This window comes from Stylophora pistillata, chromosome 7 (genome assembly GCF_964205215.1).
Source record: "Stylophora pistillata chromosome 7, jaStyPist1.2, whole genome shotgun sequence".
In the NCBI taxonomy this organism is placed as follows: domain Eukaryota; kingdom Metazoa; phylum Cnidaria; class Anthozoa; order Scleractinia; family Pocilloporidae; genus Stylophora; species Stylophora pistillata.
The window spans coordinates 13,957,461-14,079,815 of NC_142525.1; the positions used below are offsets into that span (position 1 = coordinate 13,957,461).

At 39.2% G+C, this 122,355-nt stretch overlaps 4 protein-coding genes, 1 long non-coding RNA gene and 3 pseudogenes across 6 annotated transcripts; 4 read left to right on the plus strand and 4 right to left on the minus strand.

The window, feature by feature from the left end:
• Positions 1 to 19,204: 19,204 nt before the first annotated feature.
• LOC148726735 (E3 SUMO-protein ligase ZBED1-like) lies at positions 19,205 to 21,999 on the plus strand. Its single transcript, XM_088727782.1, has 3 exons — positions 19,205 to 20,872; positions 21,048 to 21,210; positions 21,321 to 21,999. The coding sequence occupies exons 1-3, from the start codon at positions 19,512 to 19,514 to the stop codon at positions 21,807 to 21,809; spliced, it is 2,013 nt and encodes a 670-aa protein (XP_088583908.1). The 5' UTR covers positions 19,205 to 19,511; the 3' UTR covers positions 21,810 to 21,999.
• Positions 22,000 to 23,240: 1,241 nt separating this feature from the next.
• On the minus strand, positions 23,241 to 40,725 carry LOC111341467 (uncharacterized). The gene is made up of 8 exons (XM_088728597.1): positions 40,632 to 40,725; positions 36,031 to 36,393; positions 34,014 to 34,268; positions 33,459 to 33,515; positions 32,166 to 32,330; positions 29,575 to 29,605; positions 24,160 to 24,301; positions 23,241 to 23,378 (listed from the first exon to the last, which is right to left on the minus strand). The coding sequence occupies exons 1-8, from the start codon at positions 40,675 to 40,677 to the stop codon at positions 23,241 to 23,243; spliced, it is 1,197 nt and encodes a 398-aa protein (XP_088584723.1). The 5' UTR covers positions 40,678 to 40,725.
• Positions 40,726 to 44,554: 3,829 nt separating this feature from the next.
• On the plus strand, positions 44,555 to 49,685 carry LOC148726736 (uncharacterized). Its single transcript, XR_015989805.1, has 2 exons — positions 44,555 to 45,377; positions 46,089 to 49,685. It is a non-coding gene; the product is annotated as an uncharacterized LOC148726736 (long non-coding RNA).
• A 5,448-nt stretch (positions 49,686 to 55,133) lies between these two features.
• Positions 55,134 to 62,698, plus strand: LOC148726737 (uncharacterized; annotated as a pseudogene). Its single transcript, XR_015989740.1, has 15 exons — positions 55,134 to 56,073; positions 56,500 to 56,602; positions 57,005 to 57,105; positions 57,320 to 57,451; positions 57,682 to 57,856; positions 58,926 to 59,065; positions 59,396 to 59,507; positions 59,608 to 59,690; positions 59,821 to 60,002; positions 60,303 to 60,398; positions 60,521 to 60,607; positions 60,846 to 60,897; positions 61,080 to 61,145; positions 61,560 to 61,738; positions 61,883 to 62,698. The product of XR_015989740.1 is annotated as an uncharacterized LOC148726737 (transcript).
• Positions 62,699 to 67,056: 4,358 nt separating this feature from the next.
• On the minus strand, positions 67,057 to 69,202 carry LOC148726738 (uncharacterized). The gene has a single exon (XM_088728598.1). The coding sequence runs from the start codon at positions 69,034 to 69,036 to the stop codon at positions 67,057 to 67,059; it is 1,980 nt and encodes a 659-aa protein (XP_088584724.1). The 5' UTR covers positions 69,037 to 69,202.
• An 8,091-nt stretch (positions 69,203 to 77,293) lies between these two features.
• On the minus strand, positions 77,294 to 80,180 carry LOC148726739 (uncharacterized; annotated as a pseudogene).
• Positions 80,181 to 87,778: 7,598 nt separating this feature from the next.
• Positions 87,779 to 121,663, minus strand: LOC111347278 (uncharacterized; the record flags this gene model as incomplete). The annotated part of the gene is made up of 19 exons (XM_088728599.1): positions 87,779 to 88,062; positions 92,133 to 92,229; positions 92,636 to 92,732; positions 92,953 to 92,993; positions 97,367 to 97,437; positions 97,624 to 97,746; positions 100,526 to 100,716; positions 101,896 to 102,006; positions 102,614 to 102,905; positions 103,233 to 103,275; positions 103,904 to 103,922; positions 104,259 to 104,378; positions 104,792 to 104,848; positions 105,400 to 105,572; positions 105,678 to 105,736; positions 108,296 to 108,378; positions 108,648 to 108,881; positions 115,213 to 115,596; positions 121,435 to 121,663. Coding segments are annotated over 19 exons (2,490 nt in total), but the record flags the coding sequence as incomplete, so codon positions are not given.
• LOC148726740 (uncharacterized) lies at positions 88,562 to 90,293 on the plus strand (annotated as a pseudogene).
• Positions 121,664 to 122,355: the final 692 nt, after the last annotated feature.

Consider the following 122,355-nt stretch of genomic DNA (forward strand, 5'->3'; position numbering starts at 1 on the left):
CATACATCAGCGTTACTTTGTAGCAGGTTGTAACCATAGTGAGGTTCATTTCAGACAAAGTTTTGTGAAAACTACCTCTGTACCAACCTACAAACCTATTAAATATCCTGAGCAGTTAACCAAACATCAGACCATAAACCCCTTTTTGTTCAATTTTCTCGAAAACTGATCTCGCGAATACGTACGCCAATGACAGAAAATCTAAAGACTGAGACTTTCGGCAAATTCAGTGTTGTTTGTGGCGATCAAGCTGTCAACCTCAAATAAAACATATGCGCCGAAATCGGCGAGATCATCAAAACATCTTAAAAGAAAGGAAGCTCGGTCTGAATAGTGCACTAAAATAACAGCAAGTTTGAAACTTTAACACTAACGTAACGAAAGTGGTTCGCAAACCTTCAGAAAGCGTTGATCCTGAAAAGCGTGATATTTGCTGTGATCAGTTTGCGTCCCAAGAGTTCCAACCGCCAGCATTGGATAGAATCTCTTCCTTCAAAAACTTCAGGGACTTTTAACCTACAACTGGGACACGCAGATTGAGAAAAAAAAAATAGAAACAGCCATTACACAGATATTTCAAATGACTTTAAAATGGTTTTCGAAAGCTACTGGGGATCATGTTTGAAGTCAGCTACGCTCTATTCTATCACACCTATGCGTTGCCGCCTCATATTCCTGCAAGACGAGTTATGAACTAAGTAACGGAAGTTTTCTTTACAAAATCTAGCTTACCCTGACATCTAAAAGTTAAACACTACTTGTAGATACTGACTTACACACCGTTAGGATGTCAGTGTTCAAATTGTGTTGTCCTGACACAATCACGTGTCTCCGTCGTCTCCCTCCTGTTTAGGCGACGAAACCACGGTATGCGGTCAGCGGTTTTTGTTCTCATTTCCTATAAATGTTTTTATCATTACTACTATTATCATTATTTTCATTCTTATTATTCTTTTATCACCATCACGATAATTTTCTACTTTATAAATCAGTGTGGGAACGCAGAATTGTCAGTGGTTTTCGATTCTCAGGAGCGAAGAAAGGCGACAACCGTCGAGTTCGCGGGCTACATGTAACCTTCCACAGCCAACAACGACAGATTGGTCTTTATCCCTGTCTTCGTTTCAAGCTGTCATCCAATTCCCATGACGAAATTGTTTACAACAACACTTTTCGTAAGCTGGTCGAGGGCATCTGTTTTTCTTTGCATATTCCAACACATTTAAGTTTTAAGAAAGTTCTAGGGTAAAATTGAGCTTCATGGTGGACTTGAAAGAGGACAATTCAATCATTTATACCGGTAGGTCAAATGTTCTTTGCCGAAGACTTTGAAGAAGGGAAGCAATCAGTTATTAGTGTAGATGTAACACACTCAAGCATTTGTCACGCAAGGCTGAAATTATTTTTATTCTTGTTCCCGTTATTACATTTAATTTTCTCCTGATCTCCATCATGGAAGCATTAGTAGAGGGTGCTAATGAGGTTTATAGTTAACTTACAATTTGCCCAAAAAATAGTAGTTAACTGATATTTGGTCCAAAAATTAGAGGTTAACTGATAAATGAAAAGTTTATAGTTAAGTGACGTTCTATTATTGTATTGAATACGACTGTTGTTGTTAATAAAAGCAACAAAGTTTTTTTCCTAGCAGCGAAGCTATCTGGTGACATTTACCTGTCCCGCTGCGTGACCCAGAGACATATTTAATGAATTAGGCGAATTACCTGTCACGCTGTGTAACCCAGGGACATCGTACCTTGATCTCCGCGATGACCAAGGATCGACACAGAGGTCGCGTACCATTTGACTTGGATAAGCACAATACAATGGAGAAAGCTTGCATACATTTCATCGACTTTATGGGAATTAAAAAACAAGTGGAAAAGTTCGGAATCGGCGCGTTTGATGATAGCTGTTCAGATACCATTTAGCTCACTCATTGCACTTCCCAGCAAAAAGGGCAGCCCCATTTTCAGCTGAGCCTCTGTTACAATTGCAAAGTTTTCAGCCTTTCCTTCGATCTTTTCTAATGTATTTTGTTTCGTCTTTTTGTTTAGAATCTAGTCGAGCAAGCGAGCACGGGTTGACCACACGAGCTCTTTTACATTATATGAGTAAGATTTCTGAGTACCGTAAAATCTGTATCAAGTGGACCCCATACTAACTGGACACATGCATCGATAGCTTTCGATTTCTTCTTTCTCATACTCTATGTTTACGAACGTGTATCTAACGGAAATCTCAAGGATTTTTCACGCTTTAGGAAGCCATGGAGTGTTTGTGTCAGAATCTATGGAAGTTGTTATTAATCATTCCATATCACTTTTAATTAAAACCACTTATTTGAGTCATGTATCTTGTCTTCATCCAATTAAACAAAAATGGTTTTTAAAACTTTCCAAGGAAAGTAGTACTTGGCCAATTATGGTGTGAAGTTTTTCAGTCCAAGCCTAAGACATATAATGAAAGAAGTGTATCTTTCAGGATCATTGAAACCCCTGTTTCAATATCACTTTATTAAGCTTTATTAAACAACTCGTTTTAGGTGCTGAGGAATGTGACTGTCTTTCTAAAAGCTAGAATTAGAGTTCTTACCCTCATAATCCTTCTTTTATCAATTTACATTAGTCCGGCTACGCAGGAAAGGTAAGAAACAATTCGTCGTTTACACCAGAGGGTTTGGCTGTGACATTCATTATAAAACAAAAGACAATTTTTTAACAATCTCTACTTCTTGAGTCTTTTTCATTTTTCTGATTTTTTAGGCGCTATAGGGAAACAGATATTACAATTTGCTTCCAACCTTGATGCACCTGATATTGTAACAACTGAACCGACAAAATTCCTTGCTGCTTTTAAATGTTTGTATACTGTCTCAATTGTAGGACTTGAGAAGGCGCCTGCCCAATGAGGCTGTTTTAGCCACTGACCGTAAATATCGAGAATCCGCCGACAGATACAAAATTTCGTAATTCATTTTACTTTTTCTAAAGGACCCTTTTAATGAACCTTTTTCGAAAATTTTATCAAAAAGGTCCATCGCGCTTTTTTTCCTCCGAAAAACCGAGAAGTTCGAAATACGCCTGAATGGACGGTTGTCCCTCCCATAAAAGCAATGAAAAATTATGCAACTCCGACAACTTCGTATGCTACAACGCGATGCAATTCCACTTTTAAATTTTGTGTGCTAGCAGATGGTCATTTCATCTCTCATAAAATTTTAATTTCTTGTTATGTTGTTACGTTTAAGGCTGAATCGTGACCCGTTGAAATAAAGTACTTCGCGTCTATTTCGCGGAGTTAAAGTAAAGGTCAACTTAAATGGCCTATAAACAGGCCTGCCATGTATACTTGCAAATCATAATTTACATCATCTAAAAGCTTTATGATAATAATAATAAAACAATTTTATTTAGCAATAATTTCCATAAAATCCTCTACAATACAAAATATTAACAGCGTGAAAAACGATCCAAAATAACTCACTTTCGGCTCACATCTACTCCTTTTTTTTTCAAAGCGTCTGGAAAACTATAAATAACGGAGTCAAATCTGAACAGATTCAAAGTCTAATAATCTGATAAGTAAAAGCATATCTAAAACTATACAGAAAAGAGAAAGGTGAAGGGAAAATCTAGAACCCTATATATAAGGCTGCTAAAACTCATTAAACAATGTCAATGGCTCCCTCAGCAGCTGCGATTTAGACTAGGTTTACACTAGAGGAAATTGTTCCGGATTCATGATGAATCCGAAACGTTTTAGTACCGGATTCATTCTGCCGTTTACACGAAAGTGGACGAATCCGAAATAAAAACTTCCCGGTTTGGCCGTGTCTCCGGAGATTTTGAATCCAGAATTTAAAGTGGGAACTTTGAATCCGATAACTTTTGAATCCGGAAAGTTTTGTCGTGTAACCGCTTTTTTTCTCGAATCTGGATATTATTTCCACCTGCAATCTTTTGAGTTTGCGGTGAAACCAAAATGGATCTGGTGCTAACATTGCTGGCGGTCTCCGGTTGCCTAATCTTGTTGCAGGTTCAGGCGGTAAATTTTATCATGTGTACCGCAGTATTTCTGAAGAAACGCAAATTATTATTGCAAGGAAGTTTAACGTCAGCCACACTTAATCGCCGACGACGTAGACTGCTTGGCATCTGTCCAACTCAAATTTGCCTGAGTGGCATCTGGATCTACTCTAGCCTTTTTTGGGGGAGGCATTTTCACTTTGCGATCGAACGACGAAACAACACTGGGCTTGGTAACCATTCCATTTCGAATGTTCCCGGAGTTGTCGTTGTGTGTAAACGGTTAAGAATCCGAATATCCTTTCAGTGTAAACACCTACGAATCCGAATACTCCAAAATTGATGAATCCGGAAACATTTACGAATCCGGAAAACTCTCCTCTAGTGTAAACTTAGTCTTCAACGTCACAATTATTATAGTCATACGCAGCGCGGCGCTTCACCCGCGATCCTCGAAGGCAAACTAAGGCTGACCGAAGGAGGGCAAAGGATGTCTTTGCTCGGATCCCGGAAATTGTTTGCGAGTATCGTTCCCCTTTCTTGGCGGCTATCAGCTCGGCCAATAGAAAAAGCTTTATCCTTTTACTCTAATTCCTCCAATTCTCTATCTTGGCCCGCCATAAGTGGCACATCCAGCGAAGAGTTTGGGCTATTTTGCCAAAGTTGCAATGCGAACCCCTAAAACAGCTGTCACGACCCATTTAAAGGCCTTTAAAAAGGTCTTGTTTGACATATTTACAATCTTCGATTGTCGGTTGTGCATGTCCTGATGGTGTAGTGCTCATCACACCCGACTAGTAATAGGTGGACGTGGGTCTAATCCTGGTCAGGGCGAATTTTCTTTCAAACATTTATTCTATTTAAGTATGATCATTTGGGGTGTACAGGGTCAGGTTTTCCCTCATATACAGAATGTATACAAATCATATATATCTCCTATAAGCTTTATCCTTGTAGTTTAATTCCTCATGTATTTGGTAGATTCCTGGCCAAGCCGAAAGATTGGCCTTTACCTCCTGCGTAACAGCCGTTCAACGGATCGCATTACAATTTTAGTGTCATTTTTTAGCCCGAACTCTTTGAAAGCTGGACGCGCTGCCTTTTGGGCCGGTTGGTGGGGGAGGGAGCGTTGCGTGACGAGCCCAAACAACGGCTGCGGAGGAGGCTACGCTGTCTATGGCGGGCCAAGAAAGAAACTTTGAAGAATTAAACTACAAGGATAACACTTTAATATGACGTATATTTGGTTTGTAAATATATCATACAAGACCTTTTTAAAATTCTTGTAATGGGTCCTGACAGCTGTTTAGGGGTTCGAATTGCAATTTTGACAAAATAGCCCAAACTCTTTTAAATCTGGACGTGCCGTTTATGGCGGGTCAATATAGAGAATTGAAGGAATTAAAATAAAAGGATAAAGCTTTAATATGATGTACATTATGATTCTTAAGTATACGTGGCAGACCTGTTTATAGGCCACTGAACTTGACCTTCATTTTACCTCCGCGAAAGAGACGCGAAGTACTTTATTTCAACTGGTCACTATTCAGACTTAGACGTAACAACATAACAAGAAATTAATATTTTGTAAGAGATGAAAGGACCATCTGCTAGCACACGAACTTAAAAAGCACAATTGCGTCGCGTTGTAGCCCACGAAGTTGCTGAAGTTGCCTAACTTTTCATTGCTTTAAGGGGGTACGACGGCCAATAAGGCTTATTTTGAACTTTTCGATTTTTCGGAGAAAAAAAGGTGCGATAGAACTTTTGGATATCATTTTACAGGCTGTTCCGAAAACGCGGATTGCGGAGTGCGGAGTGCAGAGTCTAAAAAAAATCGTATCTTGTAAAAGAGGGCGGTCGCTCAAAGACATACTCGTGAGGGCTAAACTTTGAATAGGCTACTCTAAAAACGTGCTGGGGAGTCGTGTAGGCCTGCCAACCCCATTTAACACAGTGAAACATTAGTCTCGGTATGTTGTAGCTTAAGCATAGCATTTTTTCACTTTTTTGAGTGTGAAAAATGCGGAGTGTAGAATATATATAAAATAAAAAGACATAAAAATATATACATACATAAAAATTGTCTTACTTGGGTAATACAGTACTGTTATTGTCTGCACGCAGAATATCAACCTCGCGCTGATGTTGTTTTCTTTGGCTAGTTAGCCGTGAATATTATAAATTGACAGAAAGCGTCTGGATAATATTTTTGGTAACGTTCGAAAAGGTGTTACCGTTAACACCTAAATGGTGCAAATCTTGCGAAATACGTTACTTGTAAGCCATGGGTAGATTCAATTTAATTTGCATATTCCCAGGTGAGTACAAGTTGGCATTGATATCCACGTGGTCACACTCCCAGAGGGCCATAATGGCCTTGAAAATCCCTCTTATTCAGCCTGTAGAATCCCTCTTATTCAGTCTGTAAAATCCCTCTTATTCAGCCTGTAAAATCCCTCTTATTCAGTCTGTAAAATCCCTCTTATTCAGTCTGTAAAATCCCTCTTATTCAGCCTGTAAAATCCCTCTTATTCAGTCTGTAAAATCCCTCTTATTCAGTCTGTAAAATCCCTCTTATTCAGCCTGTAAAATCCCTCTTATTCAGCCTGTAAAATCCCTCTTATTCAGTCTGTAAAATCCCTCTTATTCAGCCTGTAAAATCCCTCTTATTCAGTCTGTAAAATCCCTCTTATTCAGTCTGTAAAATCCCTCTTATTCAGCCTGTAAAATCCCTCTTATTCAGTCTGTAAAATCCCTCTTATTCAGCCTGTAAAATCCCTCTTATTCAGCCTGTAAAATCCCTCTTATTCAATGTGTAAAGTTCCTCTTATTCAGCCTGATAACGAGATGCTGAATGAGTTGAGGAAGCTCGAGAAACAACCATGCAGAGCTCTTATTCAGCCTGTAAAATCCCTCTTATTCAGCCTGTAAAATCCCTCTTATTCAGTCTGTAAAGTCCCTCTTATTCAGCCTGTAAAATCCCTCATATTCAGTCTGTAAAATCCCTCTTATTCAGCCTGTAAAATCCCTCTTATTCAGTATGTAAAATCCCTCTTATTCAGCCTGTAGAATCCCTCTTATTCAGCCTGTAAATCCCTTTTTTTCAGTCTGTAAAATCCCTCTTATTCTGCCTGTAAAATCCCTCTTATTCAGTATGTAAAATCCCTCTTATTCAGCCTGTAAAATCCCTCTTATTCAGCCTGTAAAATCCCTCTTATTCAGTCTGTAAAATCCCTCTTATTCAGTCTGGAAAATCCCTCTTATTCAGTCTGGAAAATCCCTCTTATTCAGTCTGTAAAATCCCTCTTATTCAGCCTGTAGAATCCCTCTTATTCAGTCTGTAAAATCCCTCTTATTCAGCCTGTAAAATCCCTCTTATTCAGCCTGTAAAATCCCTCTTATTCAATGTGTAAAATCCCTCTTATTCAGCCTGTAAAATCCCTCTTATTCAGCCTGTAAAATCCCTCTTATTCAGTCTGTAAAATCCCTCTTATTCAGTCTGTAAAATCCCTCTTATTCAGCCTGTAAAATCCCTCTTATTCAGTCTGTAAAATCCCTCTTATTCAGCCTGTAAAATCCCTCTTATTCAGCCTGTAAAATCCCTCTTATTCAATGTGTAAAGTTCCTCTTATTCAGCCTGATAACGAGATGCTGAATGAGTTGAGGAAGCTCGAGAAACAACCATGCAGAGCTCTTATTCAGCCTGTAAAATCCCTCTTATTCAGTCTGTAAAATCCCTCTTATTCAGTCTGTAAAATCCCTCTTATTCAATGTGTAAAATCCCTCATATTCAGTCTGTAAAATCCCTCTTATTCAGCCTGTAAAATCCCTCTTATTCAGTATGTAAAATCCCTCTTATTCAGCCTGTAGAATCCCTCTTATTCAGCCTGTAAATCCCTTTTTTTCAGTCTGTAAAATCCCTCTTATTCTGCCTGTAAAATCCCTCTTATTCAGTATGTAAAATCCCTCTTATTCAGCCTGTAAAATCCCTCTTATTCAGCCTGTAAAATCCCTCTTATTCAGTCTGTAAAATCCCTCTTATTCAGCCTGTAAATCCCTTTTTTTCAGTCTGTAAAATCCCTCTTATTCTGCCTGTAAAATCCCTCTTATTCAGTATGTAAAATCCCTCTTATTCAGCCTGTAAAATCCCTCTTATTCAGCCTGTAAAATCCCTCTTATTCAGTCTGTAAAATCCCTCTTATTCAGTCTGGAAAATCCCTCTTATTCAGTATGTAAAATCCCTCTTATTCAGTCTGTAAAATCCCTCTTATTCAGCCTGTAGAATCCCTCTTATTCAATGTGTAAAATCCCTCTTATTCAGCATGTAAAATCCCTCTTATTCAGTCTGTAAAATCCCTCTTATTCAGCCTGTAAAATCCCTCTTATTCAGCCTGTAAAATCCCTCTTATTCAATGTGTAAAATCCCTCTTATTCAGCCTGTAAAATCCCTCTTATTCAGCCTGTAAAATCCCTCTTATTCAATGTGTAAAATCCCTCTTATTCAGCATGTAAAATCCCTCTTATTCAGTCTGTAAAATCCCTCTTATTCAGCCTGTAAAATCCCTCTTATTCAGCCTGTAAAATCCCTCTTATTCAGCCTGTAAAATCCCTCTTATTCAGTCTGGAAAATCCCTCTTATTCAGTCTGGAAAATCCCTCTTATTCAGTATGTAAAATCCCTCTTATTCAGTCTGTAAAATCCCTCTTATTTAGCCTGTAGAATCCCTCTTATTCAGTCTGTAAAATCCCTCTTATTCAGCCTGTAAAATCCCTCTTATTCAGCCTGTAAAATCCCTCTTATTCAATGTGTAAAATCCCTCTTATTCAGCCTGTAAAATCCCTCTTATTCAGCCTGTAAAATCCCTCTTATTCAGCATGTAAAATCCCTCTTATTCAGTGTGTAATAATCCCTCTTATTCAGTGTGTAATAATCCCTCTTATTCAGCCTGTAAAATCCCTCTTATTCAGTCTGTAAAATCCCTCTTATTCAGTCTGTAAGATCCCTCTTATTCAGCCTGTAAAATCCCTCTTATTTAGCATGTAAAATCCCTCTTATTCAGCATGTAAAATCCCTCTTATTCAGCCTGTAAAATCCCTCTTATTCAGTCTGTAAAATCCCTCTTATTCAGTCTGTAAGATCCCTCTTATTCAGCCTGTAAAATCCCTCTTATTCAGTCTGTAAAATCCCTCTTATTCAGTCTGTAAGATCCCTCTTATTCAGCCTGTAAAATCCCTCTTATTCAGTCTGTAAAATCCCTCTTATTCAGTCTGTAAGATCCCTCTTATTCAGCCTGTGAAATCCCTCTTATTCAGTCTGTAAAATCCCTCTTATTCAGTCTGTAAGATCCCTCTTATTCAGCCTGTAAAATCCCTCTTATTCAGCCTGTAAAATCCCTCTTATTCAGCCTGTGAAATCCCTCTTATTCAGCCTGTAAAATCCCTCTTATTCAGCCTGTAAAATCCCTCTTATTCAGCCTGTAAAATCCCTCTTATTCAGTCTGTAAAATCCCTCTTATTCAGTCTGTAAAATCCCTCTTATTCAGTCTGTAAAATCCTTCTTATTCAGCCAGTAAAATCCCTCTTATTCAGCCTGTAAAATCCCTCTTATTCAGTCTGTAAAATCCCTCTTATTCAGCCTGTAAAATCCCTCTTATTCAGCCTGTAAAATCCCTCTTATTCAGTCTGTGAAATCCCTCTTATTCAGTGTGTAATAATCTCTCTTATTCAGCCTGTAAAATCCCTCTTATTCAGCCTGTAAAATCCCTCTTATTCAGCCTGTAAAATCCCTCTTATTCAGTCTGTAAAATCCCTCTTATTCAGTCTGTAAAATCCCTCTTATTCAGTCTGTAAAATCCTTCTTATTCAGCCAGTAAAATCCCTCTTATTCAGCCTGTAAAATCCCTCTTATTCAGTCTGTAAAATCCCTCTTATTCAGCCTGTAAAATCCCTCTTATTCACTGTAGGATTGTATGATTTACCAATGAAAATTCAATGATGCATGGCTTGGAAGGATAATTAAAATCGTAAATTCACAATAATTTTTTCTATTACCTATTTGTTACTGTTCTTTTTATAAAGCTACAAAATATGTATGTAACAGTTCTTTATAGCTACAAAAAACACTGTAGGGTGTTATGATTTACCAATGAAAATGTAATGATGCATGCCTTAAACAGATTACTACTATCGTTAATACAAAGCTATGTTTCACGCGTTGATTTTTTTATTACCCATTTTATACGGTGCTTTTTGCATTGCAACAAAATAAATGCAATGATCCATCGCTTTTTTAAAGAGCATGGACTGCTTCTTGTTATTGACAGTAATGTTTCACTCTTTTGATCGTTCGATTCTTTTGTTTACCTCTTTGCGTTCTTTTAAGCTTGAAAAAGTAATGTACGGTTTAGTAGTGAAAACGCAATGATGCATCGCCCTAAAGGAAATGAAGGGCTTATTTTTGCTGTTTATATCGTTGAAACCTACTCCTTACCCACACTCCTCATTTTCCATTGTGCACCCCACTAGTTCTTTTATAAAATTATACATTTTTCCACACTCCTCATTTTCCACACTCCACATTTTCCACGCTCTGCACTCCTCACTTTCCACTCTCAACACCTTCCCCCTAACCAGCAAATTAAGTTAATTTTAAAACCGGAAACACTATCTTCTGACTAAAAACAAACACACGTAGAGTCGATGAGTGAAACAGTGAAGCAGTTTTCTTTTCGGTCAGGAAGGAAATGGCTTCTATGGACTTCCACAAAACCTACTCCATGGTCTCAAATATGAGCTGATATTTGCTACAATTTATATTTTCCAAACGATAATCCTTGAGTGTTGTCGCCATTAATACATTTGACGATGTTTATTCCATTTGATCGTAAACGATACTTTGAATCAAATAAACAACTGCACCAGAGGGTTCACCCGACATAAATTGTTTGATGCGAACCGTTGTGTTACTGATTTTTTTAACAACGAAACTGGAAACGGCTTCGCTAAAACCTCTTCTGGAAGTTGATATTTGCCGCACTCTATATCTCCCAAACGACAATGAGCGTAGCTGCTGTTAACCCCAACGAAGATGCTTCTTCCATTTGATCGTAAAATATACCTCGAAGGGGACAAACGAGAACTACGCTAGAGGGTTTCTTGGTCATAATAGCCAAAGCTAGTTGGCAACACGGCCGAACTGCTATTTAGTTTTTAGTTCCGATCTCAATGCACCATATATATCAAATTCTCGAAAGCGGAATCGAACCTAACAACTTCACCATCAACAGAGTTTACCATCTTTCTCTTTGCCCACTGTTCCTCTAGTGCTCTGTTCTCACTGTTCCACTGGTCCTCTGTGCACATTGTTCCTCTGGTCCTCTGTACCCACTGTTTTACGAGTCCTCTGTGCCCACTGTTCCTCTGGTCCTCTGTTCCGCTATTCTCTGTGCCCGCTGTTCCACTGGTATTCTGTACCCACTCACCTTACCCTTCTGCTACGTCTATTTGTTAATTATTAGTTACTTCAGAACCCGGTATATGAGAGACTACTCTTTTCCCTCAAGTGCGAAATGTCCAAATAACACATTTGGCTTTTGATTGACAGCTAGAGCGAAACCGCACCAATCAGAAACTCAAAAGTTTTGCAAAATAACAAAGGTTTTTGGCAGGCGTAATAATCACATTCCCACCTCAGCTCCTCTCCTTATTTTTGACTGCCACTCACCCCCTTAGTACATTTTTTTCTCTCTCTAGCCTTCCGTTGTCATTAAAATCAAAGATGGCGGCCATGTTTCGCTGAGAAAATAACGCTCGTCCAAATTACGCCTGCTCTACAAGTTACTAATCAATATGAAGTTGTCTATATTCAATCAGCTTCTGCTTTATTGTCCTTTTTTCTCTAAGTTTGTGGGGGCCGTATGCTTTATTCGCACAAAAAAAAATATGTAATGACAAAAAAGTAACGACAGGCGTGAACTCGCCTCAGGTAAATTAGATGATGAGTCTGTTCGACGGTTAACAGCTGATATTTTGTTGATTTTACTCTTCAACTTGTGAAATGAAGTCGTCAACTTTACTCTTTTCAAGAGGGATTCGAGTTTGTTGTTTGATGTCACGTGATCAACTCCTACAAAAGACCTATTGATTTCTTCAGACTTGCAAAGTAACAAATTTAATAGCGCGGCTCCCACGTGCGCGAAGCGCACGTGGGGCAGAACCCCATACACATGGAATATGGTCAACCTCTTTCGTTTGGTTGTCACGTGACTGACCGAGCGTACGTATGTATGTACGAGCCTTCAGATTGCACGGGTAGGGTAGGGGAGACTATCAAAACGAAGGGAGGGGTTTCTCAGGCAAGTCTTGGCAAATGCACATCTTTTATGTTATCACGAACTTGGGAGCTCCGCGTTTAGGCTTGGCTAAATCCATAAATTACTGCTCCCACGCTCCAATGTTAGGCGCAGTATTTGGAGATTTTACAAAATTTAAATTGTAGGTGTTTAGACTGGCGCCACTTTAGGTATGATAGGGCTTCCAATCATAGTTTTGGGTAGTTGCAATGCTATTCATCAGGTCGTTTTCTAATTGTGTTTCTGGTTTCACTTTTATTTTGTTGCGGCTCCTCGTAAACCTGATTTCAGTTCACAATTTTCACGATTAAAAACCGCATTACATTGCACAAACACCGGGTATCAGATCATGATCAGATGCTGGCAAAGTGACTCGGATGCAAAACCAACATTCACTGTATTAAGAAACCTGCAGAAAGAAAAGAAAGTCTTACATTAGATGAGGATTTATTTACCCTCAGCAGTGTTTCAAGCGAAAAGGCTAATGGGACTGACTTACTTAGGGTGAATAATGACTCAAAGGAAACATAAAAAAGTTACAAACCCCGTCTTGTGAGAAGCAGACGTGCTTGATAGTCAAAAGCTTGCCAATTCAACGCTTTGTTATGCCGTCTCGTCCGAGTTTTCTTAGCTTTCTCCAAAAGCTAATATTCCTCCCTGTATCTTCATCCTCATTACCTGAAATGGAGTTTTGCCACGTTCTTCTTCAGTAGAACAGGCTGCCCTATTATCCCCAGGTCATGGTGTTTCCGCGACTCATACAACTTCACACGCAAAACTTAATGAGTAAATAAAAAACTTTTATATTCATGCTGTTCAACCCTGAAGAAATAAATTTTGAAAACAAATTGTCACCTTGTTTTCTGGGAATTGTTATATGATCTCAGTTATATGCGTTATTGACCAAGCGTAAAGGTCAAGATTGCAAAATAAGAACTTGGCTTGTATCCAGCCATCTTGACCGTACGCTTGGTCAATACAGGATTTATTATACAGCAAAAAGATTTCCCTTTAATGAGAATCAGGTATGAATTTTTTATTTCGAAGGCCAGGAAAAGAGACCAGGAAAGAAAGCCAGCTGTGTTTGTAGCACAATAAACCCAAGAGGGTCGTTTAACCTTTTTTTTTTTTTTTTTTTTCCACTGTCCTCTGCCGCTTTTGGCGACCTCGTTGCCGACATTGTCCAAAAGTTACGAACTTTGTAACTCCGCTCCACGCACTTTTTCTCTCGCGCGGGATCAAAACAGGCAATTCCGAGCGAGCAAGACAAGCTTATCTTACCTGCTCGGGTAGTCAATAAGTACACAGGATTCGCCTCATCTTGCCCGAGGGCGCTGTCAACTATATAATAAAGTTAGTTAAAAGCAAATTTTTCCTCGGACTCCAAATTGCCAGTAATTCATCATAATACTATGTAAGAAAATAATTTGATATCGCCATTGATATCACCCTCTCAAGAAAATTGTTACTTCCTTTGCAGAAAATCATCAATATGAAAATTTACGACAAGCAGTTCTACGCAAACGTCGAGGATTTAGTCGTGTAGACATGAAGTCATCAATTTACCAATAATTCTGTCGCTTTAAGTTTTCAGTTACATAACTTGTGTCAACTCTTTAATCAAGGACCCCCCTAGGAAGGGAACTTGTTGACAACTTTCGAAGTCCAGTTTTTCACACCGCACTTATCCAAAAGTTAAAAATTATCAAATTATTCACATCGACTTAATCAGCATTTATTAAGCATAATTTCTACACAATATGGAAGCTACAATTGATAGTTCTTCAATAACAGCGTGACAGAAACACATTTCAGCAGAACGTTCCAAAGAAAGTCACGAGGTTATAACATAGTTAATAGAGGGTTCCCCTCTATTAACTACGGTGATAACAAGCCGGGAACGACTTTGTCTCTCCATAGATGGATCGCAAAATGGAAAAATAAGGGTAACTGTCTCGCACTGACTAGAACTGTCTGCAGTAGATATAAAACGCAATTATTATAGCTGCAGTTAGTAAATGTAAATATCAAAACAGCTTCCAGTATATATATATGTGAATAAAGTTAAGCGGCTAAGAGGCTACAAGATCACATTGACTTAATCAGCATTTATTAAGCATAATTTCTACACAATATGGAAGCTACAATTGATAGTTCTTCAATATCAACGTGACAAAAAGCCATTTCAGCAGGAAGTTGCGAAGAGAGTCACGAGATTATAACGAGCCGGGCACGACGTTCTCTCTCCATAGATGGATCGTAAAATAGAAAGATAAGGGTAACGGTCTCGCACTGACTAGAACTGTCTGCAGTAGAAATAAACTATTTACATTTACTAACTACAGCTATAATAATTTCGTTTAAAACGCAATTATCATTATAGCTGTAGTTAGTAAATGCAAATATCAAAACAGCTTCCAGTATATATATGAATAAAGTTAAGTAGATAAGAGGCTACAACATCTGGCGAGTAATTCCGGAGTAAGAAGCACGATCTGAACAACAAGTGATCACAGATTCGGATTTTCATTCAATCCTTTTCCTGTTCTTTCAAAAGCAAGCCGCAGGTGACGTTACCTTGAATAAATTGGAGCTCAACACCTGAGGCCAATGAAATGTCATGAAGTGGGAGAGAATGATCCATTTGTCTAGTAAGCTTCACAGTTAGGTTTAAGCTTTCTACTAAATCTGATACACACAAGGATCGCATAAGGAAACGTACGTCATCTTTGAATGATCAAAGCTCTCCAGATCACGTTTCGCCAAAAGTATTACAGATCTATTATCTGCCGGTAAATGTCTTGAGAACAATGGGCACTCTACGCGATTTCTCACTCGAGGTAGCATGTACTCCAAAGGCTCTTTGTAGTTGGTTCAATGCCACGCAGTTTAAAGGTAATAAAAAACGACTAACGTAGCTAAAATGTAGCTGTAAATCTACTAAAATCTAAATTTTTCGCAACTTTCCTTAAAATTAACTACAACTCTTAAGCATAAATCCCATTTAACATCTTTTTTACGATCATATTCCTTACAATTAGGAACTCGTTTAGAAACAGTAAGTCGTTTACCATTATCTGAAATGGGTCCGCAATGCGCACATGTGTGGCTAACGAAATTGAGCTGCTTTCTTGTGTCTGATGTCTTGTTGAGTTTCTAATAGAAGAGCTGTCGGAAACAGGATAATTAGTATTGTAAAGAGTCAAATATTATCTGCCGGAAATCGAGTGTCAAGATCTGTCCGCTCTGATAGATCAGTTTGTTTATCTTTGTTGGGAAGAACTGTATAGCCAATCAACTTACGCTTTTATCAAGGTGTGTTCAATGATGAGATAAGAAAATCATTGTGAGTAGTTTTTAGTCGGTCAGAGACTTCACGTAACGTTGCTCTGCCTGCTTTTCTGAGCAATAAATTCTGGAAGAACACAGTGACAGTGTGGGCTCCTAACTAATCCCCCACAGAGCTAATATCTGATTACGATGAGATAGTTTTCAATATTGTTCCTGTTCATCGTGAAATAAGAAAACTGGCATAGAATAGTCCTGAAATGTTCATTTTCAAGATGAGGGTCAATGAACAAACTTCGTTATGGAGGCCTTACTTTGAAGTTATATGTGCAACAAAGCTTGCACATGTAACTTAAAGATTTTCGGAACTCAAAAATGCATCAGCATCACCTCGCATGGCGGCCTTATAGATTCAGTCATGATTTTGTTTACGTAACGAAGTGGAATTGAGTTCTGAAGTTTGTAGGTTGATTGTCTTTTCCAAGGCAAGTGATGTGAAATGAATTCTTGGAAAGCATTTCATACAAATATTCTTGGCAGAACTTGCCAGAAGGGCCAAAATGTTTGGGAAATGATGAAATCTACACTAGAAGCCATTGGGAGCTTGATTTGGTTTGAATGTGTGACTAATTTTCGACAATGCTACATGTAACACAATGCTGAGTACATATGATGCCATCCTCGGAGACCCAGGAGCTGCGTCGATTTCAAGTTAGGGCATGAAGAGCCCCTGGGGACATTGTCTTACAAGACTAGTTCCAAACGGTCGCAGTCGTTCTGCCATCTGATTGGTGCCACAAAATCTTTGTGTTTTTCTGCACAATCAGAGTGAAGTGTGCTTTAAAGTCCTTTCGTGTGTTTTAACACGGACATATACTAGTAGCTCAGTTGCTCTCTATGTTTGTTTGGACCGTGCGACGGAGATTTGCTTGAGGTGAAAAGTTTCAGTCCTAGCACACAATGTAAGAGAAATCGATCAGATTGTCCGCGAAAAACTTACCGGAAATTGTACTGAATACTTTCGCAGGTATCACTAGAGAACGTGTTTTAAAGTTTGCGAGGTTTGTATACACCACGATGGTTGCAGTCATTGATATGTCGCTTTAAACGTTAAAGGAGATTGAAGCTTAAATTTTTCTAGAATTTTTTGCATAATTTGCTGTGACTGAAACTTTGCCAATCCCGTGAAGTTATTTCGTCGCACGGGCCACGCAAGTATGTCGAGCAACTGGCGCTTTCGCCTACGTAGCTTTCTGCTTTCTGTACGCGCCAAAATCTAATCTTAGTAGTAAAGTCCTTCACAATACGGCCAAGGTTGTAGAGAACGTTAAGTTCGTGGACGACCTCCAGCAAGTCCTAAGAGAAAGCTTAGCTGTATTTCCGGTTAGCTAATTAAAATCTGAACAAAAACTGTTTAACGAGAACATCGTGAGAAAGAGAGATGTTTTCGGGCAGTTACCGAAGGGGTTTGGAAAGAGTTTAATCTTTCAACTGCTATCTAGAGTGTTAAAATTCTTGAGCTAGGAAGGCCACGGATTCTCTTCTAGTCCCTTGGTCATTGTCATTTCACCTCTTCTGTCGATAGTTGAAGACCAGGTTAAATACCTTTGATCATTGGGAATCGATCTGATGCTGTTTTCAATGGAAGAAAAAAAACCAAAGACCAAGAAATATTGGATGGAAAGGGCGGGTTTGTTTTATTGCAAATGTCAGCTTAGTAGTACAGGGTCATCTACCCACATCTAATAAGCAAAAGTTTCCACGCTCAGCTTTTCTTTTTTTTCAAGCGAAGATGGGATTAGATTTTGGCACGCGCAGAAAGTTGCGCAAGCTCCAGTTGCTCGACATACCTGCGTGGCTCGTGCGACGAAATAACTTCACGGGATTGGCAAAGTTTCAGTCACAGCAAATTATGCAAAAAAATTCTAAAAAGATTTAAGCTTCAATCTCGTTTAACGTTTGAGGCGACATATCAATGACTGCAACCATCGTGTTGTATACAAACCTCGCAAACGTTAAAACACGTTCTCTAGTGATACCTGCGAAAGTATTCAGTACAATTTCCGGTAAGATTTTCGCGGACAATCTGATCGCCTTCTCTTACATTGTGTGCTAAGACTGAAACTTTTCACCTCAAGCAAATCTCCGTCGCACGGTCCAAACAAACATAGAGAGCAACTGAGCTACTAGTATATGTCCGTGTTAAAACACACGAAAGGACTCTAAAGCACACTTCACTCTGATTGGGCAGAAAAACACAAAGATTTTCTGGCACCAATCAGATGGCAGAACGACTGCGACCGTTTGGAACTAGTTTTGTAAGACAATGTCCCCAGGGGCTCTTCATGCCCTAACTTGAAATCGACCCACAGCCCCTGGGTCTCCGAGGATGATATGATGCACGATCCTCGCAGTAGATAGCGCTATTTAAGCAATAGCGAAAATCAGACCTGAAAAAAATCAGGCCTGTACGGGATTCGAACCACTGACCTATGCGATACTAGTGCAGCGCTCTGCCAATTGAGCTAACAAGCCAACTGGGAGCAGGCCGTTAAGTTGATTCGTAAAAAACCCGTGAAAGTGATAAATGAGATACAATGAAATATAAATAGCGCTGTCTACTGCGAGGATAGTGCATCATATGTATCTAATACCGCAGTACAAAATATATGAACTTCATATATTTCATTGTATCTCATTTATTACTTTCACGGGTTTATTACGAATCAACTTAACGACCTGCTCCCAGTTGGCTTGTTAGCTCAATTCGTTGAGCGCTGCACTAGTATCGCAGAGGTCGGTGGTTCGAATCCCGTACAGGCCTGATTTTTTTCAGGTCTGATTTTCGCTATTGCTTAAATAGCGGTATCTACTGCGAGGATCGTGCATCACATGTATCTAATACCGCAGTACAAAATATATGAACTTCATATGTTTCATTGTATCTCACAATGCTGACTGTAGGTTTCTATTACCATTAGGGCACAAATTTCTATTTTCAGTTGGTTGGGAGCAAAATGTTTACTCTAATTATTGTATTTGGGTTTTGTGGGACTGTATTTTCAATGAAGAACACGGGAAAATTTAGTTGAGGTAGGTGGATATGGGGTTGCAAATGGAAGAATCTAGGGAAAAAAGATAGATGCATAACAAGATCAGAACACAAGCCACACTTTAATGAGTCATATGTTGGGTAGTACTCTGAAGTAACATTACATTAAAACTGCTAATACTTTTTAACCCAAGAAAACTCACAATTTGACCTGGAGGTTTTATTTAACAGAAAGATCAATAGAGATAAGTGTCACCGTAATTGATTTCAGGAACAGTAATTAGAGACATAACCTAAACACACCAGAGTTCAAAGTACAGGCAAGCGCATGATGGTTTCATATGATTTAAAGTACCAGAATCTTTCAAGTTTTCTTATTATTGATATTGTTATTTCATGCCATTGTGTTTCCCAAATTTAAGCTATGTAGAGACATGAAATGAAAAGGTGAACTTGACATCATCATGTAAATGGTCAACTTAACATTAGGGGTGTAACGATTAATCGAATTCTCGATTAATCGCGATTATGACCGTTCGGTTCGATTCACGATTATTTGATTCCACGTTTCGATTTTGGTTCGATTTTTTGCATACCTTTCCAAAAGTGCCCTCAGTGAGTCATTATATTGTAAACTTAGAATCCAGATCTCAATAAGATGTTCGTTTTTCATTGACAATCGATCAAAGACGCTAATTTGCAGTTCTTGCGCCATGTTGCTTGGTAAAAATCCCGGGGTAAAAATGTTGCCCCTCTACCACCCCCTGAGAATTTCCAAATAAGGCAAACCATGTGCGTGCTCACAAACATGGCGGACAACACGGCGACGAATGGCCAAGCGATTGTGAATCCGCCTGCTTCTTTTCGATTCGCAGTGTGGAAATATTATGGTTTTCCGACTAAAGACGGAACAACAGACAAGTCTAAAACTATCTGCAAAATTTGCTTCGCAACTTTCAAGTATTGTGCCGGTTCGACTTCAAGCATGAGCGCTCACTTAAAAAGTCAACACAGTATTGATGAAAAGTCAGAAGTGTTGCAGTCAAAGACGGCAAAAACTTCACCGGGTACCAAAAACAGTACTGGAACAGGACAGTCAAAAATTCAGGATGTTATGAAGAATAAGTTGCCGCGGTCGGGCAACAGAGCAACGGCAATAACGAAGTCTATTGGAGTTTTCATTGCAAAGGACATGAGGCCCTATTCAGTTGTGGAAAATAAAGGGTTTCAACACATGATCAACGTTCTGGAGCCAAGGTATGACTTACCAAGCAGAGTTCATTTTTCTGAGAAGGTGATATCTAAACTTTACGAAGAAGTCAAAGCAGAAGTCGAATCAGACCTTAAAAGTGCCGAGTTCGTGGCTTTAACAAGTGATGGATGGACATCTAGATCAACCGAAAGCTACATAACAGTTACCGCACATTTCATCCAAGAATGGAACATTAAAAACTATGTTTTGCAAACAAGAAGAATGGATGTGTCACATACATCGGAAAACTTATCAAATATACTGACTTCAGCTATATCTGAGTGGAATTTACAAAGATATGAACAGAATCCATCTCTGACATCTGACAATGCCAGCAATATAGTGAATGCTGCAAAGCAAGCTGAACTTTCACCACATGTTGGATGTGTGGCCCATACAATCAATCTGGCAACCCAAAAAGGACTTAAGGTATCTCAAATGGACAGGCTTCTTGGAAGGATAAGGCGCATAGCAAGCTTTTTCCATAGGAGCACAACAGCTATGGCAGTTTTGAAATCAAAACAAGCTTTATTGGAATTGCCACAACACAAGTTGATAAATGATGTACCAACTAGGTGGAACTCCTCATATGACATGGTGCAGCGGTTTTTAGAGCAACAGGCAGCAATTGAAGCTGTCCTCTTGACAAAGGATGTCAAGAAAAATGCCAAAGATGTTCATTTCCTGTCAGAAAATGATATCTCTGCAGCAGAGAGTGTCATCAATGTACTGGGACCAATCAAGACCATTACTACTATCCTTTGTGATGAGAAGACGCCTACAGTATCCATGATTCACCCTCTGAAGGAGATGCTGATTCAGCAGTTGAAAGTTTCAGATGATGACATTATGCTTGTTAAAGAAGTAAAAACAGCTATTGCAAAGGATTTGGATGCTAGGTTTGGAAACAACTGTTTGTCTAGTATGTCTACAGATTAAATAATAATTATTATATCCAAATTATAAAGAGTCTTCCCAATAAAGGTTTTTGTTAGAGCTTTCTGTCGCAAATAAACATGCTGCAGTGCTATTTGAGTTGCAAAATGTAGTTTACAAATTGTTCTCATATTCTAGATATACAGACCTTGACACATTGCAGTTTCTGAAGGAGAGTTCCTGTTTAGATCCAAGGTTTAGATCCATGCCATATCTTGATGAAACCGAGAAACTAGATGTCTACACTGCACTTACCTTGAAAGCAGTCTCACTGAATGAGCAACAACAAAATTCAGTTCAGGTTCGTAAAAATTGGAAATTTTTAACAGCCAACATTTACTGCTTGTACTGACGGTACTGAGTTGAGTTACAAACATATTAAATGATAATAGAGTGTTTTTCTGTTCATAGGTGAAGACTGAAGCAGACCAGCCTAGTGCGCAGGGACAGCCACAGCTGCCCAATTTGCCAAGTCTACCAACTCTGGAGGGTGAACATTCAAATTCCAGTGGAGACACAACTGTTGTCCTCACAAGTGATCCCCCACCAGAAAAGAAAAGGAAATCTGCCTTGGATGATCTTTTTGGAGATGTTTTTATAACTAAAGTTCATCCTGGGAAGTCAGTGTTTCAGTTAGTTGAGTCAGAGTTGGCTAATTACAAAGTTGAAGAAACCATGCCTTTGAACTCTAATCCATTGTTGTGGTGGGAAGCAAATGAGCTGAAATATCCCATTTTGTCAAAGTTGGCCAAAAAATATCTATGTGTCCCTGCCACATCAGTGGCCAGTGAGAGGGTTTTCTCTTCTGCAGGGGACATTGTGTCTGCTCAGAGGTCATGTTTGCATAGTGATCATGTAGACAAGTTACTTTTTTTACAGAAAAATATGAGAGTGCACTAGATCTAGATTCTAGAAAGAACTCAAAAAAGAACACTGACAAATTGCATGTTTTTTATTTGTTATTGCATCCTTGAAATAGATTAATAATGTTCCTGTTACTATTGTATCCTCACATTGAGAGTTTAGGGTTGTATGTTGTTACATTGTGTATCATCTTGCAAGAATTAAAAATCATTAATATTTTGCATAATCGAATCGAAATAATCGAAACCGAAAGGCAATAATCGAAATCGAATCGAATCGAAAGAAACATGAATCGTTACACCCCTACTTAACATGCTATCAAAATTTGTCGGGTAAACTCATCGACTTGACAAGATCGTCGATACTGTCCATCTTCACTGTTTTCAAAAGATTTTATAGAAAAATTCACTGCTTGACGAGTGAATTCCACGTTAAATTTCACGCGGAAAACCGATATCGCACGAATCGCGAAGCGATGAGTGCGATAGCGGTTATAACTTACACAAGCTGCAGTTATAATACAAGCCGGATCTGGGTGCACAAGTTATAACACAAGTTATAACACAAGTTATAACTTGCAGAAGCTGCAGTTATAACACAAGCCGGATCTGGGTGCTATGGCTTGTGTGAGAATTAACTCGTCAAACGATCACCTGAAAAAAAATTACTCGAGACCACGCTTACAATCAAGATGGCTAACTCAGACTAATAAGGCGTCCGACACTAGACCACGTGACATGCGTTTGACTCTCGTCGACAAATAAATAAATAATTAAATAAATAAATCCGATCGAGCTATAGTGTGACTACACATTTTGTGTAAGCCACACAAAAACACTTTTACAGTAATTGAACGCAATAAATCGAGGAAAGCTCTCTGATATGTTCAATGTGCTGTGCAAGCTCCTATAAAGACGTTCTAAAAACAGTAACATACTCAGACTTTCATTAACATATGATTTGAAAAAACAGTAGCGGTTCCGCTAGAATATCTAATCTAATTTTTTATACACTAACCAGTTAATAAAGGGGCAACTGTAAGCTTGCTGATCAATTTAAACCACCTGTGCATACAAAACTGCTGAACGACACTCTACTCTTCCAAATTACGCAAAAGTGATTTACTGTCAAGCTTAGAAAACCATGAACATCAAGAAAAATGTAAGTGTGCCGTCATATTATAACATTTATAGGATTATCAAGCTGAGAGCCACATCGATGAGTTGGTGGTTCTCTTGTATTCTAGCGCTTCTAGATCTCCTAAGTTACTAACATTGTGAACGTTCCCGCAGAATCAATGGTGTTCCCTGTTTTCTAAGTTTGAGGAATGATCACAGATAGTACACAAGCTTCTAAAAAGAAAAAGAATCTAAATTGTTTCCTGATCCTTGATTCTTTCTTTAAAGAAAAAGAACCCGGTATCAAAAAGGTATTTTTCGTACGTTGCTACATGGAATATGCTTATGTTCACATATTCACGAAACTAGTTTTGCAAATTTCTACATTAACAGCATCCCCACCACTAACGCGTGGCAGTGTTTCCCTGCGAATGGTACTGTCCGGTCCACCAACTCCAACAGAAAGAAGCTCACCGGGTTTAGGTGTCTGCCAGCAATACAAAGAAGAACAAGTTGTGGTTGAACGAACAAGACAATTTTAGACATTCTTCTGACAGCAGGTCATCAACAAACATGAATAAATACATAAATTTGGAGTAAATCTTAACAAAACTGTGACCTTTCAAATGATGTAGATGACAGTAAGCTACAGACTCAGCGAGTGCCTAGGCTTGTTATCAAGTTTGACCATATTTACCCACAAAAACGGCACCAAAGCTATGTTTTCCATCATAACACAGACAAAAGCAAATGTTTAACTGCCTAAATCTCCTTATCATTCCATTCATTGCCAAATGGCATGGAGGAATTATTTTTCTGGTCCGTCCTTTTTCTTTAACAGAATAAGTGGAATTTATCGTTTGGGGTGGTTAGTGTGGTTTTTTTCCTTAGTTTGACTTAAGGCTCTCTGGATTGCTGAATGACTGATTTCTTTTGTGACATTGCACTCGAATTGCTCATTGCCTCACTACTGAAGGAAATAACAAGGTCGCTATCGTTGCAGTTTGGTTGGAGACTGGATCAAATCAGGAAAGTCCATGAGTTTTGTTAAGGGTAGTTAGCCCTTTCCTAATATGGTTTGCGTGAATAATGAAGCACGAATTTTCTCAAAGTTTCCTCGAAAATGTTCGGGAGGAACGATTTTTCTTTCAAATTTTTGAGGCTCTCTAACGTCCCCAGGGAATTGACCCGTGAAATTTGGAGTTTAAAGCAATAGCGGTCTCGTAAATTGTCCAATCTATCGCGCAAATTTCGATTCGAAAACTTACCTTCTTGGTTTGATCGACAACTACAATTTGTGGTAGTGGATCTCCTGTTTCACTTGCAACTTTAGAAGTCGCTGGAGGCAAAGACGATAGACTGGACGCTCGATGGTTGGAGGTGAAATGCAACATTGTACAATGGTTTGGTCTAAGATAAGAATTTTTGAGATATCACAGTTAAAAAAAAAACTTTTCATTTGCATTGAAAATGAATTTAAAAATCCTCGTCTGAAAATACACCTACATGAACATTGTGAAGAAAATTAATAAAAAGAACAAAGCGGGGAAAAAAAATATATGCTTAAAGTGCTACTGAGACCAAATTTAGCGTTTGCCAGATTTTTCACTTTTTAGAATCGTTACCGGCTACTTACCACTCTCACGAAATCTGGAATGAAAATTCGAAGTGGAATTGTTTTTTTTTTAGACTTGTTTTCCTCGATTCAACGTCCGCCATTACTCAAACTGCGAAATGACCGCGTGTTAGTCCGTGACGTCATATTATCCCTTTAAATGAATAAAGGCTGATAGTTTCAAAAGAAACTGTTTGGGGCTGCGTCGGTGGGGGTAACGAAATAATTTGAAAATATCAACAAAGTTGAAATGATAAATTGGCCACCGTTACGATTATAGAAGCTGACGTTTCGAGCGTTAGCCCTTCGTCGGAGCGAATAGGGGAATTGTGGGTTTTGTGTGCTTTCCAAGGCAGAAAAAGGAGCTAAGTGATTGGTGGGAACATGGCAATGCGAAAAACACGAATAAATTAGTGAATTTACCTAACCATTCTAAGCAACACATGGTAATCTGCGGTCTTTCCTTACACTTAGGTAGCACGGAAAGTCGGAAAACTATTGAACTAAGGCTCATCTTTCAAACCGGCAGTCTAAATCCCACAGGTATCAACGAACGCTTTTCATTCCACTAATTTATTCGTGTTTTTCTCGTTGCCATGTTCCCACCAATCACGTAGCTCCTTTTTTTGCCTTTAAAAGCACACACAACCTACAATTCCCCTATTCGCTCCGACAAAGGGCTAACGCTCGAAACGTCAGCTTTTATAATCGTAACGGTGGCCAATTTACCATTTCAACTTTGTTGATATATTCAAATTATCCCCTTAAACTTTTGCGCAGGCTCAAAAAACAAGAAACAGACAGAGATTGTTGTACTTGAATAGTTTTAGGAGAGTCTAATCGTCGTTTTGAGGCCGGAAATGGCACCCTAGAGTTGTTATGCAGGATTGAGCAATTATTCTCCAATATGAATGCTGAAATATGGCTACATAGGCCAAACGAAATAGTTACGAAAGCCATTGGATGGCATTCGTACGCCTGCATTGCTCAAACCTCCAGCCGAAAGGAGTATCGACGTAGATTAGGCATGAAAAAGGATTGCCCGGGTGCCCTTCCTAGAATATGGAAAACACTTTTCAGCGGGCCATGTCTTCAAGAAGTCGCCAAAGGGCGAGTGTTGTTAGATCGTGATCGTTCCGTTCGTTCTCACCTCACGTTTCCTAGACCTCGAGAACATGCAGCGATTGAACTTTCCGTGAGTTAAAGTTGTTTTGATTTTCTTTGTTATCTATTTATTTATTTTCTAAGACTCAGAATCCGCCTTGTAAGATTTGTGCACAAAAAAATTTGTTCTGCTGGAATAAAGTCCTACTTTTCCTTTTAAAAATTGCTTTCAATCCATGAATATCAGTAGCTCTATATTACTGCAGGATTACGAAAAATTGCCTACATTCCTAACTTAACTAGGCCTGGCAAAAGCCATGGAGAAGGCCTCTGCAGTTGAGAAGACAAGCTTTCTGTCGGGCTACCATTCTGTGGTTAACCAATTTGCCCCAAAGATGTAGACCAGCTCATATCTATACTCTGCAGATTTACGAAATTTCATATGAAGCAAAGTACAGGCAGTTTATTTCACTGTATATGAACAGCAACGCACCAGGTACTATTTTGTTTAAAACAGAATACTTTCATGAACTAAAAAAATTATCAGGAGTAATTATATTTTTGGGTGCAGGTCAACGTTCTTCCTCCATGATATGCATAGCATAGCCACACTAATATTTCAAAAGTGAAAAGTTAGAACATGTACATTTATTTACTTATCCTGTTTTCTAATTCTTGGTTCTAGAAACAATTTGGTAGTAAATTACTTATCACTGGCAGCTTGAAGGGAAACAAAGGTGGAAAATCACGGCCAGCCACATCTTTGGGTAGCCTGCCCAAAGTACAAGGATGTAAAGGAAGTGTCATGACAGGCCAGGGTAGCACTAAATTATAATGAAGTTTTGCTCATTGCATAGATCAAGCAGATGCATACCAACTTACACAAATGCTTCCCTGTAAAAACAAATGTGCATCATGTGTGATCAGACTCCTTTTTGTTTTCTCATTTCATTATCTTGATACATTCTCTAATTGATAACCATATCAACAGAAGATATTAAAAAAAGGGGCCAATGAGCTTAAGAAATAGTACACCAGGTGCATTACACCTGATGCTTGACAAGGGGTCAGAAGAGCAAGCTACACAAAAGTTTTGATGATATCAATGAAGGCTGTGCTCTAAGAAAAATTGAAGGGAGCCTAGTGCTCTGAAAGTGTGAAATCCAGGGTGCCCAGCATATACTTTGTATGAAAAACCTAAGATTCCTGAGTCGCCCAAGAGCAAAAGTAAGGCACCAGGGGCCACCGGGCGCTGCTAGAGCACAGCCCTGTCAATGAGTGTTTCAATAATCCCTGTGTAAACAGTGGTACTTGTACTGACAGAGTGAACAGTTATGTTTGTGCTTGTCAGCCTGGATTTGAAGGACTCCGTTGTGAAACAAGAAGCAAAAGAAAACTATGATTTGTTTATAGTGGTGACCCTTGACAATAGAGAGCTTAAGCACCAGACGTTCTTGACAACACGAACGGCAGAGAAGCCGCGTAAGACTGGATCGAGGCCTTCGTTTTTGGTGCGAAATAGGAAGGTTAAGCAGTCGACGTTTTTCAGACACGGACTTCTACCCGTGTTAACATGTCTTTACCAAAAGATGCTAGAGATATGACCTTAATGAGCAAGGGAATAAGTTTCTTTACCCCACTCTCTTGACAGAATGAATAATTCGTCTTTCATATTTATTAGGCGACTTGAAATTTACCACTTCATAGTTGTGTAAACAATGCGAACAAACGAGCGAGCATGAAGTTTTCAGTGCATGATCTGGATGCATGGAGGACCATTTCTCTTTTTCTAAATTCGTTAACCACAGCGAGATTTGTTATTCTTATGTTTGTAGTCGGTTGCTCAAAACCTAGCAGGCATGCATACGTTACACAATGTGCAGTTACAAAATACAACCGATGCAGAAAGACAATCATCTATCTCATTTTGCACTTTGTTATTGTATCTAAATGTCGCTTAAGTGTCTTAATTCTAAATTATCGCTCAAACTAATTTGTGATAAGCTTAAACCCGGTTTAAAAAATTCTTAGTTCTGCATTTGATGATTCAAATGGACATGAAATCAAATGACTTAACTCACCCAGACTTGGCGAGAAGATTGTCTGCCATTGTCGAATCCCGTTTAATCTATCGATTAAGCAAAAACCACTTCACGCGCTACGAAAACGTTTTTTAACCACTTAATGAAAAGCAGAAGAGCTTTTTATGGTTTTGAGTTAATAATTTGTCTCCTATAAACAAAATAACAGCATATTTTTGTGGCGTCCTATCTTCAACCTGAAAAGTGGCGTTGTGGCGTCTGCGACGTGACCACGCGAACGTCATGACATGCGCAGTATGTACATAGTTCCTCTAATGACTTCCGGTAGGCGTTCGTGACCTCAAGAACGTCTGATGCTTAAGCTCTCTAATATTCCTTGAGAGGTTTTCTCACTACATCCATTATTGGCAACCCCACAATACAGTGGATAAACAAGGTTTCAAAGAAATAAACAAATGAATTACTCAATAGTAATATTAGAATTTTCCTGCTTCACCAAATGTTTTGGAACATAATTACCTTACAGTAAACTTAATCTAACCTTTGTTAAGGTTTATTTCCTCTGATCTAAATTTTTGGGAGCACAATCAAATACAAATAATTTGTAGAAGACAGACCCTGGAAAATCAAAGGTTAGAGAAGGTGGTAAACTACAGATTTGTAGCAGGCCAAGTAACCATGTAAACTACAGGACCACACTGCTTAATTACTTATTACTATGAAACTAAGAAAGCTACCAACACTTTGATTTGATTTTCACAGGACAGTTGTGTATACATGTAGTTCAACAGAATATTAAGGAGTGTGCAAACTCCCAACTGCTGTTGTTTAGTTGTCTAGAATTGTAAGGACATTACATAGGACATTACGTATTTCTGGAGTTCACAGTTTCTGGGTGTCACAGTAACAGTATGGAAGAAATACTTTTGTTCCCTGAGAATAAAAAAAGTAGTCCTTTGTAAAAGTTTAGCAGCATTCTGATTGTTTTCCGAAGATGAAAAGCTGCACAAACGCGAGTCCATAGTAATGTGTAGTAAGTAAAACACAATTTATAGAAATAAACAGGCTATTGATTTTCTTCGAAACCATGGTATACCACAGTTTCGCTACGAAAAGCGTTGCATAACGGCCTACAGACATTGCATGACAAAGGGAAAAGATTTGAACTTCCAAGGAGGACACCTTAAAACAATAAATAGAGCCTTTCAAGAGCTATTTTCATCCCGCTACAAAAGCTTAACTAAGAACATATGTGCTAAAATTTGTATTATGAACTTCTGCGTTACCAGTAAGCCGCTTTTGAAGCTCTAGCTCCCTCATTTCTTCACAAGCCACGTTTAAATGTTTTCCTAACAAGCGACGGCCTCTTCCTCGGTTGCACGTCGCTCTACTTCTTCGTCGCACGGAGCGCGATATATCCAATATTTCTCCTCAACACTACAACAATCATTCAAAGACCCCTCATCGGAAGAAACAGAACCATTGCCGTCGTTTAAAATAAAGAATAGCGACGATTTTCGAGCAAGATCGCTACTGAATTTACTGTTTAGTTCGACAATGCTTCGAAGAAAGGAATAATATGATGTCAAAATGGTGAAGGACGCTGGAAATTATCGTTGGCTCAGTAGTTGTAGGTTCAGCAATGGCGGACGAAATTTAGTGAGTTTTAATCGAAAATGTTTTGGCCTTTTCTTGCCGCGATAGGTCTGAATTGTATTTTTTTCTTTTTCTTTAGGATCTAAACTTAAATTGTCGGCATAAAAAATTTCTTTTGTCTCAGTAGCACTTTAAACATTTTATAACTGCGGAGGCAGAGTCATAAGTGTCCATTAATATACATTCAAAGCAAATTAAAAACTAAGTAAAGAAAGGCCTGTCATCCTGGTCACAGAAAAAATATTCAGCAAGTATACAATACTTACATCTCCGAGTCGTTGCCTCCATCAAAACTGACTAGCATTAAAAAAAATGACCAGTATATAAATTAGTACATAATTATACTGTTTAGGTTTAGCATAAGTTATTGCTGCTTCTTTCTATGATTGTTTCTTTTGCTTTATCCAGTGGACATTCAAACATGAGCTTTGGGTAGATGATTCAAGAGTTTAGCTGTCTTATTCATTTTGATTACATCTCTAACAATTAAAGATGTACAGTGAAAAGTAAACCCAAAACTAAATCAAAGTAATACTACGGTGAACTTGTGGATATCTTATGCAAAGTTAGAGTATTAGTGAATTAACGAGATTGATTGACATCAGTTAAAATTCCCAATGGAGATAATAAATATCTGTTATTCACCACTCGGGAGGTCCGTATTGGGAAAAACTGTGCCCGACGTCTTGGATACCGCCTGAGGCCGTAGGCGGTACTCAAGACAGAGGGCACAGTTTTTCCCAATACGGACCGACCTATGCTGGTGAATAACATTTTTATTTTTTTCTAACACATAAAAAGTGATTGCCAAAAGAACCCGAATGATGTAGGCTACAGTTACGAGTTTAATCACGGGAAGATCCTCCATAAACTTAACATTTTGTCAGTGAGTGGATAATAAAGAAAACAGACGTTATTCAAATTAAAGAGAAAGCTTTCACCGAAGATAGGGTCTAAAAGTACTTACGAGTGACCACGAGTGAGATTAAAATCAAAATATCTCAGTTTTGTTATTATGACGTCATTACGCAGTCAAATTCACAGCATTTCATCAAATACCTTTTAGAAAGGAGACTAATATTTTCCGCGGCATACGTCTGATAATTGAAAAAAATTCCAAAAAATAATCTTAATTCATTGATCACCGGAAATAAATTTTAGTTAATCGACAACTCGTGTTTGAGCTTTGTCCGATGCCCAGTAATTTTCACGTGCAACCTCTTGAGCTGAAGTTACGAACCCTTCATTGTTTATTTGACCAATCACACGTCACTCTGCAATGTTCAATAACTTGCATTCCCACGTGCTTCATCAGTGTTTTTTTCTTCGAGGCCAGCACAATCTCGGTCGTGAAGTTTTCTTTTCAAATTCCCTCCCATCCCACCCAACACTTTATTTTATTCTGTTTTATTGGACATTGGACTTGCGAACAAATTAAAGCCGTCAAGTAATAATCATTTTCTACGGGACTGGGGTAGGCATTGTATATCTATAATTTTGTATGACTTAATAACTTTTGAAGGCTGTATTACTGTAAGCAAGTTATCTTAAAGTCCTAATAAATTTCTGTGTCAACACATTGATGTCCCTTTCAGTTTGGCGTTTTCAACTCAAGGCGATATTACTTCTATTTAGTTAATTTTTGCACTTCTCCTATGGAGTCAGTTGTTTCTTATTAATAAATCATTGGGAATGGTGATGAAGTGCTCCTCTCGTCACACTTTTTCCCCCATAGACTCGACATCATGTACTCCTGGTGATCACTCGTGGTCACTCGTAAGTACTTTTAGACCCTGTCTTCACCGAAATATTTTTATTTGTAACTGTAACTTAAAAGGCTTCCGAGTAAACTTTGAAACATTTTTTGATAAGTAACTGTCACGATGTGACACCTGTCAATTGAAGCGGAAAAAAAGCGCACGCTTTTGAATAAACAACAGTACTGGTATGACAAACACGCACGAGTTAAATGACCATGCGACGATTTTCTCGTAAAAAAAAAACACTCGGAGATCTTACGGAAAGTCTTGTTTATTTCCAAAGACGATTAATCTTTGAAGATTTACCTCTATTCCGTTTTAAAATGTCACGGAAAAGTCAAATTATAAGTAAATGCAAATGTGTGTTTTGGAGTTGTCAGTCTGCTTATTTGTTTTCTGCAATGGTGTGTGTAAATCGGTTTTTCTTCTACCGAAAAGCTGAAGTCAGAGAGACTCTTTCAAGCTAGACACAAGGGGATTTAATGCGACTTTTATTCATCGAATTCCTTCGGTTACTATTGTGAAATTTACGGTAGAAATGTCCAAATTCCAGTGACTTGCAAAGAATAGGCGAAGGTGTATTTATATATAGAACTCAAAACTTCCCACAACGTTTCACAAACGAACAAATTGTGTTGAAGAATTCCCTGACAGATAATAACGAATGAGAGTCACACTGATTAACGTAATTGTTAACTGTATCTACCTCTCGTTTTAACTTTCTGAGTTACTTTTTTTGAAGATCATTGAATAAGAAATTGTTTTTAAGCCGCCTTTCAATATTTTTAAAAACAAATGTAGTACCACAAAATTTACTTCGAAATCAACTTTTGCTGAAAAACCAAAGTGATTTGAAAGCGAGAGAGAAGAAAGAATTAATATTGTTTATCGCCAAGAGGTCGTGACCAAAGTTTTTGCTCAAAAGCTCTGCCCAGCCGGCAAAATGAAATGTATTAATTTTGTGAACAATTGCAACGAAGCTTGAGATGTTCTGCAAAATTACTCAAGCGAAACGGATACCACCCGCCGTGAGCGGGCCGGATGGGGAGAATACTGCCCGCTCACGAACTGAGAAAAAAATAATGTGCAATACTTACTCTTAAATTCCTGAGTTTCCCTGCATACACATTTACGGATAAATCGAATAACCGAAGCAACACAAATTGTTTTGCTGAAGCACCAGCAACACATGTTTCCAACAACCAAGACAAGAAAGAGCAGCACCAAAACCACGATGAGGCTAATTGTCCACAACTTTAACCCTAGAAAAAAAAACACCAATGATCATTTGCATGTTTCTAGAAAAGGAATTCTACCACACCTATTTTTTAATAATAAATTGTCCAATTCTGCTTTATGAGAAATGTAAATAGTAATAAAACGATAAATCCTTACTGTATGTAAAACATTAAAGATGAGAATTCACACATGGGAAAACACAACTTTGTAACGTTGTGTTTAGTCCTCTCCCAGAGTACCAGACCAAACGTCTTCAAAGAGTACAGAACATGTGTGTAGGTTTCGTGTTAACTAAATTTGCTGGACTCCAGGATGCTAGAAAGTTAGGTTGGCTCACAATCAAAGAGTGTTTAAAATTTAATATAGCTATGCTAGCGCAGAAGTCATTATACAATGAGGACTCTCCACTAAAACTCAACTAACACGTCGTAAATAGATATAGTCTTAGGTCATTAGCTGCACCAAAATTACAACTTGCTAACAAAATTGAGAAGAACACTCTACAAGATCAAGCTGCAAAAGCTTTTAATAAACTCCTGCGAAGCTAAGGAATTGCAGTGACCATGCACTTTTTTCTATAAATCTTAAGAGACACATACTGACGTGCAATGGATAATCTAGTATAGTTTTTATTATTCACTATTTCATCAATTTTGAATTATTGTAAGTATTATGTATATTAGTTGCCAAGAGACACTATGTGGAAGTATGCTAATAAAGGTCATCATTATTATTATTATTATTATTATTATTATCAATATTATTATTATTATTATTATTATTATTATTATTATTATTATGGGAACTAACATAAATGTTTGTTCTAAAAAGTGAGTGGTTATTATTATGTGAATGTTACTGTTGCATGTGTGACCAAATAAAGTATATTCAAGGTTATTGGAAAGCTACAGAGCGAAGAAATAAAGAAACCTTGACTGAGCTACTCTGTTCTGTTGTAAGGTAATTAGGAAGGCTGGCACACAAAAGAAGTGTAGTGAGAAACACAAGAAGTTACCCAACATAAAACATAAATGTAAAACATAAAACATAAACATAAACATAAAAACATAAACATAACAACATAAACATAAAACATAAGTACGATTTATCAAAATGATTGCTAATTTCTAGGCTTAAACAAAGTCACTTACCTTGTGGATGTTTCACTGGATCCACAGACGATATAATTGCAGTATCTTCCTCTGCACCTGGTTAAAAATTGAGATGAATTAATGAAGCTTAACTACAGGCCCGTGACTGTCCTTCCCAATTCAAATAATCTATTTAAAGCTGGTTTTTGGCATCCAACTTGAGTGATTTCTATGGTATGTTATTCTGTCAGATTTCACATGTGCAAATGGAAAATATCACAGCCATGAGATGAATAAAAACTGGAAGTCAAGACAGTACAATAACAAGAACCTTAAGCAGAGGAAAGAGGTATGATTTCCCTGACATAATTTGCATGCTTTTGAATTATGGTTGTCATTGCAGTTATCATGTGTAATTTAATTCAATTCTGAGGTAGTACTTTCTCTTAAGCTTTATGTACACATTCAAGTGATTTACATGTGCACGAAATTTCCATGTAAATTACAAGCAGTGACGTGGCAAATTTACATGCACGAAACCTGTATGTAATGCTGCTATTCCTGTATGACCCATATCTTTATTGTTGAATTAATGTATCAAACTTTCATACTTACAAGTTACATTAACATAAACTGTTTGGCTCTGTGGTTCACCAAAACCATTGTCTGCTGTACAGGTAAATGTTCCTGAATCATTCCTGTTGATGTTTGTTACATTCAGCAACTTCCCTTCTTGTACCACACCACTGTTTCTTTTATTAGTCCATGTGATGTTTGGTTTGGGTCTTCCTGATGCTTCGCAGGTTAACAGCAAATTGGCACCTTCAAGAACTGACAGGTCACCCCTTATGCCGGTGACTTTCGTAGGGACTAAGAGCAATAAAAAATTCAAAAATAAACTTCAAGGATAATTGAATTGCAATTGAGCACATAAAAAGCCAGGTGCATCATGACCCCTTTAACATGACTTTTAAATGTTCTTTGCAATGAGCCTGGCACATGCAAACGACGAAATTCACACTTCAAGATTGTGTAAAAAATACAAAAACTCTCCGGGACAAAATCAATTACAACTGCTTCACTATGCACAAATGTCTGCCTTAGCAAATTTGGCAGACCTTTAAGAGGCCACTAAAATTTTTTTTTAATTCTTTCCTCATCTTAAACTCAAAGCACTATTAGTATATAGATTTAGCCAAGCCTAAAAGCAGAGCTCACATTTTTTCCCTTGCACATTTCAAGGGCACAATGCCTTGCCCTGGCCAGGACTCAAACCTGGGTGATCTGACTTGGAGCCCAGTGCATTGACTACTTGACTACATAACTGGACAAAGTCATGGCATTAGCATGCCAGCGGTTCAGTTGACCGTGCATGCCAAAAGTAGCACCTTGTACGGGTTGACACCTGTATGGTCGTAAGTCCAAATTTTTCAGCTTGATTGGTTACTACTACCATTTTGTATAATTATGGGGCTAATTGCTGCATGTGTGCTGTGAGCTCTGCTATAATAATTTTAACAGCTGCATTTCCAAGAAATTATTCTGTAGAACTTCATGTTGAGACCCACAGGAGCTATTAACAAAACTTTTTTGGAAATTATTCCTTTTAGGACTAAGGCCCGCCAAATTGTGAATAGCTAATTATAACAGGTCACCATAAAAAACTCCCATAATGGTTTTTGCAGCAAACATCATTTTAATCCCCCAAAAACATTTCCTAGTTTCAGTTACATAAAGTAGACTGTAAAGTGCAAAAGTTGAAATGTAAAATAGTCCTTGATGGTGAGAAAAAAAGAAGGTTGTGTGTAAAAGTAAGAAATTGAGGAAATCCCACAAGGAATGGTGAGAAAATCTCACTGAAATGGAGAAGGGCTGCTGGTTTTAAGAAATCTTCCCTGGTTGCTGCCAGCAACCATCACAAGGTGCTGCTGCAGTGAGTTCATGCGACTTTAAACTAAATATCAAAATAATTGTCAAGAGGAATTGAATACTGTCATGTAAACTGCTGGACAAATAGTGACCATTTTGTAACACCAAGCAATCTTTAAATGAGGGAGAAGTACAAAAGCAATAGCTGCTAAGTACATTGGTTTCTCCCCGCAAATAGCTTACGAACTAATCAAGGCGGGGAGATCTAACGACAATTTACAAGTATAATATTTATCTACAGATGGACTAAATAAATAAAACCCATGGGAGGTAATTATAACTACCAAATCAAATCACTTTTGAATTAAGCAAAATGTATTAATAGGAGACAGCACCACGTTATCCTCTCATGCTATATTTTGTTTTTTTCTTATCTCAATTTTGAGCCTTTTGTTTCCTGTAATTTGGGTGTTTGACTCACATGGGCCCTCAAATGACATAAGACAAACAAGTAATTACTTTGAACTTAGAAGTCCATGTACCATAAAAAAATCCTTGTCTCACATTCAATAGTATTTGGTTAATTACTTTGAAACATCATCAATTAAACAAACAAAGAAAATTGTTAAAAGGGTTGTCAGCTAAAATTAAAATTTCCAAGTTCTAACTGCATTTAAACAAGACCCAGAGGGCATATAATTGGATAACAGTACAGTGCTAAGGAATAAGCCTTTCTTATAGTCAGCAACACGTTCAAGCTTACCTATAACTTCAACCTCAATTTCTCGTTTCCAACCATTGCCGTCAGGATCAATCAGTTCCAGGGAAAATTTCCCCTTTTCTTTGTCATCAGCCATAGTGACATTAAAAATATCAAGGGAAACACTTCCTGGCATGAACCTTCCTCTAAAGCGTTCCTTCAATTGTGGACTGACATCACCAGTGAAAATCCCAGCTTTGTTAAATCTCACAACAGTAAGCTCTAGATTGAACGTCAGACTATAGTTCCATTTCAGTGTAGCAGGTTCTCCTTCATTAACCTGTACGATGCCAGGTGGGAGAACTTCAGAGGAGTTAGAAGTAGTCTTTCCTGGAGCAGGTTCATACCATGTTACACTTTCACCACCTGAAGGAGAGTTAGACTGCTGTTATAATACAATAATTCAATGACATGAGTTTGATTTCATGAAAACAAGAAAAGCTTTATTTTAATTTTGAGTTAAAACATTGTTAGTTTATATTCAAAACAATACAGCAATCTGCTGCTTTCTATATAAAACTGATCTTAATAATTAAAAGTACAATTCATTTTTAACAGTTCGTGAGGAAGCGGTACTTGACAAATCATGTGATCAGATTGGTTCCAAGAGTGGGCATGAGTATTCTCCCATAAGGTTTGTTGCAATTTTTTGTAAATACATCTTGTTTTGCTGGCTGCATGGGCAGCATTGTTTAGGCAAAGAATTCCATCACAACCTTTACCCAATAAATAACATGAATTCTCTCTTCTCTTCTCTCTCTCAAATCACTGGTTTTTCCAAAAGATGGACTTTTAAATAAAGTCTGTAATTATACTAATCTTTTTAAACAGATTGACATTCCACAAAAAAATCATTTGTAATTAGTAATCCTTGAAAAAGTAGTCCAGTAAGATCAAATACATTAAGATGTGTACAACTAAACGACTTACCATCTTTATAAAGTATTCTATCTGACCAATACATGACTTTTAGGGGTAATCCATCTAGGTACTCCATAGGGTACTCCATGGAGTAGGGCTCCGCGTTTTGTCATCTCCCTTACAGTTACTTAGTTGTCCATTACATCTAACAGACGCTTCACAACAAGCCTAATATTCCCATTTCTTTTGCGCGAAATAATTAAACGGCAAGTATTTATCGTTGCCACCATATAATAAAATATATTGCGTTACAATTTCATTTAAAATAAGGTTGAAACTTTGACAAAAAAATTTGACACTCCACGAATGGCTGTTGCTCCACGGATGGCTGTTGTAAATGGCACCATATCAAGTGTATCAACTTGGATATTAGAACATATATTGATTTGGGATCCTCAGATGAAACTTGGTACTGTTCCGATTGTACTTTTCCATTTAATTTCACCGATTCGTTCTTCGAGGAATCTACTATGGAAGATACCAATGGCAGTCTACAGTCATCACTTTCAGGTTCTACTGACGGTGTGCGAAATATTTTTCCCAAAGCTTTATTCTTAAATGCCAGAAGTATACGGAACAAAGTTTTTGACCTACAAGCATTGCTATTTATGGATTCGTTTGATGTTGTTGTCATAGTTGAGACATGGCTGGATAGTAACTATCAGGACTTTGAACTTAAGCTTGAAGGCTATAATATTTTTCGGAAGGACAGATGTAATAGGCGGGGTGGTGGAGTGCTTATAGCTATCAAGAATCATATTTCTTGTATTCGCAGGACTGACCTGGAGGTTAATTTAGAGATGATAGCTCTTGAAATTCGTCCAAATCCTACTATTTGTGTACTCCTTTCTGCATTTTATAGACCACCGGACGCAGATGAGTTATTTTTGTCACAATTCAGAGAGTTTTTGGATAAATATTCAGGAACTGGTCTTTCAAATCTTGTTGTAACTGGGGACTTTAATTTTCCACACATTGACTGGAATCTTGGATGCCCTATAAAGTCAGACCCTGGAATTAAGGATTTTTGTAGTATTTTGGATGATTTCTATCTGGTACAAAAGAACCTACATGCAACTCGAGATCTAAGAAATCCTGGACCTTCTGGCAATATTTTGGATCTGGTCCTAACCAATAATGACATCTTGGTTGAAGATGTAGCGGTGCATCCGCATGCATTTGACTCAGACCATCATCCCCTTACCTTCAAGTTTCGTACTGAGATGAGAAGGCCTAATAACATTCAGCGTAAGGTATATTGTTACAAAAAGGCTGATTTTAAAGGTTTGCAGGAGACCTTACAATCTATTCCCTGGAATCTAGTTACATGCGATAACTGTATCGATACAGGTCTGTTAAAGTTTCAGGATCTTCTGTTTTCTGCTGTCAATCAACATATACCCCGGATAACACTCAAGCGTCGCTCTAGGCCTCCTTGGATTTGCAATGATATAATGAAACTAATTAGGAAGAAGAGGAAATTATGGAAGCAAGTTAAATCTAATGGTTCACCGGACATATTCTTAAAATTCAAGGAGCTGAGAAAGAAAACAAAGAGACTTATTAATACAAGTTACTACAATTATCTTCAATCTCTGTCTGGAAAACTTCAGGACAACCCTAAACATTTCTGGAAATTTTACTCCGTTAAATCTAAAACTAAGAGAATTCCAGATACTGTAATTTATGATAATGTTTGTTCTACAGATGCGTCTTCCAAGGCGGAACTTTTTAATAAGTTCTTCCACTCAATTTATTCAAAGGATTCAGCTGATGTTAGCTGTCCGACTACAGATGTTGTGAATCCAAATTTGTTACTGAACGTTACAACTACACCATTTGAAGTGCAGGGAATTCTAAGTAGGCTCGACATCAATAAATCACCCGGTGTGGATAATATACCATCAAGAATTCTACAAATCTGTGCGAAGGAATTGTCGGTTCCCTTGTCGCACTTGTTTAACTTATCCCTAAGCTCAGGAGTCATGCCCACCTTGTGGAAATCCGCTAACATCACTCCTATACATAAGAACAATGATAAGGAATTCGTGGAAAATTACAGATCAATTTCCCTGTTACCTATTCCAGCTAAATGTTTAGAGCGTCTTGTGCATACTGCTGTTTACGCGCATATTTCGCCCTATTTATCTGAGTGGCAGCATGGATTTGTGAAGGGGAAATCTTGTGGGTCACAATTGGTTCTCACTCATTATCAGTGGGTCACAGCTTTGGATGAGGGACGACAGGTGGATGTTGCTTTCCTGGACTTCTCCAAGGCTTTCGACAGAGTGAATCATTCAATTTTACTGCGGAAGCTCTGTAATTTCGGAATTTCTGGCTCCCTACTACAGTGGTGTGAGAGTTACTTGAGTAATCGTTGGCAAAGAACTGTGTTGGATGGCGTCTCCTCCACTTGGTTAGAAGTTCCGTCCGGTGTCCCACAGGGCTCCATTCTGGGGCCGCTATTTTTTGTAGTTTTTGTGAATGACTTGCCCGATGTTGTTCTCCCTGGAAATACCATTGCGCTTTTTGCTGATGATTGTAAAACTTCAAGAGTCATTGATGATGTTAGTGATCAATTCTGTTTTCAACGGGACCTGGATAATCTTCATCATTGGAGTATTCGCAATGCCATGGCTTTTAATGTCAAAAAGTGCAAAGTTATGAGATTAACAAAGAAAAGGCAACCTTTAGTCTCTAATTATTCCTTGGACAATTCTCTCTTGGAAGAAGTTAGAGAATTCAAAGACTTGGGAGTTACAACTACTGACAATTTTATCTGGAACTCGCACATTGATATTATTGTGTCGAAAGCAAACAAAATGTTAGGGCTAATTAAAAGGACTTGTAGAGGTCTGGATGATACTACGACTCTGAGAACTCTTTACTGCGCGTTAGTTCGATCGAATGTTGAATACTGCTCTGCTGTATGGTCACCCTACACCAAAAGGAACATAGAAAAAGTTGAAAAAGTACAAAGAAGAGCAACCAAGTTCATTTTAAAGACTGAGGACAATTATGAGACTCGTTTAAAGAAGCTAAATTTGATGTCACTAGAAAATAGGAGATTTCTAGCTGATGTTACTTTTTTATATAAAGCTCTCAATGGAATAAGTAACATCAATATCGATTCATACGTAGATTTTTATTCTAATGCGGATCATTATTCATTTAGGAAATACGATGATTTATCTCTTAAGAAGAAATATGCTAGAACAAATCCACTTAAATATAGTTTTTTTCACAGGATAGTTGACTCCTGGAATCTTTTGCCCTACGATACTCGTAAGGCAGCAAGTGTTGATGTTTTCAAGCGGGGAGTCAAGAAATGTTTACTGGATCGTGCATTAAATTAGTTATTATCATTGAACTATTGATTTTATTTTGATTTTATACTTTACTTTGTAACTTATTTTAGTAGATATTCATTGGTGATCTGTTCTTTATGGGGTCCTGGACTCCTTTACAGATTATCCGTATGGCTATTTATATTAGTTTTGTTGTTATGTATTACTATTAATGCCATTAAATTGTAATAAATAAATAAATAAATAAATAAATGGACGTACGATCTAAGGCGAAAAGACTCTTAGACTAAAAGACCGGATACCCTAACATTACTGCGAGAATTAACATTGGATTACAACTCTCTGACGTCTACAATAAATTATTTAGGTCATTACCTGTCAATGCGGGTGAAAACATAAGTCCTAGGAAGAAGTAAATCATATTTGTAAGAAGTACCTGTACCCTATGAAAATCTCAGCTTTGCACAGATTACATTACTTTGTAGCACTGCGCGAGAAAAGAAACGCGGGCTCGTGCGGCATATGGTATTTCGAGGACTGGACTGGACTAGACTGGACTAGACTGGACTAGTAAAACGAGGACTAGTAAAGCGCGGACTAGTAAAACGCAGACTAGTAAAACGCAGACTAGTAAAACGCGGACTAGTAAAACGCGGACTAGTAAAACGCGGACTAGTAAAACGCGGACTAGTAAAACGCGGACTAGTAAAACGTGGACTAGTAAAACGCGGACTAGTAAAACGAGGACTAGTGAAACGCGGACTAGTGAAACGCGGACTAGTAAAACGAGGACTAGTAAAACGCGGACTAGTAAAACGACAACAACAAAAAAAACAATTTTATACGAAGGCGATCATAAGACTTAATGGCAAGCCAATTTAGTAAGTGACAATCCCTGTTTGACTTTTAAGCTGCAAATGGGTTTGACATGCGCCAGATACAAACGAATTTATAAGTTTAGGCTAAGAAAGAATTTTATTCAGCACCAGTTCAAAATCCTAAAATACACTTTCGTCGTAAATTTCACGGCAGAAACGCAGGAATTCGAAAAATAAAAGTCGCATTAAATCTCTTTGTGTCTAGGTAGATAAAGTCTCATTGACTTCAGCTTTTCGGTGGAAGAAAAACCGATTTACACACGCCATTACAGAAAACAAACAAGCAGACTGACAACTCCAAAACACATATTTGCATTCACTTATAATTTGACTTTCCGTGAAATTTTAAAACGGAACAGAGGTAAATCTTCGAAGATTAATCGTCGTTGGAAATAAAAAATACTTTCCGTAAGATCTCTAACTGTTTTTCTTTTTACGAGAAAATTGTCGCATGAACATTTAACTCGTGTGTGTTTGTCATACCAGTACTGCTGTTTCTTCAAAAGCGTATGCTGTTTTCTTCTTCAATTGACAGGTGTCACATCGTGACAGTTGCTTATCAAAAAAATGTTCCGGCGAAAACATTCTCTTTAACTTGAATAACGCTTGTTTTCTTTATAACTCACTCGCCATCAAATTGTGAAGTTCAAGGAGAATTTTCCCGTAATTAAACTCGTAATTGTAGCCCTAAATCATTCGGGTTCTTTTAGCAATCATTGTTTTTATGCGTTAGAAAAAGATAAAAGTGTTATTCACCAGCATAGGTCGGTCCGTAACGGGAACTTCTGAACTGTTCGTATATTTCTGAACTGTTCAAAAATTGGTGTAGCATCCTGGATTCTTTAAGGCTCGGGTCACATTACGACCGAATTGTTTACTCTAGGGATTAAACTCTGTCAACACAAGCATTTTCTAAAGCGACACAATTTTTGCGGTTTCCTAAAAGTTTCAAAATTCTAAAAATCATGAAAGACGCAGGTGTGCCTGGGTGGGGCTGACCGATTTTGCCAAATTTTTTTGAAACGAAAGGACCCGCGTCCGTTGCGGACAAAGTTGTCATTTGTGCGTGCGTGTGAAAAAAGATAAAACCAAAAAGAGCGGGAAATTTCTCAATTTCTCCATCTCTCCATCAGCAAAACAAAAGCAAACCTTTGATTTTTTTGTTGTTGTTAAATAGCTGAAAACAAAAAGACTATAATCGCCATGCAAAGTGTTCTGTTTCGCCGCATGGTTAGTTCGGGGGAATGTTTCTTTTTGCCGGATGTGAGATTGACTGCGTGATTGACGTTTCCATTTTAACCCGTTTGAAATGCGATCCTAATTAATGTTGTCAATTTCATTTTTGTTTTCCCGATAAAAGAATTTGGTTTTAGGTTTTTCGAAATCCGATGAAATTAAAACTTGACTGTAATGCGACCCCCCTGAGTAAAATTGTCTTGACTCAGTTGCATTAGAAAACGAAAATTGTCGGCTCGCGTCTCCTTAAATGATTGCTAAAGGAGCCCGAATGAATCAAGGCTACAATTACGAGTTTAATAACGGGAAAATCCTCCTTGAACTTAACAATTTGATAGCGAGTGAGTTATAAAGAAAACAAACGTTATTCAAATTAAAGAGAAAGCTTTCGCCGAAACACTTTTATTTCTAAAGGTAATTAAAAGGCTTCCGAGCAAATTTTGAAACATTTTTTGATAAGTAACTGTCACAATGTGACACCTGTCAATTAAAGAGGCATACGCTTTTGAAGAAACAGCAGTACTGGTATGACAAACACAGACGAGTTAAATGATCATGCGACGATTTTCTCGTAAAAAGAAAAACAGAGATCTTACGGAAAGTATTTTTTATTTCCAACGACGATTAATCTTCGAAGATTTACCTCTGTTCCGTTTTAAAACTTCACGGAAAGTCAAATTGTAAGTGAATGCAAATATGTGTTTTGGAGTTGTCAGTCTGCTTGTTTGTTTTCTGTAATGGCGTGTGTAAATCGGTTTTTCTTCCACCGAAAAGCTGAAGTCAATGAGACTCTTTCTACCTAGACACAAAGAGATTTAATGCGACTTTTATTCATCGAATTCCTGCGTTTCTGCCGTGAAATTTACGACGAAAGTGTATTTTAGGATTTTGAACTGGTGCTGAATAAAATTCTTTCCTAGCCTAAACTTATAAATTCGTTTGTATCTGGCGCATGTCAAACCCATTTGCAGCTTAAAAGTCAAACAGGGATTGTCACTTACTAAATTGGCTTGCCATTAAGTCTTATGATCGCCTTCGTATAAAATTGTTTTTTTTTTTTGTTGTTGTTGTCGTTTTACTAGTCCGCGTTTTACTAGTCCGCGTTTTACTAGTCCGCGTTTTACTAGTCCTCGTTTTACTAGTCCTCGCTTTACTAGTCCGCGTTTTACTAGTCCAGTCCAATCCAGTCCAGTCTGCGAAATAGCATATGCCGGCTCGTGCAGTGAGTTGTCTACATCAAAGTTACAGATTTTTTTTAATTAATCGCCGGCCGACTCGCCGACGATGAGACCTGATGGCACGTAAAAGAGCTCACGACAGCCCGTTTTGTTGCAAAAATCAGCCACCAGTCAAAAAGAAGCCGAGAAAATATGTGAATTATTCCGAAGAAATAGAAAAAAGCAGCTTTGCAGTGCAATTGTGCAGCTTTTTAAGTGAAGAAAAACTCGATCGACTTGAGAGAGAGTGTAAGGGTTCGAGGTCCGAAAACGCCAATCTAAAAGGAACAGTCAAAACCCTAAGACGCAGTCTAGGTAAGTGTTTTTAGGGAGGGAATGGAAATGCAAACACTTGCAAATGTCTACGAATACTACTGCAGATTGTCTGAGCCACCAATTACGGTGACTGATTTTCATTCCCATTCTGAATTTTCGCCAGTTGCAACTTGCGCGATTGCAGTTGACACCCCTTTAAATGGTTTTAATCATAAACCGAAACACTCCCACCAAACAGAAGCCGAAAAAAAAAACTCTCGAATATTAAGATAGAGTAGTCGATATGGCCGCATGGTCAGTAATAAAATGTACAGGCAAGTTAATTTTTCGGTCAGCAAATCATAACGACGCGTATCTTTAAGTGCCATACAGTATCGAGAGTTTCTAAACATACCTCATTGATAGGATTTCTAGTCGGACATTTTTACTTTGTATTCTTTGTTTCCATACTCTATCATGTGAAATCCGTGAGTTACATCTGACTAATTTCAATTGTCATTTTTTCATAATTTTAGTATTTGTAAAAAGAAGGAACATCCAATTGAAAAAGGACATGTTAAGGCTCCAAATTCAACGAAAAAAGTGTCAAAACAAACTTTCGTCTACTGAAAAAAAAAAGACCAACAAGTCAGCAACAAGTTAGGGGGACAAGATCTGCTTCCTCAAAACTGAAAAAGAAATTGCAGGGCATGACGAGCTTTGCTCAAGAAAAAAATTCTCAGCAGGCATCGTAAACTGATGCCAAGGTTTGGGGAAGAAGGCGTTGGGTGGATGTCATCACATAAATTACACCACAATGTAATTACACAGATTAGCGCCCACGAATCCACGAGAGATACGCGATTGCGTGCGAGTTAACGCGGGGTCATCTGTTGGCAATGAAAATCAAAATCATGAAATGAAATGAAGTTTGCTGTGCGCGTAATGGTCATAAAATACTGCGTTTTCTCTGTTTCTGCCTGTTTCCTTATAACGACATTTTTAATCACGTAGTCTTTCAAAGATCCTTCCTTTTCACAGAAGAGGTAATACCTGCGAGGCGCCGTATTCGAAAAAGCCTCTCTTTCGATTATTTAGGTATGATTCTTTAGCTTGGTTTGCCATAAAACAGTAACAGAAGATATCGCAATTTTCATGTGCCGTGTCACTTGAATAACAACCGTATCGAATTTCCAGTATTGCGTCACTTGGTGGTCGATCAGTGTTCACGCTTTGCGATCGTAGTACACAATGTTATTGTTTTGGTACAAAACCTGTGGCGATCGCACGACTTGGCCTCGTATCCTGGTTAAATTCTTACCAATATTATGATATTAAACCTTGACGAGATTTTTAATGTCGAAATCTCGAAAAGCATCATGTTTTCGATTTCGAAACCATTCGAAATGAAGTCATAGAGGCAGTCGGATTTTCGACGTGCGGCTTTCCACCGGCTAACTACCACGCAGAGTCTTTGCAGGATTACAAGTGCCACACTTGACCCTTGCAAGCATTGGTATCTACTTTTAAAAGAGGTATGTGACGTTCCTTTGCGTAAATATTTCATACGCGATGTATTTAAGATATTTCGCGACGAAATCCAAAGTGTGGCGACGCGGGAACTTCAGCCGGCCAAATCATCGTTCGGAGTAGTGGGGTTAGCCAGGATTCCCGACCTCGTTCACGTTGTGTTCACGTTCGGTCTAATAGCTGGTCTATCTTCTTCGTAATAAAACAATCCCCGACGAACTTATTAAATCTGCGGGATTTATGACTATCGTAAATCTGGTGAACTCCGCCACACTAGACTTTGAGCCCGAAGGCGCGAAAAATTTAACTTTTGGCGCCAAACTCAGTCACGACTCCGAAGAGCTCGCTTCCTAACTTACCGAAAGATCAGGTAGAGTAAATTCCCTTGGAGTGGAACTGAAGAAGCTTCGAACACGGATTTCTCATCTCGAATCAGCACGGAGTCAATTTTACAGACCCTTTTTCCACCTCAATGTTCGTACCTTGTCGTGGTGAGGTGGCTTGAGTGCCTCAATGACCAATTGCAATACAATTCCTTTAAAGAATTCAGCTTCAGTTGGTGGGCTGTATTTTCTGCAAGGTAGAGGCCAGACTAACACGGACTTTGTCATTGTAGTTATTGTTATGGTTATTATAATTATCATTATTATTAATGATTTTGTTATTGTTATCATTATATTTATGATTGTGATTGAATCATTTTCAAAATGAAATAGGCTGCTCAATGAGGATGGCATGCTGAGGCAAGTAGATTTTAATTTATTTAGCCCCCCTCCCCCAAGTAGAAATTCAAGTGTTTCTGATAGTTTTTCTCTTCAATAGATTGTTAGAATGCAGAAGATTTTCTAAGACACATTGTACAGAGGGCTTGTCTTAAGTAGTTGTTTTCTGATTCAAAACCACCTGCCTGGTTCTGTTTCTCTTGGGTAGTTAGTTCATGGACTGTTGTTATCTGATGGCAGAACTAACAGGTGGATCTGTTTCTCTTGGGTAGTCAGTCCATTATGGGCTGTTGTTATCTGATGGCAGAACCACCAATCTGTTCTGTTTCTCTTGGGTAGTCAGTCTATGGACTGTTGTTATCTGATGGCAGAACCAGTCCCTATTTTTTTCAGCTCTATGCTGTCAGTCTTTTATGGACAGTTATTTTTATCTGATGGCAGTTTAAGCTTGCTCTTTTTGTTTTGAAAAATGTGTTGCTTATGCTGTTTGTCACGTATCATCTGTTATTAGTCAGAGGCACTTTGGTCAATTAATGCTATCATTGTCCTCATTATTATTATTGTTAATTCAGCTGCTACTCTTCTCTCTTTGACACAGGGCCCACTACAGACAGCACTACCTTAATGAAGTCCCCAAACCTTTCACAATGAGCCAACTCAAGAATTGCAGTCCTGAACAGTTTTTGGGGTTTTCCTGTCTTTTCTTGAGATTAATTTGTCTCAGTTTCAATTACTTGGATACTCATTCAGCTAGACTAACAATAACACCATTTTGTTCGCAGATAAACATTGAAATAATCATAATAGAAATATAAATGATAATAATGATGATTTGTTATTGTTATCATTATAATTATCTTTATGATTGTGATCATCATTTTCAAATTGAAATAGGCTGCTCAGTGAGGATGGCATGCTGAGGCAAGTAGATTTTCATTTAATTCCTCCCCCCTTCCCCCAAATAGAAATTCAAGTGTTTCTGATAGTTTGTCTCCTCAATAGATTGTTAGAATGCAGAAGATTTTCTAAGACACATTGTACAGAGGGCTAATGTCTTAAATAGTTGTTTTCTGATTCAAAACCACCTGCCTGGTTCTGTTTCTCTTGGGTAGTTAGTCCATGGACTGTTGTTATCTGATGGCAGAACTAACAGGTGGATCTGTTTCTCTTGGGTAGTCAGTCCATTATGGGCTGTTGTTATCTGATGGCAGAACCACCAATCTGTTCTGTTTCTCTTGGGTAGTCAGTCTATGGACTGTTGTTATCTGATGGCAGAACCAGTCCCTATTTTTTTCAACTCTATGCTGCCAGTCTTTTATGGACAATTATTTTTATCTGATGGCAGGTTTTAGCTTGCTCTTTTTGTTTTGAAAAGTGTGTTGCTTATGCTGTTTGTCACGTATCATCTGTTATTAGTCATAGGGTGACTTTGGTCAATCAATGCTATCATTGTCCTTAGTATTATTATTATTATTATTAATTCAGCTGCTACCTTTCTCTCTTTGACACAGGGCCCACTACAGACAGCAATAGCTTGGTGAAGTCCCAAAACCTTTCACAATGAGCCAACTCAAGAATTGCAGTCCTGAACAGTTTTTGGGGTTTTTCTGTCTTTTAATTTTTTTTTTTGCCCCAGTTTCAATCACTTGGATACTCATTCAGCTAGACTAACAATAACACCATTTTGTTTGGAGATAAACATTGAAATAATCATAATAGTAATATAAATGATAATAATGATTAGATTAATGGGAATAATCATAGGAATTATAACCATCAGGGTAATGAACATTATTTCTACAACTATTGTAAATATTTTTATCATTGTTATTATTATTATTATCATTATTATTGTTATCAATGTTATTATTATTTCCATCATGAATTATTAGAGATGCTTGGGAAAAAATGATCTATAGTTCCCTGAAACTCATTATTCTTTCAATTAAGTGAATTAAGACTTTTGTGAACAGTTACTGCTTTATTCTGTCATTCCTGATGACCATAGAAATGGTGAAAGTCCACAGATATTATCCATCTAAGAGTTTCTCCAGGTGTTTTTTTCCCTCTGAATTTGGTTACAACAGAATGAAGGGCATCAGAGTATAGTGCGCCCAGCTAGACATGAATTGCTTTAACATTACAGGGTTATTTTGCTGTATTCAGGGTTTAATCTTAGCCTTCTAAAGACAAGTTTGTTCCTCTAAATGCAAAACACATTTTCTCGTTTTTTAAAACAAACCTACAAAAACTGCCAAGAAACAGCTACTCAATTTATGGAAACATGACGAACAAGTGAACTAGACTGTGTACTACACATCATTGAAATCAAAGTATCCCTTTAGGAACATAAAATCGCAAGGTCAGTTTCCCATTTTTAGTGCCTGAGAAAAGATCAGGCCACCAGATTACTTCAAATTCTCTGGTTGCTCGTCCCTCTCAATTTGCAACAATCATGTTAGTTTACTGGGTGAGAATCTTGCTTGATTTCTTGCCCCATGCTCTTTCCTTGGCCGCCTGTAAAGCTTGTTAAGAGTTTAACAGCTACTACTTGCAGCAACCTCCATATTCCCCCGATAGCTTTTCTTAAACTCTAATGGTACAGAACTTTGATGACTCAGACCAGAAATAACATCATTCACTCTACCATCCCTGTAATAAAAAACTTTGGATTTTTCTCTCCATACAGGGGGCCGCGGTGTACCGGTTCACAAGAGCCAATACAAAAGACCAAACAATATAGCTAACCGATAACTCCTAAACAAAGAAAGAACAATGGTAATTCCCTTTTGAACCGGTACACCAGGACAGAACCCATCAAAGCTTGGATGTATGTTTCAGGAACTTAGTATCTTTCAACCCGACACCATTTGCCTGAAACCAAAATAATAATTACGAAAGTTAAGAGATTATTTACTTCTGGAGTGAAATGTACTAAATGATTTGCCCCTTCAAACATAAACCTGAGTTATCAGGCTTTGTCAATCAGAAAATTACACACCGGGTTATTAGTATTCCTTGGGGACCACCCTATATTATCATAAATATCTAAGACGAGAGGTCTTTCAACTAGGTAATCTATGTTAAAAATCGCGCTGTACAGCACTCAGAATTATTTTCTTCACTCATTATTTTTCTCACACTGCAACCTCGCGTACTACGCAATTATTACTACGCAGTCATATCTGGTGTCCAATTGAGAGAAGAGCTTGTTATTATTTTTGTTTTAGAGGTGAATTGCGATTTCTTGTATGTCCCCTATTTCGTCGAAGAAAAGCTCGAAGAAATACTGAAAGTAATGAGTAAGTCACTATGAACAACTAGTGCAAAGTGACAGCACTATCGAGCCAAACTGAGAAGTGTTCTTTAATAATTTTTAACATGAACCACCAATTCTTACTATTTTTAATTTCTGTGTTTTAATAGACTCTGACATGTTCTTGAGAAGATATTAAATCGGTTAGCGCTGTTGTTCCCTTCTAAATTATTTTGGTGGAAGCGCCTCAGAAGACGCTGGTTTAACTAAAACCATGTTGGGCGACGTTGCATTTTGACTGCACAACCCGCAATTAAATTTAATTTTAACAGCTATTCGAGTGTGTGAAGAACGGAAAAGACCAAAATTACATACCATCGGCCTTTGGATGCACGGACGAATTAAAACTTTCTACAATGCCACTTATCCATTGCTTGTAACTGATAGACCTTGTCCTTACTCTTGCGGGAGGCCGTACGATCTGTTGTCCATTGTAGAACTTGGCAAACTTAGCGCACTCTGCCTCGAGCGCAACAATGTGATCTTTCGATTCTCTATCTCACTAGCGCAGTTTTGTTGAACATGGACAATAACACATCGCAGCGTGTCTTGTAGATAGCTAGAGATGCCATGTTTAGGATAAGCGCTGAATATGGACGAGCGTTAAAGCCGCCACTGAAAAAGCACAATCGACCGTTTTTCATTGTATGGAGGTCTTTCACACAGTTGTCAGAATTAAAGAGAGGAAGAACGTCGATCCCGCTCACCTAAGTAGCGAAGTACGCCACGAGCGGCGACGATGATCAAACACCTGGAAGATCACCGTGGTGTCCCTCTACTCTTTGGTATCATAACCAAGAGCGAGCCCTTTCGACTTGTCACTAAGTTTTACGATTTATAAAACAAAGGCCCCGCTCTACACAAAGCCTTAAAGAATGAAACACTAGAAAAGCTTACTTGGCTTGGAATTATAAAAATTTCCTTTCTTGAAAATCGAAGATTTTCATGGTTTCCGTAACTTCGTATTTTTCCAAATTTCCTCTTTTGCATGTTATGCTGTTTTGCATTTTCTTCAACGTATAATTTAGTTCAGCGCCGATCATTTATCATCCTTAGAAGAAAACATTCTGATCTTTACGTTTAACTATAAAATTGCTTTGGTTTACATTGTGCGCATAAAAGGAGCGTTAAAGTAAACATGAGTTGATTCCACGCGAGGGTTTTACCCGGAAAAATGCCTGCACACGAGTGACACCGACATTACCGCGTGTCCCTTTCTGGAAAACATTCGTGTTATGACAAGAAAGGTCGGCTTAAGGGTTTTGGGTTACCCAAACTATGCAATTTTGACGCCGAAAAGTGCCAAAAAGTAATTACAGAAACTTCTTCCGCGACACCTTGAACGTGCTGTGGGCGCGAACTGAGATCTTCTCTTACAGTTAATAATTGCCAGGCGGAACTCAGATCCGGCTTAGCCTAATTTGCATAATTTTTTTCGGTGGGCAAAGCTCGTCATGCAATGAGTTTGTCAAAAAGGGATATTCCCTTGTGGAGACATTTGCACATGGTAACAATGGATACAACCAAAGAACTTTGATGTTTATGGCTTGTGTCAGATACATGCAACATGCATCTTTGTTATCTTATCAAAAGACACCTGTAGCATTACATCTGATTCTCAATATTTTGTTTGATTGTCGCCCCCCCACAAACTTTGTCTCCCCAAGTACACTTTCTGACTGGAATGTTCTCTTAGGTGAAGCAGACAAACTAATTTTACGCAAGTGCTTCTCAAACTCCAAGTATGATTTTCATCTCTGGAGCGATGACTCCCACAAGGGAGAAGAGAGGCACATAGTGGGTGTTCACACCTGGTGCCCTAGAGAGAGCAAGCTCCGAGCTTATGTCCTAGCAAACAGCCTTACAGCAAGCGGCTCTGGAAAACACAAGTCTGATGTGGATTGTCATGTTGTGATTATGTTTCGGGGTTGGTTGGGGACAATGCCTCTACCCACAAGGGAAAAGTAAATGGTCTCTTAGCAAACAACACCAAAATTTTTCGAAAGGAAATGTTCTTTGTAGGATGCCACCCACATCTACTAAACATCATGCTGAGAAGAATGTGCCAGGCTGGGTTTGGAGCAAACGGTGACATGAGTAACCCCCATGTTTTACAATTGCTATATAAAATATCTTGGCTCCATCATGTGCGTCCAAGCCAATACAAAGTTATGTATGTTTCTCTAGGTATTCTTAGTATAGAGCCACCCCTTCCTCAGACATTCATTGACACAAGGTGGACATAATTATTATCATGAGACTCTCCAGTGGTATCTTAAGTATGGAAAAGCTTGTCTACAGCTTGCTGAGCGTCTCCTTCAAAGATTGCCAAAATCAGATAGCCACCACACTATTTGGCAAGATAATAATAATAATAATAATAATAATAATAATAATAATAATAAAGTCTTTATTCCATCATAAGATAAAACTACATATCTTATGTTACAATGAATTTGGAAAAACTACAACAGAAATCTACATACATATTATGAATTAAAAAGTATTACAATAAATGGAGCTTAAATATCAACCTATTTACAAAGGTGTATGTCGTTAAGATGAGCTCAAGTTCTATGATTCAAGTTGAGATCAAGTTTTTTTGAATTCCTTGATAAGTTCATCATTCCATCTCTGAACACATCCCAAGCTAGTGATGCAGAACTTGGTTTTTCCAGTGGTTACCTTGCACGGTTATGGCCACCAACTGTTTTGAAGCACCATGAAACTTTAAGTGAAATGTTGAAGTCTCCATCAGAACATTTTCCTGTAACATCACAACAGGTAAAGATGTCATTGAAAGACCCAGCAGCTATTGACCATTTTCACAAACAAGTGCAGAGGCCAATGTTACAAGAAGCACTTAAAGTAATCAAAGATCATGGAGCAGAGTGGTTAACTTTTCCTAAGTTGTTTGGAATGGGAGCTGATCAGAGATACCAAAGTCATTTCTGGCATTCGGTTTTAAAGCTTCTTGGAATTCCAGTCAGATCTGAAAATCAAAAAGAAAAGTCAGTGAATATTCCCTTTCATGTTCATGGACTGAACATTCTCACATTGGTCTCTAAGGACAGAGTTGGATTAATCAAATGGGCCACTCTTTGGAAATTAAAGGAACCCCAATTGCTATGTGAGATCAAAGAAATGGCTTTATCACAACAGAGCCCACTCATAAGTAAAGAAGCCACTCCAAACCTGTTTGAGTTCTACACCAAGAACATTTTCAGTCTTCCAGTTAAAAATGTTATTGCAGAAAGACAGTTCAACCTTTCACAACTGTATCTTAATGATAACATGTCAGAGTTATCAAAACAGGCTTCAATCACATTTGTCGAGAACATTCTGCACAGTGGAAAAACCAACACCAGGACCACAGAAGCTGTACGTGAAGTTCATGAAGAAAGAATGAAAGAATATGCCCAAATGCTCACCACAGACCATTTGCAAGAGGCAAGAAAGAACTTAAACAAGATTAGAGAGAACAGCACACATGGGCCACTTACAGCAAAAGATGTTTACCCTAAAGCTTGGATAGAAAAGAAAGTAAACATTGACTTACCGGATATGATTCAGTCACTAAAAGGTGATGGTCGCAAACTCAAACTTCACTGGAAAGCTTCTGCCAAGGGAACATCTGCACTGGAGGGACAAAGGTCATTCAGCCCAACAGTAATTGAGGGAGTTACCAGTACACCTGATGGACAAGTTCCAAGACTCATGCAGCTAGCTGCGCTAAAGGTGTGGAACTATGGGAAGGAGCTACCAATTTGTGATCTACCAAGAGAATGCCAGTTGTGTTTACAAAACCTTCCAAATGTCCTCCAACCTCCAACTACTTGTCTTTCCAGGTCCCACATGACTGTACATATTACGCCATTGCCTACACATGAAGAATAAAGTAGTCATGGGGGTGGCTCAGTAATTTTTAAACATTTTAGATTTGTACATAACTGATTTCACTGACCCACACTGCATGAAGTAAATGTACCTCAACATGAATGCATTTTTACACACACGGACACATCTAAAAATTAATAAATGTTTCACTGCAACTTGTTAGAACTAACCTGATAAAAGCATGATGTATATGCCACTTTAGTTAAATGAACAGAGCTCAATATCAGTTTTAGTGTATGTAGTATGTTAGCTTCGCAACATTGTAACTGGTTTTGCTGGGTATAAGTGAAGTGCATGGAGCCACAGCTGAGACATGCATGTATTTAATCATGTTGTCATCATCATCATCATCATCATCATCATCATCATGTTTATTTGTTCAAGCAGGTTGAATTTATTGGCAACTGTATAAGCTGATGTGGACCTGCTGTTTTCCCACCCAACCCACCCCAGGGGAGGACATCCAGCACACAGTAATCTCGTGCGTGGGAAATTAACGTCTCTTACCCCTTACCCTTTAAGAGACGGGACCTCCGGCTTTACGTCCTATCCGAGAAGACGAAACAATGTGAGTGAAGTGTCTTGCTTAAGGACTCAAAGTTAAGCCCCAGCCAGGACTTGAACCCGGGCCGTTTAACCCAGAGTCCAGCGCACTGACCACTGGATCTTGAATTAAATGAATTGATCTTGTATTGGATCTTGAATTAAATGAATTGAACATTACATTCAAAATGAACAGCAGGTAAATGAAGGTGTAATATATCTGATTTTAAATTGTTGTGCATAACTGTAGCTTAGTAGAATATTAAACAAACATTGAAATGCTTGAATTATATAATGCTGTCACTTCACTACAGCAGTTTAAGACCATAATAAATGTAATATTTAACTACATGTAGATTATATCATTATAATGTTGCACATGTATAATTAAACATATCATTAGCAGTTGGTAACCTTTAATGTGATAAGTACATGACTTGTGTATAGATGTTCTTGTACATTAAGTGAATCATTTTGTACAAGAAGGGCAAAGCTAAGTGATGTAGCCAATGTTATGTACATACATTTAGTGTACAATGCATAACAGTAATAAATTAGATTTAAACACTGGAACAGTTAAAAATGTGCCAAGTTCATTATCCTGTCTTTCCTTATTCCGTGTAAAAGATAAGTAGTACAAATCAGACCCGTAATGAATCCTCTCTCCCCTTTAAACGTTTTTCTTCCCCTATTAAATATCTACACCGATGGAATTTTTTTTCACACACAGGCAACTTGTCATAGCCTCTAAATCTGGACCAACACAAATATGAATATGCAGTGTGGTCGAAAAAAAATCAGTGTATTAGTCGATCCTCCACATTCAAAGCGCCCAACAGAAATAAGCATTGATTTAACAATCGATATCAATCAAACATCATCAATAGTACCAACGAGTACTCGAGAAGTGTTTGATAATTAACTGCTCTTGGTTCCTGTTGACGAATAAACCGGAGTTCACTCTCGATCTCGGGTGGGCGATATTGAATGTGAGCCAATCGACGCATTACCACCAACACCCCCAAGAAAGGGTCAAGATAACCTAGTTTATAATCTTACCTCGCGCATCGTGTGCTTGCTTTACTCAGTCGATATATTTCAATCCTCCATTACATCTCGAGCGCGCATTAAAAACATGAAAATAACTTTAATACGAACAACAGTGGACTCCAAACCACAATTTGCCTTGAAACTACGATGCCAATTCTTGAACTTGTCCATTTCGAAATAATAATAAACACCACGCGCAATAAATGACAAAACAGTACGAAAAAATAGCATTTCTACCACTAAGTCGATGAGAAGTAAAAAAATAAAACGGTAGAATCCTTAACTCCATTGCAGTCTTCGCGGTTTAAGTATTAAACAACCAGAGACTTTGTGTTTTGATAAGATATGCCACAGTAAAGTTTTAAAAGCGTACAGGGGAAAAGTAAACACAACAAGGGACGTCATCTGCGCATGTCTGAAATTTTCCTTAACTCACGTGCGTACGCTGTTCCGTGAGGCCTAAAATTCGCCGGTAAGGACTTTTTGTTTCCATATCTCAACACCCGACTCGCTCGAAATTAACCGCTTACATGCGGATTTAATTGGCAACAAATTAACGCATACAAGCGGTCAAAGTAGGGCCTATTTTCCTATCGTGAGATGAAGGAAAGCAAGGCCTGGTATCACAGCTAGCTAACCCCTTGAAACGCGCTTTAGATACCATTATGCCTCCTAAACGAGATTTTAGATCGAAAAAAAATTGGAATTTAGTAACTTTCAAAGGGGGAAAAGCTGTGAGGAAGGCGAAGTTAAGTGTTCCTGTTCGATATGCCGCCCAGCAATTTATTGATTCAACGCCTGTGGCCGCCGGATCTTTGAACGCTGCTGAGGTTTTTCTCCAGATCAAGAAGACCTTCCCCATAATTTGACGAACCTCATGGCTTAAGAACTAAAAGAAAATCAAAGGTTACAAAAGTACGGCTGAGGCGCAAGCTGAAAGCTTACCATGAAATGAAAGCCACGCTGGCTGCGTCCTGGCTCAATGCAAGAGAGCTGCTTGCACTCTTGACAAGACAGGCTTTGCCTTTGGAGCAGATGTGTGTCGTTCCTCTTTGCGAAGAAAAGGCATGCGGCAGATGCCTTGACTGCAGTCCAGGGCACTTTATGTGTGAAAAGCACATCAATTTGGTTCACGCAGGAGGTAGATCACTTTATCACCCAGAAGTTTGGAAGGTGAATTTAAGTTTTTTGGAGCACAATCTCGTCAGCTACCTTTAAATATTCAGTTATGTTGTGAAACCCAATTGCATGTCTCCTCTGGCTGTTTGCCAGTTTCGTTTGTTGTATGTTGTCTTGTGGTTTTATTTCAGGGCGGCATCCTCTCTTCTTTTTTCTTACTGTTACTGCACTATTACTTTTTAAAACTTATGTAGTTTTTCTCAACTTCAATGTTTATTATGTCAGTAAAACCTGTCCCATTTTTGTGCAGAGGAAAAAGCGAGAGCAGGGAGCATTATGTTTTCTTGCAAATGTACATGTAATTTTCCCTGGATTCAGAACTTAGTTAAGTCCGTTTTTAGAAATTTTGAAAGAGTTGGCTGATTTAAGGGGTATGTGATTTATAGTCACCTAATAACAAAGGATATAATATACTGTTAGGATGAAAGATTTGTACCATATCAGTTTGACGAGTGTGTCTGGACTACACCTCACAACTTGGATCATGGATATGTGCGTGATATTATAGCTGTTGGTTTGCATGGTAAGTAACTGACAGCATTGCAATTTGTAACTATTATATTTGGAGATAGGTTCCATTTTTTTCTTGTTCTTTTCTTTTTTTATGTAAATGTTTAGGTTACCTCTTCTAGGAAGGTCTTTGTTTCTGTTTTTACTGGTTTTAAGGTGTTGATTATATTGATTTAGAAAGTTTTGTAACAAGGACGTTACAGAGAGTAACTGATAAGCTAACTGCAAATTTTCCATTGCTAAGTCTGGTTTATTCTAACCTAGACAGGTGTCTCTATATTGCAGAAGCTTGTATTTTTTTAGTCTTTTTTTCATTTTCATGAGAATAACTATCACTCTTTTGAGCATGGTTGGGAATTGATAAACAACAGAAGAAGAGCAGCATGGACACGCTATGTTGTTTGTTTTTTTACAGGGAAGCAGCATCTCATTAAAATCAAATGCTGTGAGCATGAACCAAAAGCTATAACCCTGGTCAGGAATGGTTTCTGGCCATCTACACCAAAACAACCCCAGGTAACCTTTGACCTTGGATTCATGGTCCTGCTCCAATACATTTTCCTAGAATGTAGGGTATCTTTAAACTCAATTTGTCAGGCACTACAATGGTTAGTCCCACTTGCTTCCAAAGTTTACATAAGTATTCATTTAGAAGTGTTTTATCTTATACTCAGGAATACAATTTTTTTTCTTAAGTTATACAATAAATGAATGATTTGTTCTTCTGTAGATAAAGGACATCTACTGGCTCCTTGTTGGAGATTGTTTCTGTGAGTTCCGGTTTATGTCCAGCATGTTGACCAATCTGAAGTATTTCAATCCTCGTTATGAGAATGATCATGAATGTCCTGCATGTCCTAAGGTTTGTGCTAAGAGTTATCCTTCAGTGACTAATGTCTACCATGATAGTAAATCTAAGAAAATCATTGTATATATACTTAGGCATAATGAATGACATGATATTACTTTACACAAGAAACATCAATTTGGATCTTCTCAGCAGGAGCTTTTTGCTCATCTTTTAATTTATTTTGGCTTAAGAAATATTTCTAACATGACATTTTTAATTTGCTTTTTTGCATTTGATTATAGAAGAATGCAAGTTTATTTGTCTCCATTGATGCATTGTTTGGATGTGTCCGCAAATGCAGTGCTGGAACCAGTGGAAAGTCTTCCAATCATGGAGAGGAACTGTTTATTAGTAAGCCAAGAAAAAGTAGATAGGTTTCTAGCTAATTACAGCAAAAGACCAAGCAGCAAGTCAACGGTGTGTTAACTGAGACTATCTTTTCCCCTTATTTTTTGTGTTGTTGCTTTATTCTTACCTTTTGTTACCCAGTATTACTTATGCTACTACTCAACCATTGCAAGGAGATACTAAAAGTAACAATTATGTTCATTGCATGTAATACTGTAAAACATTGCATGTTTTTTTTTTTTTGGTAATTTTAAGTGTTATTTAATTTTTAACGTGTAATTAGCTGATTAAGTCAGGGCCACAAATTTATTAGCCTGAGGCTATTACGTGCTACCCTGTATAAATAAAGTCTTTATTATTTTTATTATTATTATCATTATTATTATTATTATTATTATTATTATTATTATTATTATTATTATTATTATTATTATTATATATGAAGGTGTTGTATTGATCAAATATAGTACAATTTGAAGGGCTGGTTACTTTGGTTCTGGCTGCTTATAAGTCTGCCCAAAATACATGTAGCTCTAATAATTTATATTGTTAGTTTGTTATGTTAACTTTACAGGAACCTTGTGAATTTTCAGGTTAGGAACAGTACATAACCTTTATTGCAGCCCTCTCTTTTCTTTGATTTTATCCTTCTTTTTTTTTTTTTCAAGTAAAGTTTGTCTCTTCTTTTTTTGAAATTAATTTATGGTCTTTAGAGGTAATATATTGACACATGCTTGCACAATAAACTCTGCCAAGGGTGTCTACCATCACTCTTGCTGGTCCCAAGCCCAAATAAAAGAGGAGGGGTTGTGAAGCAGTAAATTTATTTTGTTGTCTAAGTTTGAATTTGATTACAAATTGAGAAGTGATGATTGGTTTCTGCTAATTTTTTCCTTGCCTTCTTTTCCATCATGTGATTTTTAATTTCTAATTGTACTAGTCCATTCCAAAACACATGTTGCTCAAATATATTGTTAGTTTGCTAGTATGTAAACTTTACAGGAACCTTGTGAATCGTGAGCTTCAAGAACAATACTGAACTGTTTATTATCTTCATTAAGTATGGTTTAATTTGAAACCTTCAATTGGAAAGGTGTGAAGGAAGTTGAAGATTTAAGTTAAAAGTTTTTTGTTGAAGGAGCAATGTAACCAGTTTCAAGCTGGGTCCAATCTCCGCTCCAAGAACAAATCAACAAAGCTGGATGAGACGGCCCTCTTTGGAGGAGGCAGTGAGCATGAAGTGCCACTCAAGTTTTTCAGCTTAAGGAGAGGAGAAGAGTGTGTACATGCAAAATGAAATATATACTAAAACTTAATTTACATTTTTGTTTGGCTATTGTCAAGCAATATTTAATTTATAGAGTTACTTAATGTTAAATTGTTAGATGTAAAAATTCAGAGACAAGTTACTTTGAATTCTTTGTAGCAAATTTACATGACCAATGTTGGGTCCCAAAGAAAGATTTTTTTGTGTGTTACTTATGTACAGCTGTATAGTGTAACCCTGTATTATAAACCAATTACATTAGGGCACTCAAAGAAACTAGGGCATGATTCAATTAAAGCATGCAAATGGCTATTAATGATGATTATAATTTTATCAAACAGGATTGGAAATGCTGTGTATTTGCTGAAATGGATTAAAAATCATGTACAAGACAAAGCTATCAACATTCGCTTCTTTTATGATATAGCATGTGTGCTGGATACACATTTGAGAGTAAGATTTTTTTTGCAGTTTTATTTCAACTGAAATCTTTGTCATGGTACTCTAGTATTTTTGCTTGTGAAACGATTTTTGTATTTTATCTGCACTGTAGAATACGCACCAGGAAAAATTGCTTGAAAATGTTACACTTGTGATACCAGCATTTCACTGCTAAGGACACAAAGTTTCTTGTCAGGTGTTTTGAAAGATATGCCCATTGAATACTTTTGAGGAGTTAATAGTTATTGTAGAACGCATGCATCCTTACTTCAAAACAGCTAATGTTTTCATGATTCATTTTTTTTTCTTTTGCATTATCACACTTGGTCAACTACAGCAGAAGAAGGCTAGAAGGGTTTGGGTTGAGTGATGGCGAGGTGATGGAGAGATTGTGGTCTTACTTAAGGCCAACAGCAAAAGTAACGAAAGAAATGACTCCGGCCCATCGAGTTGATACCTTAACTGACTTCTTGATGCACTACGCAAAAAAGTCCATTTCGAACCTTGGTAATGTTGCTGTCAATCTTCACGTTTTACAAATACGATCATTACCAGAATAATTATATCCTTTTGTGACCGATTTCAGTTGTGATGTTTTCGTAAACCAGTCGTTACGTAAACCAGTCGTTTTCGTAAACCACTCTGTAATTCATATTCATATATTTTTCTCGGTATATTAGCATCTCTATTGGAAGAGGCCTAACAAGCCTCATTTTCATCCGAGTTTAAATGAAGTCATCATCATCATCATTATCATCATCATCATCTTGCTGTTTTTGACTGATTCTTTTTTTCCCAAAAATTTAGGAGAACGACTTCGTGACCATTTGAAGAAAGCAGTGGAAATGGAGAAAGAAACTGAAGAGCAACTAAATTTGCTTCTTGAGAAGTTGAACGAAACAGGTTGGGGTTTGATTTTACTATCTGTCATCTTTTTATGTTATCTATCCAATATATAGGGATGTCGAGATGATGATACAGCCCCGTTTTACTATTGATATTTGGTGTTTTTTTCCATTACCAAGGTATTAAGGTGGACATATCCAGCATCTCAGAGTGGAGTATGATGGAGAAATCTACGGCTAACAAAGCGGCCAGCGCAAGAAAAGCTAGTACGTACAAATTTTCCGCTTAACTAGGATGGAGATCGGGTGTTGTTATCTGAGGTCGCATATTTATTGAGGGGAAGTTACTTGGATTGGCTCCTCGCCTTTAACGACCAATAATAAAAATTGGTTATAGATAATTATTTTAAGTGCTAAAGAGGAACATAGTGAACTACCACACCTGAAGCTAAGAGTTACTCAAGTGATTACAAATATTTAGGATTTCACGTTTTCTTCTTGAAAGGTTCATCACAAGATGATTACCCAGAGAAGTTGAGGCAGTTCCTCTGTGTACGGTATGAAGTGGCATGAGGATTTGGTTTTCATATAATGCAGTTTACTCCAAATGTGCAACTCGTGATTTAGTTTCTGAATTTTGCAAGAATTATGTCACTTTTTGGTCCATCGCCAGGCTCTGTCATTCATCTCTATTTTTCTGGAATTTTTCCACTGAACTTTTCACACCGTTCATTTACAGAACAAACCTGCAAAAATGCTCCCCGGGATCTGAAACTTGGAAAATATTGACCGATTAGCTTGACAGGTATGAAACCATCTTTTGGATCCTGCAACTTTCTCTCCTAGTCTGGGAACTAAGTTATATTTACGTCAAAATATTAGAACAGTTTTGAAATGAGATCTCCCAAAACAAAACCAGAGTAATCATTTCTAGCCACAACATTTACAAATAGCTAATCATACTACGAGACCTGAAACAATCAGGCAATCGAGCAATAAGAATTATGGACAATGGCAGTCAAACGTGCAAGTCGTTATTGGTATTTTACTTGATTCTCGCGTCAAGTTTGGCAATGGCATTGCAAAGCAATGGTATTTTACTTGATTCTCACGGCTGTTTGGCAATGGCATTGCAAAGCAATGCAGAACCAAACCAAATGCAATTTAATTTCAAAAATGATATTGGCTTCTCCACTTTTTCCCTTTCTGGCGGTAATAGGTTGGATCAACAGCTAAAGAACCTTGAAAGCGGCCAACCCCGGTGGTCTCCGGTCAGCAGCATGTATATTCCATACCTCCGCGATTTGCAAGACAAGCGTCGAGAGGACCTGTTGTTGTCCATGCATGTTAAGTGCTCAGAAAGGTGGTTTCTCTTACAACTGATGAAGAAATATGCAGGTATTGCATTGATATGTTCAGGTGTCAACATTTGTCGTCAAGAAGCCCAATTGAAGCTGTAACTGTCATATCGTAGCGACATGATAGCTGTAAATCTCGGCTTTTTATGGTATCATTTTGACTTTTGTCGTGTTAATTCTTCAGATGGACAAGCCATTGCGAAACGGCTTTGTACGCAGATCACGAAGGCAACAGGAGCCATTAAACAGCCGGTCAAGGAATATACAAAACTAAACATTGACACGTTGGATTGTAAACACCCTTCCACAATTTCAGTTGAAGACGCGTTAGACATCGACAGTCCTTTGTGGCTTGTACTTAACGATGACATCCAGTCGCATTCTACTGTCCCCTATTGTTTAAAGAGGCAACTCATTGATTTGGTCCATGTCCGCAAAAGATGCCAAGAGGAAATAGCCAACACCAAAGAAGAAATGGTCCGAATGCTCAGTCATTTGGAGGGAAAGTTGAAGGTATTGGACGCATGGTCAAAGGAGTTGATAGAACAGAAGGATTCGGAGCGAGCTCGTGCATTGCTTGCTATTGCTTGCACTAAAATGGATCAGCTTTCCGTATTCACTCACCATCTCCACGGTCCCTTTTCTGGAGGTGCTGGTGGCCATAAAGAATGTGAAGCTCAGTTTGATCTTGGAATTTTTCCTGAAGTGGATTCCGATGACGACGATGAGGAGGTTCAAAAAGATGACGATGATAACACTGATGAAGCTGACGTTGTTCAACAGCTCGGCCAAAGTGAAATCTTTGAGAACTTGCGTTCCGTTCTTTATGCCGAATACGGAAGTGCAGATAGTTCAGATTTCGACACAGAAATATCTTAATGTTAACTTGTGAATCGTCTCAGCTGCCTGTTCCTTTTTTTTTCACTCATAAACGTGAAGCTACCAAAAAATGTTACCAATCTGCAAACAAAAACAAAATAAACTCTAGGTTAATCAGTCAGTCACTTTGCAAGACAACTAAGAGCTCTCCTCCAGAAGTTAATGCAACCTCCTTTCTCCTCCTTGCTGCCTTAACGCACCTTTGCCTGGTCACTTTCTTGGGACGTTTTTAGCCTGTTTAAATTAAGGGCGTTCCAGCATTTTGGCCCAAGTGTTTGTACGTAAAACAATGATGAATAGTTACAATTATTTGGTGCATTTTTACGTGATTCAGTTAAGCGGAGATCAATACAATATCCCATAAGCGCCACTAGAAAGTCGCAGAAATTGGCCAATATCGCCAGAATTGATTTGTCCAAGTATCCCATGAAAATTAATAGAAAGTTACTAAAACTGGCCAATATCAACGAAGTAAGTCCAAGTCCATATCCCATGAAAATCAAAAAAAAAAGTTGCGGAAAGCGACTGGCACAAAATTGAACCAAGCCCTGTCAATAGCAATATCCCATGACAGCCTCGAGAAAGTCGCAGAAAATAAGACAAAATCACCAAAATAGATGTGTCCAAGTGTCCCATGAAAATCAGGGCCCCTTTCTTGGGCAAACTGACCAAGATCGCTAAAGTGGGACCTAAATGCGGGCCAAGAGCAATATCCCATGAAAACCATACGAAAATTTTGAAAACTGGCCAATAACACTAAAATGAGGGTAACACTGGTCAATGCGGATGTCCCAAGAGGAACATAAGAAAGTCTGTGGTAACTGGCCAATATCGCAAAAATAAGTCTAACCTGGGTCAATGCGGATATCCCATGACAAACATTGCAAAATTATTAATAAAGACCAAAATGGAAGTTTGAACCAAGTGCAGTCAATAGCAATATCCCATAAGAGCTGCGAGAAAGTCGCAGAAATTGGAAAAAAAATCACTAAAATTGACGTGTCTAAGTATCCCATGAAAATCAGAGCCCCATTTTTGGGCAAACTGACTAACATTGCTAAAGCGGGATCTAAATGGGGGTCCAGAGCAACATCCCATTGAGACCATGATAAACCTGTGGAAACTGGCCAATATCGCTAAAATGAATGTAACGAGGGTCAATGCTGATAACCCATGAAGATTAAAAGAAAGTCTGTGGAAACTGGCCAATATCGCAAATTAAGTCTAGCACGGGTCTATGCCCACATCTCATGAAAACCAAAATAAAGTCTGGAAACTGGCCTATATCGCAAAAATGAGTCTAACACGGGTCAATGCCGATATCTCATGAAGATTAAAAGAAAGTCTGTGGAAACTGGCCAATATCGCAAATTGAGTCAAACACGGGTCTATGCCGACATCTCATGAAAACCAAGAGAAGGTCTGTGGCAACGGACCAATATCGCTAAAAATAAGCGTACAACGGGTCAATGTCGATATCCCATGAAAACCAAAATAAAGTCTGTGGAAATTTGCCAATATCGCTAAAATGGGCCAATTTAGTGAAAATGGGTCCAAGTGCGGCTCTACGCCAATATCCTATGAAAATCATACGAAAGTTGTTGAAACTGGCCTCTATTGCTAAAGTGGACCAACTTAGTTAAAATGGCTCCAAGTGCGGTCTATGGCGATATCCCATGAAAGTCATAAGAAAGTTGTTTAAACTGACCAATATCGCTAAAATGAGCCAATTCAGTTCAAATGGGTCCAAGTGCTGGTCTATGCCGATATCCCATAAAAGTCATAAGAAAGTTGTTGGGACTGGCCAATATCGCTAAAATTAATTGGCCAATTCAGTTAAAATGGGCCGGTCTATGCGCTGGTCTATGCCGATATCCCATGAAAGTCACAAGAAAGTCGCTGAAACTGGCCAATATTGGTAAAAATGGGTGAATTCAGTAAATATAGGCCGGTCCAAGTGCAGTTCTATGCCGATATCTCATGAAAACCATAACAAAGTTGTGGAAACTGGCCAATATCTCTAAAATGTCTCTTCAAAATGTTCAGTCTCTTCAAAACAGTAACAATCCTAAACGTTTCTGGACTTTCATAAAATCTAAGACGAAATCACGATCTATTCCACCTGAAGTATCCCTGGAGAACCAAAAGGCTTCAAACAGCTTCGATAAAGCACAGCTATTCAACAACTTCTTCTCATCGGTTTTTATAGAGAGTCCTGGTATTCCTGAGAAGTTACGTGACGATCTTCAACCTTTTACTGATCAAGTCATCTCAAATCTACTTTGCTCTAAATCTGAGGTCGAGAAATTGCTCATTGGTTTAAACGTTACAAAAGCTCATGGTCCGGATGGGATATCAGCGCGTATGCTTCGCGAGGCTGCACCAGCTATATCAGAGTCCATGACAAATTTATTTAACTTTTCACTCCAATCTGGCACCTTGCCTGTGGAATGGAAATCTGCTCACGTCATTCCAATTTTCAAAAAGGGCCAAAAAGATCTAGTCAAGAATTATCGTGCTATTTCTCTTACGAGTCTGATTGTAAAGACCCTAGAAAGACTGATATACAATCGCATTTTTGGGTTTATTGAATCAAATAATCTACTTAGTAGTCATCAATATGGCTTTCGTCCTGGATACTCCTGTACCTCTCAGTTGATACACCTTTTCCATGAATGGGCCAAAGCACTAGATAAACGCCTCTCTACCGATGTAATATTTCTGGACTTCGAAAAGGCCTTCGACTCAGTTCCTCATGACCGTCTTCTACTCAAACTAGAACGCTTTGGCATTACCGGCTCTCTCCTTTCCTGGCTATCCAATTTTCTCCAAGGTCGATCTCAACGTGTTGTAATCGAGGGCTGCCAATCTGACTGGGCGCCTGTCACATCTGGTGTTCCACAGGGGAGCATTCTTGCCCCCCTGTTATTTATCCTATACGTCAATGACATCCCTGAATCTTTATCAAGTCCTGCAGAAATGTTTGCTGATGATATGTTAATCTATAATTACTGTACTCCATCTCAAACGTCCATCACTGCCCAGGAGAGTCTAGATAAAGTCACTGATTGGTGTGGCTCGTGGCTTTTAGGAACAAATGCTGACAAATGCGAGTCCATGAAGTTCACCAGGGCTAGAACTCCCTCTCCGTGCAACTATTCTATTAATAGCAAGCTACTTACCCAAGTATCTACACACAAACATCTTCGGGTAGTTCTTTCCAGTGATTTATCTTGGAAACCCCACGTACTGTCTGTTGTTGCAAGATCGAACAGATTATTGGGCTTACTCAAGCGGACATTTGGATCTCACTCTAGGGCTCTATTTACTGGTTATAAATCCATGATCCGTCCAATACTCGAGTACGCTTGTCAAGCGTGGAATCCTCACCAAGCATATCTCATTGAAAAACTTGAATGCGTGCAAAGGAACGTTACAAGATGGATCATTGATAAAGACACTCCGTATGAAGACCGACTGAAATCCTTGAAACTAGCGACACTAGCTCAGCGCAGAGAGTTTCTTAGTTTGGTTCAGCTTTTTAAGTTCATTAAAGGACACTCTTCTGTAAACACTAATAATTACATATCCTTCAGTAACAGGCAATCAAGAAAAAGTCATCAGTTTAAACTATATAAACCATTTAGCCGTACAGACATCTTTAAGTACTCTTTTTGGCACAGACATATCGACACATGGAACAGTTTACCATCATCAGTAGTTGAACTTGACTCAATTAACGCTTTTAAGAAAGCTCTTAAATCAACATTTTTTAACTAGGTCTATGACTAAAAATTAAATTATTCTATGTATTATACATTATTTAGTTATAATCTTAAACAAAATAGTTATCTTAGATATGTCTTCTTTATTTAGATTTTATATTTATATAGATATATGCCTGTATGTAAAATGTTTCAGTATGTATATGTATATTGCATAGTATTAAATTTTTATATCTGGGGTATAGTTTACAATGAGGATTAAGTTCCTCCCTTCTATAACCCTTTTTTAATAATAATATGTTACATGTTATTATTTAAATAAAGTTGTTATATATATATATTAAAATGGGCCAATTGAGTTAAAATGGGTCCAAGTGCGGGTCTATGCCGATATCCCATGAAAATCATGAGAAAGTTGTTGAAACTGGCCAATATCGCAAAAAATGGGTCAATTTAGTTAGAATGGGTCCAAGTGCAGGTCTACGTCGATATTCTATGAAAATCATATGAAAGGTGTTGAAACTGGCCTGTATCGCTGAAGTGCACCAATTTAGTTAAAATGGGTCCAAGTGCGGGTCTATACCGATATCCCATGAAAGTCATAAAGGTTGGCCAGTTATTAAAACTGGCCAATGTCGCTAAAATGGGCCAATTTAGTTGAAATGGGTCCAAGTGCGGGTCTATGTCGATATCCCATGAGAATCATATGAGAGTTGTTGAAATTGGTCAATATCGCTCAAATGGGCCAATTAAGTTAAAATGGGTACAAAGGGAAACGACCTTTGCGTTGAGGGGGTTCCATGGGGCCCATGTTCACGTGGGCTTCGATGGAACCTGCGGCGCCATTGTAGCCAGGTAGGTCCGGACCAAATACACGGTCATGCTTGAGCAAGGCTTGTTGGAACTGATCACGAATTGTGTCTTCAAGAATGTTGTTGGGGTCTAGCTGAACGCCGTGGGAGTATGGAGTGTTGACCTTTAGCTGCGAGGGGGGAGAAGGGACTTGGGAAGGATTGATAACTGGAACATCTTGAGTAGTGTGGCGGGCGAAGCAGATGTGTTCGTGGCGTCTAATGGCCTGTGGTTCGTCGGTGTCGTTCGTTATGCGGGCTTTACCGTCTATGGTGACTACCAGTTGTGGTTGGAACCAGGAGGTGGGGGTAGGCTCTACGGCAATTGTGGATTCGGCTCGTAGCTCTGGAGGTACTGTGACTTCGACTAAATCACCGGGCCAGACGACGGTGGCGGGGGCCGATGACCGAAGGACGTAGGAGGATGTTTGTCTCACGGAATAGGATCGGTGGCTCTTGACTGGAGCTTCGGGGAGGTACTTGGTTGTTTCCTGCCCATGGATTGTTACTTCTTGAGTTGCGGGACGTATGGTGATGTCATTGGCAATGAGGAACGGAATACCTGCTAGGATGTCGACATCTAGTTCCTCTACGACGAGTGCTTCGAGTGTTAACTTCATCTTGGTGCGTGACAGTGTAATGTGGACTTCACCGATAACATTCAAGGGGGTCGTCCCATCGGCCAATAGGGCTTTTTGGTTGGACTTGACGATGTTGAGGTTGAGCTTGCGTGCGAGGCTTGCCTTAATCATGCTTGTCTCAGCGCCAGTGTCAAGGGTCAGACGCACGGGGTGCTGCATGTAGAAAGCACCGAGTGAGGGTGAATAGTTGGAACTGACCCTACGGGAGACGGCCCGTGCTGACGGGGGATGTTCACATTCGTCGTCATCGAGCTCAAGGGCGCCGACACCGAGGTCGTAAGGTGGCTCTTCATCCTCGGCGTTGAAGGTGGCACGTGATTTGGACATGAAGAGGCGGTCTTCGCGTGGAAGATATGGGCATGTGCTAAGATAGTGATGGGTGTTATGACGACGAGCTTCTTTGCATAGCGGACACACCATGGGACGTATAGTGACCACTGAGTTACGTGGGCTGGGTAGACGATAGGGTGGCCGTTGAAGGGGTCTTGGACTAGATGTAGATGTTGATGTGGAAGCCCGTAATATTTTGGAGTCAGCGGCGGACCGGATCTCTTCTAGGAGTGAGTCGAAAGCCTGTGATATCTCCGGTTTCAGTGATGCTAGAGTCCTGGAGCGCAGTTCCGTACCATAACGTTGTTTCACGAAGGTTGGTAGGTCGGAGTGAACGAGGCGAAGCCAGGTTAGGATCACTAAGTTTTCAAGGGATGGGGACAACTCTTCGTCGGAGGTCACGGTTTCGCCAGAATGGGTGATGGGGCCATTGGCGACTAGGAGGTTATCCTCTACAAAAGACATGAGTCGCTGAAACAAATCTTCAGGTCGTTCATTGGGTTCGAGTTTTATGTTGTTGAAGTCGATAAAGTGGGCGCCAGTGGACTGAAAGCCATAATGCATCCTAATCATTTGCCATATTCCGTTCACCGAAGTCGCAGATTTCACGAATGAGTTTCTCGATATAACAGGACAATAGTTGGCTATTTGGCCCAGCATCAGGTCGAGATGGGCAGCCTTTTGGTATGCTGTTCGTCGTCGTGCTAGAGGAACATTTTCGCCGTCGTTTTGTAGACCTCTTGTGGGGCTTGCAGAAGTTTTCTTTTGCCAAGAGACACCATCGCTTAAGAAGGAAGCAAAATTAGCTTCGAGGGACAGGATATATTGAAGATTCTGTCGCCAGGCTTCAAATGAAGTAATTGTTTCTGATTTGGTGAGAGACCATTGCTTTGGTGCACGTGTAGTTGCCATTCTTGCAGGCTATGTATGATTATCTCGAAGGAGAACACTGTACTTAGCTCTTTTTCCGGTCGTAGCGAAGGCCGGCTCGTTGTTGGACCTTTGCCAGTAGTTCGATGACTTAGTGTTGAAAGTGTAGGTGGGTTTTTGAACCGCTGCCACCACGCCAGTAAGTAACGCGAACTACAACGAATACGCTTTATTTATACACGGCGAAACAAGATGGAAGACACACAATGGAGAGAAAACAGTCAGGCGTCACTCGTATGAGCGCGCGCATAAAACTAAACAAACACCGCAGGACAACCTGCTGGCGCAAAGTATATTTTTGCAGCTTGGACTTCAAGATTTCCGATGAGAAACAGACTCACGCAAAAGCTTTTGGAATTCAGAATAAACTAGCGGTAGCCACAACTTTTTCAGAGATAACTGTTATGTAGTATATGATATTTTAAGATTGGTAGACGTAGCCTAGCCAGACTTGCTGAATAAACGTACATCAAAAATTTCCTATAAATAATATGCAACATCTGCATCGCTTGCTATTGCCCAAATATACTCCACTAAAAAAACTAAGACATCAGATCATTCTTTTCTGGTGAATTTGAAAAGGAGCGCGAAACATATTTTCAATACCGGAAGAACCGGAAACCGATTTTGGAAAGGCACAAGCGCGGTTTGAGCTATGGAAACAAAGCAAATCCGTCGTGCAGCCACTCGTTTCCATAGCTAAAACCGCCCTTGAGGTTTAGTGTCTTTGATTTCTTATTTTTTATCGGCGAAAATAAACCTTAAGCGACAGAACTATGCTGGATGTGATGTTTACTAAGTCAGATGTTTTCTCTTAACTCAAAACACACACGAAGTAGACTGAAAATTTGTGCTCAGCAAGAACAGAGAACGTTCGGAGTCGTAAATCGTCGGTAGTTCGGTCCTAATTATATTCCAGTGAGTTAATTTCATTCCCAGGCACCTCACGTCCAGGAGCACTTTGAGATATGGAAACAAGTCTTTACCAAATTCGCCTTTTTCACAGAACCGCCATCTTGAATTTTTGATTACGTAATTTAACATGAAAGCGAGGTCACGCGTGGTCAAGGTCACGTTTGCAATTATGCCGAAATAATAGATCAAACCAGAGTGAACTGATCAAACCAGCAGTTTATCATCTCTTTTCATCAATTTCCGAAAGACAAAGCTTTAAAGCGTTGATGGATTATAAATATTAGGCGGGATGAAGGGAAAAAATTCGAGGAAAAACAATTTTATTTCGATTTTTCATGGTCCATCGTTTGTTTACAAATTTTAGGGAAACAGTCATTCTGTAAATAACTGCAAGAAATGCCAGACAAACGTGTTAGATTCCACACTGGCTTCTCTTCCTCCCAATTCCTCCTAAGTACTTTTAATGCCATAAAACAAACCGCAGACAATATGTATTCTTGGTCACAAATACAGCGAATTAGGAATAAGGGAAAATCTGATGTAGAAGTCACGAGGAACACTGTCAAAACATGGAATTTTTCTTTATTTGACCAATTTTATTTGTGCCTCACTTAGTCAAGGCTGGGTACTTAAAGTAAAAAATTGGCTGAAGATTTCATTATTTCTGTTTCAACTGTAAGTCGTGTATTTTTATCATGGGTTTACTTTCTGTATTTTTTATCATGGGTTGACTTTCTGTATTTTGGATTGGGGGCCCTCGTTATCTGGCCATCTTGAGCTAAAGTTGATAAACATATGCCACAGTGTTTTAAGTTACAGTATTCCAAGTGCCGTGGCATCATAGATGCTTCTGAAATCAAGGTGTAGGCACCTTCTAACAAGGTTTTAAACAGTGCATGTTATTCATCATACAATAGCCACACAACATACAAGGGCAATGTTGTTATATCACCCTTGGGTGAGGTGATTCATGTGAGCTCACTTTTTGATGGTAGTATATCCGATAAAGAATTAGTAAGCCAATCAGGACTTTTGAACTTCCATGACAAGGGTGACAAAATTATGGCAGACAAGGGTTTTACTATTGGTGATCTTTTAGAACCAATAGGATGTAAGGTTACAATGCCTACCTTTCTACCAAGCGAGGGAAAGTTCTCTAAGAAGGGAATAGATAGTAGCAAGCTGGTACATAATTTAAGAGTTCACGTAGAGAGGGCCATTAGAAGGGTTAAGGAATTTCACTTTTTTGATAGGATAACTCCCCTCACTGCAGCAGGAAGTATTAACCAAATGTGGACAGTAGCTTGTCTAATAACTAACTTTCAAGGACCCTTATTTTATGAGCGATCATAAACAATCAGTGATTTTTAAGTTCAAAATAAGATTTGCTGTAAATGGCTTGAACCCGGGGGTAACATGTGAAGGTGTAGTCTGATCGTCCGGGTGAGTGTAGTCCTGAGAAGGACTGTTGTTTGTGGTAGTGGCTGACGTTTCGACAACCTGTGCGGAAGTCATCATCAGAGTCAAGTGAATGATTGTTGTCAGTAGAATGTTCTTATTCCAGTTCGTGTAAAATGATCGGTTGGTTTTGCCGTGATGTTATTGGCTGTAAGACTCAAGTGACGTAAGTCGGTCGTGATTGGTCTGTTTCGATCTGTCGGTAAAGTTAGGTCGTTCTTTTTCGGTCGTTTGTGATGTTTATGTCGTGAATGAGTCGTTTGTATGGAGCGGGTAGTTGTTGGCATCTGTTTAGGGGAGTCTGTTCTAAGTTAGTAAACCAGCTTTCCAGAGTCAGTCGTTGAAAATAGTCTGTGCTGTAGGTTAGGCATTGCGCAGAGTCCCAGTCAATGTTGTGGTTGGTAAGTCGATGGTGTTCAGCAATGTGATTGCTGACATCACCTTTCCTCGTCGCCCGTCTGTGTTCAGTCAGTCTTCTTGTGAGGTTTCTGCCAGTCTCACCGATGTAGGAGGCTTGGCAGTCGGAACAATTGATCTTATAAATCGTTCCCTGTCTGTTCCTCGGTTCGTCTTTGTCTTTAGCGTTGGTTAGTAACTGGCGTGGTGTGGTGATGGGTTTCTGGGCGACATGGATATTGGAGGGTAGTAAGATGCACGAGATGTTTTCAGACATGCCTTTTATGTACGATATGATTGCTGTAGTCGTAGGGGTTGCGGTGTTGTTTGTTTCGGTAGTGGTAGTGGGCCGGTGAGTATTTCGTCGGATGAAGTCGTTGTTGTAGTTGTTCTTCGAAAAAACACGGTGAAGGTATTGTTACCGTCGGATAAGGTGTCTGTCGAGTCGCATACTAGTTGTGTTAGAGTTCTGATAGTTGTAGCTTTGTGTGATGTAGGGTTGGTTTGATTACGTTACGTTGAAGACACATTTACCGCCGTTGGACACGACGAAATCGACGCATTCCACCACCACCTTCACGAACAAAACACTGACATACAGTTTACCAGAGAAGTGGAAGAAAATGGCATACCTCCTTTTCTAGACTGCCTGTTAAGCCACAACGACAACTCATTGCGGACGACAGTTTACAGGAAACCGACACACACCGACAGATTACTAGACGAGTCATTCTACAACCCTACATCACACACGGCTTTACTATTTTCGCCGTTTTCGGCACTCGGAAAGAGGTATCAAATCACTGAGGTGAGAAGTCACGTTCGTTAAGGGTCTAAGATCCTGCACTCATTCCAGTCTTCGTGGACCCTCTTTTCACGCCATGAGAAATTCTCACGCGTGTGTCCCCTTGCAAACCTCTCTTCACCTCGTGTTACTCAAGGCCTAAGACTTATTCGTCAAGAAGAAACGCTCGTATTGAAGGGCTCCTAACGAGGGCTTACTCTAACGCTAGTCTAAGTTTGGAGTTGGGGCTGAAAGTCGTGATATTTTGAGAAGCCTGTAAACGTATTTGTGATGTCTTCATATTTACAAGCGTTTGAGATATTTTTGGCTTCTGTTCGGTGGGAGTACTGTCGGTGGAGATTCCTAGGCGTGGGAAATTCTATAAGTCCCGGTTTAAAAACACACCTCAGTCATTTTCCAACTGCTCACAACAACAACCTTTAATATGAGTTCCAGTCCCCCACACGGGGTGGCGCCTGAGGCTTAAAAAAAAAAACAAACAAATAAGAAATCGCGTCTCCATCCTCCCCCCCGAAGAGCAGCTCCGGATCCTCAGCTCTTCTCTCTAGGGCTTGTACTCGGGCTGGACTGCGACGTTCAACGGGCATAGTCGAGTTATCGGACGTATAAACTTCTGGCCTCTTCTGCTCACTTGGACGACGTGCACCTGTCCATCCTGACCTCGGAACACTTGTTGCACTCCACCCAGATGCCACTGACTGCGTGAAGCATTCTGATCAACAACAAGCACTACATCCCCAACCTTCAGGTTTTCTTTGGCCTCTCTCCATTTCTTTCGCGTGTTAAGTGTTGGCAGATACTCTTCTCTCCAGCACTTCCAGAACAACCTCACCAGGTTCTGAATCAGTCTCCAACGGTTCCTGGGATTAGATGCTATGTCATCAGCAACTTGAGGTGCTAGTTGTCCTCCTAACTAAGAAGTAGTTAGGTGTCAACACTGGCTCGTCTCGCGGGTCAGCTCCTTCATACGTCAATGGTCTTGATTTCATCAATGCTTTTACCTCCTTGATAGCAGTCTGCAGCTCGTCATCGGTTAGCCCAGTATTTCCAACTATTGCTTTCAGAGTCTTCTTAGCTACTTTAACCAGCGAATCAAACACCCCTCCAAAGTACGACCCCAGTAGAGGATTCCATTTAATCCCGTCATTGGCAACATTATCCGCGATGTATTCCTGGTCTATTGCTTAAACAGGTTCTCTGAGCTATCTCTCCGCTCCTACAAAGTTTGTCCCACTAACACTTGTAACTTCTTCCGGTCTTCCCCTGGTGGCTACCATTCGGCAGAACGCGTTCGCGAAATCTGTGGTACTCAATGAACATGCCATTTTTATAGATGTACCGCTCTGGTTGCTGAGCATGTAAACAGACACAGATACCTTTTAGCAGAAACTCGTTAAGTAATCTTGGTCGTGAGGGGGCCAGCGTAATCAACACAGCACTTTGCAAACGCTCTCATCGTTGTTCTAACTCTCGTCCTTGAAAGCGGTGCCATGATCTGCACTGACGGCTGTACACGCCTTCTCTCACACACCTTACCAGCCCTCCAAGCCGCGACCATTTTGGTCGTCATGGCGAGTGAAAAAATTGGCGACCAACAGATTAAAAGAGAAACTTACCTGAAAAATCATCAACCATATTAATAGGACGAATTTAATCAAATAGTACAAGCGGCGGCATCACCTGCGTTTCTCTCTTCGCCTCTCATCGTTCAGACACTTGACTACGTAAAAAAATGGCAAATTCGATCGATTTCAAGGGGTTATTGGCAATGTTACACGGTCTCAGCAGCTTTGTAATGTTGACATAAATGGTTTTTGCTACTAGACAGTCTCTTTCTTTTCTTTCTCTTACTGTAGCAGAGTTAAGCACAGGCGGCCCAAGCTCTCTTCAAGAACCACACAAGGAACACAATTTGCATATATATCGAGTTATAAGGATTTGTATGGGATTTTCTACAAGAGATCCATAGAGATAGTTTAAAGTGAAAATATTAAATAAAAGTGGCTTACCTTATTCCATACGTGTTTTGTTTGCTCCTGGGGCCATTATTTTACCGATTTAACTTGATTTAGGCGGCTTCTTTTTAATCGTGGTTTTCTCTTCTTAAAGAGAAGACAATCCCGAACACTCTTGTCCGGACGGCCTGCCGAGCGAAGGAAAAATCACCCATGGCCACAAATCCACCGCAGAATTCAAGGACAAGGGTAGATCTTTCACTTGGATTTTCTAGCCACACAATCTCAGCCCTGCGATCGACGCCAGGCGGCTCTTCGTGTCCTCAGTGAAACGCTAAAACGATGGTAAACATATGCGTAATTTTAACCACGACGCAACGAACGTTGAAATCGGCTTGACAGCCTAGTGAACAAAACTTCTTGACGAGGTTAACAAGCCGATTATCATGAAGTGTCCTCTCCCTCTGGTTTTTTTTTTTTTGGGGGGGGGGGGGGGGGCAGGCGACTGAAATTTTTCTTATGGCGATCATTTTAGAATTGAAGGTGGCCAAACGGCGACTTTTTGAAAAACTGAGCTTGGAGCGCTGCTTACATTCCTTGTCCAAATTCTTCACCTCTTGTCAACCATCTATAACCCAGTGTCAGTTTCGTACCTAAGCTAGCACGTGGTTGACGCCCGCATGTCGGCAACGGTTATGGACGTCTGCAACAGTTAATTGGGTGGTGTGATTTTTCTTTGGCAAGATCATGGGTTGTGTTGCCTCATAAGATAGTTCTGCTCAGTCCAATCGCCCTCCGACTCGCAATATACCTTGCTCATCCACAATAGGGGTAAGAAGTTTCAATTGGCTCTGTCTTCTGACTTCTTTTCTTCCAATAAGATCTTTTATCTCTTCAGGAAATCTTTCCTCCTGCGCTTGTTTCACCCACAGTTTTCCACCTCTGTCTACTTCAATTGGCGTCAGTGTAAGTCCGCTCCTGGAAACAACACCTAAAAGTTTGCCGTATTTCTTTACTTTGGCCAAAAACAAATCAGCAAAACGTCTCACCCATGCGGTAACTCTTGTCGGTTCCAACTGGAATACTTTAGTGGATTCATCAAAGGTTATAAAATCTCTATTGGAAAGGTTATCTTCGGTTTGATTATCTCAGCTAGACATTCTTCTGAATGTTCTTCAAACACTGTGCATTTTCCTCGAGGCCAGGCATCTTCATGCTCACTCAGGAATTCAGGTCCTCTAAACAAGCGATGTTCACTTGTCAGCAGCTTCGCGTGTAGGGCGTGAGTTGCATCATCCGCACAGTTCAAATCGGTGGGGACATGTCGCCACTGTGTGGGACTAGACTTCTGATGGATGTCTGATATTCGGTTGGCGACAAAAGTCTTATACCTTCTCGACTGACCCTGAATCCAGAAAATGACGTCCTTACTCTCTGTCCATAGTGTATAGTTCTCAAAAGGTATCTATAACAGCTCTGACACCTTTCTCGCCAGTCTAAGACGTAACACTGGCGCCATTAGTTCTAGCCTTGGAACTGATGTCGCCTTTGTAGGTGTGACTTTCGCTTTCGCCGCAATAAATCGCACAGTCACTTCTCCATCTTCATATTTATGTCACACATAACTTACAGCTGCATAGGCCAACAAAGAGGCATCCACCATAGTAGGGATAGAGTTGTCTTCAACAATTTTATCAGCAACATGATAGCACCTTGGAACTTGGTCTCCAGAAAGTTCAGGTAACTGTCTGAACCATTCTTGACACGTCTTCTTTAAGTCACAGGCGAACTCATCGTCCCAACCTAAACCCAGTAACCACGTGCATGTCCTGCGTAGCCATCCTGGCCTTACCTGTGAATGGTGCTAGCAGCTGTAATGGGTCAAACAGCATGGCTAGTTTCTTTAAAAACCCTCGCTTGGTATAGACAACATACTGAGGGGGTTCAATTTGAAGGTAACATTTTCGTCTCAGCATTCCACTGCACTCCTAACGCCTTCATGTAAGGTACTTCAGACTCCTCAATGTTAACATTCGCCACACGATCTTCCACAGGAACATCTCTAAGTACCTCTGGCCTGTTACTACACCAACGCCGTATTTTGAAGCCTGTCTTGCCAAGCAGCTCTCTAAGCTGGTTTCGAGCTTTAATCGCTTCGTCATCCGTCTTCAATGAGGTCATTATGTCATCCATGTACATTTGTAATAGGATAATGTTTACCGCTAGCGGGTAGTTATCTCTGTTATCATATAAGGGGCAAAATTACTGAATTGTGATTGGTCAAGACAGAGGGCATTTTTTCTTAATTTTTGCAATTGCCCCGGGCAAAATTACTTGAAAATAATTAGCTGAGAATCGCTTAGCAACGGCTGCCAAGTTAAAGAAATTTCTGTTTGTTATGTAACAATGGCGTCCCGTTTTGCGCGAGATCAGTAAAAAAACATTTTGCCCCTTGTATTATAAACAAATAATCACATGGTTCCTCGTAAAATTAAGGATTAATATCACTTGTGTTTTCAGAAGTTGCAGAAATTTCCCTCGTCGCTGCGCGACTCGGGCAATCTCAGCAACTTCCGAAAACACACTTGATATTAATCCTTAATTTTACTCGGCCTTAAGCGATTACCTATACTTATCTTCTGAATGTTGTCGCACAACATACTTGGCTAAGTAAGGTTAAGCACGACCATCAAACATTAATCTCATTGCGTCATAGACTTTGGGAGGTTAAGAGGTCTAGGCCTCGCCACAGGAAGCGATGGCACTGTCTGCCTTTCTTAGCCGTGGTGACTTGTGAGAGAAATTTTTTCAGATCTGCAACCAAGGCAACCGGATTACTTAGGAAAGGCAATAGCAAATCAAAGACATCTTACTGCAATTTTGGTCTAGGCAACATGGTATCATTAAGGCTCACTCCGCCGTATCTAGCTGCTGAATCGTACACTATTCTCACTTTGGTAGTCTCTTTGTCTTCTTTTACTACAGAAAAACGAGGTAGGTACCAACTTGGGCCATTATCAATTTCTGCTGGCTCCAGTTCCCGGATGTAACCCTTGGCTTTATTTGCATCCATTACTTGGCTATAGAGACCTTACGCAAGGGGACGGCAGAAGGGAGAGGACGGCAAAAGATGATCATGTGACGCGCGTGACAACCTGATTCGTGAGCAGTTTAACGCATTTCCGCTTTGTGACTGACGTCGTCTCGACGTTCACGACGTGAAAACAAGGCGACTGAGGTTGTGAGGAAAACGTGAGTATTTTTATACTTTAATCTTTATCTTAACTTTCTTTTCTTTCGGGTAGAACATAGAAACATATCATTTCTTTAGTTATCAGCCTCTGAGTCTGGTGAAATATTTTTTTAGACACGGAAACCAAGCAAGCTCGTTACATTGTACTGATTGTTAAAACAAAATGAAAACGTCCTCCTATTTGTTACCGGATTCTTCAACTGTTTGCTTCCGAAAAAATAAATAAAGTTGAACGATACTTTCCCAAAACTTTTCAATTAGTCTTCTGCTGTTTGTTGTTTTCCTGGCCGAGCTATGCAACGTTTAGACTGGACTGTTTTTTAAGTTCTTGAAGAGCGAAGTTTTTTTTTTTTTTTTAATCGCGGGTCGATTTACATCTTTACAGTCAGATCAAGCTAAGCGGCCTGTTCTCGCGTAACTCACGACAGGTTATATAGTTTTTTTGGACTGAAGTAACGGCAAATGGATTTTGTTTCCAAGCATGTAAGAATTTTCCGTTCTCAGTTCAAACTTCTCATGACTTAGGACGAGGTTGACCTCGGCTTTAGGGCACCGACGATCTGACCAACTGGGTGTATCGAAACTTCAGACCTCAAAACTTCAGACCCCTTCGTCGGAGCGAAGCCATTAATTGTTTTACGAACCCATTTAGGTGCCAGCAACTTATATCAAATTAAAAAAAATATTCCTTTCCTACTGTTCGTACTGTACCGCTGTTTGTTTCAAAATATTTTTCATGAGATCTTAATTAATGTTAAATTGTCATGCACCTAAGCATGACCATTTATTTACTTTTTTTGTTGTATTATTTTCATTTTTTTATAAATAATTAAACAAATATATGTATATAGATTTATTTCTTTAATTATTTATCAATGTAGTTAATTAATCATTTATTCATTTTTCATAACCTAAAACAGATCAGCATGGAGTGGAAACAGGAGTGTGACTTACTCCTGTTGCAAGAAATAGTTGTCTCAGAGCCTTTCAGGTTCAAAACGTCAACAAGAGAGAGAGGGAAAGTGTGGGAGGAGATTACCAAAAGGTTTAATGAAAACAAAGTCTTTCGGAATCGCCTCAGAAGTAAAAGGGCTGTTAGAGACAGATACACACTGCTAGCTAAAAATACAAGAAATTTTGTCTGGTGGATTCAACACGTCGAGTAAAGCATAGATGTCGTGTTTCAGAAAGCGAAATTCACTCTTGCATTCATCGTCAGATAGAGAGTCTAGCTCAAATTTGTCGTATTTCCAGTAACGAATGTCAAGATTTTTTGACGCATTTAAATCGTAGAGTAGCAGCATTTCCTCATCGTCGATCAAATCAAGGTCGTTTACAAGTAAAAGTGCCTCCCTTGCCTCCCTGAATGTGGTCATTTTGGTTTCAAGTCTTGATTATGTCGTGTTGTGTTGCGTAAGGTTTGTTTGCGATGGGGACGGCAACGTCAAACCTTAAGTGCTAGGCCCAGTACGCGCGCGGTTTGAGGACGCCGTCCACATCCACCCGTCCTGTTGCATAAGGTCTCTATTATTTCTCGGCAACGTCCGGCCTACGTTGTAAGTGCTTCTCAAGAGAGTAGAGCTAGTCCTAAGCAGTATTCCTGTTGCAAAACAACGGCGTTTGATCGTCCTGCCATGGAGTTTCCACCTCATAACGCCCCACGGCGTAACACCTTGACTCTGCCACCTTAAGCTTGGGCGCAGCAAGCACCTCTTCTGCAGTCAAAGGCCTGTTTTGGTTAGTGATTCCCAGCACTTCTTCATCCCACATCTTCCGCATCAACTCGTCGGCCCTCATTTCCGGAGTAAAGGTTGCATGGAATGTGTAGACATGGTTAGCAATATTACCATTGCTTGCTGTTTCTGAGACATGTCCAACAATTGTCCATCCGAGTGGTTTCTTTACCCCTACAGGCTCGCCTCGCTTTCCCGTGCGATGTTCAAGTGGTAGAAGAATGTCCTCATAATACTCACTTCCAATCAGTACATCGACTTCTCCATGTTCAACTGGCTTTTCTATCTCCAAATCACGAAGATGGTCTAGTTTCCTTGAATTGGGTGACCAGTCAGCTGCTGTCATTTCACAGATTTTGGGGGTTGTCCACAGAAATACACACTTCTTAACGCTCCCATCTATACTTTCTAGGCGCACAATTACAGTTTGGCTATCTGTCACAATTGACTTTGCTCCAAAAACTGCAACACGTAGTGGTTTACGCTCAGCGTCCAAACCCAATCTATCAGCGATCTCCTCCTTTACGTAGGACGATCCAGAACCGCCATTAAGAAAGGCGTCTGCTCTGATCTTTATTCCATTTTACCCCTTCCAGTATTAAAGGTATCATCTGCAGGGCTACTCTTCCGGGGCGTGGTACACTTTCTTCAGTCACTCCACAGGTCTTATGATTAGTTTTCGCACCGGTTGCTGACGTTTCTCCTGCAGCTGCTTGCGAGGGATGGAATGTCTCAGCCGTTGGATTTAACTGTGCTGGCGCTATGACTGCACGAAGTTGTGGGTGATGTCTTCGCACACACCCTTCCACTGGACATGTTCCTTCCAGCGAGAAACGTTCCATTCGATGTCCTCGTCTGAGGCAACGAACGCACAGACCCAACTTTTTTGCTAATTCCCATCGTTCATTTACAGTTAATTTCTTCCAAGTCTCACTTGATGTCAGTACATATTCTCCCTTGCACACAAAACATTCCACTTTTGCTCCTAAATTTGCTTGAGTGTCATTCCACACATCCTTCTTTTTCTTGAGCCACTTGGGTTTGTTTGAATCTGCCTTGGGTTTCTCTTGTGCAGAATTCTCTTTAGTACTGGCAAAACCAAACGCCATCTCCTGGACTTGAACCTCTATTCCCAGCCACTCATCAAGATCGTTAAGGTCAACTTCCTTTGGATGCAGCTCTAACTTTCGCCTGCTCCACCTAACAGCAATTTTCGGAGGCAACTTTGTAACAATCTGCTGCATATTAGCTGCGGCTCGTAAATCTGCTCCAGACCACAACTCTTCAGTGTTCCCACAATAGTGTGCAAGTTGTCAACAAACAATCTCAAACTTGACGTGTTCTCATCCTGAACTGTTGGTATCGCCAGAAAGTCATTGATCAGCGACTTTGAAATAAGGGCGAGGTTTCCAAATCGTTGAGTTAACTCTGCAATGGCTTTTTCATACATTTTACCATCAAAAAACCTCCCAGCTATAGCTTTTTCAGCAGTTCCGTTAACTAATGCTTTGAGATAGATCATTTTCTGTGTTTTGGAAAGCGATTGATCATACACTAAAGCTTTAAACATACCATACCAGTTTGGCCACGCACAAGGATCTCCATCAAATACTGGAAAGTTAAGCTTAGGGAGCGAAGTCATCATTGCTGACTTTAAAAAGACAAACTGGGAGAAATTTACATATCTCTCTTTGCCAAGTAAATTCTTAGAAATGTCATTCTCTTTCTCTTTATCCACTTCCTCTTCCTTAGGGCTCAGTGTTTTCAACCATTTCCTAACTTTCTGCATGGAGTCCTTAATATCATTCATGGGTACATCTTGCTTGACCTGGGGCGTTGTCTCAATCTTTACATTATCCCCTCCCAATGAGTCATATTCAAAATCTTTCATGCGATCAGACAAACTATATTCATCTAACTCTTCTTTTAACAACAATGCCTCAATTCCCTTCCTACCTGCCTCGTGTTTGGCTTCCTGAATTACTAGTTCTTCTTCAAGCTGAGCTTTCTGTGCTGCAGTCTTAGCTTCGGGTCGAGCTTTCTCTTTAAGTTGCTTTACTTTCAATTTAGCTAGATCAGCTTCCCTAGCCGCGGCTCCTGCACGTTTTGGGACATAGAAGAGGTCGCTTTGCTGCTACTTTGCTTGCTTTGACGACCAAGGCTTGTGATTGAAGAGTTTTTGGTCTGTTCCGTCCGAATTTTAGGTGCTTCTGGCTCGATGTGAGCTTTTGAGACCGTTTCACTAGTGTGAGCTTTGACTTCACCATACTCAACAGTTCTACAAATTAGTTCCTCTACAAGTGCTTGGGACTCCAATAACCATGTATCGGCTTCCTGCAGTTCCTCATCATTACCATGGCCACACAAGGCTTGGAATTCTCCATGATTCTCGATCAACTGAACTCATGCTCGATTTAGTTGAGTACATGCAAGCTCAAATAACTTACGGTCTTTCTGTTCCTTCAGGTACTCCCTTATGATATTCATCTTCCGTGTCAAATTTCCTCGCATCGATTTTCTTCTGTTTTTGAATGTCTGGAGCTTGTTTTGACGGGGGACTTCGGTGTAATCGCTTAAATACCGCGGCAGGTTCCTTTCGCGTGTCACGATTTCACTTCGCTCGTCCATACCTGACACTTCCATATGCAATTTCGCCGATTTCTCCGCCATGCTTCGATTCTACGTATGTATAATCAAAAACCCGATTTAATTCTCCGATATCCGGCGCTCAAAGGACCACTATGGAGATTCCTAGGCGTGGGAAATTCCATAAGTCTCGGTTTAAATACACACCTCAGCCATTTTCCATCTGCTCATAACATCAACCTTTAATATCAGTTCCAGTCTCCCTCACGGGGTGACGCCTGGCGCTTACAAAAAAGCAAACAAATTAGAAATCGCGTGTCCAGTCGCTCTAAAATTAAAACCATTTTAAAGGGTGGTGCCAACAACGATCGCGCAAGTTGCAACCGTGGAAAATTCAGAAGGGGAATGAAAATCATTCTCCGTAATTGTCGCTCAGGCAATCTGCAGTAGTATTCCTAGACATTTGCAAGTATTTGAATTTTCATTCCTTCATGAAAGAACACTTCATTAGACTGCGTTGCATAGTTTTGACTGTTCCTTTCAGATTGGCGTTTTACCAATCAATCTCTCCCGAGTCAACGGATTTTTTCTTCACTTAAAAATTTGCACATTTGAACTGCAATGCAGCATTTTGCTATATCTTCAGAATAATCCACATATTTTCTCTGCTTATTTTTGGCTGGTGGCTGATTTTTACCAGAAAACGGACAGTCGTGAGCTCTCACGGGCCATCAACTTTATGTAAACGCTGTAAAGAACTCTTGGCCTGAGCCCGCGTTCATTATGTATGTCTGAGATTTTCAGGGTGTTACGGTTTTTTATGAGTAGAGTAGTATCTTTCGTGAGGCCTAATCTTTCCTTTGTAAAACAAGTCTGAGTCATTTATGTGTGGGATGCGGCAGCAGTAGTCATATACACTCCGAACTAACTATTTTCCCTCGTGCAGATTTGAAAAAAAACAATCATTGTCGTAACCATGGTTATGGGAGACACCTCCTTGACACCTCTGCATTGCTCCAATGAGGGCTTGCATTTAGCCCTCCCGAAGGCCCAGGTAGTCGTCATAACTTCACGTCTACATATAAAGCTTAAGTGCTTTGCACATTGTTTATTTCTCCTTCAATTAACGGAAATAGTTCTCTTTTATTTTGGATATCCTGTGCTGGCCTTTCGTAGGGTGGTTTTCCTGGCAAGTCTCTCGGACCGACTCTTACCTCATCCAGAAGAGGTTAGTACGAAGTAGTTTGTGGCTACTGGTCAGCGAGAAGAAGTACAAAATTCCTTCGTTGACGCACACGGTGCTTTTTGCAAGTTAGCCCCTCTTACTTTTTCCTCGCTTCTTGTTTTTTCCTACTGACGCGTATTGATGAAGACTGGTAGCGATGATGAGGAAAATTATTAATTGAAGTGATATGCCCTTGATACTGGTTTATTTTTTAGTTATTGCAACTGCTTTATAGTAATTATTCTGTGTTCTCGTCATCTAGCTAGGACTTCTTACTTTAATTAAATTAAGAACAGATGTTTTGTAGAAACTCTAATACTCCGTTCACACCAGAGCTTAAATATGTTTAAAACTTGTTTTGATAAGCAGATTTAAGAGGACTAGCCACTCACACTGTGGGTGTGTTTAAGAGAACGTGTCTTAAACTGGGTTTAACAAAACTACCTCGTCAGGTAGTTTAACAGTCGTTTTTAGTGAAACCCATTCAAAATGGCGACAGAAACCACAACGCGCGGAAGAGTTTAGGAGCATAAAGAAACCCTCCCGTTGCTTGAAAAGTGGGGAGACGAGAATATCCAGCTTAGGCTAAAATCGTGCACACGAAAGAAGCCTATATGGCTTGAAATTACGGCATATCTTCGAGCGGCAGGCTATGAAGACAGCGACGACAGCAGCTGCAAGAAAAATGGCGACAGGTCATACGTTTTACTGCTCTCCCATATTTATTGTTATTTTAGCCTACTGCTTGATCTTTAAGGGCCTCATATCTTTTAGACTTCGACAGTCTTGTCCTGAGACTCGACTGCACCTCCCTGGATCCCTTGCGGATGTTGAGAAGACCCGAGGTTTTGATGCTTTGTTGAAACGACGAGTCCGCCATCTTGATTCTGGAACACGTGTGAAGGGATATTTTGCAACAGGCGTAACTCGATATTCTAATTCTACTTCCACATTCAATATTTCAGGGCTGATAAACTGTGGAGACGTTGAATTAAACCCTGGACCAGATCAACCATCTTCGACAACTCGTAAAAATCTTGTGTGGAAGTTTCCTTGCAAAGTATGTACGAATCCTGTTCGCTCCAACCAGAAAGGCATTCTTTGCGATGGTTTCAACAAATGGTTCCATCTAAGATGTATTCCCATGAATCTAAAGACTTATATCTTATTAAGTTCTTCTGATGAACAGTGGTTATTTGACAACTGTGCCTGGCCATTTAACTTTAATGATTCGTTTTTTGAGACATCCTTTTCCACCGAGATGGATGTAAGCTCATCGACTTAGTCTTTCTCTGTGGATATTTTACCTCGTTCCTCTAATGCTTTTTATTAGCTGTTTATGCTGAATGTGAGGAGTCCTCGAAACAAGATTGATGACGTGACAGCTCTGCTATTGATGGACTCTTTCGACATTGTTGCCTTGACTGAGACCTGGTTGAGTGACGATTTCAGTGACTCAGAGCTACAGCTTGATGGCTACAACAATTTCGCTGCGACAGATGTAACCGGCGAGGAGGTGGAGTTCTGCTAGGAATTAAATCTCGTCTGTCTTGTAATCGTCAGTATGATCTTGAAGTTGAAAACATTGAGATGCTGGCTTGTGAAATCCATACTAGTAGCACAAGATGTCTCATATTCTCGGTTTTCTATAGACCTCCAAATGCAGACGAGGCTTTCTTGAATGGGTTCATAACCTTTCTGCACAAATTCAGTGGTATTGGAGTATCTGATCAAATTATCACTGGTGATTTTAATTTTCCTGATATTGATTCGTCAACCACCAGCCCAACAAACCTCCATGCTCAAGTTGAATCTTTTTGTGAGATTTTAAACTACTCTTTACTTATCCAAATGAATGGGTTTCTTACTCGTCCTTGCTCAACCACCGATAATCAATCTACTGGAAGTATACTGGACCTCGTTCTAACTAATCATGATGCCTTGATTGAAAATGTGTTAACAAGGACCGGAAGCTTTGATTCAGATCCTATTTCTGTAACTTTTAACATCAAGAGCAGTTTTTACAGGTTGAAGAATGTGTCAAGAAAAGTATGTAATTATAAAAAGGCCGATTTTGATGGTTTGACAGCAACTCTGGCAACTCTGAGCAACTCTGGTTTGAGAGCATACCCTGGGATGCCTGTTTCTCGGCCAATGAGCTGAATTCCAGTGTGGAATGTTTCCAAGACTTGTTTTTCGCGGCAGTCAATCAACATATTCCCCAGTCTCAACTAAGACCCCATGCTAGACCTCCGTGAATTGATAATGATGTTCGTAATGAAGTTGGTTGGAAAAAAGAAATCTCTCTGGTAGCGCTTAAAGAATAACTCGTATCATGACCTGTTTTCAAGATTTAAGCTGTTAAGGAAGGAAACAAAGAAATTTATTTCTTCCAAATATTTTACCTACTTGAAGTCACTATCACAGGATCTAAGGACCAATCCAAAGAAGTTCTGGTCATTTCACTCCCTGAAATCAAAAGCGAGGCGGATTCCACCAATTGTGACGTATAGGCTTGGGTCTGCTAGTGATCCAGCAGAGAAGGCATTTCTGTTTAATGAATGTTTTAGTTCTGTGTTCACATCTCTCTCTGTAGATCACGCGACGTTACGGAATAATGTGACTCATCCAGATTTATCAATGAATGTGTCTACTTCTGCCTTGGAAGTTCGGTAAATTCTTTCCAAGTTACGCGTAAACAAGGCTACAGGGGCGGATAATATTCCAGCGAGAATCTTTAAAGGATGCTATAGGGAGGTTTCGTACCCACTCTCTACTCTAGTTAATATGTCTTTTAGATTGGGCGGGGTTCCTCAAGAATGGAAAACAGCTAATATTACGCCTGTCTTAAAGTCTGATAACAAAACCATGGCTGAAAATTATGGGTCAGTCTCCTTGTTGTGTGTTCCCAGCAAGTACCAGGAGAAGATCATACATAATGCTATATTTCAACGTGTGGCTCCATACCTACATGACTGGCAACATGGCTTTATTAAAGGTCGATCCTGTGTCACCGGGTTAGTGCTGACTCACCATCACTGGTCCAAAGCTTTGGATGCTGGGCATTAGGTTGATGCAGTCTTCCTGGATTTTAGCAAAGCATTTGACAAAGTATCCCACGTTATTCTACTGCAAAAGTTATGTAACTTCGGTGTCTCTGGTTGCCTGTTAAACTGGTGCAAAGACTACTTATCAAGCCGTGTGTAGAGGGTAGTAATAGATGGGGTTAGCTCCGACTGGCATCCTATCTCCTCAGGGGTACCTCAGGGGTCCCTTCTGCGCCCCCTGGTTTTCGTGATTTTTATTAATGATCTTCCTGATGTTGTCTCTCCCACAAGCCTGGTGGCTTTATACGCAGATGACTGTAAGATCTCAAGGGTAATTGAGCATCCATATGGTCAGGCATCGTTTCAAGTTGACATAAATAACCTGGTTTCTTGGAGTGGACTAAATCATATGAGCTTCAATGCCAAGAAACGCACGTTAATGCGGATTACCAGGAATCGCTCCCCTATTCTCCCTCCTCTACAACTGGGTGGTACCACCCTTGACGTTACAGCTGAATTTTCTGATCTTGGCTTGCTAATTAGCCACAAGCTGTCCTGGAACTCTCACATAGATAAGATTTCCAGTAAGGCGAACAGAGTGCCTGGTTTGATAAGGAGGAATTGCAGAGATTTGAAGGATGTTTCAACACTAAAAACTCTATATTGTGCTCTGGTTAGGTCACAGCTGGAATACGGGCCTGTTGTTTGGTCACCTTTCACTGCCAAAAATATTACTAAATTGGAAAAATTACAGCGTTAATCAACAAGTTTATTCTGAAATCTGATGATGACTATGAAGTTTGTATCTCTAAACTTAATTTATTGTCTTAGAGCATAGACTATTTATTTTTGATGTACTCTTTTTTCATAAAGCTTTGAACAGATACATTAACTTAGACATGTCTACATATGTCCATTCTACTCTGATACTGATAGGTACCCCCTAAGAGGTAAAGACAGCCTTACTTTAAAGAAGAACTATGCTCGAACAAACGCGTTTAAATTTAGTTTTTTAAGAAGAATTTTGTTCTTTAACAATTATCACGACTTATTAGTTACTTAAAAACTTTCTACTTGGTATGAGCTTGAGGTCGTAGCAGTAAGGACTGAGCGCATTCAGATCTACACAAAAACAACCGCTTATATTTCTCAGTACGGCTCGAGCAAGCGAAGTTAGTGGGAGGTTTATTATCTGCAACTCGGAGCAAACTTTTTTATTCTGAATTTGCCGGCTATCCCAAATAAAAATTCACTACACTTTTAAAAAGAATACAATTTTTTTAAAAAAGAAATTGATACCAAGTTGTCACTAAAAGGGAAACTATTGGTTGGACCTTTTACATTCTTGCACTCAAGATGGTTCGTCTTTTCATTAATAAAACTCAAGAAATATATAAGAAATGATATTCTAAAGCCTTATGTTCCTCGATTCGCTGTTAAACAGCTTTCTTTGTAGAGTTGCTTTTAAAATCAACAAATATTAAAAGGGTTAAGTCAAATAAATAAAAATGATCTGGCAGGGCCGGCAGAAATATTCATTACTCCATACTTTCCTGTATTAGAATTTGGTTACACTGCAAGATCGTCAACATTAGCGTATTGATGATGCTCGTAATTTTTAAAGTTTATCAACCCCTGTAAAAAATAAAAGAAAACAATAAGAAATTGCGTTATTGCGATGCATAGTTTATGACAATCATTCCATGAGCGAGTGTTGGATATGGAATGGTACTCAGCTAAGCCAAAGAGGCTCGTAGCGCCCAGTTCGCTATTGCCAATCTCGTATCCAATAAGCGCGACTGGAATATATCTCTTTATAACTTTCTTACCAAAATTTTTTAACTCTTTAATTCTCTTCAAATTTAGGCAACCGGAAGTCAATGTTACTTCCGACCGCCAAAACGGAAGAACTTGAGTCACATGACACGTACATGCATCGCTTTACGACCGAAGCTAAATGAAAATTCATCGCTGAGTAATATTAACAGCCGGACCTGAATATTCACACGAGACAAAGTAACTTCCGATCCAAGAAGTGTTTTAAGGGTATGAGATACAATAGCTACGAGACAAGAGGGTCTGAATGGGGTTTAGTGTTTAGTGTTATTCCCCATGTTTTTTAGTGTTTACTGTTAAATTAGCCATTTTTTAATATTTACTGTTCTTGAAGAAAATATTGTTTACTGTTTCAAAGGAGATCCCAAAGTTATTTTAGTATTTTAAAATTTCATGTGCTCTTTTAAATTTTGCAAGAAAATGATGAAAATCACTCGCGAACAGTGAGCCAAAGCTGAAATGCTCTTGTCTTCATTCTGGGGAGTACTGGGACGAATCAATGTCTACGAATGTAAATGCTTATATTAAAAACACAGTCGCTGAAGTAAGGCAGCACTATAAAATGAATAAAAAGGCAGCAACAAATGGCCCTGAAGGAACTATTTCTAGAACAACATAGGAGTCTATAGGGACTTTAAGATAGTACACTACGTTCGGTTGGGACGGTTGTAAGCGTACACGGGCGGCCTGGGACCAGGACAGTGAAAAGGCGCGAAGAATTTATTTATTTATTTTATTTTCCTAATACTTGCTCTCCATCTATGCAATGACTCTTAGCGAGAAATAACTACCCATCTCACCCCAGGAGAGGACATCCATCACAGTTATCTCGTGCGTGGGAAATTAACGTCTCCTGCCCCTAGCTTTGCAGGAGACGGGACCTCCATTTATTCGTCCCTATCCGAGAAGACTAGAATATCTAACCATTTCTTGATGTTATAGAAAGGTAGCATATTCTTCTAAATTATTAAGACCCGGAGTGTTGCTCGACCTCCCGCTGAACAGTCCAGCGCTCTATCCATTGAGCTAACCGGGAAGCGGTTATTTCACCTTAAGTTCGGGGAAAAAGACAGAGGAAGGTGAAGTCAAGATGTGAGACTCACTCGTAATTTCTTTCGCAGAAGGCGCAATTAGTGTAGGCTGTACACAAGGAAAAATAGAATCAACAAGCTGAAAGAAAACCAAAGAGAACTTTCAAATACAAGACATGACACTACACCACTCTACCAGAATGTTTTTTCCACACAAAAAAAGAAATTCACCTGAAAGAAATAAGTCCAACAGCAAGAAAATCTATGGCTAACCAAACGCGAATAAAACAGCCTGCAAACTGGCTACAAACAGCGGAAAAGGGAGTTTTAGTGGGAATGATTCTTACAGCCTTTACCACAACGAGAAATCATGGGAAAACAGACCGTCTCAGAGGCACGACGGTGGCATCTCACTGGTATTTTTAATGCGTGACACATTCCCAACCGTCGCAGCCAACCGTACTGCACAATCTTAAAGTCCCTATCGGTGCTTTTCGAGCGAGGTATGGAACAGCTACGAGATAACGTGAAGAATGTAAATGAGTAGTATCTTGGTGACATTGACCTGCGTAGGCTGCTAACAACTCAGGTGGAGAACCTTCTTGCAGCCTCCCACTTCAAAAACAAGACTTTCAATTCTCCTCAATACGCTCAAGACTTTGGAACAATTTCAAAGGAATATTTAAATAGAACAACGAAGTGGGGTGCAAAATACTTCACTCATGAGAAGTCTTAGTATCCGGTGCCTAAATACAGTGTGAATTTACGGGATGTAGATTTCATGAAACCTCCTCCAGCTGGTAACGTTGATCCCAAGATTGAGGCAGCCATGAAGGAATTGGTTGACAGGTATCGACCTGTCAGGCAAATGACGGTAAGAAGCGAAACAACAAAAGACAAAGCGGGAGCCCTGCCGCCAGCTGTATATTCTAGTACGCCGTTGTGTACTGCAGTAACATTCCAAGAGGATGTTCAAGACAATCCAGGGACCGGCAATGAAGAGCGAGTCGACCAGGATACAGATATTCCACGAGCTATAGATGAAGTACCGAGAATCACCTTTGTTGACGAAAGCATCCTCGGAGTTGTCGCAGTTGTCGCAGTTGATGACGTGACAGACCTCCCCGAGCAAGAGGATGAATTCGACACTGACTCGGAAGGCGATGCGGACAATGATACAGACATAGCGTTCAGCAGATTTGGTCGCGCCATCCGTGCTCACTTCTGCCTTAATCTCTAGAAACAGCTGGGACTATCAGGGCAATCTGGACTATTCAGGTTTGGAATATAGTTAAATGTCTTTGGGCAGGATGTAGTGACATGTCTGTCATTTTTGTTGATCATTATACATTGTGAGTACTGTAGCCGATCTTATTGGTAAAATAAATATTCTGTTATTGCATTCATTACTAGTGAAATTTAAACACCCATTTATGTTAACTTTATCTCTTTTTGTGAAGGTGTAGTCTGATCGTCCGGGTGAGTGTAACCCTGAGAAGGACTGTTGTCGGTGGTAGTGACTGACGTTTCGACAACCTGTGCGGAAGTCATCATCAGAGTCAAGTGAATGATTGTTGTCAGTAGAATGTTCTTATTCCAGTTCGTGTGAAATGATCGGTTGGTTTTGCCGTGATGTTATTGGCTGTAAGACTCAAGTGACATAAGTCGGTCGTGATTGGTCTGTTTCGATCTGTCGGTAAAGTTAGGTCGTTCTTTTTCGGTCGTTTGTTATGTGTATGTCGTGAATGAGTCGTTTGTATGGGGCGGGTAGTTGTTGACATCTGTTTAGGGGAGTCTCTTCTGTACTAACTTAGAACAGACTCCCCTAAACAGATGTCAACAACTACCCGCCCCATACAAACGACTCATTCACGACATACACATCACAAACGACCGAAAAAGAACGACCTAACTTTACCTGATGATGACTTCCGCACAGGTTGCCGAAACGTCAGTCACTACCACCGACAACAGTCCTTCTCAGGACTACACTCACCCGGACGATCAGACTACACCTTCACATGTTACCCCCGGGTTCAAACCATTTACTGCTTTATCTCTTTTTGTTTACAGTGCAGATACCCCAAATGGGACCATCTCACAAAGCTAATCAATCATATTGACGTGTTCATACAACGGATGACAATCCGTAAATTTGGTTAATTTCATTGTCTATTTCGATATTCTATCCGGCATGGGCTGTTTGATTTGAATATCGTAATCTGATTTGTTAATGATATGTTCTCTCTAAGTGGTCACGGTTAGTGTATCCTCGCTGTAAAAGCGCTTTAAGAATAGATCTGTTATGGATTATATATAGTGTTTAGTGTTATCGAAGTACCCGTATTTAGACACCTCAGACAAACATTTAAGTAACTGATTTTCAGCTTATCGACAAGCGCAAATGTTGTGTACAAACTTACCGAGACAAGTATTCGGTTAAATTTAATAACATTTAAGGCGGCCTATTCAAAGCGTTTTGCATATTTAAAAATGTTTTTCTGTGCGGTAGGGAACGGAGAAAACCCATATTATGGCTACTCGAACAGACTTCAAAGGTGGGCTTTTGTAATTAAAGGTCCTGGTATAGCGTAGAAATTTCAGCGAAAATTGTGTAATTGTGAAGGTACAGGTAAAGCTTTCGATTGTGCCTTAATTTTTTGGGCTAGTTCTAGCCCTAGAAAGAGAGCATCTTGCCATTACAATCCCTTTATTTAGATGATTTACTGTATTCTACGTTTCGAAGTAACTTTCGAAGGTGGTAGATTGGAATATTCACATTTTAAAAAGAAAGAATACACTACGGAGAGTGTCTCTTTGTAAACTTTCTTTGTTTACCTTCTGCCTTTCCATTTTTTTAAGTTCATTCCTTAAATGCTCAAAAGATGGTCTCGCGTTAGGGTCATCTTTCCAACAGTTTGTCATTATGTCATACCTAAAACAGAAAGATATCATGAGCATTTATGCATTGGCTGAGGCGTTATTATTAACTCAGAAAATATTGGGTTTTTTAACAATGTCCAAATAGAATGTAGATCAGGAACGATTAAACAATTTAGCGTTAAATTTAAAGGTTTTAAAATCACGGATACAAGGCCAAACGAAACAAACTCGTGATAATATACTTATTGCATCATTTCCCTTCGGTAGACTGGTTCAACATGCTAAAATGGTCTAATCTAAGACTAGGCACGCAGATCAAACGAAGCGTAAAAAAGCAAAAAAAATACTACTGAACGAGAGAAGCTACCGAAATACAACAACAACAGTAGCAAAAATAAAAAAAACAAAAAAGAAAAGAATGTTTAACAAAAGAAAACTCCATCACGATATTATCATACAACTTATCGTCCACATGTTGGGGTTTAGGCATTCTGTATCCCTCTTGAAGGGAGTGCGCGATTTTCCTTCCATCCATCCTTGGATATGGTGAACCTCCTGAAATAAGGCAGCTAGGGTTTATATCATTCAATATGAAAGGCTCTGTCGATGTAACAATATTTTCAAAGAACACTATCAAGTCCATCGAAGGTGTTAATCTAAATGAGAAAGCCGAGTTCCGTCAGGTAATATTGCACCCTGCTAAATTCACGACCTCTTGTCACCTCAATTGCTGAAGCTAAAAATGTATGGCTTGTCTCTCAGCCTAACAACTTACCAATTGTTAAAATCTCATAGAGGAGAACTCCGTAGCTCCACCTGCAAAGCGAAAGAAAACTGAATTGAGGGGAAAGAAAACTTTCTTGTCTCCAAAAAAGGAATTCGAACTACTTTGGCAAGACTTTTAGGCAGATGCCATGTACTTAATGGGAGTTGGTTCCTGACCATTACTCATAATTTAGGAGTTAGTCCTGCAGCATCTGTAATCCGGTGGGAATTTTGTGATAAAAGCAAGCCACCAATTTAGACATGTTAAAGGGACACTGAGGAACATGTAAAATGTAGTCGGAAATTTTGTGACTAGCACCACCGACTGCTGTGATGAGTTTGAATTGTGACCTCAAATTCCAGCATGAAAACGAGGCTAAACCTTGAAATGCCTTTAAGGTCGTTAATGACAGCGAATCGTTACCAAATTGATTTATATTCCGTATTAAAGTATATCTGACACATCTAAGTGACTTTTTTACACCATGAACCGCAACGATGGGTTTAAATTGTGGCGATTATGTTCCAACATGGAAACGAGGCAGTCCCCCAAAACGTTTTAAGAGCGTTTTTAAGAGTAATAAATTGATACCAAAGTTACTTAATCTTCAGTTTTAAGTGTATCTGACACACTAAAGAAAACTTTAAGTGTTAAACCTGGTGTAATATAGATTGGAAAATGCGTCAACTTATTTTACTGTAAAATAAATACATTCACCCGGTTGAAATCAACAAAATATGCAGGTATTACATTACAAGGGCCAGACGCTATGGCAAAGGCATCCTAATCATTGACTTCTTCCCTCCTTCTTCTTTTTCTCCGTTGTCGTCAAAAGGCTTAACGTTGCCCTCTTTGATGTTAGCAAAGAGCTCATGCCCATCTTAGTGGAACATCTCTTTTTGGCAGAGCCACATTTGACAACATGCAAGACTGCATGTCTCATCAGTGGAATCACTTACACGAAAATAAACACAGTATTCCATAAACTTTAGGCTTTATTGTTATAAAGTGAATAATTACGGCCTCCTCCAGCAATGCAGCTTGCAGTGGAGGTAGTCTTTGGGCTTGTTTCTACCACAAAAGTGATCACCACAAAAAAGTGCGTCTTTGGCTGGTATTGCTGGCAAACTAGATTCAGCAAACGTATTTCATGCACGATACATGGTTCTACCCAGATTTCTCAGTCCTGTTAGTCTATCCTCGTCAGATTCGAGGACTGCTTTCCAGCAGGCCAGCTTCCCTTTACCAGCGAAGCTTCTGGTAATAAAGGCTCCAATTCAGGCATAAAACCTAAGAAGTGCTGCAACTCTAGCAGGTCCTAGAGCACGGACGATAGGACTCACCAGTATTGAATGCGCCGCCCTTTTTCTGAGAGGTGAATGCCTCTAGAGTTGGTAAATGAAGTGCCTAGCCATCCGTTGGAACCACCCAACTAAATCGCATCATTGCCTTCATTACTCTCATGTATTGACGTCTAACCCTAAACAACGGAATTATGGCTTACTGAACATAAACCACCTCCATCTCCTCGTCCAGCAAGTGCTCGGTCCACTCATCTTGCCGACCGCGCCTATTTTTCGAAAGTGGGTCATTATGCAATAACCATAAACAACGGTTGGCTCAATTGGTTGGAGCGCTGGACTGTTGTGCGGGAGGTCGAGGTCGATGGTTTGAGCCCCGGCCGGACCAACACTCAAGGTCTTAAAATAACTGAGGAGAATGCCCTATCTTTCTATAATATCAAGAAATGGATAGACATTCTAGTCTTCTTGGATAAGGACGAATAAACCGTAGGTCCCGTCTCCTGCATCTATTAATTAGTTAATTTGGTTAGGCATGGGACGTTAAAGAACCCACTCACGAGATTACTGCGATGTGGTCTGGCCTGTTTATTGGGAATTGGGGGGAGGGGGCGTCTTCAAATAAGTTTCCTTCCATTGTTTGTAAACTGCTGATGCAGTCCGGCCAAAGTCCCCCGAAAAGTGTTGTGATGCGCATTTGATCACATGTTGATTTGCGCAATATAAATATCAAATGATCATTATTATTATTATTATTATTATTATTATTATTATGCAATCTGCCGGAATGTACTATTATATGCTGTAGATCCTGACGAGGCATTTTCAACTTCTTTGCTGGTGCGTGGATCTTCATGTCGAGCGACATGACCGTCTTCCCAGATGTAACTACTAACATCGTCTTGATATTCCGGGGTTGGGTTTGATCATTCAGTGAGGTGATCCACTCGCCCAATCGTGCAGTCATTAGAGTTGGTGTTGCTACCCGTGTCACAGGTATTTTATCAGCGATGAGCGAGTTGTATGGAAACCCTATCGGTCCATCTGTACTGTTTCGACGCTGATTTTTCAACCCTAAATACCCATGATATCGCTCTTTGATTCTGTTGCCTGCATTCCTTCAGTTGTAGCTATCGGCGGTGAAGCTATGCCCAAGAAGCCATAAAAAATCGTACACCTGACTCGTTCCGATGTTCATTCTAAGCAAAGAGGCCAAACCGTGGGTAAAGAGGCCCGACGGGCGTAGGACTTTCCAAGAAGGTTGAGACTGATTCGGGAAGCTCTCTAATCCAGTGTCTCCGATCTGCTCACGCGTGGGTGGAAAGACTCGTCTCTTGCAATGATCATGTGAGAGGCCAGCCGAGGTGAAAGGGATGTTTACCCCTAGTGTTCACGGGTCAAACTGGTTTAATCATGCAGCCTTTGGTTAAAACCGAAAAAGGAAATTTAGTAGAAAATTTGTCCCCATGAAAAACAAGTCGAGAATGAGACAAATATTTTACCCATTGTTCACGTACATTGATCACGTCCAAGTGTTCACGTGCCTATTGGGAAACGGGAAAAGAAAACACTATGCGCAGTATATTTTTCTGAAATTACTACCACAAAAAAAGCCTTAGCGAAAGTAAATCTTTTGTATAACTTATTTTCGAAGAAAAGGGATCGGTGCATATCAAGTTTTACTCAGAAATCAAAATGAAAATACAAAACTAGCGTAGTTTTTACGTGTTTGTCTAAACACGACTGTAGACTTGTTACCTGGAAACGGTGAATGAGAAACAAGACGAAAGTGACCAAGAAATATTTGGAGACAGGCTATTGTATTCAAAACAGTTCTTGGTGACTGTTAGAAACAAAAGACGTTTGAACCTTTTACGTCTGCGAAACCCGCGCAGTAGATTACTAGACTAATGTCCATGCTTAGCCTCGTTGTTTACTTGAGAAAATTGCGTAGCTCTATTGGATAATTTGAAAAGTTGTACGTTTTGACACAAAATCTTCAATTAAATAACACTTTAGGGACATGTCATAGTATGAATATAATATTTACTGGGCTGTGGAAACGTCAAATTGTCGCTAAGCCTCACTTAAATTAATAAAGTTCGATTTCACTGTCTAGCCATAATTCGCATCGTTTCAGAGAATCGGAATGCCGTTGACTCGAAAGCTTATTCCGTCGTTTTTAAGACTTTGATATCCATTATGTTCCGAACAGAGTATTCGATGGCATATTCAGTTTTCACTTTGAGCTCAAGAAGGTCTAACGCAGGCGGAAATGTACGGAAAATCCAACTTTAAAATTTTGAAAGGCGGCCGCTCGGACTTCAGTTTGATCATTTATTGAGAAAGTGTTAGTGCTACTTAGCATGGGGAGATAGGGGGAAAGCGTCTCTCACACCTGAAAATCACGCTACGCGGGTGTCCATGTGTTCACTTACAGGGGAGTTATCCGGAAAACTTGAACAACGAGTGATGACATATTTAAGGATAACGAAATAACCTAAAAAAAAATAGCGCGTGGTGACCCCTATTTTTAATGACACCGAACAAAAGGAAAAAGTCTGTAAAACACATGGTTAATTTTTCATTCAGTGCAAAAACTGATTTGCCAGTATATTTGGGTGTGCAAGTGGGAGTTGAGAAAGGTCTTAATGCAGTCATTTTGATGATTAAAACTTAAATTACCTTATTCCGAGGATCGTATCTGCTTATTATTTTAAAGATTTTTACATAAACTAATACTTTAGATTTAAAAAAATCAAATTCAAGAGGAATTAACTGGAAAATTTCATTTTTCTACACCTTTTAAAAAAATGCAATGTCAGCAAACCATTTACAACTACGTAAAGGACTCTGGTGATGATCCTTTGCGAGAAAGTTAAAGTCTTTTGCCTGGTGCCGTCAACACTACCACCTCCCAACTAGTATCTATAGGAAGCAGAGGTTCGATTTCTGTCGACGTCTGACCGTTTTCAAGCTTCTCTTTTTGCAATTGTTTATGTTGCAGTGCACCTGCGAGGATCATTTATCTACTTGATTTGATTCAAAGGCGAAATGAAATTTATTTCGTTGAAAAATTTTGATAAGCTTAAGAACTGCAATTAGGTCGTCCTTTTACTCACACATCACTTTTTGTGGAATATCTTCCGTACAGCAACGCCTCAATGGCAGTCCATTTTACAGGGAGACGCCCCTGAATAAGAAAAAATACAGGAAGTTGAAGGAGTCAATTCTCCATATGACGAGATAAATGCACGAGAAGTTCTGAAAACTAAAATAGTTTACAGAGCTTGTTTACTATTAACGGTCAGTCGAGTGTAACGTCCTTACGCATAAATCGAGGATCACAAGAAGGTAAGTCGCTAAAAGCTATTTTTACCCCGGATTTTCTCTCGTAAATGTTGTCCTCTTGCACATCTCTGGCCATTCCAAAGTCTGTCACTTTGCATGTTTCTCCTTCTCCAACCAACACATTACGAGCCGCAAGGTCACGATGAACAACCTTTGACAAGAAGAGAATGTTGCGTTTTACAATCTCTAAAGAATGCAGAGTTGACACGCATCCCATCATTAGGCATTGAGTCTAGGAGTCAATAAAAATGGAAGTTTACTTTGTGCATAAACCCCCTTCAGGCGGCTAGTACATCGGTTAATAATTTCTCAAGGCAATCTCTCAGCTAGGACATTATCAGCCCAAATACCAGCAAGTCAGAAGAGGATTTTTTTTTCACTTTTACAGTCAAACTAAGTGAAGCGTACCCCTCAAGATTACATTAATGAATCGATCATTTGGATATTGAACTCACCAGTCGTTTCAAGAATGCAATAATGAATTGATTATTTGATTATTGAACCCACTAGCCGTTTCACGAATGCAATAATGCATTGATTATTTGAATATTGAACCCGAAAGCCGTATCCGTTTTGAAAAGGCGTGGATCATTGTTCAAATTAGAAGTCCATTTCTGATGTCCAACAAGACTGTTCTATTTGACGACGAATCCTGAAAATGAACAAACTGCACTGTAAAAACACTGCGAAACAGTCGATCGCAAATAGTAACGAATTTAAAAAAAAGTCTAGCGATGGCTTCGCCCGTAAACTATTTTTTCGACCTTGAATACGCACAAGAATTTCTACAAGTTCGTCAAGATGTAAATAGGCGAAAAAGCTCTCGATAACATTCCATTTACAACATTTACAAGAAGTTCTACACAACATTCGAACTCACCTTTCCCGCCAAGTCTGACGCCATGTTGAAATAGTTCCGATCCATCATCACGTGTTCGCATAATCCAATCAGAAATGGACTTCTGATTTGAACAATGATCCGCGCGTTTTCAAAACGAATACGGCTATCGGGTTCAATATTCAAATAATCAATCCATTATTGCATTCTTGAAACGGTTAGCGCGTTCCATGTTCAAATATTCAATTCGTTATTGCGCTCCTGAAACGATTAGCGGGTTCAATATTCAAATAATCAAATCATTAATGTAATCCTGAGGGGTACGCTTCACTTAGTTTGACTGTAAACCCTCCAATAAATTTTCATATTGCTTGTTGCGAGCAAATTTGTTTACTTTTTTTTCGTACTTTCTGAAGAAGCATTTAAATCAGCTTTTTAATGTGAATAGTGACTGTTACTCGATTATTCCGCAAGACGAGAACATTTTCGCCTCACGGTGTGACGTCAGTCATACAAGGAAGTTTTAGTATGGAAGGAAAAATCACTGACTCACTCTCTCACCCATTCCATTAAAAAATTTCTTAGACAAATAAATAATAATAAATAATAATAAGTAATAATAATAAAAATAAATCACGCACTAAGCCCTGGATCAACGCGTTATCCTCTGCCACCGCTGCTAAGTTTGCTTCTATCCCCAGGGTCGCCCCACTGTCTTTTGTTCAAGTATCTGGGGAGGTGGGGGGAGGTACAAAGTCCGTAACTTTTGCCTTAGTGCATGGAGTTATCAAAGTAATTCACTATCTGGCTAGTTTTTCCTTCTTTATGCTCCATCCTTGATCAAAATACACCCTTAAAACCTCAAAAAAAAAGAGGAAAGGCCAGGAAGAAAACTAAATTTGGAAGAAGGGGGCTAAAAAATTCGACGATGAAAATAATCCCTACGATCGACATGTGGAAACTATTTTGTTGGACCGAACGCTATCATCAAAGTGGTTTTTCTTTTCTTTTTGCTTTTTATTTTCGAGTTTCTATTTAGCTACCATCTGGCCACATTTTACACATGTTTGGCAGCTATTCGCCATGTTTTGATGTTTCACTCGGGAACTATTTCGCTCGCTAGTCGTCAATCTGATTAACTTAACGCGCCCTAAATGTTATAACTTGCTTGGGTAAAGTTGAGTTTTTGTCCAATTTCAGCATCAGTGCGGCCATAATTCTTCGATATTTTTGTCACTGTTTGGTCGTCAATTTATCTGACTTTTAAATTAACGTTTTCTTGAAACATTATCTTGTGTTATTTTTACGCATATTGTTTACTTAGTTCCAAGTTTTGGTGCTCTAGTCAAGTGATCATCGAAGGGTTCGACACGCGCTACTTGAAAGAGATTGCAAAGACACAAAGTTCTCACTATTTTATTGGAATGAAGTAGTAAAATTAATATGAAAAAGGTGAATAGGCGTTCCTGGCGAAGCCTATCCCAAAGTCGATAAAAACGTGACGAGGGTCAGAATCTTCGTAGAAGTCCCCGTTTTATTCTGAAAACAAGCAGTTAATGGCTAAAATCACAATGCTGCTGAGATTGCGAAAGTTACCAACATACCGACAAACCGCCTAAAATAACTAACAAGGCGCGACTAAACCAAAAAAAAACGCTAACAAAAAACAACAAAGCCTACCGATTATCGACGTTTGGTAAAAGATCCGGAGGCGGACAAAGGTGAAGTTAAACAATTTCGGAAAGATACAAACATAGTTAATCGAGGGGAAGTGTTTTTAGTATGTATGCCTGGATGTCGGGTGAGAAACAGTTGTTCAATGAGGGCGTTGAGCGCAGGCCTCAACAAAAGGTGAAACTCTTAAACTGGCTCGGTCCGCTGGGTTTGTTTCTTCTGGGCAGAAATAAATGGAAGACAAATAAAGAATAAAGAGGGTTACTGCGCTATAACTTTCCAGTGATTTTGCACAACATGACGTAAAATAACCAGTTGAATCGCACAAAAATTAATGGGTGGGTTTAAATAAGTAATAGCCGGTGCCTTATTTTACAACGACGTTGATGAATTTTGAAAGAGTGATTACATTACTCACTGGTATCGATGACAAATAGGACATTCCATCAGCAATTTGCCAAGCAAACCTTGTCAGCTGCTGTGACGTAAGATTTTTTTGTGGTTTTATATCCGGGTCTTTGAAGTAAGTATCATTCAATCCACGGCTTTTCCTCAGGTAACCCAGCAGATCTCCATAGGGAACGTATTCGATCAACACTAACAAAGGCCCTAACACCAGGTGAAAATATGATTTCAGTCATTCAGAAGATTCAACGCACCTCGTCGATTTAGCATAATGTAACTGCCACTCGAAAATGTTACAAAAATAGATAAACGAACTAAACAAACAAATACTAGAATCGGCAATTGTGTAATGTAGCTGTGCAATTAAAGGACACCTTGAAACCTGAGGGTAAAAGAACAAAGTGCAGACAAAATATCACTCTAGACAGTGGGGAACTGTTACAATTTGTTTTTTCAATAAAATTAAAATTTTTATAACACATTGGAAAATTACACGCACATGAGAAGATCTATCGTTGCTTTGTTGTTTGCTTTAATTGGTCCTGTGAAATGACTTCTTCCATAAAATACCAGTAAAAAATGGATGGTAATAGTCACCCCGAATGGTTTTTTTAATGTCTATTTATTTTAAATATTTGTGCCGTTTACTTCGGCGTCGGCAAATATTTCTACAAGGTTGTCCGTCTTTCAACTTTGCGAACTGGGAGCCAGATTTCTATTTCGGAAGATTTTTCTCCGCTTTTTTCCATCTCGACAAGTTCTTCTTCATTTTTTCAAGTGTGCCGATTTTAAAATTTGGAATTTTTTGATTGTCTATATCTCAGAAATTTGTAACTTTTTTTACTAGGTGAATTTTTTCCTCCGACATGACGAGGTGTCGCGACTAGAATTACCTTGTTTTAATTCAAATAACATTTAGTTCAATTTGTACGCTTTACGTACCTATGATTGACATCGTGTGATAATTCGAGACCTCGTGGTGTTTGTTGTCTTTTTGGTTTTTGGTTTAGTCGCCATTTTCTTTTCGTTCAATGTAAAGTTTCGTTGGAATCAAATACAGTTCTTACACATCGAAGAACGTTTGGTTAGTGTAGTGATTACTTTAGGTGACACGAGGATTGCTGAGCGTTCCACTACATTATGCGTCTTTTCATCGTCTATAAACTGACTTACGATAGTTTTCGATCAAGGAACGCGCTATAATTTCTACAGCTATTGGAAACATTTAAATTACACCAAATTATTTCGCTCGAATAGCCCTGCCCTAGAAGAAAAATAACATGTTCTGGTCTTTACACATAACTGTCCCTGTAATCTTATAGTAGCTGTTAAGAGTACATAAGTCAATATATATTTCTGAAGGGAATAATTTTTCTTATTTACCAGATTTCGTGACGCATCCCAGGAGTTTGACGACATAAGGATGAGGTTTAAGTTGTTTCATCAATTCAAGCTCAGACTGTAACTGCTTCTTGTCTGATTCAGAAGCGTGGTCTGTAAGAAACCCAAAACTCATTAAATTTCATAACAAACTGCTGCATAAGAATCTAGATTTACAGCATGAGACATATCTCCTCAGAATGCTGCTGTGCAATTAGAGGCAAGTTTCCAAAGGTTCAAATCCTCACCAAAGAGTTGAAAACTTACTAACAAGTGCATAGAGCAATTTTAAAATTTAGAGACAACGTCAGTGAATACTGCAACAGTAGGTTCACTTTGCTAGATGGTTTAGAAGGGAATACGCGCGGACATTTCGCTTAGAAGAAAAATACGAGAAATGAGCTGAGAGCAAAGCTGATGAGCTTTGAGGTTCTTTGCTTTTTCAAAAAAAAAGTCAAGCCTAAGAAGAGAGGGAAAAAAAACAAAGTTTGGATTGTTCAGCCCGGCCAATTTAGTTGTCCGCTCTCCATCTGTAATTTGTGCACTATACAGCGTAATCCCGAGGTATTTTGTGCGAGATCCATTGCCCTGCAATGGTTAAATGGCGTAGAAGTGAAATAACAATACGGATAAAAACAGTCACTGTGATGAACGCTAAACTAACAGCAACAATTAAACAATACCACTGAATTGTGCCACCACAATATAAAGTAATCGATACCTTTCAACATTTTAACAGCAACTAGCGTTTTATTGGGACTTTCATGAAGCCCTGTCACCGTTGCCTTGGCAACTTGACCAAAGGCACCTTTACGCACGACCTCCTTTAAGGTCACTTTGTAACTAGCAATTTCCCAGCAGCGTGTGGATGGACTAAGAGAAGCGTATTCGCTTTTTAGTTCGGCGCAGTGTGGAGTGTTTATCAGTAAGGTTTGCGAGGTGTCTTCTGATCGAGTCATCTCATTCAATTCTGCATACTGGCTTGGTGAATGATCAATCATTTCAAGGGCAGTCTGCCGGAAAAAAGCTGATTCAATAAAAAAATCACCTCAACTTACCATACGTCAAAATAATCTATATAAACAATCTTTTACACTCTGAATTTAAACAATATGAAACAAAAATTAAGAAATGGATAGCATCATACTCATACTCCATAAGGTGGGTTTATTTAATTGTTTAACTTTGAGTCCAGATGAAAATTTCACAGATATTGACCTTTAGAATGCATAAAAGTCTAAGCGGGCCACTAGTTACTCAGTTGAAGTACTTTCCTGTGTTACCCGCGTTAAATAAAGTTCATTGATTGATTGATTGATTGAAGCGTGTACAAGACTTACACTCGCATTGTCTCCTTCTTCCTCAGTTACTGGTTCGTATGTCCTAAAACAATACCACAGACAAATGGTGTATCACACCAAGGCAATAACATGCCAGTCACATTAGAACAGTTGTAAAAGCACTGAGTACTGGATTTTAGTAGAGCTCTATTCATAATATAGTAACTCGTTGTGCATGTAAAACGGTTTGTTTGCAGTATGTTCATGGCATTCAATGAACTTGGCCTATGTTTACTTAATTTTAATTTTTTCCTCAAGGAAACCTTAGCCTGAATACTCTATGAAAGTTCAGTTGGTAATAGTTGCTTAACAAAGGACAGCTATGGTCATCAGGTGAAAACCAATAGGCCACGCAGGTCGGAGATACTCTCTCCTCTGCATTTAATAAATCTACCGCTGGCATGTAATTAACTGCGTGTTAAAAACGATTTAGTGACTAATGTAACCAACACATGCTTCATTATGCTTATGAACCGGTAGAAAAATTGGATGAGTATTTCTTGGCAGTTACCTGGATTCCTAGCCATGTCCCTCGGCAGAACAAATTCGAAGTGCAAACAGAAACCGTGAAACGAACAATGATATCATTTCTTAAATTAAACATTGACGAAGAGGACTAACCATAGGTGGTGAGCAGCCAAAAGGGCACTTTTAGTCCCTTGAAACCTCACCTTTGTACTGTTGCTGTGCCTAAATTATACAAGAAAACAAAAAGCAGAAAGAAGGAAAATGAATAACAGAAAATTGAAGAGAAAAGGCTACACAAAGAAACAAGAAAATTAAAAAAGGACACGAGAAACGCAGAACAAAAGGAAAATACAAAGATACGTGGTTTATTAGCTTCTTTTAATTTCTTAAGAGCTGCCTTCAGGGAACTTTGGTGGACACATACTTAATATCAGAATAAAAAAGATTTCAGCAGTATCTACAGGTGAGTCGTTCTTGTTGTTGTTTATTTTTTTTGACAAATAAAAACGCGTACACAATTAAAAATGTGCTAAGTGCTCAAGATTTTGTAACATTTACCTTTATTGGTTGCTTTGGAGCACTTTCTTCTTTTCCGTACAAACCAAGCTAAGATAAAAGCAATTACAGCACAAAATAAAACTGATCCGAACAGTGCGCCAACAGTGATCCCTGTGGTACCTTAAATGTGAAAAATTTGGAAATAATTGTTACGAGACAAATACAAGGTAAATTAATGCATTAGTTTCCTTAACCAATGACAGCACTTTATCCCTATATGATTCACCTATAAAGAAGTGACTGATCAAGAACCTTGGCCAATGAAAAGGTGATCCCTTGTTAAATCACAGACTACAGATACAGGATTGAATAAAACTAACGAAGGGAAACACCTATGCCACGGTTGTCTCAGGCCAGTGATGATGAAAAGACACACTGTGATTAGTCTTTGCCTATGATCTTTTACAATACAGACCCATGGCTAAGGTAAACCCTGAGAACTTTAGGCTCTGATCATTTTTTCTATTGATTAAAATCAATTTTGTTTCTGGTATAGTCCGTAATTGTGGTCTACCTAGTTTGATAATACCTACTTAAACAAGTGCCTGTTCTGCTTTCAGCTTCTATGGTCAGGGGGAGGTTTGTAGATGCTTAAAATAAAGAAAAAGAATTTCTTTGATAGTAACTTCAATATGGTACCAAGTTACTGCACGTGTCATTGGAACCTCACATACTACATGTACTTGCAGCGTTCTATTGACGTGTACTCATGGTATTGTTATTCACCGTGACGACGTCCATCTGAAAGAATTGGCACCAAGAGAATTCCATTTTCATCCCATGTTTAAAGAAAGTCTACAGTCCGGATACAGTCGTCAAACTCTGAAACACTACCCTGATGTCCTGCCCTTCCGCCCTCTAAAAAAGGTAGTTCTGCATGTATTGAGCAAAATATTGAGTTTAAAGGAGAAGTTACTAATTTGAAATTTCCCTGACCTTGAAGAATTGTTTATTTCCCTGACTTTTCCCAGACTTGTGGCAACCATGACCTTGCGCTAAGATGGGATAATCCCTTACGAAGGAATACTTGGGCAGAGCTCATGGTTATTCAAAAATGGCAAGGGAACAACAAAACTGAGTTGAAGCGAACTAAACACAAAGTATACAAATGAGTGCACACCCACAAAAATTATGAATTTACCGTCAGAGGAACTCCTAGGTGTTGATGGGCACACTACAGTTCCAGTAGAGGGTAGCACGATGAATTTTCCAAGGATCCCATCCATCACAGCAATGCCGAGCATTGCAATAACATCTCGTTCCTTTGTGGGCGTGTAAAACTTCAGTGCTAGGTCAACACTTGCATTTCCACACCTTGATATACATAGCAAACGAGGGTTGGAGTAAAGTGGGTTGTATTGCAAATCAGAAAAATTCATTTACAACAAAAAAAAAAATTGATCCGAAGGGTTTACAAACCTGAAAGCAATAAACTGCATACTTTTGTAGCTTGGTGTACTTGCAAAAGCCTTTCGCATCTAAATAATAACAAAGCAATTCCATGATAGCAAAAAAGAGCTTAACTGATGTTGCAGTGAGTATTATTTTTATCGTTTCCAATCGATATGATATGGTGAGACATGGGCGCCTGCGTAACGAAGGATCATTTGTATTTGTCGTAGACGTACCTTTCCTGATTATTTGCCGACAATATATGAAATGTAATTTAGTTTTTTTTCCGCAGGAGTTTGCGACTGGTGAGGTAAAGAAAATTTACTCAGTGGACTCATAACAGACTTAGGAAAGAGAAGATATGTTTATACACTGCTTGGGAAAGCGCACGATGTTGAGAATCGGCTTTGGTCTAGGGTGGCGACTGAGAATTTACCACACATGGTGTATCACTATTTCGAGCTTCAGTTTATTCGCTTACAATAAAAAGGCTTGGAAATAACTCATAAAATATATAACTGAACTTTGTGTTAATTATGGAAAAGGTAAGCATAGTTTTCAGTTCGAAGCGAAGGTGAACAAAGAAAACTTTCATGCAGTTCTGAGGTTTTGCAGAGTTTGGCGAGTCGTCCTCGCGGGTTATTTTTGCCGACTAACTTTTCTCTAATGTTTTACTCTCCGGTAGCTTGTGGAGGCTTACACCTTTTCCTCTTGAATTTTAGTATTTACTTTGACATTCAACTACACGACAGTGCACCTCATTTCAACTATTAGGAGTATTAGAAATTGTTTTCACAAAGGTAAAACTGGTCACCAAGGAAAAAGCGCCGAACAAAGTTTGAATATTGCTACGTCATAACTGACGTCCAAGATGCCGTGTTTTTATCCACGAAAGTTGTGAAAATGGACAACTTCAAAGCGCTCTTATCACTAAAACAAAGCAAACTGGACAAAATGGTCGTTATTTTCCAGGTTCTGAGGAAAAAGTCTTCTGACTGAGATAATTTTTTCTCGACCAAGCTTTCCCTTTAAGTTAATCTACAACATTAAAGGAGCACTCTGATGAAACCGCTCTATAATTTGAAAACCCGAAAAATTCAGTTATTTCATTATAATATGAATTTTTAGTGATTAACATAGCCTTTTCTATAATAATTTTAGTTGAAAGTCAATTCTAGGGAGAGAAATTACGATTTGAAAACCGTTCCTCCATCAATTTTCGTAATCACTTCGCAGGCTCAGGAAGACTGGCGCGAGTCTGGAGATTACTCATTTGACGCGCTGTGCTCGTGGCTAATTTTCAAAAACAGTATTTTGATCGTCTCTATTACTTTTTATAACACTAAAACTAAGACTATTTCACTAAATTTCATGAGGTTTCTGTATAAATATAAAAGTGTGTTGAGTAATCTACGTCACAATGGGAGTGACCGCTGACCGAAGATAAGTTGGCCGTGATTACGAAAATTAATGGCGGAACGGTTTTCAAATCGTAACTTCTCGCACTAGAATTGACTTTCAACTAAAATTATTATTGAAAAGGCTTTATTAATCACTAAAAATTCATATTATGATGAAATAACTGAGTTTTTCGGATTTTCAAATTATAGGGCGGTTTCATCAGAGTGCCCCTTTAACTACTATCATTTACTGAACGTTGAGAAAAGCTGGTTTACTTGGAACAGACGCCTCTAGATATATTTCAAAAGCTGTTGGAACCGCAAAAACAGGTTATTCTCGATATGTATGAGCTCACAAAAGAACCAAAATGTATTACTTAATCAGCTAGAAGCTGACCAATCACAACCGCCTTATTAATTTTTACCGTTTGAATTATGTGTCCTTGACCGTTGTAAAAGAGCTTAACTCTCGTACGATATTCGTCAACGGTAGTGGTGTTTGGGTTTTTCTTAACTTTGCTTAGAGTCCTCAGCGGAAGGTGTTGCTCAAGTTTTAGTTCTCGAAGACTTGTTGTTTTTGAAGTACTTTGTTATTCATTTCGAAAGTCTTGTGATATTGTTTTGGTTGGGGTTTTAAAGATATGGTTACTCACATTTTCTGTGTATTTTGTCGACAAGCTTACTAGCAATTAGATCGTTTTTCTTATAGGATCTTAATATGTATTTGCTTCATAGTTTCACGATTCTTTTGTATCCTGCTGAGGATTAAAGAGAATCAAGGAGTTGTAAGTTTTCTAGCTCTGTTAGTGAGTTGTTTTTTAAGCCGAGTTTGGATGTACTTATCGTGCGAAAGGTCGCTGGCAACAAATAAGAAAAGACCCAAATGAAAGCAGATGTGTCTTGAGAGAATCAAGACACATCTCTTGAGATAGCGGTAGCTGTAGCTTACATGAATTTGAGCGGTACTGTATGTATGCTAGAAGTATCAATTTGTAGTGTTGTGAAAAGCTTGTAGATAGATCGAGAAATAAATATTTAAAGAGAGGCTCTGAGCCATAAACAAGCAGCCGTTATTACCGTGAAAACAGTGCTGCGACGTTTGGATGGAAGGGTATTCTTGCGTATTCCCCTTGAGTGCCTGAGGTTTAAGGGGAATTGAAAATGTCCCAAGCTGTTTGATTCTTTCAGAGACTAGGTCTTAATCATCAAATGCAGACAACTGAGATCTTAAATAAGAGTAATTACCATCTCATCGAGTCTCTCTAACAACGGGGATTGGTCGTATCCTCCATCGGCGAAGGTCACATTGATCACATTTCCTCCAATGACTGTACGTGATAACAAACAAATTATAAATCCATGTCAGAAAATGCACATTGTTGATTTTGGAAAAGAGCATAATTGTGATTCTATCCTAAAGTACCATAATCATGTTTATGTTCATGCAGGTCTTATAATTTGTCTCTCTACACATTTTCCAACACAATATTGAATTGTTAGGAATATTTTTACCTTGATGCGTGTATTTATAAGGAATGAAGAGATTTTAGACTGTGAGGATTTATTTGACTAACTTTAGGTAAGAAATGCAACTTACAGACGCTGACGCTTTTGAAATCTTTGTCATATTCATTAGCCGCTTTGCATGTATAGTTGGCATCATGTAAGACCCGTGAAATTACCAATGTGCTCTCATTACAATATCGCTTTTGGTCACATGGTGTCCAACTATAAGAAGGCGGAGGATTTCCCTTCGCTTCACAGTTTAGGATGACACTTTCTCCTTTGGTAACAATATACTCCTTTGGAGTATTAATAATCTTGACAGAAGCTGCAATAAAAATAAAGACATCAAGGATGTAAAAGAGCAAGCTAGTTTTGACATAGTTTTAAACAGAGATCTTACAGATGCTTCAAACAAGTAACTGCAATGCACACTCAAAATGATAACAGAGTGAGAGAGAAAAGTGACACTTTCTTCTCAGGCGATAGATAATGTCCTTTCACTGAGTATCAAAAAGCTTCACAGGAGCTGCCAATAACGCAAAGACGATAAGGACGAAATGAAAAAAAATTATTTTTAACATAAAATGATGTAGATTAGTCTATATGATACGGGTTATTTTCGCAATTTTTGTATAAAAATAAAAGAAGTCTTCAATTTTTTTTTATACCCTGGTACCCAAAAACAACTGATACTCTAATAGATGCACCACGGTATCTTCTATTCTTGCTTTTCAGGTGACGTGACAGATTATGCAAATTTGTTGATCCGCCATGTTGGTGTCCCTCGAAGCGTGTTATCACTAGTATCTAGGGAAAATATTATGCCATTTCTAGATTCCTGAATCTGTTGATAATCTTGCGACCTCTCAATGGATTCTGAATTCGAAGACGACGCGGAAAAACTCAGCAAAGCTATCCCAGTGCTTTCAGATTACGTAAAAGGGCTGGAAACTCGAGTTAAAGAGCGATATTTAGCAAAAATGTCTGTTATCGGAGTCGACCAGGCCAGTATCCCGAAAGAGCAGTTTAACGGGGAATGTCTACCTCCCACAGAAGTTTCTGATTTGCTTGGATATTTGTTTCTGGAAACGAGCCATTATACGAGAAGAGAGTTCAACGCCTACAAAGGTTTGAACGCTTATAATCAAATGGTTTCGGGGTTCGTGAAATCGGTAAGAGGAAGGCTAATTCGCGATAAATATTACGTGGTGGTCGGCAAAGTTCGACATTCACAGGCTATGAACGAACCTCCTGTTAATATCTGGATCATAACCGACACAGATGGGACGATCCTCTCCGCCCATTAACTTGGATGTAAGGCTGGCCTAGGAGTAACATGCACTCATGTCGCAAGCGTGATGTTTTATATTGAGGCATGGACTCGAATTAATGGAAAGCTGGCATGTACCAGCGTAAAATGCACATGGCTTTTGCCTACTTATGTCAGTGAAGTAAATTACGCGCCAGTGCAAGACATCGATTTCAGCTCAGCCAGGAAGTTCAAGGAAAATCTAGATGGGAAAATAGATGCCTTAACCCAAGACTGTAGAGCGGACTTAATTGGTGACCGATCGGCTCTATTTGTGAAGGGTGATGAGGTTGAAAGATGTCGCCCCACAGCAGAGGAACTGTCTACGTTCTATGCGAAGCTAAATCAGTGTAGCGTTAAGCCTGTAGCACTGAGTTTGCAGGATGATTACGCAGGCCAGTTTGTAGTAGGATGTAGAGCTGTTCCTGTGATTACAGACTTATATGAGACTCAAAACCTCGATCTAAACTATCCTGACTTGCTGAGGAAATGCTTAGCCGTGAAGCTTGAATTAACTGTGGAGAACATTGCGCTAGTAGAAAAAGACACGCGCTCTCAGGAGAAATGCTCGAGTTTTTATCGACATCGGGCAGGCAGAATTGGGGCGTCTAATGAGTGGTGCTGCCTCAAAGTGCAACTTAGTAAAGCCTCCGCAGTCAACAATAAGAACTATTTGTTACCCACATTTGTTTAAGGAAAATACAAAGTCAATCAAGCATGGTTGCAAGTATGAAGATATTGCAATTAAATCATATGTTGAAATGATGTCAACCAAGCATGTTAATTTTGAGGTTGAGAAGTGTGGACGTTTTATTAACTCACAGCATCCCTTCCTCCATGCCTCACCTGAATGTTTGAGTTCATGTGATTGTTGTGGATTGGGCTGCGGGGAGGTCAAATGTCCAATGTCTATCCAAGACTGTGATTTTGATAAGTATGCCCTTTAGAAGTCCTCTTGCTTGGAAAAGGTAGATGGCAGGTTTAAGCTCATCAGAAGCCACAGCTATTACTATCAGGTACAACAACAAATGTTTACTCTCAAAGATAGGAAACACTGTGATTTTGCTGTTTGTGCCATTGATAATGTGAATAACAGGGTAGTAATAGTAACAGAAAGGATTCTCCCTGATAAGCAGCAGCACCACCACACCCTCCTTCCTAGGCTAGATACGTTTTGGAGGCTATGCATCCTCCCTAATATACTAGGACGTTGGAGGAGGTGGAGGTGTCATGCTCCGGATGTCAAGCCTATTGTGGATGCCATCTGCTTTTGTCGTACACCAGCAGATAACGATGTGATAACCTGCAGTAATGTAGAATGTCCCTATGTACAATTTCACACCTCCTGTTTGTCTCTTTGTGCCGGTGGAATACCAAAGTTATGGTACTGTCTACACTGTTGTTGGTTGCCCCAGTTCAAGCGAAAGAGAAAGCAGCAACCAAAACAGCCTCCAGCCTGTCAAGCTGCTCTCCAACTAAGTGCGATCTGTACATGTCAATCTAAGGCAGCACCTTCTGACAAGTTGTTAGAGTGTCATAACAGTGATTGCACAAATGGGAAATTTCTCCACCTCAACTGTGTTGCTTTAAAGAGAATGCCAAATAATGCCAAGACAACCTAGTGCTGCAAATTCTGTAAGAAAACTCCCTCCCCTCTTGTTCTAATTACACCTCCTACCACTTCTACCTCTTTACAAGGATTAGCCAAGGCAGCTGACTCTGGGAGTGAATCCAGCAGTGACAGTGAAGCTGAAGATTCAGTAGATGCTGATGTTACAGTAACCAATGTTATTCAATGTGACATTAACAAGCAAGCTTCTCTTGCAAATCTTACAATATCTGACTACCAAATTATTTTAAACCCAACTGGCTGGCTCACTTGTGACATTGTACAAAAAGCTCAGGTACTGCTGCACGAGGAAAATCAGTTAATTGAAGGATTCCAACGCCCAACTTTAGGGCCTGTTCGTAATTTTGATGTAGTGTCTGGTGAATTTATACATATTTTACATACAGGTTCTGCTCATTGGGTGTGTGTCAGTAATATTGGCTGCCAACCCTTTGATGCAAATTTATATGACAGTCTCTATCAAGATGTCATTTGCCAGGAAGTGGTAGATCAAACAAATGATCTTCTAGGTGGTCGTTTGAATTCACTCAATTATGCACTAGTTGAACAGCAAAATAATGGTAATGACTGTGGCATTTTTGCCATTGCTTTTGCCTGCTATCTTGCTAATGGTGGAGATCCTAGGCAGGTAACCTTTGATCCCTCAAGAATGCGTTCATATTTGGCTGAATGTCTGAGAAATGCGAAGATGAGCAATTTCCCAGTATTTTAGTTGTAACATGGACAAACCTAGAGCAATACTTGTTTATTTATAGGATGCAGGAATTCAAAGGACAAATTAGTCAGAGATCTAAGGGCTGGATGACCATATCTTTAGTGGTAAATAGGCCCAATATAATTTAAGATTCTTCATATCACAGGGAAAAAAGGTATTTGCTTCAGTGGTATATTATTGGTAAATATCTGGTATTAATTAAATTTTTACCAGGATAGTCTAGTGAAATTATTGGCCTATTTATTGGAAAGATGGAATAAATACCAAATTTGAATAATGCGATATTGTCTGGTGGTGGTCCAACTGACATTGAGATAATAAAATACCAATATTTACCAGTGAAATACCACTTGGGAACTTAGTTCTTTTTCTGTTTGCATGCGTTGCTTGATAGTATGCAAGTTTTTGATTTTTGTTTTTTTTGTTTTTTTGTTTTTTTTTGGGGGGGGAGGGTGTGTGGGGGTTTGTGGGGGTCTCCTTAAACATGACAGGGGTGCTTGTCCCATCCATAAATTGGGCAATAAATTACTCCAAAGTGCTATGCCTTTAGGGTGTTCAAATTCTTTCGTATTCCTAAGGGGGGGCTGAGCTAGGGCATTTATTGATACTGACAGAGCTTCATAGTTTCACTCACAGCGCTGTCAAGAGTTACTAGATCCAAGATATTTACTTTTTTAGGGAAAACTTAAATTTTTATTTTACATTTCTCATGGTGCAAAATCACTTAGCCCCACCTATTTTTGCCATCTCTAAGGGGCTGATTTCTGTTTTAAGACCCCCTCTAATTGTTATGGGGGTTTACCTCCAGAAAATTAGATTAAAGCTTAGACAGGTGTCCAAGATGTTTAGTGAAGAAAAAAAATACAATATTTTAGCCAAGATACTTTGTCAAATCATTATACTGCATCATTCTATTAAATGGTACACTTCACCAGTTATATTATGCCTAACTTTTTTACCATGCGTTGTGCATGGGAGGGGGGCATTTTGATAACAGAGCTGATGAATAATAATGTTTTCAAGAGAAAGAGGAAAACCAAAAAAAAGATATTTCAAATGAAAGAAGTTCATTACAAAGTTAGGTTTGGGTTCCTGGAAACTAGGATCACACATGCATGTTGTTCAACAGACATTCTATTCGGCTCCACTATTTCTGAACCATCCTTAGAAAGTAAAATATCTAGTCAAATGAGACTACAGGAGGGCATAAGTTAACAAGTGGTGAACACACCCTCAGAATTCAATCAGTTAAAGGAACTCGAAAGTCTACTGTTCCACGGTGATTAAAGGAAAGAAAGAAAATCTGTTGGAAGTATGCCTTCTAGGATGGTGTATTTGCGGCGAAACAGCCCTATTACTCTCTCCACATGGATAAGTACGTTGGCAATGCCTCTGGTCTCCTCAACATCAATAGGGTCCAACTGTTCCAACCATTTGGTGAAGACAGGGATCACCAGCATAACATGCTTTAGACTGACACTTTCAGAAATGGTGAAACCCCTGTCGGCCATAACTAAATCTCCAGGCAGTAACTTCTCCAAGAAACCACAGTTCTCAATGAGATGTTTGTCTGATGAGCGACTTCCCCATGCCTTAGACACAACAAATTGTCCCTTGAAGTGTGATATCAATTAGTATTTTCATGGTATTGTGATGTTTATACGAAGATAATGTTTGAGCTCTAGCAAGAAGATTAGGAGGCTTTTCGATGAACACCTCAAAACAGTCAATGATTACTGTCACCTTGTTTCCAAATTAATATTTGAAACACATAGGCATAGTGTGCCACAGCTGGTGCTTCTCTGGCCAGTACACGAGTGGGGAGAGCCTAGCATCCATAATTCGAATCCAGGAAGAAAAAATCCTTGAAGCTGTACTAATAGAAATAGAAAAACGGTAGGCCAAGTCTTAAAACGGGACATTAAGCCGTAGCTTCATCAGAACAATTATAAACTCTTGAAATTTATCAAGAGTAAGGCTTTTCCTGTTCACATAAGGTGCAACATGTTCACATGTTTTCGTCAGCACTTCGATGGACGGCAGCCCCGTATAAAACCGCACTTTGTCATCGGTATCGAAGAAATCTCTTCCAGGTGCCTCTTAGCCACAAAGTCTTTCAAATAAATACTCAAACTCTTCAGTTTGAGTCCCTTCACTGGCAGCAGTTGGTACCACTTCGGGCTCTGTTTGTGTGGAAGAATGAGCAAACTCTTTAGTTTCGCATTTCGCTCCCTGCTTATCGCAAACGTTATCTGTATACATTCCATCACTTAGCTGTTCTTCTGTAGTTTCTGATGTACTAGCCCCAGATTCAAAGTCTCAATCACAGATGCGATCACTTCTTTGTTCTAGAAGTTTTCTCTTCTTTGTAGCTTCTTGCTCTTGTTGTTCAATGGCGGCCTTCCGTCTCCTTTCAACTCTCTCAAATCTTTCTACAGAAACTTTAAAGTCTTTTCGACGTCGATATTCTTTCTTTCCTAAATTTAGGTAAGGTAGCCAGTCTGGATTGAATTGATCGAAGTCCTTCGCAGGCTGTCCTTGGTGAAAATGACGACCGCAGACTCTTTCTGTCTCGAGGATACTCTTCTCTGCAGTGTCGCCACGACTTACTGCACTGATCCACTTTTCCCTACGCTTTCTAGTCAGTTCCTCGTATTCTTCGCCTTGGTTAGTGATGATTTTGGGTATGCGAAAGAGTCTAAGACCTTTATGTTTGCCACTTTTGGATCCACATCCCCACACAATGCATAAAACCATAGTTAACTCTCAAACGTTTCCTCACACTAGCTCCTCTTTTCGATCAGTTAGTTTACTGTCGAGGGACACCAACATGGCGGATAGCAACTGTTGTCAAGCAAGAGGTCACGTGGGTGAAAAGAAAGAATATACTTGATAAAAATTACTCATTATGCATATAAATGTGGTTGACTTAGGGTGAGCTGCATGGGCAACATTTCAGCTCACCTGCGAAGATGGTTGCCTTACTTAACTTTTGAACTCACCTTGGACTTGCACTTGAATAGCTCGTTTCCAAGTTTCAGCACTGGAATCAATTAACTCACAGCTAAATTCTCCATTGGCCTTGTCGTCAGCGGTAGTCACTTGGGAGATAATCAGAGAAATTCTTCCTGGAGTTGAGCTTATGTTGAACCGCCCCTTAAAATTATCATTAACAGCACCAGCTTGTCCATTTGATTGAATGTTGACTATACCAGCACCACTGAATTGTAAAACAGCTCCAAATACACCTGATGTCACACGGTAGTTCCAGCTCAGTGTGACAGAAGATCCTTCAGAAACCTGTACAATGGCAGGGGGGAGCACTTCACTAGGATTTTTTGTTGTCCTGACTGGAGTAAGTTCATTCCATGTAACACTTCCACTAACTGTGGAGAATAATTTAAATTACTACATCAAAAATTGTTGCGTTTGATTGCATCACAACAGGGCTACAAGTTCTTATTCTTTAATAAAACAATATATATATCATATGTTTTTTGGAGCGTGGGGCTACATGGAAATTTTTCCGAAACAACTGCCAAAGTACACTGATCCAGATATGAAAGAGGGGCAGAAACAGTGAAAATATTAGAGCAAACTCTCAGAACAGTATGTCAGCTGTGAGTTAAGATTCATCTATAACCTATCTTGGGCTTGAGTCCTACGTATTTCCAGAGGAGCTACTATGGTAAACATCCTTAATTACGCAACTCCGTGCAACCATAATATGACATGTGCAGTTTTACTGATTAGCTGCATATTTCCGTCGCTTTTAGCTTTAAACTTGAGAAGTTTGGAGAGCGCTCAAGAAGCTGCAATTGCTCTCGACTGCGCCTGGAGCAACTCTCACGTTTCTCTCGCGCTCTCCAAACTTCCTGTGTGCATTCATCACTCGAGATACAGACGCTTAGCATTAACCAACTCCTTAACAAAGACAAATTTGAGATTACAAATCATGTAAAAGCAAATTTATGATGACCTAAGATAAGTATACTGAGCCTGATGAAAAAATAAATGATAAAAATAGATGATAAAGACGGAACAATTCCTCACGATTTGGTGTCGAGGTAATACGAGATCTCAACAGGTATTCAATTACCGTGGAATCCATGGATAAAATATTGGCAAAAACTACTGCCGTCGTGGTATTCTTTGTCGTTTCCGTTCGGTTTGTGAGAAAAAGTATCGAGTTGCCAGATGATAGCAATAACAATGGCATGCAAAGCCCATTGGTGGAGCGTGGCACTTTGAGGGTTGCAGCACGCTTGTTTGAGGCATGGGCCTCGTATGCATTATGAGCGAGACCCCGAAGAAAATTGTCGCTTCTGGTTGTCACCTTTTTGAAAGAAGTTCATCAGCCTTTATGGAGGACTGCTCGACTTCCTGACAGCCCAAGCTTATTAAAACGTCAGCAACAGGAGCCAAAAGCAAATAAATGACACAAACGACTGGGCTTATTCCCACACACACCCTCCCCAATCCTGTTTGCTTATTCAAAATGGCATTTCAGAAATGGCGTATAAACCACAAATTTTCCATCTCTCTGCACAATTATTTCATAATGGTGTTACAAGTTATGGAAAAAGTTTGGGTTGAAATACATTGTACAAAGATTTTCCAGCTTATTACCGCTGCAATAGTGGAAAAATAGAACGACTGGATATGGGTATTGATACAGCACAATTTTAACTCACAGCATTGTAAAGATCTAAAAGATGTATAATGACGCTAGAAGGTTGTTTCACATGCAAAACACAAAACTGCAGCATCCCTCGTATCTATGAGCACCCTGTTCCACAAGAGAAAGAAGATTCAAAGAAAAATTGTCTAATTAACTAATAATTAAAATGGTAACAAATAATGATATTAACAATAATAGTAATGATAGCAATAGTAATGTAATAATAGTTTCAAGGGGTTAGCTCAAAAGCCGTATGGTTCCCTATCGATCTAGGCTCCAAAGATGATTATCTCTTTTTATTTCGCCTGTTAACTAAAAATTAATTTTTTAGTTTATTGCAATTCCAATTTGTCGAGACGTTTGTTTCATACAAAAAGGAATTTCTAGTACCATTCCAGGGTTATACACACAGCAGATGGGTCCTCTGAATAGTTTCACTCAATTAGCACACTATTATACAGTTACAGTTTATATTTTTTTAAATTTAAAATAACTGCTGTGTAAGTAATATTAACAAGCACATTTTCTTAACGGATAATACTAAATATGTTGCATTTACATGACTTTTTTTTATCTATCCTAAGTTTTAGGGATTTCTTTTTTTTTCTTTCTTATTTATTGAGTGATAAACAAAATGAGGGGTCGCTCAGAGCGAAGAGTCAGCTTTCGGCGGCAATCTTTCTCTGGATGGGTGTGGAGATTTTTTCCATCCTAAGTGTCGTCTTACGGTATCATCAGGTATGAAAAAGCTTCAAAGTGCTCAATTCAGGCGTCAACCATTGGTTGTATACGTGCATATTATGTTGGCGGGCTATACTAGGAGTTCGACGAGACCACAACATATTTTCACACTTCCATACTCCTCTACCCTATGTTAGTTAGTCTGAATAAAAATATCATGAAAAAAAACTCTGAGTATACGCTGAGCCGAGATGAAAAGTTGCATATTTACAGTCACGGCGGCGAAGGAAAAGTTAGTGGTAGTGTGAGTAGCACTGTGGCATTAAAGTCTGATCGATATCTTCTTTCAAACTGATCTCATTATCATTTTTAACTGAATTGGATAACTTTGACACTGATGCAGCCTTGTCCTTTACTAAAAATAAACATTGTTGATTTCCAAACACATACATTTTTGGAAGATTGCTAAAGGATCACTGCATCTCATGGTAAACTAGTTCCCCTAGTTCCTCCGTCCACGTGATCAACGCTACGCCATCCTTTACCAAGCCGGCAATATGTATACCAATACAGAGCGTGTATGTCATGCTGTAATCAGTAACAATGTGGCCGGGGCAAAGAGGCTGCCAGAAAATATTATGCACTCCGAGGCCAGATATGACATGAAAGTACACCGAAAGAGATTACATATCAAATGTATGCAGTAAACCTAGGATAAAATACGTAAGTGGTTTCTAAATACGTGTCAGGTTTTCAACCATTTTCTTTTTCCTTGTGCTGTGTTAAAAACAAAAAAAGATGGACCAAGTATCACGTGATTCTGTATGTTTTGTACCTCCGACGAACTTGATCTTTGAACTCAAGAAGGAAAAATATAGTTCTTGAAGTAAAAAGCGGTCTTGTACATGGAAAAACAGTCTAGAAATCGAAAAAGCTTGAATACAGTCTTTATTTGAAGAAATTGTCCTGTTGTATATGTTGTATATGAGGAGACCAATATATCACCGACTTATTTGTTTTTCGGTGAACCAGCAACTATCTGGGGGGGGGGGGGGGACAGGGAGGTCAGAGTTTCCCGCCTCCCGACTCCCGCCCCTCATTGTGTTGCTCCCGTCTTCAGGTTAACCAAGAGGATCAGAAACCCGGGTTTAACTTTCAAACTGTGCCAAAACTTAATATTCTTGTCCATTTACTGGTTTTTGTTTTGACGAAGGGATCGGAGTTTTCGTAGCCACAAAGAAAAATACTGAGGCCGATTAAAATAGTCTTTGCATTTGACCTGAATGACCCTGAATTGCTTTTATTGCTGGAGACTTTCGACAGCCACACCTTACCAGACACTGTACATGTCATGCTATCTCATGACCAATGACGTACTCAAATAGAAAGGATTTCCAAATTCACCAGGAGTAATGCTGTTTTTCCAGCCCGAGTGCAGATTTACGTTTTCTTGCCTCCGAAATATTCTTTTAAGCATTGGCGGATGTTAAATGGAAATTTCAAAACTTTGGTAGATAAGTCTTTTTGACTGAATAGTACCCAGTAATAAACAACAAACTATCGCCTTATCTATTTCTGCTCCCGCTTCCGGCCCTCATGTAGACACCGCTTCGAATCGTAAGCCGACTAAGGTGCGACAAGTCGAAACGGACGATGTTTCTATCAATCGGGTATCAAATCTACCCGCACAAATGAAACTTCTGCTCAATTTCAATCTTAAGGGGTTGGTCTCCAAAACCGTGGAGGGCTTTTTCGATATTTCTATTGGTTGGTTTGCATTCTTTTTGTCAAGTTTGATCATCAAAATTTTACCGATACGTGTTACGTCGGAGACCATTGCGGGAGATCAATTTCGAAAAACGGAAACACCCCACACGGTTTTTTAGATTGGTATCTTGGGAACCTTCGGACCAGATTTCAAATGGATCCTTAAAGGTTTAATACCCTATTAGTTTGAACCACTGACCTATCAGTGGTTCGAATCCCGTACAGGCCTGATTTTTTTCAGGTCTGATTTTCGTTATTGCTTAAATAGCGCTATCTACTGCGAGGATCGTGCATCATACGTATCTAATACCGCAGTTCAAAATATATGAACTTCATATATTTCATTGTATCTAACTGGGTGAAATGCCATATTTAAGCAACATTTCAGCAATATTAAACGGGCATAAAATCCAAATGAAAATTTAAGTCGGGTTTAAGGAACTTAAACTTGACTTAAAAATACCTTTATTTAACCAGGTTTCAGTGCCAATTAAAGGTGCATTAAAGCCAATGAAAGATTTTAGTCAAGTTTCAGTGACCTTATTAAATATGCTCAAAAATTTTGATCTAGTTTAAGCCGCCTAAAGTCAACTAAAAGAACTAGGACCACTTTAAGTAACTTTAAATACATCATTTAAACCTACTGAAAGATTGAAGGTCTGCCTTAAGGTGGCTGGTACCATTTTTCATCTTTTTTGATGGTTTGTAACTTTGAAAGATTACAACAGAAAGGCTTACCAAGGCCAGCTGAACACTTTTACGGGGTTGAATTATATAATCATTGGTTATCCAAAAATAGGTGTCATTTCGTCACTAGAGTTTTCCATGGCAACGCTTTTATAGGCTTATTCAGACGCATTTTTTAGCTTCTGGCTTAATTGGAAAACTAACCCATGACCCCGTGATTTTTTTCAGTGATTGCTTCTGGCACTTGAGAAGGAAAATGCACAAAGATTTTTACAAAATTCTACGGAGCGGAATTTCAGAAAATCTTGAAAAGAGGCAATTTTCACACATCCCAAATTTCCTTCCGTAGAATTTTTTTTTTTTCTGATTCCTTTCGACGTTATTATCATATTGGAACAATAAAAAGAAGGGGTCGCCGGACTTGTAATCAAGCAATAGCTTTCGTGAGTTTAGCAATTTCCACGCGCGTTCTCGCGCATTCAAAAATCTGGATTCTATAAGATCGTCGTTTGCTCATGATCTGTTATAGCTACCGCTGACAATTGCGTGTGCTCGCGCGAGCGCCTACGATCTCATGTTTACAGACGTAAATTTGCGTTTACTGCTAAGAAAATTATTAAACAGATGTCAAAGGCAGCCTCACACTAGATTTCAGATCGGTTGAATATTTCTTTTAGATGGGAAGTAAAGCAACCTTTACTTCTCCGAAAATCATCTTCTTTATCTTAGTTTCTACCTCCTGCATTCACAGTGGCCACTCAACACACCAAATACACGCTCTTAGGTAACCTTCTCACAAAAGTAGAAAAAATCCACGCGACGCCATCTTTGTTTTGAATTTTCATCTTTTGATCTCGCGCTTCTTTTGCACGTTTCTCTCGAGCGTCATGCAGGAGTGACTTGTTCCCCGCGCGAGGAAACTGGTACTAGCCACCTTAAGTGACTCATAATATTTCTTAAACCTTCTAGAAGATTAAGTTATAAGCGTGTCATCTCAGATGACATAACGATTTAGAGCAAGTTAAAACTGCTTTAGGGACCGTTCACTAATTTTGGGTCAGACGAGGAGGGCAGAGAAAAACTGGGGGGGGGGGGTGGGCATGCGTAAAGTTTTATTACCTTTACTGCGTATGCGTCGCGTGACCACTCAATGTCTCCCACATGGATACCATCTACTCATCCGTTCCTTTTTTTTTCGGAAACTGTAGTTGAAATAGTAATTCTTTGCTTGAGGTGAAAAAAAAATTGGGAAAATTTGGCCCGCGAAGGTCTACCTTTGCTTAACAGATTGGTGTTGTGGACAACTTTGGCAGGTTTGCACAATCGGGAAGGCGCTGTTCTTCCGGATAGGGGCCCGTGTCCGACAAGTGTGCATACCCCTAAAAATCAAGAACACGTTAAAGCTTACCTTTAAGGATTTGCACCTGAATTGCTCGTTGCCAAGTTTTAGCACTGGTATCAATTAACTCACAGCTAAACTCTCCACTAGCCTTATCGTCAGCAGCAGTCACTTTAGCGATAAACAGAGAGACTCTTCCTGGAGTTGAGCGTATGTTGTACCGTTCTTTAAAATTATCATTAACAACACCAGCTTGTCCATTTGATTGAATGACCCAGTTCAGTGTGAATGTTCCAGTTCAGTGTGGCGGAAGATCCTTCATAAACTCGTAAAATTCCAGGGGGGAGCACCTCTCTTGGACTCAATGTTATCCTCACTGGAGTAGGCTCATACCATGTGACACTATCGCCAGCTGAAGAGAAAATGATTTTTGATTAATGCAACAATACTGCACGTTTTTTATTTCTTCACAATATGGTTATCTTTCCCCTAATATTGAATCAAAAATTGTAAATATTACATTCAAAAGGTGTTTTAAAGGAAACACATGGCGGATTTCATGACGGTGAACTTGACCTGGATGTATCCGATAACGCTTCCCGTTCTAACGAACATCACGCCGGGTTCAACACTTGTTAAGGCTCGGCTGATTTCTGCAGTGAGATTCTAGGTAGGCCTTTGTATTCAGTGAAGCTTTCGCAAAACTAAATCACAGATATTTTGTGGACTTTCTTTGTCGTTCATTTATGCATAAACTGAGTACCATATTTGAAGCAATGACAGTGAAACGCTTTGCTGACGGATATATACATTTATCCACAATTTACGCTTACGTTTGGTAAATGCTTGAATTTTTCTGAACGCCTCGCTTCAAAATTTTCATGAAGACGCATTTACTAGATCCGCCCAAAACGTTATTTGGGTACTGTTTTCAGTTGTTCTGGAGCGATTTAGCCCCCTTTTCAGGTTAGCAGAGTTTCACGTTTTCGG

Bases quoted from the DNA above. Each gene is read 5' to 3' on its own strand.
- LOC148726735 (XM_088727782.1), top strand. From the start codon at position 19,512: ATGTGCGTGCTCACAAACATGGCGGACAACACGGCGACGAATGGCCAA. The intron at 20,873-21,047 runs GTTTGGAAACAA...CTCATATTCTAG, and splicing joins GCAAAGGATTTGGATGCTAG to ATATACAGACCTTGACACAT. The intron at 21,211-21,320 runs GTTCGTAAAAAT...TTCTGTTCATAG, and splicing joins AACAACAAAATTCAGTTCAG to GTGAAGACTGAAGCAGACCA.
- LOC148726738 (XM_088728598.1), bottom strand. From the start codon at position 69,036: ATGGCAACTACACGTGCACCAAAGCAATGGTCTCTCACCAAATCAGAA.
- LOC111341467 (XM_088728597.1), bottom strand. From the start codon at position 40,677: ATGATTTACTTCTTCCTAGGACTTATGTTTTCACCCGCATTGACAG. The intron at 24,302-29,574 runs GTAAGTATTGTA...TTCTTATCTTAG, and splicing joins GGAGGCAACGACTCGGAGAT to ACCAAACCATTGTACAATGT. The intron at 23,379-24,159 runs GTAAGTTTTCGA...TATTGCTGGCAG, and splicing joins TTGTCGATCAAACCAAGAAG to ACACCTAAACCCGGTGAGCT.